Below are 139,557 nucleotides of genomic sequence, written 5' to 3' on the forward strand. Positions count from 1 at the left end.
AGACTGGGATCACATTCTTGTGTTCTATGGAGAGCACTTACCTCAGGGTTTCAAATCCAACAAAAATATGATTCAGACGAAACCTCCAATGGAACCACCCACTATAATGAGGCAGATGGTGACACTTTGGACTTCATTTGTCATCTGTTCCGGTGGTATCCATCTTTTTATGTGTACATAGATCTGCGGTCGTCCACACTTGTGTGCTAAAAAGAGGCCAAAAATGGTAGGACATTGCCGGAACAGAGATCAGACTGAGTCCAAAGTGACTCCATCTGCCTGAGTGGTTCACTCATGGGTTTTGTCTGAATTGTGTTTTTTCGGATTTACATGGAAAACCCGACGTAAGGGCTCAGCGGAGAGCACAGGATAAAGGTGAATCAAATTCCCTCTCTCGCGCTCATCGGCTGTGCAAAACAGAATTTCATTACAGCAACCAAACTGTACCCTCAAAAAGTAAGAAAAAACTCCAGTGTTACAATGTTGGACAAAAAAAAACATTAAAGAGTAAATCTGAAGAATAGAGAAAGAATATAGTGCAGATCCAAGGAGTTGAATGTTGAAGCAACAACAATTTATTAGATGTACTCATGGACGAGATAAAAAAAATTATAATAAAATTCAAAAGGTCGGCCACCTCAAATGCTGATCCATGGCCCGAGCCAGGGTTTCACCTCAGCAAAAATGGCTTATTCTGGAGTGTGATCAGCTTTCAAGTAACTAATGAGTTAATACTCATTGCATCACACAAAATAAATGACCACAATAAATAACAGAAGTTACAATATGAACAGTTTTTCCACTTAACACATGAATCCAAACCTTCTGACAGATTCCTTTTAATGATCTATTATACCACATGGGATGTTACTTTAAAAGTAATGGTTGTATTTTTTTATATTTCTAAATGAAACAAAAAAAAAACCTGGCTAAATCCCTGTGTGAATAATATGTTTATAAAAATGTTTTTTTGTGAGCTGAACATGAAAATGTTTTTCCTGTGTGAGTTCTTTGATGTGTAATTAGAAATGACTTTTGGTTAAAACATTTCCCACATTCTGAACATGAGAATGGCTTCTCGCCTGTGTGAGTTCTGTGATGTTTAAAGATATTTGATTTGCGGATAAAGTATTTTCCACATTCTCAGATGTTTTTCCTGTGTGAGATCTTTGATGTGCAATTAGAAGGGAATTTCATTTAAAACACTCTCCACATAGAGTACATAAATATAGCTTCTCCCCCGTGTGAATTCGTTGATGTCTTACTAGATCTGATTTCCAAATAAAGCATTTCCCACATTCTGAACATGAGAATGGCTTCTCCCCTGTGTGAGTTCTCTGATGTTCAACAACCCTTATGCGACTTTTATTTTGCTATGAATCAGGAGATAGAACTTGTTCAAATCGGTCAGATGACAAATCTTGGATGTGAAGGGCTGAGGGTATATCTGGGATAATGGTGTGCTCTTCATATGTATGATCCAGGATATCACAATCCTCATCAGCTATAAAATCTGAAAATAGCAGACATCCCTCTCCACTCTTCCTCCAGACTCTGGGACCTTGATTTCCAAATGAAATGCAAAATTTACTTTCATCTGAAAACAACTCCTTGGACCACTGAGAGCAGTCCAGGTCTTTTCCTCCTTGGCCCAGGTAAGACGCTTCTGACGTTGTCTATTGGTCACGAGGGGCTTGACACAAGGAATGCGACACTTGTAGCCCATGTCCTGGATACGTCTCTATGTATTTATTTATTTTACTCATTTAGATAGCACCATTAATTCCACAGCGCGTTACAGACATTATCATCGCTGTCCCCATTAAGGCTCACAATCTAAATTCCCTATCAGTATGTCTTTGGAGTGTGGGAGGAAACTGGAGAACTCGGAGGAAACCTCACACAAACACAGGGAGAGCATAAACACTCCTCCCAAATTTTTGAATGGCCTTCTCTTAACAATCCTTTCCAGGCTGCGGTTATCCCGGTTGCTTGTGCACCTTTTTCTACCACACTTTTTCCTTCCACTCAACTTTCCATTAATATGCTTGGATACAGCACTCTGTGAACAGCCAGCTTTTTTAGCAATGACCTTTTGTGGCTTACCCTACTTTTGGAGTGTGTCAATGACTGCCTTCTGGACATCTGTCAAGTCAGCAGTCTTCCCCCTGATCGTGGAGCCTACTGAAACAGACTAAGGGACCTTTTTAAACGCATCGGTAACCTTTGCAGGTGTTTTTTGTTAATTATTCTAATTTACTGAGATAATGACTTTTGTGTTTTCATTGGCTGTAAGCCATAATCATCAACATACACAGAAATAAACACTTGGAATAGATCCCTCTGTGTGTAATGACTCTATATAATAGATCCCTCTGTGAGTAATGACTCTATATAATAGATCCCTCTGTGAGTAATGACTCTATATAATAGATCCCTCTGTGTGTAATGACTCTATATAATAGATCCCTCTGTGTGTAATGACTATATAATAGATCCCTCTGTGTGTAATGACTCTATATAATAGATCCCTCTGTGTGTAATGACTCTATATAATAGATCACTCTGTCTGTAATGACTCTATATAATAGATCCCTCTGTGTGTAATTACTCTATATAATAGATCCCTCTGTGTGTAATGACTATATAATAGATCCCTCTGTGTGTAATGACTCTATATAATAGATCCCTCTGTGTGTAATGACTCTATATAATAGATCACTCTGTGTGTAATGACTCTATATAATAGATCCCTCTGTGTGTAATGACTATATAATAGATCCCTCTGTGTGTAATTACTCTATATAATAGATCACTCTGTGTGTAATGACTCTATATAATAGATCCCTCTGCGTGTAATGACTCTATATAATAGATCCCTCTGTGTGTAATGACTCTATATAATAGATCCCTCTGTGTGTAATGACTCTATATAATAGATCCCTCTGTGTGTAATGACTCTATATAATAGATGAGTTTCACTTTTTGTATTGAAGAACTGAAATAAATTAACTTTTTGATGATATTCTAATTTAGTGAGAAGCACTTGTATAGTTATATTTTATAAGTCTATGCGCAGATGGATCATTTTGAAAAGTATTTTTTTTCCTGAAGCATTTTTTGCAGCCTTTTGAGGATCCATTTCAAAGAAATTAATTTTTTTTTTCCTAAAGACATTTTTCAAATCCTGAAGTGGAAAAAAAAAAAAAAAAAAAAACGCTCATCAAACTCCTCATATGAACAGCAAAGAGGATGAACATTGAAATGAATAAGAAGAGTTTTTCAAGTCTGTTAGGTGATTTTTGTGGCATTTTGCTCCAGCGTTTTTTTGTGGGTTTTTTTGTAGCGTTTTCATGCAATTAAAAGCTGCTTTCTACGGTACCAGCAAAAGCTGCGAAATTTCAGAAATCTCGTGCACACGCTTGTTTTTTTTTTCTGATTAAACTGCAGCATTTATTAAATGTGCAGCATGTCAATTTTCACCCATAGAAAGCAACGAGAAAGTTTAAAAAAAAAAAAAAAAAAAACGCAGCAAAAAAAAACGTAGCAAAGTGTTTTTCTGGCATTTTTACTGCATTTTTGGTGAATAAAACTAACTTTATTAAACATGTACTGTAAGCAAAGCACACAAGTAATCCGCACCCCCCAAAAAAAAAAGGGAATTCGATTTCCAGGTAGTCCCTCGGGACAGCACCAGTGGAGGTCGTCCTTCCTTGACCTATAGCGGGACAGGATCACAGAGAGGTCAAAAGGTCCCTCTCACTTCCACCCTTTAGTGTTTTTCAAAGTACCACAAAAGGATGGATGCAAATCGTCTATACAAGGCACTATAACTCATATGTAAGAAAACCCTTTAACGGTTTCACCTCGATCTCGACCATGGCGACTTGATGGATGAATGATCTGCAGGAAGATCGATCTTGGCTGAGCCTAAAGATAAACATAAGAGAGGGAAAATAAGGGTGCTGTCCTGAGGGACTACCAGGAAATCGAATTACCGGTAGGTCTAATTCCCTTTTTCCAATACGTCCCTCCAGACAGCACCAGTGGAGCAGTACCAAAGACCAGGGTGGGTACAGAAGCACCAAGGACCAAAGTCTCAGCCAAGAACCAGGTTAGATATAGAAATGATCTGAAAGATCAGAAGAAATATAGACGCTAAAGAAATCTGCAAAGATAAATCACCGTAGTGAGCATCTATGTCTAAAATGCCCAAATTCAGTATGAAAGTGCAGCAGAAACTGAAAGTGAGACGCACCCTACTGTACCCCAACACCGATAATGAACCGCAGTGATTGTTAGATTATATACTGCTCAAAAAAATAAAGGGAACACTTAAACAACAGAATATAATTCCAAGTAAATCAAACTTCTGTGACATCAAACTGTCCACTTAGGAAGCAACACTGATTGACAATCAATTTCACATGCTGTTGTGCAAATGGAATAGACAATAGATGGAAATTATTGGCAATTATCAAGACACCCTCAATAAAAGAGTGGTTCTGCAGGTGGGGACCACAGACCACATCTCAGTACCAATGCTTTCTGGCTGATGTTTTGGTCACTTTTGAATGTTGGTTGTGCTTTCACACTCGCGGTAGCATGAGACGGACTCTACAACCCCCAGAAGTTGCTCAGGTAGTGCAGCTCATCCAGGATAGGACATCAATGCGAGCTGTGGCAAGAAGGTTTGCTGTGTCTGTCAGCGTAGTGTCCAGAGGCTGGAGGCGCTACCAGGAGACAGGCCAGTACACCAGGAGACGTGGAGGGGGCCATAGGAGGGCAACAACCCAGCAGCAGGACCGCTACCTCCGCCTTTGTTCAAGGAGGAACAGGAGGAGCACTGCCAGAGCCCTGCAAAATGACCTCCAGCAGGCCACAAATGGGCATGTGTCTGCACAAACGGTTAGAAACCGACTCCATGAGGGTGGTATGAGGGCCCGACGTCCACAGATGGGGGTTGTGCTCACAGCCCAACACCGTACAGGACGCTTGGCATTTGCCACAGAACACCAGGATTGGCAAAGTCTCCACTGGCGCCCTGTGCTCTTCACAGATGAAAGCAGGTTCACACTGAGCACATGTGACAGACGTGACAGAGTCTGGAGACGCCGTGGAGAGCGATCTGCTGCCTGCAACATCCTTCAGCATGACCGGTTTGGCAGTGGGTCAGTAATGGTGTGGGGTGGCATTTCTTTGGAGGGCCGCACAGCCCTCCATGTGCTCGCCAGGGGTATCCTGACTGTCATTAGGTACCAAGATGAGATCCTCAGACCGCTTGTGAGATCATATGCTGGTGCGGTTGGCCCTGGGTTCCTCCTAATGCAGGACAATGCCAGACCTCGTGTGGCTTGAGTGTGTCAGCAGTTCCTGCAAGATGAAGGCATTGAAGCTATGGACTGGCCGTCCGTTCCCCAGACCTGAATCCAATTGAGCACATCTGGGACATCATGTCTCACTCCATCCACCAACGTCACGTTGCACCACAGACTGTCCAGGAGTTGGTGGATGCTTTAGTCCAGGTCTGGGAGAAGATCCCACAGGAGACCATCTGCAACCTCATCAGGAGCATGCCCAGGCGTTGTAGGGAGGTCATACAGGCACGTGGAGGCCACACACAATACTGAGACTCATTTTGACTTGTTTTAAGGACATTACATCAAAGTTGGATCAGCCTGTAGTGTGTTTTTCCACTTTAATTTTGGAGTGACTCAAAAACCAGACTTCCATTGGTTAATACATTTGATTTCCATTGATGATTTTTGTGTGATTTTGTTGTCAGCACACTCAACTTTGTACAGAACAAAGTATTCAATGAGAATATTTCATTCATTCAGATCTAGGATGTGTTATTTGAGTGTTCCCTTTATTTTTTGGAGCAGTGTATATATCGGCCAAGTTTTGGCCACTCACGATTAAGCTCCCACTGTTCAGCACAGCACATGTGTGTCAAGGCTGGCTATTTAAAGCCCAGACCACTAACTGGATTGGAGATAGGGTGGATGACGTCCCGCCCTGCACTTCGTCATCCACTAAAAAAATTCCCTTGTAAACCTGGACCGTTAACCCTCTCTGCACTTAATGTGCAGGAGAAGCTTCCATGTTTTTACATCACTGAGTCTAACAGCCTCAGTGACACATATCTCCCTTCCGGCACCCTGCCAGTGACTTTGTCATAACCCTTAAATTAGACGGGCTCTCAACTCTACAGAAATGCCAAACATGTGGACGCTCAAATGTGGATTAGGCACAGCCTTTGTGCTACCAGTAATGTGGAAGCCCCTATATTTCTGATAACAGATGATGGACCTGAATGGGGACTTATTTTGTGGATTGGGTTGAAGCTTTTGTTGGGAATATTTTACATAACATTTGGGATCACATTTATCCCCCCCCCCCATAGGTAGAGTCTGCAGTATAATCCCCTCATAGGCAGAGTCTGTAGTATTATCCCCCCATAGGCAGAGTCTGTAGTATAATCCCCCCTTAGGCAGAGTCTGTAGTATAATCCCCCCCCCATAGGCAGAGTCTGTAGCATAATCCCCCCATAAGCAGAGTCTGTAGTATAATCCCCCCATAGGCAGAGTCTGTAGTATAATCCCCCCCCCCCCATAGCCAGAGTCTATAATATAACCCCCCCCATAGGCAGAGTCTGTAGTATAATCCCCCTATAGGCAGAGTCTATAATATAATGTTCCGCCCATAGACAGAGTCTGTAGTACAAGCCCTGGCAAAAATTATGGAATCACCGGGCTCGGAGGATGTTCATTCAGTTGTTTAATGTTGTTGAAAAAAAAGTAGATCACAGACATGGCACAAAACTAAAGTCATTTCAAATGGCAACTTTAGGGCTTTAAGAAACACTAAAAGAAATCAAGATTAAAAATGTGGTACTCTGTAAGGGTAATTTTTTTCAGACCAAGCAGAGGGAAAAAATAATCGAATCGCTCAATTCTGAGGAAAAAATTATGGAATCATGAAAAACAAACACACAAAAGAACACTCCAATACATCACTAGTATTTTGTTGCACCACATCTGGCTTTAATAACAGCTTGCAGTCTCAGAGGCATGGACTTAATGAGTGACAAACAGTAATCTTCATCAATCTGGCTCCAACTTTCTCTTATTGCTGTTGCCAGATCAGCTTTACAGGTTGGAGCCTTGTCATGGACCATTTTCTTCAACTTCCACCTCTCTCCAAATGTAGCGTTTATGGTTGTGGCCAAAAAGTTCAATTTTGGTCTCATCACTCCAAATTACATTGTTCCAGAAATTTTGAGGTTTGTCTCTGTGCTGTTTGGCGTATTGTAAACAAGATACTTTGTGGCATTTGCGCAGTAATGGCTTTCTTATGGTGACTCGACCATGCAGCCCATTTTTCTTCTCCTTATTGTGCATCTTGAAACAGCCACACCGCTAGTTTTCAGAGAGTCCTGAATTTCAGCTGATGTTATTTTTCTTTGCATCCCGAACAATTTTCCTGGCAGTTGTGGCCGACATTTTTGTTGGTCAACCTGACCATGGTTTGGTTTTTACAGAGCCCCTGATTTTCCATTTGTTAATCACAGTTTGAACGCTGCTGACTGGCATTATCAATTCCTTGGATATCTTTTTGTATCCCTTTCCTGTGTTACACAGTTCAGCTACATCCGTTGACAATTCTTTTGCTTTCCCCATGACTCACAATCCAGAAACATCAGTGGCTGGATGAAAGATGCAAGAGTCTGTCTGGATCCCAGAAACTCACTCAGCTTTTATGCACACACACTGATTACAAGCAAACAAGTCACAGGTGAGGATGTTACCTTTAGTAGCCATTCAAACCCATTTGTGTCAAATTCTGAGCATGTTATCAGGCCAAAATCACCAGGGTATGTGAACTTTTGATCAGGGTCATTTGGATTTTTTTGGTTGTCATTAAGATTTAAAAAGAGAAAACACAGTAGTTTGACAATAAATGGCTTCACTCAACCAATAACCATGAGTGGAGAAAAAGTTTTATTATCATTCATATTCTCTGAAACAAGGTCAAGAAAGTAAAAATTCTGCCGGGGTATGTAAACTTTTGAGCACAACTGTAGATTGACTGCAGACTAGTGATGAGCAAGCGGGCTCGTTTAATAATTTAACCGAGCACGCTCGGGTGCTTACAGAGTATCTTTGGCGTGCTCATATATTATGTTCGAGTCTCTGCGTCTGCATGATTTATGGCGGTTACACAGCCTGAACACATGTGAGGGTTCCCTAACAAACAGGCAATCCCTGCATGGGTTGAGGCTGTGTAACAGCCATAAATCATGCAGACACAGGGACTCAAAGATAACATACGAGCACACCGAAAATACTAAGCACCCAGGCATTCTTGGTGAAAGGGTTAAACGAGCATCGTCGCTCATCACTACTGCAGACTCATAATACACACTTGGACAACCCCTTTAATGCTCCTAACAAAAATAAAACATGAGATTTAGTCAGTATCACAAAAAAAATTTACACCGAGGTACCTGATAGATAACGTCGCTGATTGGAGTCGTTCTCTTTCTTTTCTTCTCCATCTTGTCCAGTCTCCATGATGACTTTTCTCATCCACAGCTCGTCTCTGCAGACTTCCATCTTCTCCAGTCACATCCTGACACGATGCCCTTATAGCAGTGTCATTATTATGCTCCTCAATAAAAATATCTGCTCTACGCTGATCCCCTGAATAATTGCCCCTCACTATATTCCCTGCACAAAATATGACCCACACACTGTCCCTCTTAAGGTACATGCTCTCCACACTGCCTCCTCCTTTCCATATTGGCCCCCTCTTCACACTGTCCTCTCACACTGTGTCTTCCTTATAGGGCCCAGTCTCTATACTGTGCCCACTCATCACACTCCCCCTTCTTGGCATACTGTCCCCTCCTGGCTGTGCCCTTACACTGTTCTCCCATATTACTCAGTATCTATTCTGTGCCCACTCACACTTTTATCCCCACATACTTTCTCCTCACACTATTACCTGCAGTAATCTCACATTTCCCCCTCCCTCCTCATACTATCTCCTCTCACATAACCCTTGCTAATCATACTTTCTCCTCATATATTTACGCCCCCTCACTCTCCATACTGCCTCCTCACACATCCCCCCGATTCTCATACTGTGTCTGCACCCATCCCATCACCCTTGCTCTCCATACTATGTCTGCACGCAACCCATCACCTTTGCTCCTCATACCGTCTGAACACATCCCATCATCCTCACTCCCCATACTGTCTCCACAAACATTTTTGCTCTCGCTACCCATACTGTATCCGCACCCATCCCCCACTCACCATACTGTGTCTGCACCAACCTGTGTCTGTATCCTCATACAGTATAGACCAAAAGTTTGGACACACCTTCTCATTTAAAGATTTTTCTGTATTTTCATGACTATGAAAATTGTACATTCACACTGAAGGCATCAAAACTATGAATTAACACATGTGGAATTATATACTTAACAAAAAAAGTGTGAAACAACTGAAAATATGTCTTATATTCTAGTTTCTTCAAAGTAGCCACCTTTTGCTTTGATGACTGCTTTGCACACTCTTGGCATTCTCTTGATGAACTTCAAGAGGTAGTCACCGGAAATGGTTTTCACTTCACAGGTGTGCCCTGTCAGGTTTAATAAGTGGGATTTCTTGCCTTATAAATGGGGTTGGGACCATCAGTTGTGTTGTGCAGAAGTCAGGTGGATACACAGCTGATAGTCCTACTGAATAGAATATTAGAATTTGTATTATGGCAAGAAAAAAGCAGCTAAGTAAAGAAAAATGAGTGGCCATCATTACTTTAAGAAATGAAGGTCAGTCAGTCCGAAAAATTGGGAATACTTTGAAAGTGTCCCCAAGTGCAGTTGCAAAAACCATCAAGCGCTTTAAAGAAACTGGCTCACATGAGGACCGCCCCAGGAAAGGAAGATCAAGAGTCACCTCTGCTACTGAGGATAAGTTTATCCGAGTCACCAGCCTCAGAAATCGCAGGTTAACAGCAGCTCAGATTAGAGACCAGGTCAATGCCACACAGAGTTCTAGCAGCAGACACATCTCTTCAACAACTGTTAAGAGGAGACTTTGTGCAGCAGGCCTTCATGGTAAAATAGCTGCTAGGAAACCACTGCTAAGGACAGGCAACAAGCAGAAGAGACAAGTTTGGGCTAAAGAACACAAGGAATGGACATTAAACCAGTGGAAATCTGTGCTTTGGTCTGATGAGTCCAAATTTGAGATCTTTAGTTCCATCCACGGTGTCTTTGTGTGACGCAGAAAAGGCGAACGGATGGACTCTACATGCTTGGTTCCCACCGTGAAGCATGGAGGAGGAGGTGTGATGGTGCTTTGCTGGTGACACTGTTGGGGATTTATTCAAAATTGAAGGCATACTGAACCAGCATGGCTACCACAGCATCTTGCAGCAGCATACTATTCCATCCGGTTTGCATTTAGTTGGACCATCATTTATTTTTCAACAGGACAATGACCCCAAACACACCTCCAGGCTGTGTAAGGGCTATTTGACCAAGAAGGAGAGTGATGGGGTGCTACGCCAGATGACCTGGCCTCCACAGTCACCAGACCTGAACCCAATCGAGATGGTTTGGGGTGAGCTGGACCGCAGAGTGAAGGCAAAAGGGCCAACAAGTGCTAAGCATCTCTGGGAACTCCTTCAAGATTGTTGGAAGACCATTTCCGGAGACTACCTCTTGAAGCTCATCAAGAGAATACCAAGAGTGTGCAAAGCAGTCATCAAAGCAAAAGGTGGCTACTTTGAAGAACCTAGAATATAAGACATATTTTCAGTTGTTTCTCACTTTTTTGTTAAGTATATAATTCCACATGTGGTAATTCATAGTTTTGATGCCTTCAGTGTGAATGTACAATTTTCATAGTCATGAAAATACAGAAAAATCTTTAAATGAGAAGGTGTGTCCAAACTTTTGGTCTGTACTGTACATTCCCCCATCATTCCTCATACTGAGTTCGCACCCATCCTCCCCATTCTGTGTCCTCACTCACCATACTGTGTCTGCACCCATCCCCTTTCATACAATCCCCCTTCGCTCCTCATACTGTGTCCGCACCATCCCCACTCACCATACTGTGTCAGCACCATCCCCCACTCACCATACTGTGTCAGCACCATCCCCCACTCACCATACTGTGTCCGCACCATTCCTCCACTCACCATACTGTGTCCTCACCATCCCCCCACTCACCATATTATATCTGCACCCATCCCCTCATACTGTTTCCTCATGCCCTCCATCTCCCACCTTGCTTCTCATACATCGCCTTCAAATTTCTCCCGCTCCCCATATTGTGTCTACACCTGTCCCTTACTTGCTTCCCAAACTGTGTCCTCAAATCTTCCCCCATTACACTAAATTTCCCCCACACTAAACTAAACCTCACCACAGACACTAAATCTCCTCCCACACAAAATACACCCATCCTAAATACTCCCACGTTACACTGAATCCAATGCATGCCTCTGCAGGGACGGCAAGTGATGTCAGCAGCGTGATCACATCAACTGATCACGCTGCTGACATCGCACTAACCCGACAGCCAGAGCTTCAATTGTACTCTCGTCTTTTGACACGAGTACAATTGTTCATTGAGAGCTGGCGCGCAGTGAACAGCTGGCTCAGAGCACTTCCGACTCCCAGTCCAGGGGGGGGCAGAAAAACGCAGCCGCTGGGGAAGACACATTGGACCGCCACATTAGGCGGCCCGATGGCACCCCCTTGCTGGCTTCGTCTGGGGTAGATGCCCTGCCTGCCCCTCCTCCTTAGATACGCTCTGGCTCCTGGCATGGTCTAACAGACTTGCCATAGCTGTCATGAAGACCTCGGGTTGCCATGGAAATGATCGGGGCTCTTGCGATGACATCACGCAGGGTGCCGATCGCATGGTAGAGGGAGCCCCCTCTCTATCCCAGTCTTCTAAATGATGTGATTGCTATTGATCGTGGTATTTAGGGGGTGATATGGCCAGGGGCGGTGAAGGCACTGTTCCTGGCAGTGACAGCCAGGTCTCAGCTATAACTTATAAAGAAGAATATGACACTCAAGAGCCTCAATGATTTCTTGCAAATTGAATGAAGAGAGGGTAGTACATAAGCACAAATGTTTCAGTCAAATGTGACCTTCTTCAGTGTAAAAAGTAAGGAGTAGCAGACAATTTTAGGAAGAATAGTGTCTGCCAAATTAATGCATGGCTGAGCGGTCCTAAGTTGCAGCTAGGAGACCAGCCCAGGGGGGCATATGTCCCTCTGCCTCCCCTGGGCCAGCCTGCCCCTGATTATGCAGTGGCTAAAATACATCATTTTCAAAAACAGAAAAGTGTACTAAAAAATTTCACAAAGTCGTATATTTATTCACAAGATTCCAACCAGCTCTCTCTCTCTCTGCTCCCTGTGTTCTAAGGCAATATCGTACCATCAATAGGACATGACAAAGACAAAACATATATAAGCATATACATTTTTAAAGCAAAAGCTTTTTATTGATTGGTGACAAGTTTTAGGATAATTATAGTAATGTATAATATTCTGTGCATTGGGTTGATATATCGATGTTATCTGGATTCCGTTTGCTTTTTGAATAACAGATGTTTATTGGCAACTTCATAAATTTCTTAACCATAATTTCTCTTTTATGACATCAAACTTTACCGTGAAAGTGACTATTGTATTATTTCTCGTACCTTTTCTCAATGAAAGCATTAAAAAACTTGCATCTACCTTATGTGAATTCTCTGATGTCTAACAAGAATTGATTTTTGTGTAAAACACTTCCCACAATCTGAACATGTAAATGGCTTCTCCCCTGTGTGAATTATTTGATGTCTGATAAGAACTGATTTTTTGGCAAAGCATTTCCCACATTCTGAACATGAGAATGGCTTCTCACCGGTGTGATTTTTTTGATGTTTAAAAAGATTTGATTTGTGACTAAAACATTTCCCACATTGCGGACATGGAAATGTTTTTTCTTTATGAGTTCTTTGATGCACAATCAGAACTGACTTTTGTTTAAAGCATTTTCCACACAGAGTACATGAGAAAGGCCTCTCTATTGTGTGAATTATTTCATGTCTAGCGAGAACTGATTTTTTGGCAAAGCATTTCCCACATTCTGAACATGAGAATGGCTTCTCCATGATGTGAGTTTTTTGATGTTTAAAAAGATTTGATTTCAGCATGAAGCATTTTCCACATTCTAGACATGAAAATGTTTTCCCTGTGTGAGTTCTTTGATGTGCATTTAAAAGTGACCCTTCGTTAAAACACTTCCCACATACAGTACATGAAAACGGCTTCTCCCCTGTGTGAATTATTTGATGTCTAGCAAGACCTGATTTCTGAGTAAAACATTTCCCACATTCTGAACATGAAAATGGCTTCTCCCCTGTGTGAGATTTTAGGTGTACAAGAAGATGTGATTTCCAATTAAAACATTTCTCACATTCTGAACATGGATATGGCTTCTCCCCTCTGTGATTTTTTAGATGAGCATGAAACTGCGATTTCCAAGTAAAACATCTTCCACATTCTGAACATAAAAATGGCTCTCCTGTGTGAATTCTATGATGTCTTGCAAGATCTGATTTCTGAGTAAAGCATTTTCCACATTCTGAACAAGAATACGGCTTCTCCCCTTTGTGAGTTTTTAGATGTACAACAAGCTTTGATTTCCAAGTAAAACATTTCCCACATTCTGAACAGGAGTACGGCTTCTCCCCTGTGTGAGTTTTTAGATGTGCAACAACTTGTGAATTCCAAGTAAAACATTTCCCACATTCTGAACATGAGTACGGCTTCACCCCTGTGTGTGTTTTTAGATGTGCAACAAGCTTTGATTTCTGCGTAAAACATTTCCCACATTCTGAACATGAATACGGCTTCTCCCCTGAGTGGGATTTTAGATGTGTAACAAGCCGTGATTGCCAAGTAAAACATTTCCCACATTCTGAACATGAGTACGGCTTCTCGCCTGTGTGAGTTCTTTGATGTTGAACACCTTTTCTGTGACTTTTTTTTTGTTTAACATTCTCTGATGAATCAGGAGATAGAACTTGTTGAAAAGGATCAGATGACAGATCTTGCATGTGAAGGTCTGAGGATATATCTGAGATAAGGGCATGCTCTTCATAGGTATGAAATGTAATGCTACGATTATCTGCTTTAAATTCTGAAGATACACGTCCGTCTGAGCTCTTAGTACAGTCGTCTGCCCAAAAAAAAAAAAAAAAGATTGTTTATTATTGCGAAATAATAGAACATTAAAATCAATATTTATATTCTTTAGAAGAATTATTAATTCTGCCTCACATAAAAAAAATGATCAGAAAGATACATAGACCCTAAAATGTTAGTAAAAATACAAATCATTATGGAAAAAAAACAAGCCCTGGAAAAATGAAATGGTTATGGCTCTCTAAATATTTTTTTTTTTAAGTGATTTTCTTATGTAAAAGTAGTAAAACATTAAAAAAAAACACAATAAATAAGGTATCACTTTAATCATATTAAACGGTACTATAATCATATCGCTTTATCATGCACAGAGAATGAAAATAATACAAAAAACAATGCCAGAACTGCAGTTTTCTGTTGTTCCCTACAAAGAAAAAAAAGTTATCAAATAGTCAGGTTTCAGTGAAAATTACAGTTTGTAGATCAAAAAAAAATAATCCGTTTTCCCTGGCTACAGAAAAATTAAAAAGTTAAAAAAAAAAAGTGATTTTTTTTAATTTCTTTAAAGCAAAAATAGTAACTTATAAAAAAAACTAAATACATTTGCAATTCTCGTTATCTTACCGTCTTGCAGCAACAAAAATAGAAACTTGTTAATTATACAGTTGTTTAAAGTGAATCTGTCATCAGGATTTTACTATTTAATCTAAGAGTAGCGTAATGTAGTGGCAGAGACCCTGATTGTAGTGATGTGTCACTTTCTCAGCAACTTGCTGTAGTTTCAATACAATCAGTGTTTTATCAGCAGGAGATTATCATTAGGTGACTAGGTGTTGTTGTGACAGGCAGTTAAGCTAATCTGTGTAACTTTTGACCCCACCACTGATTGGCAGCTTACTGACAGTGTACACAGGAACCTGCCAATCAGGGGTGTGGGCGGAGTCTCTGAAACCGTATGGCGGATTTAGAAAGCTAAATTAATATTAATACTTAGGGGAGCATCAGGAATAAAAAGAGGAGCAAAAACTGGTCACAGGTCCCCTTTAAGAGGTGATACTTATCTTTCACGCTAATGATGTGGTTACGTGCTAATGACGGTCTACCTCTAGGTCTCCTCCTCCGAGTCCCTGGTGAGCAGCATTACTGACACTCAGAGCTGTAATCTCCCATCCTCTCCTGTTAATAGGCTTTATGTCTCCATGTTTTGTATTCTCTAAGCTTATTGGTTTCTTAGCCCCAAAATTTTAAAAATACTTTTCCTTCATCAGAACTGACATCAGATGATGAAGAAATCGGCCGCTCACATAAGTATAATTCATCTCCCGCTGTATATTATCATCTGTCAGGATGACACCGGCAGGATCCTACAATATCCCACCGCTGCCACCAATTTGTCAGGAATTTCCAACACACACAGAGGGACGACACCGGGGAGATCACGCAATATCTCACAGTGCCGTCACGCTGTCCGTATTTCGTCCGGAGTCGCGAGCACGCGATCCAGACTACTCTCTGCGTAGGTATCGGTAAGCGACCAGTGAGCGTATGGCGCAACACCCTGGGTTCCACAGACTGGAATCCGTGTTTAACGCCCTCCATACGGTCACTGTCAGCTTCACGATAGCCCAATTATTAATACTCTCTGCCACCACCGGCCGAGTTTGAAATATAATACAGGCCTGCGTTTTGGTAGCGTACAGTTATATGAAAAAGTTTGGGCACCCCTATTAATCTTAAGCTTAATGTTTTATAAAAATTGGTGTTTTTGCAACAGCTATTTCAGTTTGATATATGTAATAACTGTTGGACACAGTAATGTTTCTGCCTTGAAATGAGGTTTATTGTACTAACAGAAAATGTGCAATCTGCATTCAAACAAAATTTGACAGGTGCATAAGTATGGGTACCCTTATCATTTTCTTGTTTTAAATACTCCTACCTACTTTTTACTGACGTACTAAAGCACTTTTTTTGGTTTTGTAACCTCATTGAGCTTTGAACTTCATAGCTAGGTATATGCAATCATGAGAAAAGCTACTTAAAGTGGCCACTTGCAAGTTGTTCTCCTGTTTGAATCTCCTCTGAAGAGTGGCATCATGGGCTCCTCAAAACAACTGTCAAATGATCTGAAAACAAAGATTATTCAACATAGTTGTTCAGGGGAAGGATACAAAAAGCTGTCTCAGAGATTTAACCTGTCAGTTTCCACTGTGAGGAACATAGTAAGGAAATGGAAGAACACAGGGACAGTTCTTGTTAAGGCCAGAAGTGGCAGGCCAAGAAAAACATCAGAAAGGCAGAGAAGAAGAATGGTGAGATCAGTCAAGGACAATCCTCAGACCACCTCCAGAGAGCTGCAGCATCAACTTGCTGCAGATGGTGTCACTGTGCATCGGTAAACTATACAATGCACTTTGCACAAGGAGAAGCTGTATGGGAGAGTGATGCAAAAGAAGCCGTTTCTGCAAGCACGCCACAAACAGAGTCGGCTGAGGTATGCAAAAGCACATTTGGAGAAGCCAATTTCATTTTGGAAGAAGGTCCTGTGGACTGATGAAACCAAGATTGAGTTGTTTGGTCATACAAAAAGGCGTTATGCATGGCGGGAAAAAAAACACAGCATTCCAAGAAAAACACTTGCTACCCACAGTAAAATTTGGTGGAGCTTCCATCGTGCTTTGGGGCTGTGTGGCCAATGCCGGCACCGGGAATCTTGTTAAAGTTGAGGGATGCATGGATTCCACTCAGTATTAGCAGATTCTTGACAATAATGTTCAAGAATCAGTGATAAAGTTGAAGTTACGCAGGGGATGGATCTTTCAGCAAGACAATGATCCAAAACACCGCTCCAAATCTACTCAGGCATTCATGCAGAGGAACAATTACAATGTTCTGGAATGGCCATCCCAGTCCCCAGACCTGAATATCATTGAACATCTGTGGGATCATTTGAAGAGGGCTGTCCATGCTCGGCGACCATCAAACTTAACTGAACTGGAATTGTTTTGTAAAGAGGAATGGTCAAAAATACCTTCATCCAGGATCCAGGAACTCATTAAAAGCTACAGGAAGCGACTAGAGGCTGTTATTTTTGCAAAAGGAGGATCTACTAAATATTAATGTCACTTTTCTGGTGAGGTGCCCATACTTATGCACCTGTCAAATTTTGTTTGAATGCAGATTGCACATTTTCTGTTAGTACAATAAACCTCATTTCAAGGCAGAAACATTACTGTGTCCAACAGTTATTACATATATCAAACTGAAATAGCTGTTGCAAAAACACCAATTTTTATAAAACATTAAGCTTAAGATTAATAGGGGTGCCCAAACTTTTTCATATAACTGTATATGGCTTCGGGGAAGGGAACGATTACAGAACAAAAGAAACAGAACTATTATATTTTATATTTAATCCAAAAGGGAGGCAGTGTTTAGGAAAAATATATACAAGGATGTTACAAAGGGGACATTAAAATACATACGCAGTTACATAAAATAAACAGGGTAAAAAAAAAAGAAGATAGCTTACTTACACTATACGATCGTGGAGACGATTCAATATAGTTGGAGGAGGGGCTCTCCAGATTATGCTGTTATTGAACAGGACCTGTTGCTTATAATTCTTATTTCCCCCTGGCAATGAGTGCTCCTGTCTTCTCCATAGATTCTTTTATACCTAAGGGGAGATCTGGCCACACGCCCCTTGTGGTGACATCATGTGGGCCGGTCTCCAGCCTGTACATTTTTATTACAAACGCTAACTTCTGCGATAACTCATCGCCCGTTGATCGCAGAAGTTTGCAGACTACGCCATTTTTTCCCTTATGATTTTATCTTTATTTTGATATCACACTTCACATAGCTGCAGTCTGCTATTCTGGTGTTTTTCCGCTACAGCTCCCTGATTTTGGTTACAGCCCTGGAAAACTACCTACACATTCCTGGGCTGATTTGGTCACTACCCATTTGGGTCTCGTTATTGCCGGGTGTATGGAACTCATACTATTTCATATCTAATATCGGAGCCGATCTGGCTATGGCTGGTGGCCAGAAATTGTTTATGAGTGTCTTTGAACTTAACGAACCATTTCCTCTTTCCTCCAAACTCATTGCTTGGGAGAAGGTGTCAATCTATCTCAAGTCTTTTGGCTGTGGGGGATAATTTGCAGGAAGACACAGTATGATTGTCATCGCTGGACAAACATTACAGGAGAGGGCATGGGAGAAGGGCTAATATTCTTTTAATCTGTCCCTGACATTAATATTTTCCTGACATCATCCATATTATAAATGTAAGTCCTGTGACATCACATATAACAGTATTTTGGATGAAGGGGTTCACACTAAAACTACTAAAAATCTGACTTGCCTAGAATAGCGGGGAAGGGTCATTTTGACCCCTCATAGCAAATACACTAAAAACTTCCAAACTGGAATTCAATTTTAATAACCTTCTTATTTCACATTATCTTTCTATCTAAAGACATTTTATACACAAAATTTGAACTTTTCTTGTACATTTTCCACAGACAGCTTTGTGGCACTTCTCGCAGAAATCACTTGTCTTATTTCCTTTACAGAGACCAATTTGGCACTTCTTCCGTTTCTTAGATGCCCCTGCTACTGCAGCTTCTTCTACTTGACATGGTCCTTCCTCTTGAAAAAATCTGACAGCTGAAAAAAATTGTTTTATTTGGAGAATGAAAAGAATCTGTGACTTCTCTTCTTTTCCTACGGTCACCACTCACCTGGGCGGTTATCTGTAGGGGTCCCCTCTTTACACCGCTGATCGCCCCTCACATTTCTCTCTGGAGCATTAATATTGTTCAGATCTTTATCCGGATCCAAAAGCTGCAAAACAAATATTGTAAAAGTCCCCGATGATTGGAGAAGTCCCTGGGAATAATGGTGAGAAGATCCGGCCATGTCTGTGATCAGCTGTGATCCTGCCGTCTCCACCGCTCTCATTACACAAGTATAAAACATCTAATACTGGAGGAGAAGACAAGACTGAACACAAGGAGGTCACAGCCGTCTACAAGGAACTTCTCTACGATTGGAGAAGTCACTGGGAATAATTTACAATGAGCAGAAAAGATCAGTAATCAGCATCACGACTAAACACGATGTGACAGTAGTAATTGCCTTGAGACACAGCGGCAGGTCTAGATGCTGGACATAAGTATTAGATGATGGCTCAGTGAGAACCTCAGAAACCTCATACACGTGTATTCGGCAAAGGTTTTGTCAGTTGAGAGAGATCTCAAGAGGCGCTTCTTGTTTATGTGGCGCCCCTGAGGGTTCAGTCGCCACAGAGGTACTGCACCTCACCCAGAGGTGTGGTGTCTCCTTCTCTCAGGTAAGGAGGGAGTGCTGCCCGGAACCCCAACACCTGCATCCAACACTACACTGCTCCAGGCCGGCTGGAAGGGCAAGATGCAGAGCGCAGCTGCTGAGCCCAGACCCTGGCTGGAGTGGGGGGAACCCAAAGGTAGGGGGAACCAGTAGTGGGTGTGAATGGAGGAAGTAGTTAGAGGGAGCACTTAGGTAGGAGTATAAAATAGGGGAGCCATCTTAGGTGGCAGAACAGTGTAGCTAGTTCTAGGGAGCAGTTCAGAAGAACAGCTCAGGACAGTTCAGAAGAACAGTCTGGGAGCGGAGTCTCATTAGGGGATCTGCTCCACAATTAGGGCCAAGTCAGGAGGCCCAGGAGGGGAGCAGGGAGTAGGCTCCGTACTAAGAAAAGATCCCAGGGGGTATGGCGCGTGCAGGACGGCACCCGTACGCCCCGCATCTGCCAGAAGACAGAGGGATCGTGGCCGCATTCTAGTCCCCAGGAGGGTCAAGCAAGTCTGTGTAACTCCGACGGACAGGAGGGACTTCAGAGCACCCGAACAGGATTGAGAGTGGGAAGCGCAGAGCAGGAGGGAGAAAGACCCAGCGTGAAGACGGTCAGAATAGGAACACGAGAAAGTGGGGTTCTGCCAGGTACTCCCAAGTTGCCTGAGGAAGGATTGAACCCCTACCCGATGAACGCAGCGCGACGTGGGAGGTCTTCACCTGTACAGTGCACCAGTGGAACTGTCTGAAAAATTGTGAGTAAAATCTCGGATGACTGCACTGTACCGCCTCCGTCCATTATTTCATCGGCGCCATTGTTCCCCCTGCACTACAACACCCAGCGCAACCCACGCTCTCACTTCACTGCCCTGAGGCCTGCTCCACCTGTCGGGAGCCGTCCCATCACAAGCTGCCCTAACATCTGCCTCAGAGGACTGTTGCAGTGCTGGTGATCCTCACCAGACACCACAGGTGGCTTCACGAACTTTCTAAAAATATCCCCCTTTTGCACTGACCGCCCTGGGTCACGGACCGGGGCCAGCCACCGTGATATCCCCCAGCAGACAGAGGCCCGGCTGCAGAGTACCCCACAGCCCTGGGGGCGCGTCATTTGTCTTGCAGAAAATAAGGATCAGATAGATATACAGCGGGGAAAATAAGTATTTGATTCTCTGCCGATTTTGCAAGTTTTCCCACCTACAAAGATTGGAGAGGTCCGTAATTATTATCGTAGGTCACTTCACCTGTGAGAGACAGAATCTAAAAAGGAAAAACCAGAAAATCACATTGTATGATTTTTACATAACTAAATTGTATTTTATTGCATGAAATAAGTATTTGATCACCGACCAACCACAAGAATTCTGGCTCTCACAGACTTGTTAGTTTTTCTTTAAGAAGCCATCCTACTTCGCACTCATTACATGTATTACCTGCAACTGTTTGAACTCGTTATATAAAAGACACCTGTCCACACAATCAATCACACTCCAACATCTCCACCTTGGCCAAGACCAAAGAGCTGTCTAAGGACACCAGGGACAAAATTGTATACCTGCACAAGGCTGGGATGGGCTACAGGACAATAGGCAAGCAGTTTAGTGAGAAGGCAACAACTGTTGGCACAATTATTTGAAAATGGAAGAAACACAAGAGGACTGTCAGTCTTCCCAGGTCTAGAGATCTAGAGAGGTCTGCAAGATCACACCTCATGGGATAAGGAGGATTTTGAGAAAAGTCAGGAATCAGCCCAGAACTACATGGGAAGACCTGGTCAATGATCTGAAGAGAGCTGGGACCACAGTCTCAAATATTACCGTTAGTAACACATTACGCCGTCATGGATTAAAATCCTGCAGGGCACGCAAATTCCCCCTGCTCAAGCCAGCACATGTCCAGGCCCATTTGAAGTTTTCCAGTGACCTTTTGTATGATCCAGAGGAGGCATGGGAGAAGGTCATGTAATCAGATGAAACCAAAAAAGAACTTTTTGGTATCAACTCCACTCGCCGTGTTTGAAGGAACAATAAGGACGAGTACAACCCCAAGAACACCATCCTAACTGTGAAGCATGGTGGAGGAAAAATACTTTTGGGGTGATTTTCTGCAAAGGGGACAGGAAGACTGCAATGTATTGAAAGGAGGATGGATGGGGTCGTGTATTGCGAGATTTTGGCCAACAACCTCCTTCTCTCAGTAAAAGCATTGAAGATTGGTCATGGCTGGGTCTTCCAGCATGACAATGACCAGAAACACAACCAGGACAACTAAGGAGTGGCCCCATAAGAAGCATTGGAAGGTCCTAGCGTGGCCTACCCAGTCTTCAGACCTGAACCCAATAGAAAATTTTGGGAGGGAGCTGAAACTCAATGTTGCCCAGCAACAGCCCCGAAACCTGATAAATCTGGAGAAGATCTGTATGGAGGAGTGGGCCAAAATCCCTGCTGCAGTGTGTGCAAACAAGAACTACAGGAAACGTCTGACGTCTGTAATTGCAAACAAAGGTTTCTGGACCAAATATTAAGTTCTGTTTTTCTATTGTATCAAATACTTATTTCATGCCATAAAATGCAAATTAAATATTTTTTATTTTTAGATTATGTCTTTCACAGTTGAAGTGTACATACGATAAAAATGGCAGACCCGTCACCTCTCCATTCTTTGTAGGTGGGAAAACTTGCACAATTGGCATTGTATCAAATACTTATTTTCCCCACTGTAAATCCAACCTGCCATCCCCTTATTACATTCAGCCATCTCCATAGTCAGAAAATGGTGGTAAGATCCAGACATCCAGACATCTGATGTCCATGGTTAGCAGGGCCGATTCTAGCTTTCCTGCTGCTTGAAGTGAAAAATGAAATGGCACCCCTTTCCACAGTGCAATATAGACCTGCAGTGAATATACGCAATGCCATCATTGTTTATGGGCTTTGCTTTTATGGTGTTTATTCATTATTATTTAGTCACCTTAGGGGACTTGAACTGTGATTGATCACTTATGTGGCTCAGTGGTTAGCACTATTACTTTGCAGCTGGGGTCCTGGGTTCAAATTCCACCAAGGATAACATCTACATGGGATTTGTATGTTCTCCCTGTATTTGCGTGGGTTTTCTCCGGGTACCCAGGTTTCCTCCCACCCTCTAAAGACATACAGGGGGACAGTGATGATGATGATAATGTCTGTAAAGCACTGTGGAATATGAGGGTGCTATATTAGCAAAGCATAATAAATAATTTATACTGAAATACTCCAAAATATTGCAGTATATATGACAATTCATGGTCTTCTATGAAGAAATACTGCACCAGAACCATCATCAGTACATAAATACATCACAAGAATCACCATCAGTACATGAATACATAACCATAACCTCCATAAATCCATGAATACATTACCAGAACCACTATCAGTACATGAATACATCACCAGAACTACCATCAATACATTAACACATCACCAATACCATCATCAGCTTATGACTATATCACCAAAACCACTATAAATCTATCAATACATCACCACAACCAACATTAGCACATGAACACAGCACCATAATCACCATCAGTACAGGAATACATCACCACAACCATCATCAGTATGTGAATACATCGCCAATACCATCAGCAATACATCACTAGAATCATAATCAGTACACGAATACAGCATCAAAGCCACCCTGACTACATGAACTACTATCAGTACATGAATAAAGCACCAGAACCATCAGTACCCGAGTACAGCACCAGAACATCATTAATACATAAATACAGCAGTACCCGAGTACAGCACCAGAACACCGTCAATACATAACTACAGCTCTAGAACCACCATCAGTACAGGAATACAGCAATAAAACAATCATCAGTACATGAATACATCAAAAGAACCACAATCAGTACATGAATGCATGAATGGAGAACCAAGCTTACTACAGTGAAATTGCAATGTCAGGTCAGCCCTCGCCATATACTATATATTTGTATAGCATGAAGCTACATCTCCTAGTATGTCCGTAACAATGGTAAATAGATGCTGGGAGTTGTTGTTGCCAGCCATCATCAGACTGCGGACCATTTAGGAACTACACCACTGATTAGAGTCAGTCAGTATCACAAAAACATTGTTACCCAGGTACTGTATATGTAACGTCTTATCTGAATAAAAATATCTGCCCGTGCTGTGCCCTTGAATAAATGCCTCACTGTGCGCCCTGAACAAATTATGCCCCAACACGGTTTCTCTAATGAAACATGCCCTCCACACTGTCCTTTGTTATAAAATATTACCTCCACAATGTCCCCGTTTACGAATTACAACTGCAATAGCGTTTGCTCTCATAAACAATAACCACCACAGTATGTCACCTTATGATGCAACACAATCCCCCTAATGATCTATAAGTCACACTGTCGGCCCTTATGCCACACCGTCCGACCTTATAAACCATAACCTCCACACTGTCCCTTTATGAACAACGATATCACACCATCCCTCCAGTATGATCTATAACCGCCACCACACTGACCCCTTATGAACTTTAACTGCCTCAGAAAACTCTTAAGAACTATGACCTACCTCTTCCGACAAGCCTACGACATGCATTAACCACCACTCCACCATACCGCTGCACGACCAGCTCTACCCTCACCTACTGTATCCTCACCCATCCCTTGTAGACTGTGAGCCCTTGCAGGCAGGGTCCTCGCTCCACCATACCGCTGCACGACCAGCTCTACCCTCACCTACTGTATCCTCACACATCTCTTGTAGACTGTGAGCCCTCGCGGGCAGGGTCCTCGCTCCACCATACCGCTGCACGACCAGCTCTACCCTTACCTACTGTATCCTCACCCGTCCCTTGTAGACTGTGAGCCCTCGCAGGCAGGGTCCTCGCTCCACCATACCGCTGCACGACCAGCTCTACCCTCACCTACTGTATCCTCACCCATCCCTTGTAGACTGTGAGCCCTCGCGGGCAGGGTCCTCTCTCCTCCTGTACCAGTCGCTGACTCGTTTTGTTCAAGATTATTGTACTTGTTTTTTATGTATACCCCTTTTCAAATGTAAAATGCCATGAAATAAATGGCGTTATAATAATAACTTCTAATAATAACTATTACTTTCACACTGGTTGCCCATATTAACTATAACCTTCACACTGTCCCCATTTCATGCTTTTCCCTCTCCACTTTCTCTATTTGTACAGTGTCTCTCCACACAACCTTAATCTTCAGTGCCCCCCTTCCCACTGTCTTCTCTCTATACTGTGTCCTCACACTGCCACCTCGCTATACTTTGCTCATTCTCTATACTAGGCCCTCCTTACGCAGCAACCTCTCTATATTGGGGCCCCTCTCTATACTGTGACCTTGCGCTCTCTACTCCACGCTGTCCTCTTTCTACACAGTGCCATCGCATAGTGCAGCCTGGAGGGAGGGGCAGTCTCGCACTTTTCCCTACTCTACATACTGTCCCCCAAATACTGTGCTATTACCCCACCCCCATCTATAATAAAAGTTCCATGAATCGTCGACACGACCATGTAGCGATTACCTTCTCTGCCATCTTCATCGCCTCTGCAGCAGTGCTACAGCGAGGTCAGCAGCAAAATAAGGTGAAATCATCATGCCACTGCACGGGGAGTAGGGAGCCGATTACTGCTCCTCTGCCCATGCAGCTCCGGTACTCACATCTTCAGTTGTATTTTCGTCTGAAAGAATTTAGAAAGCAGGGAACTAGCCAAATCTACTGCTAACAGGTGGTAAAATCCCGTCCCCTGACAGATACTTAAGACTGCTGTTTGAGGCAAGATGCTCAAGACAGGAGAGGACCTGATGGTCAGCTGTGATCCTGCCGTCTCCACCGCTCTCATTACACAAGTATAAAACATCTAATACTGGAGGAGAAGACAAGACTGAACACAAGGAGGTCACAGCCGTCTACACATCATAGGGGAGATCTCCATCTACCTGATGGTCCTGTGCAGGAGGAGGAGCAGGACATCTCTCTGGGGTTGTCCTCTTACTGGAGAGACCTGCAGGAGACACAGACAGGACTGACATCATTATTACATACAGAGAATTATAGGCCGTGTGGATTTAGTCCTGTCTATTACCTGGTGATGTGTGGGGCCGGTGCTCCTCCATCATCACCTCCTTGTACCGATCCTTGTGTCCTTCTAGATACTCCCACTCCTCCAAGGAGAAATAGACGGTGACATCCTGACACCTTATAGGAACCTGACACACACAATGATACCGCCATCACCCAGAATCCCAAAGTGCCGTCCTGTATAATGTCCCAGCATTCCCAGCAGTGTCACCTCTCCAGTCAGCAGCTCAATCATCTTGTTGGTGAGTTCTAGGATCTTCTGGTCATTGATGTCCTCATGTATCCAGGGGTGAGGTGGAGGCCCCGGGATTGGGCTCAGGGTTCCTCCCCGTCCTTCAGACACAGGGGCCTGACAGCGATCACTAGAGGTCTTCTTCACTACTGTGTAATCCTGAGTGTGGAGACATTAATAATATCACTACAGACATTTCCAGAGTCCATCACCTCTCCGGTCATATCACCTGTTATTCCCATAGATAATGATGTCATGTGATGACATCAGAACCTCTCACCTCTCCGGTCATATCACCTGTTATTCCCATAGATAATGATGTCATGTGATGACATCACAACATCTCACCTCTCCGGTCATATCACCTGTTATTCCCATAGATAATGATGTCATGTGATGACATCAGAACCTCTCACCTCTCCGGTCATATCACCTGTTATTCCCATAGATAATGTTGTCATGTGATGACATCAGAACCTCTCACCTCTCCGGTCATATCACCTGTTATTCCCATAGATAATGATGTCATGTGATGACACCAGAACCTCTCACCTCTCCGGTCATATCACCTGTTATTCCCATAGATAATGATGTCATGTGATGACATCACAACCTCTCACCTCTCCGGTCTTATCACCTGTTATTCCCATAGATAATGATGTCATGTGATGACATCAGAACCTCTCACCTCTCCGGTCATATCACCTGTTATTCCCATAGATAATGATGTCATGTGATGACATCACAACCTCTCACCTCTCCGGTCTTATCACCTGTTATTCCCATAGATAATGATGTCATGTGATGACATCAGAACCTCTCACCTCTCCGGTCATATCACCTGTTATTCCCATAGATAATGATGTCATGTGATGACATCACAACCTCTCACCTCTCCGGTCATATCACCTGTTATTCCCATAGATAATGATGTCATGTGATGACATCACAACCTCTCACCTCTCCGGCCATATCACCTGTTATTCCCATAGATAATGATGTCATGCGATGACATCACAACCTCTCACCTCTCTGGTCATATCACCTGTTATTCTCAAAGATAATGATGTCATGTGATGACATCACAACCTCTCACCTCTCCGGTCATATCACCTGTTATTCCCATAGATAATGAGGTCATGTGATGACATCACAACCTCTCACCTCTCCGGTAAGATGGAAGATTATCTCCAGGGTGAGGTTTATTATCCTTTCCACCATCTTGTCTCTGTCCTTATTCATCCTTGATGGGTCAATCAGGAAAAATCTATTTGAGGAAATGAATAAGTTGTCAGGGCAGCTCCTCCATGTGTAGTGCAGGGTCTGTCGCTCTCTCTCCTCCATGTGTAGTGCAGGGTCTGTCGCTCTCTCTCCTCCATGTGTAGTGCAGGGTCTGTCGCGCTCTCTCTCCCCCATGTGTAGTGCAGGGTCTGTCGCTCTCTCCCCCAAGTGTAGTGCGGGGTCTGTCGCTCTCTCTCCCCCATGTGTAGTGCGGGGTCTGTCGCTCTCTCTCCCCCATGTGTAGTACGGGGTCTGTCGCTCTCTCTCCCCCATGTGTAGTGCGGGGTCTGTCGCTCTCTCTCCCCCATGTGTAGTGCGGGGTCTGTCGCTCTCTCCTCTATATACAGTGCAGGGTCTGTCGCTCTCTCTCCTCCATGTGTAGTGCGGGGTCTGTCGCTCTCTCTCCTCCATGTGTAGTGCGGGGTCTGTCGCTCTCTCTCCCCCATGTGTAGTGCGGGGTCTGTCGCTCTCTCTCCTCCATGTGTAGTGCAGGGTCTGTCGCTCTCTCTCCTCCATGTATAGTGCGGGGTCTGTCGCTCTCTCTCCCCCATGTGTAGTGCGGGGTCTGTCGCTCTCTCTCCCCCATGTGTAGTGCAGGGTCTGTCGCTCTCTCTCCCCCATCTGTAGTGCAGGGTCTGTCGCTCTCTCTCCTCCATGTGTAGTGCAGGGTCTGTCGCTCTCTCTCCCCCATGTGTAGTGGCGGGTCTGTCGCTCTATCTCCCATGTGTAGTGCAGGGTCTGTCGCTCTCTCTCCTCCATGTGTAGTGCGGGATCTGTCGCTCTCTCTCCTCCATGTGTACTGCAGGGTCTGTCGCTCTCTCTCCTCCATGTGTAGTGCAGGGTCTGTCGTTCTCTCTCCCCCATGTGTAGTGCGGGGTCTGTCGCTCTCTCTCCCCCATGTGTAGTGCAGGGTCTGTCGCTCTCTCTCCTCCATGTGTAGTGCAGGGTCTGTCGCTCTCTCTCCTCCATGTGTAGTGCAGGGTCTGTCGCTCTCTCTCCCCCATGTGTAGTGCGGGGTTTGTCGCTCTATCTCCCCCATGTGTAGTGCGGGGTCTGTCGCTCTCTCTCCCCCATGTGTAGTGCAGGGTCTGTCTGTCGGGGTAAAAGAGAATATATATATTTGTAACTTTTATACTTTTGTAACTTTTTATACGCTTTTTTGCTAATGTACTAACCACCATTTTGTGTCTTATAACAATAAGCTTTCCTTGCTACGTATTACTCAAATCGAAACTTAAACTAAGACAGTTCCAGTATTGCCAAGACTTATTTCAGAGAAACGAAACAAGATTATAAGCTGACGGCTGCAATATCTGCCCAGAGACTGAGATAAGGAGATGTGGACCAATCAGGAGTGGTCAGACACTGGACTTTCATGGCTTACCCCGCTCCGGACAACCCCTTTCCCCTCCCATTATGTAGTGTATTTAGGTTTGTGCATGTAAAAAATAAACACAGAACATTGCTGAGAACGTTGTCTGTAGTAGTCTTTTGAGCGTGCTCTGAGTTTGAACCAGCTTGTTGTCTGACTCATTCTTTGAATGGTTGACCCATGCTCATAGCCTTAATTTGGAGTGACTGGAGGACGAGTGGAATGTCGCTACGACCCCGACAACGTGCGGCGTGGCTAGCGGTACGCCGCCCTCCCAGACCCATATCGCTGATTTCCCTGGTGGTGACCGCGGTGGCTGAATTTGAGGCCTGATCAACCTCCATCGAACACGGTAAGTTGAGATGTATTTTATATGTCTCACTTGCCTGTGTGTCAGCCGCAGCGGTTCCTGTTGGGTTGTCAGGTTGGATCTGGGTGGGTGATCGGTCGAGTGGTGAGACCTCAGGCGTCCCGCACCACGTCCTGAACCAGCAAGTGTTAAAACGAGTGACGTCGCATGCCTGCGCGTGCTCGTGTGAACACCATCTCCTCCTCCTCCGGTCACTGAACTCTCTTTAGATAGCTGCCTCCCGTAACTGATAATCGAGGTTTCAAAGCATTCCTGAATTGTAGTGTAAGGGAGAAAGAATCTGTGACGAATTGAGGTGTACTCTTCGTCTTATACAGAGAAACCTCATAAGGAGGTGTTCTGCTGTCAGAATCTGTGACGAATTGAGGTGTACTCTTCGTCTTATACAGAGAAACCTCATAAGGAGGTGTTCTGCTGTCAGAATCTGTGACGAATTGAGGTGTACTCTTCGTCTTATACAGAGAAACCTCATAAGGAGGTGTTCTGCTGTCAGGATCTGTGACGAATTGAGGTGTACTCTTCGTCTTATGCAGAGAAACCTCATAAGGAGGTGGTCTGCTGTCAGGGTCCATGACGAATTGAGGTGTACTCTTCGTCTTATAGAATCCATGACGAATTGAGGTGTACTCTTCGTCTTATACAGAGAAACCTCATAAGGAGGGGTTCTGCTGTCAGTCAGGGTGCCGTGGTGAGTCGTACTGTAAAGTCGCCATTCAAGGTTAGGGAAGGGATAGATTGAGGTGTACTCTCTATCTTATCAGTGTATTGAGGAGTACTCTACACTGACGGGTGGCGACCTGTCGGCTGCACCAGTGATCTGAGTCGCGACAGATCATTGCATTCTATAAGAAAATGTTGCGTATATTCAAATTTGAAAGATCTCGTAAGTTGCGGAATGCTGCTGTAGGAGTTAAGCCAATTAGTGGAGTCACGGGAAGGCAAGGAGGCTGTTAAGAATGTTAGGAATCTGTATTAAATAATAAGACTACCCAGTACGGGCAAGCTTCAGCCTTCAGTGTGAAAGAATGCGTTATACAAAATAAGGGAAGTTGAGTGATGAAGGACACCTGCACCAGGCTCAGACACATCTTAGAGTAGATGGTGCAGGGGGGAACAGAGAATGCCGAGCCTTTGTTCGGATACATGAAAGCTGCAGAATGTGATTTGTTATGTGACCCTAAATTGGCCGTAACCCCGTTGATGCCTGTCACTACACCGAGCCCTCAGCCACCACCCTATAATGGCGCCGACGCTAAATCATCGGAAGGATGGACGTGTCGTATGTGCTGACAGCAGAACCCGCCCTGGGCGAAGTTCTGCTGTGTCTGTGGGGGGGGGGGGGGCGCCCATGGCACGATGCCCAGCCTGCCCCCAAGAACAATCCCACCCCCACTCCAACTCCTCCCTCCAATGGCCCTCTTACTACACCTTTCCCTGCCCCCAAGAACAATCCCACTCCCACTCCTACTCCTCCCTCCAACGGCCATCTTACTACACCTTGTACTTGTTGTGGGAGGCCCGGGAAACCCCAATCCGGCCTATATCCACTACTAGATCCGTCCGGTGCTTATTACCAGCCGCCAGCACGGGTGGAAAAGCCCGCAGTCCCAGAGCACCCATCTGAAACTAATGCGATACCCTCTGCTCCAGTCCACGATGCTGAGGCGCTCCCTCTGTTCCCCATGGGGGTCGCCCATAACCCTGGGGATATCCTCCTCAACTCCCCAGAATTTCAGGCCAGGCTGCTCTCCCTCCGCCAACATACTGTTACTCAAGACGATACGGAGCCAGATGAGGGATGGGCTCAAGATACTCCAGCGCCCCCCCCCTTTACCCCATACGTCTCCTATGGCATCCTCCACCCCACATTCATGACCCATACTCCGGCCCTTGCTCCAAGCAACTGCTGAAAGAGCACCACCCCCCAGCCCCTCAGAAGTCTGGGACCCCTGCCGCTCCCGGAACCTAGTAGACCCATCAGGACGCCCTGTCACTCTGTCAATAGGCTATGGTGACATCCTTACACATCGGGTGGGGGCCATAGTCAACCCTGCCAACACTTGTATGAGCCATGCTGGAGGATTGGCTCGTAAAATTGCCCTTGCTGCTGGTTCTACTCTGGCTGCAGATTGCCAGGCTCACTTAGCCGAAAACGGAGAGCTTTCAAAAGGCCATGGATTCCACAAAAGCAGGACCCCTTAGTACGTATGAATCCGGCCTAGAATACATGAAACAGTTAAAAGCCTGGGCTCAGAATCGCTTGTCAGATCAAGCTGGGTCTGTACAAGATGTTCAGCAAGACCCTGATGAATCTGTGGAAAGATATGCTGCAAGACTCAGCATGCATTTTGAGGATCTCGGATACAGTCCTCACGTCAAGACGCAGGCCGCCCTGTTGGTTCAGGCCCTAGTAGATGGCCTACAAGACGCTCTCAGAGATGAAGTCCTGAGAGTACGGCCCGAGATTCGTTCTTGTTCTTTCAACGACGCGGTGGACTTCGTTAAAGCTTTGCAAAAATCAATGCTAAAAATGGAAAAAGATACTAAGCCAAAGAAGAAAGCCGCACCTGCCATGCTATATCAAGCTCAAGAAAGCTACCCACCCTTGGCAACCAACATGGAATCAAGTGGGTAATGGTTAAAGGCACAGGTGATGATACTCCTCCCACATATAGAAAATAAGACAGAAGAAATGACAAGGGACCATCTAGAAACAGAAGACAATCTCGTAATTCTGAAGGACGAATGTTGTGTTGGGAGTGTGGTAGCCTTGACCACATCCTCAGAGACTGTCCAACCCGCAGACAGTACCATGACCGGTCGTTCCGTGACGGTCCACACAACCATGGACCTCCCCGTGAACCATCTCATCCACGCCAATGACGGCTCGGTCAACCAGTGTCCACTTTCCCGGCTACGCATCTCACGGCCACCTGTGGGACTGTCACTTTACAGGTGGACCATCAACCACTGGAGTTCCTGGTGGACACTGGAGCGGCCACATCTGTCATTTCCTCTGCACAGCTCCCTCCTTCTGTATCCCTATCACCGGATACCCTCACCTGTGTTGGGGTGGAAGGCCAACATATTTCCTCTCCACTCACAGTCCCTGTGTCTGCAGGACCGTTCACCGGAGTACTCACAAGATTCTTGGTCTCTGAAACTTGCCCTGTCAACCTGTTGGGAGCCGATCTCTTAGAGCGGATGAAGGCAACAATTACCTTCGGAAACCATGGTATGGAGCTTCTTTTGCGGGACCCTCATTCCGAACAAGGGACTGAAGACCGCTGTGTTCTTAAAGCCTTCCCTCTCATGATGATGACCATACAACCTCACACTCTTCTTGATACCTCACAGTTCCCTCACTCTCTGTGGTCCAGTGGGCCAGAGGACGTCGGCCTCCTGCAGGTTCCCCCGGTCCGAGTACACCTCAAGCCTGGACACAGGTACCCACGGTTGCCACAATACCCCCTCAAGGCTGCACAAGAACAAAGCTTGGGTACCCAAATCGCTTCCCTCCTGGAATCAGGAGTCCTTGTCAGATGTGTATCTCCATGCAATACACCCCTCTTTCCTGTAAAAAAGAAAACCGTTCCGGGAGAGTCTCCAAGATACCAGTTGGTTCAGGATCTCAGAGCCGTCAATGCAGCTACCATTTTAGAAAACTCCAGTGGTACCTAACCCAAACACCCTCTTGTCTCAGCTGCCTCCAACGGCCACCTTGTTTACGGTGTTAGATCTGGCCAACGCCTTCTTCAGTATACCCTTACATGAAGATTCGTGGTTTCTTTCTGCCTTCACCTTTCAAGGAGCACAGCTTACATGGACCAGGACTCCGCAAAGAGCCCAGAACTCTCCTAACCAATTCACTCATTCTATGAAGTCTATTCTGGAGCCATGGGTTCAAGAGAACCCTCAGGTCACCCTTCTACAGTATGTGGATGATCTTTTACTCTGTGGCACTGAAGCAAATTTGCCAGAGATGTCAGACTGTCTCAAGGATGGAGGCTCAGTTTGGCTTCATGCTGAAGATTCACGTGTTTCTCTTCAACACAGACTATGTTTTGACCGCCTTAAACAGGCTGTTGTCTCTGCCCCGGCCTTGGGCTTACCAGACTATACTCAGCCATTTCACCTTTTTGTCTAGGAATCGGAAGGTCATGCCTCTGGAGTTCTAGCACAACGCTATGATCATAAGTATCAGCCTTTGGGCTACTACTCAGCCGGCTGGACCCTGTCGCCCGAACTGCCCCCACGTGCCTTAAGGCGGTCCACGCTGCTCACATCCTCCTTGACAAATCAGCTGATATCGTCCTTGGACATGATCTAGTTATACAGGCCGGCCATGATCTCTCAGCTGTTCTGCAACAAACATCTCCGAAACATCTAACCAACCAAAGACACCTGCGGCTGCAGTGTTCCCTATTGTTGCCCTCCAATATAACATTTACCAGATGTCTGACTATCAACCCTGCCACTTTGCTTCCACCTTCTAGGGGGGAAGGTGAAGAGGGTGAAGGTCCATTGGTGGAACCTCATGATTGTATAAAAATTTTGCAGGAAGAGACTTCTGCTCCAGAGAATATGGTGGCACATCCGCTCGCACACCCTGCCTTGCACCTATGGACTGATGGATCCCGTTTCGCAGACCCTCAAGGGAAGTTCCACACGGGATATGCTGTCACAACAGACCTAACAGTCCTCAAGGCTGAAGCTCTACCACCATACATGTCTGCACAAGAAGCTGAACTTGTGGCTCTCACAGAGGCCTGCCACCTGGCAGCAGGAACAACGGCGAATATATATACCGATTCCAGGTATGGACATGGAATTTGCAATGATTTTGGACTCTTGTGGAAGTCTAGAGCAGGGTTCCCCAACTCCAGTCCTCAAGGCCCACCAACAGGTCATGTTTTCAGGATTTCCTTAGTATTGCACAGGTGATGGAATTATTGCCTGTGCAGGTGATGCAATTATCACCTGTGTAATACTAAGGAAATCCTGAAAACATGACCTGTTGGTGTGCCTTGAGGACTGGAGTTGGGGAACCCTGGTCTAGAGGATTCATCACAGCTGCAGGTACACCAGTGAAACATGCCTCATGGATTAAGGCCCTAATGGAGGCCCTGGAACTACCCATTCAGGTTGCTGTTATCAAGGTCAAGGCTCATGGAAGACTAGATTCCAGGGAAGCCAGGGGCAACCACCTAGCTGACCAAGCAGCCAAGACTGCAGCAGTGGAGAATGTGTCATCAAAGTGGCAGGAAAAGGAAGAAGGGATGGGGGAAACCCTGCAAACCGTAGCTGTGGCGCTCACTAGAGCAAGAGCCAAAGAACAGCCGGCGGAAGATCATACAAGTCCAGCGGAGACACGAGTGGAATCCAGGGGGGTCAGGATGCCTGAAGAAAAATTGTGTGAGGAACAAAAGAAGACCCCCCACTGAAGAAGTCAAGCAATGGAAAGCGGCAGGAGCCGTGCTGGCAGGTCGCAAAAATTCAAAGGTCAACTCGACTCTTTACCAAGTGGATGGGAAGCCTTGCTTGCCTAGACGCATGTACTCAGCTGTGGCAGCATGGGCTCACGGGCCTACACACAGAGGAAAGAATCAAGCCTTGGCATGTATCAAGAAACTGTACTTTGCACCCGGAATCTCTTCCACTGTGACTGCATACTCAAAATCCTGCTCTGTCTGCGCTACCTGGAACCCAACGTGTACGGCACGGGTCCCTCTCCAACACCTGGCTAAACCAGACTACCCTTGGCAGAGAATACAAGTCGACCATATCCAAATGCCTAAAGCAGGAAAATATGAGTACGTTTTGGTAGCCGTGGATATGTTCTCAGCCTGGCCCGAGGCCTACCCGGTTGTCAACATGACTGCTAAAGTCACAGCCAAGAAACTGATCACCGAAATTGCCTACAGATTTGGAGTTCCCCAAGTCATAGAATCGGATCAAGGACCAGCTTTCACAACAAATATCTACGAAGAACTCTGGAACATGTTGGGAACAGATTTGGGCCTCCACACTCCATACCATCCTGCCAGTTCAGGCAAAGTGGAGAGAATGAATTCCACACTCAAGACCCAGCTCTTGAAAATGACCTAAGATCATCCCCTCCCCTGGCCCGACCTACTCCCCATAGTATTGTATCATATCACACACACTCCTCAGGCCAAACATGGGCTGACACCCTATAAAATTTTGTTTGGGACCCCACCCAAGATAGGAGAGATTAGGCCCCAAGAGTTGTCTGAAACACATGATAGAGTGGTAAAATTTGTGATTGCCTTGTCTAGAGAATTGACTAACACCCGCTCTCCAGTATCTGCTTCTCTCCCAGAATCTACAGGTGATGCAGTACATGATTTCATCCCAGGCGATCTAGTGTATGTGAAGAAGTTTGTCCGGAAAGACTGCCTCCAGCCGCGGTTCGAGGGACCGTACACTGTGCTTTTCACCACCCCGACGGCTCTGAAGCTTGAGGGCAAGAGCACCTGGATTCACGCCTCCCACTGCAAGAGAGACAGAACGAGTCTATAAAAGATGACTACCTTCTTCTATATCCTTTCCATATGCTTACTGTCTGTCCCAGGGTGGACAGCTACCACACAGGGGTAGATACCTCCTTCTTCTCAGGTTGGTTGGGAGGGCTCAAGGGATTCCTCCAACAAGTTTGTCTAGTAATGGGAGGTCTACTAGTATTGGGCCTGGTGGTCCTGTGCTGCATAGTCCCCTTATACAGGAAAGCTATAACCAATGCTGTCCCAACCTCCGGGATCTTTCTGAATCAAGAGAAGATATAGAGAAATACACTCCTTTGAACAAGCCTGACCAGCCCCCCCCATGACAAAGTCCAATTGAGAGATTTAGTTTAGGGACAGTTGGGAGAACTCCATGTGTCACCCAGGATAGGGCTCGATTGTCTGGGGGCGTCCCATAAGGGGGCAGCTTCTAAGATGATTGGGTGAAGAAATCCACCTCCCCTCTCCCCACACATGGACAGTCTCAAAGGCCACGAAGCAAAGGAAAGCTTAGTGTTTAGGGGGGAATGTCGGGGTAAAAGAGAATATATATATTTGTAACTTTTATACTTTTGTAACTTTTGTACGCTTTTTTGCTAATGTACTAACCACCATTTTGTGTCTTATAACAATAAGCTTTCCTTGCTACGTATTACTCAAATCGAAACTTAAACTAAGACAGTTCCAGTATTGCCAAGACTTATTTCAGAGAAACGAAACAAGATTATAAGCTGACGGCTGCAATATCTGCCCAGAGACTGAGATAAGGAGATGTGGACCAATCAGGAGTGGCCAGACACTGGACTTTCATGGCTTACCCCGCTCCGGACAACCCCTTTCCCCTCCCATTATGTAGTGTATTTAGGTTTGTGCATGTAAAAAATAAACACAGAACATTGCTGAGAACGTTGTCTGTAGTAGCCTTCTGAGCATGCTCTGAGTTTGAACCAGCTTGTTGCCTGACTCATTCTTTGAATGGTTGACCCATGCTCATAGTTTCAATTTGGAGTGACTGGAGGACGAGTGATTTGTCGTCACGACCCCCACATGTCGCTCTCTCTCCCCCATGTGTAGTGCGGGGTCTGTCGCTCTCTCTCACCCATGTGTAGTACGGGGTCTGTCGCTCTCTCTCCCCCATGTGTAGTGTGGGGTCTGTCGCTCTCTCTCCCCCATGTGTAGTGCGGGGTCTGTCGCTCCCTCTCCCCCATGTGTAGTGCGGGGTCTGTCGCTCTCTCTCTCCTCCATGTGTAGTGCGGGGTCTGTCGCTCTCTCTCCTCCATGTGTAGTGCGGAGTCTCTCGCTCTCTCCCCCATGTGTAGAGCAGGGTCTGTTGCTCTCTCTCCCATGTGTAGTGCAGGGTCTGTTGCTCTCTCTCCCCCATGTGTAGTGCGGGGTCTGTCGCTCTCTCTCCTCCATGTGTAGTGCGGGGTCTGTCGCTCTCTCCTCCATGTGTAGCGCAGGGTCTGTCGCTCTCCCTCCTCCATGTGTAGTGCAGGGTCTGTCGCTCTCTCTCCTCCATGTGTAGTGCAGGGTCTGTCGCTCTCTCTCCTCCATGTGTAGTGCAGGGTCTGTCGCTCTCTCTCCCCCATGTGTAGTGCAGGGTCTGTCGCTCTCTCTCCCTCCATGTGTAGTGCGGGGTCTGTCGCTCTCTCTCCCCCATGTGTAGTGCAGGGTCTGTCGCTCTCTCCCTCCATGTGTAGTGCGGAGTCTGTCGCTCTCTCTCCCTCCATGTGTAGTGCGGGGTCGGTCGCTCTCTCTCCCCCATGTGTAGTGCAGGGTCTGTCGCTCTCTCCCTCCATGTGTAGTGCGGAGTCTGTCGCTCTCTCTCCCCCATGTGTAGTGCGGGGTCTGTCGCTCTCTCTCCCCCATGTGTAGTGCAGGGTCTGTCGCTCTCTCCCCCATGTGTAGTGTAGGGTCTGTCGCTCTCTCTCTCCTCCATGTGTAGTGCGGGGTCTGTCGCTCTCTCTCCTCCATGTGTAGTGCGGGGTCTGTCGCTCTCTCTCCTCCATGTGTAGTGCGGGGTCTGTCGCTCTCTCTCCCCCATGTGTAGTACGGGGTCTGTCGCTCTCTCCCTCCATGTGTAGTGCAGGGTCTGTCGCTCTCTCTCCCCCATGTGTAGTGCGGGGTCTGTCGCTCTCTCTCTCCCATGTGTAGTGCGGGGTCTGTCGCTCTCTCTCCTTCATGTGTAGTGCGGGGTCTGTCGCTCTCTCTCCTCCATGTGTAGTCCGGGGTCTGTCGCTCTCTCTCATCCATGTGTAGTCCGGGGTCTGTCGCTCTCTCTCCTCCATGTGTAGTGCGGGGTCTGTCGCTCTCTCTCCTCCATGTGTAGTCCGGGGTCTGTCGCTCTCTCTCCTCCATGTGTAGTGCGGGGTCTGTCGCTCTCTCTCCTCCATGTGTAGTGCGGGGTCTGTCGCTCTCTCTCCTTCATGTGTAGTGCGGGGTCTGTCGCTCTCTCTCCTCCATGTGTAGTGCGGGGTCTGTCGCTCTCTCTCCTCCATGTGTAGTGCGGGGTCTGTCGCTCTCTCTCCTCCATGAGTAGTGCGGCGTCTGTCGCTCTCTCTCCTCCATGTGTAGTGCGGGGTCTGTCGCTCTCTCTCCTCCATGTGTAGTGCGGGGTCTGTCGCTCTCTCTCCTCCATGTGTAGTGCGGGGTCTGTCGCTCTCTCTCCTCCATTTGTAGTTCGGGGTCTGTCGCTCTCTCTCCTCCATGTGTAGTGCAGGGTCTGTCGCTCTCTCTCCTCCATGTGTAGTGCAGGGTCTGTCGCTCTCTCTCCCCCATGTGTAGTGCAGGGTCTGTCGCTCTCTTTCCCCCATGTGTAGTGCGGGGTCTGTCGCTCTCTCTCTCCCATGTGTATTGCGGGGTCTGTCGCTCTCTCTCCTTCATGTGTAGTGCGGAGTCTGTCGCTCTCTCTCCTCCATGTGTAGTCCGGGGTCTGTCGCTCTCTCTCCTCCATGTGTAGTGCAGGGTCTGTCGCTCTCTCTCTCCTCCATGTGTAGTGCGGGGTCTGTCGCTCTCTCTCTCCTCCATGTGTAGTGCGGGGTCTGTTGCTCTCTCTCCCCCATGTGTAGTGCGGGGTCTGTCGCTCTCTCTCCTCCATGTGTAGTGCAGGGTCTGTCGCTCTCTCTCCTCCATGTGTAGTGCGGGGTCTGTCGCTCTCTCTCCTCCATGAGTAGTGCGGCGTCTGTCGCTCTCTCTCCTCCATGTGTAGTGCGGCGTCTGTCGCTCTCTCTCCTCCATGTGTAGTGCGGGGTCTGTCGCTCTCTCTCCTCCATGTGTAGTGCGGGGTCTGTCGCTCTCTCTCCTCCATGTGTAGTGCGGGGTCTGTCGCTCTCTCTCCCCCATGTGTAGTACGGGGTCTGTCGCTCTCTCCCTCCATGTGTAGTGCAGGGTCTGTCGCTCTCTCTCCCCCATGTGTAGTGCGGGGTCTGTCGCTCTCTCTCTCCCATGTGTAGTGCGGGGTCTGTCGCTCTCTCTCCTTCATGTGTAGTGCGGTGTCTGTCGCTCTCTCTCCTCCATGTGTAGTCCGGGGTCTGTCGCTCTCTCTCCTCCATGTGTAGTCCGGGGTCTGTCGCTCTCTCTCCTCCATGTGTAGTCCGGGGTCTGTCGCTCTCTCTCCTCCATGTGTAGTGCGGGGTCTGTCGCTCTCTCTCCTCCATGTGTAGTGCGGGGTCTGTCGCTCTCTCTCCTCCATGTGTAGTGCGGGGTCTGTCGCTCTCTCTCCTCCATGTGTAGTGCGGGGTCTGTCGCTCTCTCTCCTCCATGTGTAGTGCGGGGTCTGTCGCTCTCTCTCCTTCATGTGTAGTGCGGGGTCTGTCGCTCTCTCTCCTCCATGTGTAGTGCGGGGTCTGTCGCTCTCTCTCCTCCATGTGTAGTGCGGGGTCTGTCGCTCTCTCTCCTCCATGTGTAGTGCAGGGTCTGTCGCTCTCTCTCCTCCATGTGTAGTGCGGGGTCTGTCGCTCTCTCTCCCCCATGTGTAGCGCGGGGTCTGTCGCTCTGTTTCCCCCATGTGTAGTGCGGGGTCTGTCGCTCTCTCTCCTCCATGTGTAGTGCGGGGTCTGTCGCTCTCTCTCCTCCATGTGTAGTGCGGGGTCTGTCACTCTCTCTCCTTCATGTGTAGTGCGGGGTCTGTCGCTCTCTCTCCTCCATGTGTAGTGCGGGGTCTGTCGCTCTCTCTCCTCCATGTGTAGTGCGGGGTCTGTCGCTCTCTCTCCTCCATGAGTAGTGCGGCGTCTGTCGCTCTCTCTCCTCCATGTGTAGTGCGGGGTCTGTCGCTCTCTCTCCTCCATGTGTAGTGCGGGGTCTGTCGCTCTCTCTCCTCCATGTGTAGTGCGGGGTCTGTCGCTCTCTCTCCTCCATGTGTAGTGCAGGGTCTGTCGCTCTCTCTCCTCCATGTGTAGTGCAGGGTCTGTCGCTCTCTCTCCCCCATGTGTAGCGCGGGGTCTGTCGCTCTCTTTCCCCCATGTGTAGTGCGGGGTCTGTCGCTCTCTCTCTCCCATGTGTAGTGCGGGGTCTGTCGCTCTCTCTCCTTCATGTGTAGTGCGGGGTCTGTCGCTCTCTCTCCTCCATGTGTAGTCCGGGGTCTGTCGCTCTCTCTCCTCCATGTGTAGTGCAGGGTCTGTCGCTCTCTCTCTCCTCCATGTGTAGTGCGGGGTCTGTCGCTCTCTCTCTCCTCCATGTGTAGTGCGGGGTCTGTCGCTCTCTCTCCCCCATGTGTAGTGCGGGGTCTGTCGCTCTCTCTCCTCCATGTGTAGTGCAGGGTCTGTCGCTCTCTCTCCTCCATGTGTAGTGCGGGGTCTGTCGCTCTCTCTCCTCCATGAGTAGTGCGGCGTCTGTCGCTCTCTCTCCTCCATGTGTAGTGCGGGGTCTGTCGCTCTCTCTCCTCCATGTGTAGTGCGGGGTCTGTCGCTCTCTCTCCTCCATGTGTAGTGCGGGGTCTGTCGCTCTCTCTCCTCCATGTGTAGTGCGGGGTCTGTCGCTCTCTCTCCTCCATGTGTAGTGCAGGGTCTGTCGCTCTCTCTCCTCCATGTGTAGTGCAGGGTCTGTCGCTCTCTCTCCCCCATGTGTAGTGCGGGGTCTGTCGCTCTCTTTCCCCCATGTGTAGTGCGGGGTCTGTCGCGCTCTCTCTCCCATGTGTAGTGCGGGGTCTGTCGCTCTCTCTCCTTCATGTGTAGTGCGGGGTCTGTCGCTCTCTCTCCTCCATGTGTAGTCCGGGGTCTGTCGCTCTCTCTCCTCCATGTGTAGTGCAGGGTCTGTCGCTCTCTCTCTCCTCCATGTGTAGTGCGGGGTCTGTCGCTCTCTCTCTCCTCCATGTGTAGTGCGGGGTCTGTCGCTCTCTCTCCCCCATGTGTAGTGCGGGGTCTGTCGCTCTCTCTCCTCCATGTGTAGTGCGGGGTCTGTCGCTCTCTCTCCTCCATGTGTAGTGCAGGGTCTGTCGCTCTCTCTCCTCCATGTGTAGTGCGGGGTTTGTCGCTCTCTCTCCCCCATGTGTAGTGCGGGGTCTGTCGCTCTCTCTCCTCCATGTGTAGTGCGGGGTCTGTCGCTCTCTCTCCTCCATGTGTAGTGCGGGGTCTGTCGCTCTCTCTCCTCCATGTGTAGTGCGGGGTCTGTCGCTCTCTCTCCTCCATGTGTAGTGCGGGGTCTGTCGCTCTCTCTCCTCCATGTGTAGTGCAGGGTCTGTCGCTCTCTCTCCTCCATGTGTAGTGCGGGGTCTGTCGCTCTCTCTCCCCCATGTGTAGTGCGGGGTCTGTCGCTCTCTCTCTCCCATGTGTAGTGCGGGGTCTGTCACTCTCTCTCCTTCATGTGTAGTGCGGGGTCTGTCGCTCTCTCTCCTCCATGTGTAGTCCGGGGTCTGTCGCTCTCTCTCCCACATGTGTAGTGCGGGGTCTGTCGCTCTCTCTCACCCATGTGTAGTACGGGGTCTGTCGCTCTCTCTCCCCCATGTGTAGTGCGGGGTCTGTCGCTCTCTCTCCCCCATGTGTAGTGCAGGGTCTGTTGCTCTCTCTCCCATGTGTAGTGCAGGGTCTGTTGCTCTCTCTCCCCCATGTGTAGTGCGGGGTCTGTCGCTCTCTCTCCCCCATGTGTAGTGCGGGGTCTATCGCTTTCTCTCCCCCATGTGTAGTGCGGGGTCTGTCGCTCTCTCTCCCCCATGTGTAGTGCACGGTCTGTCGCTCTCTCTCCTCCATGTGTAGTGCAGGGTCTGTCGCTCTCTCCCCCATGTGCAGTGCGGGGTCTGCCGCACTCTCTCTCCCATGTGTAGTGCGGGGTCTGTCGCTCTCTCTCCTCCATGTGTAGTGCAGGGTCTGTCGCTCTCTCTCCTCCATGTGTAGTGCGGGGTCTGTCGCTCTCTCTCCTCCATGTGTAGTGCGGGGTCTGTCGCTCTCTCTCCTCCATGTGTAGTGCGGGGTCTGTCGCTCTCTCTCCTCCATGTGTAGTGCGGGGTCTGTCGCTCTCTCTCCTCCATGTGTAGTGCGGGGTCTGTCGCTCTCTCTCCCCCATGTGTAGTGCGGGGTCTGTCGCTCTCTCTCCTCCATGTGTAGTGCAGGGTCTGTCGCTCTCTCTCCTCCATGTGTAGTGCGGGGTCTGTCGCTCTCTCTCCCCCATGTGTAGTGCGGGGTTTGTCGCTCTCTCTCCCCCATGTGTAGTGCGGTGTCTGTCGCTCTCTCTCCTCCATGTGTAGTGCGGGGTCTGTCGCTCTCTCTCCTCCATGTGTAGTGCGGGGTCTGTCACTCTCTCTCCTCCATGTGTAGTGCGGGGTCTGTCGCTCTCTCTCCCCCATGTGTAGTACAGGGTCTGTCGCTCTCTCTCCTCCATGTGTAGTGCGGGGTCTGTCGCTCTCTCTCCCCCATGTGTAGTGCGGGGTCTGTCGCTCTCTCTCCTCCATGTGTAGTGTGGGGTCTGTCGCTCTCTCTCCCCCATGTGTAGTGCACGGTCTGTCGCTCTCTTTCCTCCATGTGTAGTGCAGGGTCTGTCGCTCTCTCTCCCCCATGTGTAGTGCAGGGTCTGTCGCTCTCTCCTCCATGTGCAGGGTCTGTCGCTCTCTCCTCCATGTGCAGGGTCTGTCGCTCTCTTTCCTCCATGTGTAGTGCAGGGTCTGTCGCTCTCTCCTCCATGTGCAGGGTCTGTCGCTCTCTCTCCACCATGTGTAGTGCAGGGTCTGTCACTCTCTCTCCTCCATGTGTAGTGCAGGGTCTGTCGCTCTCTCTCCCTCATGTGTAGTGCAGGGTCTGTCGCTCTCTCTCCCCCATGTGTAGTGCGGGGTCTGTCGCTCTCTCTCTCCCATGTGTAGTACGGGGTCTGTCGCTCTCTCTCCTTCATGTGTAGTGCGGGGTCTGTCGCTCTCTCTCCTCCATGTGTAATCCGGGGTCTGTCGCTCTCTCTCCTCCATGTGTAGTGCGGGGTCTGTCGCTCTCTCTCCTCCATGTGTAGTGCAGGGTCTGTCGCTCTCTCTCCTCCATGTGTAGTGCGGGGTTTGTCGCTCTCTCTCCCCCATGTGTAGTGCGGGGTCTGTCGCTCTCTCTCCTCCATGTGTAGTGCGGGGTCTGTCGCTCTCTCTCCTCCATGTGTAGTGCGGGGTCTGTCGCTCTCTCTCCTCAATGTGTAGTGCGGGGTCTGTCGCTCTCTCTCCTCCATGTGTAGTGCGGGGTCTGTCGCTCTCTCTCCTCCATGTGTAGTGCGGGGTCTGTCGCTCTCTCTCCTCCATGTGTAGTGCAGGGTCTGTCGCTCTCTCTCCTCCATGTGTAGTGCGGGGTCTGTCGCTCTCTCTCCTCCATGTGTAGTGCGGGGTCTGTCGCTCTCTCTCCTCCATGTGTAGTGCGGGGTCTGTCGCTCTCTCTCCCCCATGTGTAGTGCGGGGTCTGTCGCTCTCTCTCCTCCATGTGTAGTGCGGGGTCTGTCACTCTCTCTCCTCCATGTGTAGTGCAGGGTCTGTCGCTCTCTCTCCTCCATGTGTAGTGCGGGGTCTGTCACTCTCTCTCCTCCATGTGTAGTGCAGGGTCTGTCACTCTCTCTCCTCCATGTGTAGTGCGGGGTTTGTCGCTCTCTCTCCCCCATGTGTAGTGCGGGGTCTGTCGCTCTCTCTCCTCCATGTGTAGTGCGGGGTCTGTCGCTCTCTCTTCTCCATGTGTAGTGCGGGGTCTGTCGCTCTCTCTCCTCCATGTGTAGTGCGGGGTCTGTCGCTCTCTCTCCTCCATGTGTAGTGCAGGGTCTGTCGCTCTCTCTCCTCCATGTGTAGTGCGGGGTCTGTCGCTCTCTCTCCTCCATGTGTAGTGCGGGGTCTGTCGCTCTCTCTCCTCCATGTGTAGTGCGGGGTCTGTCGCTCTCTCTCCCCCATGTGTAGTGCGGGGTCTGTCGCTCTCTCTCCTCCATGTGTAGTGCGGGGTCTGTCGCTCTCTCTCCCCCATGTGTAGTACAGGGTCTGTCGCTCTCTCTCCTCCATGTGTAGTGCGGGGTCTGTTGCTCTCTCTCCCCCATGTGTAGTGCGGGGTCTGTCGCTCTCTCTCCTCCATGTGTAGTGTGGGGTCTGTCGCTCTCTCTCCCCCATGTGTAGTGCACGGTCTGTCGCTCTCTTTCCTCCATGTGTAGTGCAGGGTCTGTCGCTCTCTCTCCCCCATGTGTAGTGCAGGGTCTGTCGCTCTCTCCTCCATGTGCAGGGTCTGTCGCTCTCTCCTCCATGTGCAGGGTCTGTCGCTCTCTTTCCTCCATGTGTAGTGCAGGGTCTGTCGCTCTCTCCTCCATGTGCAGGGTCTGTCGCTCTCTCTCCACCATGTGTAGTGCAGGGTCTGTCACTCTCTCTCCTCCATGTGTAGTGCAGGGTCTGTCGCTCTCTCTCCCTCATGTGTAGTGCAGGGTCTGTCGCTCTCTCTCCCCCATGTGTAGTGCGGGGTCTGTCGCTCTCTCTCTCCCATGTGTAGTACGGGGTCTGTCGCTCTCTCTCCTTCATGTGTAGTGCGGGGTCTGTCGCTCTCTCTCCTCCATGTGTAATCCGGGGTCTGTCGCTCTCTCTCCTCCATGTGTAGTGCGGGGTCTGTCGCTCTCTCTCCTCCATGTGTAGTGCGGGGTCTGTCGCTCTCTCTCCTCCATGTGTAGTGCGGGGTTTGTCGCTCTCTCTCCCCCATGTGTAGTGCGGGGTCTGTCGCTCTCTCTCCTCCATGTGTAGTGCGGGGTCTGTCGCTCTCTCTCCTCCATGTGTAGTGCGGGGTCTGTCGCTCTCTCTCCTCAATGTGTAGTGCGGGGTCTGTCGCTCTCTCTCCTCCATGTGTAGTGCGGGGTCTGTCGCTCTCTCTCCTCCATGTGTAGTGCAGGGTCTGTCGCTCTCTCTCCTCCATGTGTAGTGCAGGGTCTGTCGCTCTCTCTCCCCCATGTGTAGTGCAGGGTCTGTCGCTCTCTCTCCCCCATGTGTAGTGCGGGGTCTGTCGCTCTCTCTCTCCCATGTGTAGTGCGGGGTCTGTCGCTCTCTCTCCTTCATGTGTAGTGCGGGGTCTGTCGCTCTCTCTCACCCATGTGTAGTACGGGGTCTGTCGCTCTCTCTCCCCCATGTGTAGTGCGGGGTCTGTCGCTCCCTCTCCCACATGTGTAGTGCGGGGTCTGTCGCTCTCTCTCCTCCATGTGTAGTGCGGGGTCTGTCGCTCTCTCTCCCCCATGTGTAGTGCAGGGTCTGTTGCTCTCTCTCCCATGTGTAGTGCAGGGTCTGTTGCTCTCTCTCCCCCATGTGTAGTGCGGGGTCTGTCGCTCTCTCTCCCCCATGTGTAGTGCGGGGTCTATCGCTTTCTCTCCCCCATGTGTAGTGCGGGGTCTGTCGCTCTCTCTCCCCCATGTGTAGTGCACGGTCTGTCGCTCTCTCTCCTCCATGTGTAGTGCAGGGTCTGTCGCTCTCTCCCCCATGTGCAGTGCGGGGTCTGTCGCACTCTCTCTCCCATGTGTAGTGCGGGGTCTGTCGCTCTCTCTCCCCCATGTGTAGTGCAGGGTCTGTCGCTCTCTCTCCTCCATGTGTAGTGCGGGGTCTGTCGCTCTCTCTCCTCCATGTGTAGTGCGGGGTCTGTCGCTCTCTCTCCTCCATGTGTAGTGCGGGGTCTGTCGCTCTCTCTCCTCCATGTGTAGTGCGGGGTCTGTCGCTCTCTCTCCTCCATGTGTAGTGCGGGGTCTGTCGCTCTCTCTCCCCCATGTGTAGTGCGGGGTCTGTCGCTCTCTCTCCTCCATGTGTAGTGCAGGGTCTGTCGCTCTCTCTCCTCCATGTGTAGTGCAGGGTCTGTCGCTCTCTCTCCCCCATGTGTAGTGCGGGGTTTGTCGCTCTCTCTCCCCCATGTGTAGTGCGGTGTCTGTCGCTCTCTCTCCTCCATGTGTAGTGCGGGGTCTGTCGCTCTCTCTCCTCCATGTGTAGTGCGGGGTCTGTCACTCTCTCTCCTCCATGTGTAGTGCGGGGTCTGTCGCTCTCTCTCCCCCATGTGTAGTGCAGGGTCTGTCGCTCTCTCTCCTCCATGTGTAGTGCGGGGTCTGTCACTCTCTCTCCCCCATGTGTAGTGCGGGGTCTGTCGCTCTCTCTCCTCCATGTGTAGTGTGGGGTCTGTCGCTCTCTCTCCCCCATGTGTAGTGCACGGTCTGTCGCTCTCTCTCCCCCATGTGTAGTGCACGGTCTGTCGCTCTCTTTCCTCCATGTGTAGTGCAGGGTCTGTCGCTCTCTCTCCCCCATGTGTAGTGCAGGGTCTGTCGCTCTCTCCTCCATGTGCAGGGTCTGTCGCTCTCTCCTCCATGTGCAGGGTCTGTCGCTCTCTTTCCTCCATGTGTAGTGCAGGGTCTGTCGCTCTCTCCTCCATGTGCAGGGTCTGTCGCTCTTTCTCCACCATGTGTAGTGCAGGGTCTGTCACTCTCTCTCCTCCATGTGTAGTGTAGGGTCTGTCGCTCTCTCTCCCTCATGTGTAGTGCAGGGTCTGTCGCTCTCTCTCCCCCATGTGTAGTGCGGGGTCTGTTGCTCTCTCTCTCCCATGTGTAGTACGGGGTCTGTCGCTCTCTCTCCTTCATGTGTAGTGCGGGGTCTGTCGCTCTCTCTCCTCCATGTGTAGTCCGGGGTCTGTCGCTCTCTCTCCTCCATGTGTAGTGCGGGGTCTGTCGCTCTCTCTCCTCCATGTGTAGTGCGGGGTCTGTCGCTCTCTCTCCTCCATGTGTAGTGCGGGGTCTGTCGCTCTCTCTCCTCCATGTGTAGTGCGGGGTCTGTCGCTCTCTCTCCTTCATGTGTAGTGCAGGGTCTGTCGCTCTCTCTCCCCCATGTGTAGTGCAGGGTCTGTCGCTCTCTCTCCCCCATGTGTAGTGCGGGGTCTGTCGCTCTCTCTTCTTCATGTGTAGTGCAGGGTCTGTCGCTCTCTCTCCTCCATGTGTAGTGCGGGGTCTGTCGCTCTCTCTCCCCCATGTGTAGTGCGGGGTCTGTCGCTCTCTCTCCTCCATGTGTAGTGTGGGGTCTGTCGCTCTCTCTCCCCCATGTGTAGTGCACGGTCTGTCGCTCTCTCTCCCCCATGTGTAGTGCACGGTCTGTCGCTCTCTTTCCTCCATGTGTAGTGCAGGGTCTGTCGCTCTCTCTCCCCCATGTGTAGTGCAGGGTCTGTCGCTCTCTCCTCCATGTGCAGGGTCTGTCGCTCTCTCCTCCATGTGCAGGGTCTGTCGCTCTCTTTCCTCCATGTGTAGTGCAGGGTCTGTCGCTCTCTCCTCCATGTGCAGGGTCTGTCGCTCTTTCTCCACCATGTGTAGTGCAGGGTCTGTCACTCTCTCTCCTCCATGTGTAGTGCAGGGTCTGTCGCTCTCTCTCCCTCATGTGTAGTGCAGGGTCTGTCGCTCTCTCTCCCCGATGTGTAGTGCGGGGTCTGTCGCTCTCTCTCCTCCATGTGTAGTGCAGGGTCTGTCGCTCTCTCTCCTCCATGTGTAGTGCGGGGTTTGTCGCTCTCTCTCCCCCATGTGTAGTGCGGGGTCTGTCGCTCTCTCTCCTCCATGTGTAGTGCGGGGTCTGTCGCTCTCTCTCCTCCATGTGTAGTGCGGGGTCTGTCGCTCTCTCTCCTCAATGTGTAGTGCGGGGTCTGTCGCTCTCTCTCCTCCATGTGTAGTGCGGGGTCTGTCGCTCTCTCTCCTCCATGTGTAGTGCAGGGTCTGTCGCTCTCTCTCCTCCATGTGTAGTGCAGGGTCTGTCGCTCTCTCTCCCCCATGTGTAGTGCAGGGTCTGTCGCTCTCTCTCCTTCATGTGTAGTGCGGGGTCTGTCGCTCTCTCTCTCCCATGTGTAGTGCGGGGTCTGTCGCTCTCTCTCCTTCATGTGTAGTGCGGGGTCTGTCGCTCTCTCTCCTCCATGTGTAGTCCGGGGTCTGTCGCTCTCTCTCCCCCATGTGTAGTGCGGGGTCTGTCGCTCTCTCTCACCCATGTGTAGTACGGGGTCTGTCGCTCTCTCTCCCCCATGTGTAGTGCGGGGTCTGTCGCTCCCTCTCCCACATGTGTAGTGCGGGGTCTGTCGCTCTCTCTCCTCCATATGTAGTGCGGGGTCTGTCGCTCTCTCTCCCCCATGTGTAGTGCAGGGTCTGTTGCTCTCTCTCCCATGTGTAGTGCAGGGTCTGTTGCTCTCTCTCCCCCATGTGTAGTGCGGGGTCTGTCGCTCTCTCTCCCCCATGTGTAGTGCGGGGTCTATCGCTTTCTCTCCCCCATGTGTAGTGCGGGGTCTGTCGCTCTCTCTCCCCCATGTGTAGTGCACGGTCTGTCGCTCTCTCTCCTCCATGTGTAGTGCAGGGTCTGTCGCTCTCTCCCCCATGTGCAGTGCGGGGTCTGTCGCACTCTCTCTCCCATGTGTAGTGCGGGGTCTGTCGCTCTCTCTCCCCCATGTGTAGTGCAGGGTCTGTCGCTCTCTCACCTCCATGTGTAGTGCGGGGTCTGTCGCTCTCTCTCCTCCATGTGTAGTGCGGGGTCTGTCGCTCTCTCTCCTCCATGTGTAGTGCGGGGTCTGTCGCTCTCTCTCCTCCATGTGTAGTGCGGGGTCTGTCGCTCTCTCTCCTCCATGTGTAGTGCGGGGTCTGTCGCTCTCTCTCCCCCATGTGTAGTGCGGGGTCTGTCGCTCTCTCTCCTCCATGTGTAGTGCAGGGTCTGTCGCTCTCTCTCCTCCATGTGTAGTGCAGGGTCTGTCGCTCTCTCTCCCCCATGTGTAGTGCGGGGTTTGTCGCTCTCTCTCCCCCATGTGTAGTGCGGTGTCTGTCGCTCTCTCTCCTCCATGTGTAGTGCGGGGTCTGTCGCTCTCTCTCCTCCATGTGTAGTGCGGGGTCTGTCACTCTCTCTCCTCCATGTGTAGTGCGGGGTCTGTCGCTCTCTCTCCCCCATGTGTAGTGCAGGGTCTGTCGCTCTCTCTCCTCCATGTGTAGTGCGGGGTCTGTCGCTCTCTCTCCCCCATGTGTAGTGCGGGGTCTGTCGCTCTCTCTCCTCCATGTGTAGTGTGGGGTCTGTCGCTCTCTCTCCCCCATGTGTAGTGCACGGTCTGTCGCTCTCTCTCCCCCATGTGTAGTGCACGGTCTGTCGCTCTCTTTCCTCCATGTGTAGTGCAGGGTCTGTCGCTCTCTCTCCCCCATGTGTAGTGCAGGGTCTGTCGCTCTCTCCTCCATGTGCAGGGTCTGTCGCTCTCTCCTCCATGTGCAGGGTCTATCGCTCTCTTTCCTCCATGTGTAGTGCAGGGTCTGTCGCTCTCTCCTCCATGTGCAGGGTCTGTCGCTCTTTCTCCACCATGTGTAGTGCAGGGTCTGTCACTCTCTCTCCTCCATGTGTAGTGCAGGGTCTGTCGCTCTCTCTCCCTCATGTGTAGTGCAGGGTCTGTCGCTCTCTCTCCCCCATGTGTAGTGCGGGGTCTGTTGCTCTCTCTCTCCCATGTGTAGTACGGGGTCTGTCGCTCTCTCTCCTTCATGTGTAGTGCGGGGTCTGTCGCTCTCTCTCCTCCATGTGTAGTCCGGGGTCTGTCGCTCTCTCTCCTCCATGTGTAGTGCGGGGTCTGTCGCTCTCTCTCCTCCATGTGTAGTGCGGGGTCTGTCGCTCTCTCTCCTCCATGTGTAGTGCGGGGTCTGTCGCTCTCTCTCCTCCATGTGTAGTGCGGGGTCTGTCGCTCTCTCTCCTTCATGTGTAGTGCAGGGTCTGTCGCTCTCTCTCCCCCATGTGTAGTGCAGGGTCTGTCGCTCTCTCTCCCCCATGTGTAGTGCGGGGTCTGTCGCTCTCTCTCCTTCATGTGTAGTGCAGGGTCTGTCGCTCTCTCTCCTCCATGTGTAGTGCGGGGTCTGTCGCTCTCTCTCCCCCATGTGTAGTGCGGGGTCTGTCGCTCTCTCTCCTCCATGTGTAGTGTGGGGTCTGTCGCTCTCTCTCCCCCATGTGTAGTGCACGGTCTGTCGCTCTCTCTCCCCCATGTGTAGTGCACGGTCTGTCGCTCTCTTTCCTCCATGTGTAGTGCAGGGTCTGTCGCTCTCTCTCCCCCATGTGTAGTGCAGGGTCTGTCGCTCTCTCCTCCATGTGCAGGGTCTGTCGCTCTCTCCTCCATGTGCAGGGTCTGTCGCTCTCTTTCCTCCATGTGTAGTGCAGGGTCTGTCGCTCTCTCCTCCATGTGCAGGGTCTGTCGCTCTTTCTCCACCATGTGTAGTGCAGGGTCTGTCACTCTCTCTCCTCCATGTGTAGTGCAGGGTCTGTCGCTCTCTCTCCCTCATGTGTAGTGCAGGGTCTGTCGCTCTCTCTCCCCCATGTGTAGTGCGGGGTCTGTTGCTCTCTCTCTCCCATGTGTAGTACGGGGTCTGTCGCTCTCTCTCCTTCATGTGTAGTGCGGGGTCTGTCGCTCTCTCTCCTCCATGTGTAGTCCGGGGTCTGTCGCTCTCTCTCCTCCATGTGTAGTGCGGGGTCTGTCGCTCTCTCTCCTCCATGTGTAGTGCGGGGTCTGTCGCTCTCTCTCCTCCATGTGTAGTGCGGGGTCTGTCGCTCTCTCTCCTCCATGTGTAGTGCGGGGTCTGTCGCTCTCTCTCCTTCATGTGTAGTGCAGGGTCTGTCGCTCTCTCTCCCCCATGTGTAGTGCAGGATCTGTCGCTCTCTCTCCCCCATGTGTAGTGCGGGGTCTGTCGCTCTCTCTCCTTCATGTGTAGTGCGGGGTCTGTCGCTCTCTCTCCTCCATGTGTAGTGCGGGGTCTGTCGCTCTCTCTCCTCCATATGTAGTGCGGGGTCTGTCGCTCTCTCTCCTCCATGTGTAGTGCGGGGTCTGTCGCTCTCTCTCCCCCATGTGTAGTGCAGGGTCTGTCGCTCTCTCTCCTCCATGTGTAGTGCAGGGTCTGTCGTTCTCTCTCCCCCATGTGTAGTGCGGGGTCTGTCGCTCTCTCTCCCCCATGTGTAGTGCAGGGTCTGTCGCTCTCTCTCCCCCATGTGTAGTGCAGGGTCTGTCGCTCTCTCTCCCCCATGTGTAGTGCAGGGTCTGTCGCTCTCTCTCCTCCATGTGTAGTGCAGGGTCTGTCGCTCTCCCTCCTCCATGTGTAGTGCAGAGTCTGTCGCTCTCTCTCCTCCATATGTAGTGCAGGGTCTGTCGCTCTCTCTCCTCCATGTGTAGTGCAGGGTCTGTCGCTCTCTCTCCCCCATGTGTAGTGCAGGGTCTGTCGCTCTCTCTCCCTCCATGTGTAGTGCGGGGTCTGTCGCTCTCTCTCCCCCATGTGTAGTGCGGGGTCTGTCGCTCTCTCCCTCCATGTGTAGTGCGGGGTCTGTCGCTCTCTCTCCCCCGTGTGTAGTGCAGGGTCTGTCGCTCTCTACCCCATGTGTAGTGTAGGGTCTGTCGCTCTCTCTCTCCTCCATGTGTAGTGCAGGGTCTGTCGCTCTCTCTCCTCCATGTGTAGTGCGGGGTCTGTCGCTCTCTCTCCTCCATGTGTAGTGCGGGGTCTGTCGCTCTCTCTCCCCCATGTGTAGTACGGGGTCTGTCGCTCTCTCCCTCCATGTGTAGTGCAGGGTCTGTCGCTCTCTCTCCCCCATGTGTAGTGCGGGGTCTGTCGCTCTCTCTCTCCCATGTGTAGTGCGGGGTCTGTCGCTCTCTCTCCTTCATGTGTAGTGCGGGGTCTGTCGCTCTCTCTCCTCCATGTGTAGTCCGGGGTCTGTCGCTCTCTCTCCTCCATGTGTAGTCCGGGGTCTGTCGCTCTCTCTCCTCCATGTGTAGTGCGGGGTCTGTCGCTCTCTCTCCTCCATGTGTAGTCCGGAGTCTGTCGCTCTCTCTCCTCCATGTGTAGTGCGGGGTCTGTCGCTCTCTCTCCTCCATGTGTAGTGCGGGGTCTGTCGCTCTCTCTCCTTCATATGTAGTGCGGGGTCTGTCGCTCTCTCTCCTTCATGTGTAGTGCGGGGTCTGTCGCTCTCTCTCCTCCATCAGTAGTGCGGCGTCTGTCGCTCTCTCTCCTCCATGTGTAGTGCGGGGTCTGTCGCTCTCTCTCCTCCATGTGTAGTGCGGGGTCTGTCGCTCTCTCTCCTCCATGTGTAGTGCGGGGTCTGTCGCTCTCTCTCCTCCATGTGTAGTGCGGGGTCTGTCGCTCTCTCTCCTCCATGTGTAGTGCGGGGTCTGTCGCTCTCTCTCCTCCATGTGTAGTGCGGGGTCTGTCGCTCTCTCTCCCCCATGTGTAGTGCAGGGTCTGTCGCTCTCTCTCCCTCCATGTGTAGTGCGGGGTCTGTCGCTCTCTCTCCCCCATGTGTAGTGCGGGGTCTGTCGCTCTCTCCCTCCATGTGTAGTGCGGGGTCTGTCGCTCTCTCTCCCCCGTGTGTAGTGCAGGGTCTGTCGCTCTCTCCCCCATGTGTAGTGCAGGGTCTGTCGCTCTCTCTCTCCTCCATGTGTAGTGCAGGGTCTGTCGCTCTCTCTCCTCCATGTGTAGTGCGGGGTCTGTCGCTCTCTCTCCTCCATGTGTAGTGCGGGGTCTGTCGCTCTCTCTCCCCCATGTGTAGTACGGGGTCTGTCGCTCTCTCCCTCCATGTGTAGTGCGGGGTCTGTCGCTCTCTCTCCCCCATGTGTAGTGCGGGGTCTGTCGCTCTCTCTCTCCCATGTGTAGTGCGGGGTCTGTCGCTCTCTCTCCTTCATGTGTAGTGCGGGGTCTGTCGCTCTCTCTCCTCCATGTGTAGTCCGGGGTCTGTCGCTCTCTCTCCTCCATGTGTAGTCCGGGGTCTGTCGCTCTCTCTCCTCCATGTGTAGTCCGGGGTCTGTCGCTCTCTCTCCTCCATGTGTAGTGCGGGGTCTGTCGCTCTCTCTCCTCCATGTGTAGTGCGGGGTCTGTCGCTCTCTCTCCTTCATGTGTAGTGCGGGGTCTGTCGCTCTCTCTCCTTCATGTGTAGTGCGGGGTCTGTCGCTCTCTCTCCTCCATCAGTAGTGTGGCGTCTGTCGCTCTCTCTCCTCCATGTGTAGTGCGGGGTCTGTCGCTCTCTCTCCTCCATGTGTAGTGCGGGGTCTGTCGCTCTCTCTCCTCCATGTGTAGTGCGGGGTCTGTCGCTCTCTCTCCTCCATGTGTAGTGCGGGGTCTGTCGCTCTCTCTCCTCCATGTGTAGTGCGGGGTCTGTCGCTCTCTCTCCTCCATGTGTAGTGCAGGGTCTGTCGCTCTCTCTCCCCCATGTGTAGTGCGGGGCCTGTCGCTCTCTCTCCCCCATGTGTAGTGCGGGGTCTGTCGCTCTCTCTCTCCCATGTGTAGTGCGGGGTCTGTCGCTCTCTCTCCTTCATGTGTAGTGCGGGGTCTGTCGCTCTCTCTCCTCCATGTGTAGTCCGGGGTCTGTCGCTCTCTCTCCTCCATGTGTAGTGCAGGGTCTGTCGCTCTCTCTCTCCTCCATGTGTAGTGCGGGGTCTGTCGCTCTCTCTCTCCTCCATGTGTAGTGCGGGGTCTGTCGCTCTCTCTCCCCCATGTGTAGTGCGGGGTCTGTCGCTCTCTCTCCTCCATGTGTAGTGCAGGGTCTGTCGCTCTCTCTCCTCCATGTGTAGTGCAGGGTCTGTCGCTCTCTCTCCCCCATGTGTAGTGCGGGGTTTGTCGCTCTCTCTCCCCCATGTGTAGTGCGGGGTCTGTCGCTCTCTCTCCTCCATGTGTAGTGCGGGGTCTGTCGCTCTCTCTCCTCCATGTGTAGTGCGGGGTCTGTCGCTCTCTCTCCCCCATGTGTAGTGCAGGGTCTGTCGCTCTCTCTCCTCCATGTGTAGTGCGGGGTCTGTCGCTCTCTCTCCCCCATGTGTAGTGCGGGGTCTGTCGCTCTCTCTCCTCCATGTGTAGTGTGGGGTCTGTCGCTCTCTCTCCCCCATGTGTAGTGCACGGTCTGTCGCTCTCTCTCCCCCATGTGTAGTGCACGGTCTGTCGCTCTCTTTCCTCCATGTGTAGTGCAGGGTCTGTCGCTCTCTCTCCCCCATGTGTAGTGCAGGGTCTGTCGTTCTCTCCTCCATGTGCAGGGTCTGTCGCTCTCTCCTCCATGTGCAGGGTCTGTCGCTCTCTTTCCTCCATGTGTAGTGCAGGGACTGTCGCTCTCTCCTCCATGTGCAGGGTCTGTCGCTCTCTCTCCACCATGTGTAGTGCAGGGTCTGTCGCTCTCTCTCCTCCATGTGTAGTGCAGCGTCTGTCGCTCTCTCTCCCCCATGTGTAGTGCAGGGTCTGTCGCTCTCTCTCCCCCATGTGTAGTGCGGGGTCTGTCGCTCTCTCTCTCCCATGTGTAGTGCGGGGTCTGTCGCTCTCTCTCCTTCATGTGTAGTGCGGGGTCTGTCGCTCTCTCTCCTCCATGTGTAGTCCGGGGTCTGTCGCTCTCTCTCCTCCATATGTAGTGCGGGGTCTGTCGCTCTCTCTCCTCCATGTGTAGTGCGGGGTCTGTCGCTCTCTCTCCTCCATGTGTAGTGCGGGGTCTGTCGCTCTCTCTCCTCCATGTGTAGTGCGGGGTCTGTCGCTCTCTCTCCTTCATGTGTAGTGCAGGGTCTGTCGCTCTCTCTCCCCCATGTGTAGTGCGGGGTCTGTCGCTCTCTCTCCCCCATGTGTAGTGCGGGGTCTGTCGCTCTCTCTCCCCCATGTTCAGTGCGGGGTCTGTCGCTCTCTCTCCTTCATGTGTAGTGCGGGGTCTGTCGCTCTCTCTCCTCCATGTGTAGTCCGGGGTCTGTCGCTCTCTCTCCTCCATGTGTAGTGCGGGGTCTGTCGCTCTCTCTCCTCCATGTGTAGTGCGGGGTCTGTCGCTCTCTCTCCTCCATGTGTAGTGCGGGGTCTGTCGCTCTCTCTCCTCCATGTGTAGTGCGGGGTCTGTCGCTCTCTCTCCTTCATGTGTAGTGCGGGGTCTGTCGCTCTCTCTCCTTCATGTGTAGTGCGGGGTCTGTCGCTCTCTCTCCTCCATGAGTAGTGCGGCGTCTGTTGCTCTCTCTCCTCCATGTGTAGTGCGGGGTCTGTCGCTCTCTCTCCTCCATGTGTAGTGCAGGGTCTGTCGCTCTCTCTCCCCCATGTGTAGTGCAGGGTCTGTCGCTCTCTCTCCCCCATGTGTAGTGCAGGGTCTGTCGCTCTCTCTCCCCCATGTGTAGTGCAGGGTCTGTCGCTCTCTCTCCCCCATGTGTAGTGCGGGGTCTGTCGCTCTCTCTCTCCCATGTGTAGTGCGGGGTCTGTCGCTCTCTCTCCTCCATGTGTAGTGAGGGGTCTGTCGCTCTCTCTCCTTCATGTGTAGTGCGGGGTCTGTCGCTCTCTCTCCTTCATGTGTAGTGCGGGGTCTGTCGCTCTCTCTCCTCCATGAGTAGTGCGGCGTCTGTCGCTCTCTCCCCTCCATGTGTAGTGCGGGGTCTGTCGCTCTCTCTCCTCCATGTGTAGTGCGGGGTCTGTCGCTCTCTCTCCTCCATGTGTAGTGCGGGGTCTGCCGCTCTCTCTCCCCCATGTGTAGTGCGGGGTCTGTCGCTCTCTCTCTTTCATGTGTAGTGCAGGGTCTGTCGCTCTCTCTCCTCCAGGTGTAGTGCGGGGTCTGTCGCTCTCGCTCCTCCATGTGTAATGCGGAGTCTGTCGCTCTCTCTCCTCCATGTGTAGTGTGGGGTCTGTCGCTCTCTCTCCTCCATGTGTAGTGCGGGGTCTGTCGCTCTCTCCCCTCTATGTGTAGTGTGGGGTCTGTCGCTCTCTCTCCTCCATGTGTAGTGCGGGGTCTGCCGCTCTCTCTCCCCCATGTGTAGTGCGGGGTCTGTCGCTCTCTCTCCTCCAGGTGTAGTGCGGGGTCTGTCGCTCTCTCTCCTCCATGTGTAATGCGGGGTCTGTCGCTCTCTCTCCTCCATGTGTAGTGCAGGGTCTGTCACTCTCACTCCTCCATGTGTAATGCGGGGTCTGTCACTCTCTCTCTCCTCCATGTGTAGTGCAGGGTCTGTCGCTCTTTCTCCTCCATGTGTAGTGCAGGGTCTGTCGCTCTCTCTCCTCCATGTGTAGTGCGGGGTCTGTCGCTCGCTCTCCCCCCATGTGTAGTGCAGGGTCTGGCGCTCTCTCTCCTCCATGTGTACTGCGGGGTCTGTCACTCTCTCTCTCCTCCATGTGTAGTGCGGGGTCTGTCGCTCTTTCTCCTCCATGTGTAGTGCGGGGTCTGTCGCTCTTTCTCCTCCATGTGTAGTGCGGGGTCTGTCGCTCTCTCTCCTCCATGTGTAGTGCGGGGTCTGCCGCTCTCTCTCCCCCATGTGTAGTGCGGGGTCTGTCGCTCTCTCTCTTCCATGTGTAGTGTGGGGTCTGTCGCTCTCTCTCCTCCAGGTGTAGTGCGGGGTCTGTCGCTCTCTCTCCTCCATGTGTAGTGCAGGGTCTGTCGCTCTCTCTCCTCCATGTGTAGTGCAGGGTCTGTCGCTCTCTCTCCTCCAGGTGTAGTGCGGGGTCTGTCGCTCTCTCTCCTCCATGTGTAGTGCGGGGTCTGTCGCTCTCTCTCCCCCCATGTGTAGTGCCGGGTCTGTCGCTCTCTCTCCTCCATGTGTAGTGCAGGGTCTGTCGCTCTCTCCCCCATGTGTAGTGCAGGGTCTGTCGCTCTTTCTCCTCCATGTGCAGTGCAGGGTCTGTCGCTCTCTCTCCTCCATGTGTAGTGTGTGTGGTCTGTCGCTCTCTCTCCCCCATGTGTAGTGCGGGGTCTGTCGCTCTCTCTCCCCCATGTGTAGTGCAGGGTCTGTCGCTCTCTTTCCTCCATGTGTAGTGCAGGGTCTGTCGCTCTCTCCTCCATGTGCAGGGTCTGTCGCTCTCTCCTCCATGTGCAGGGTCTGTCGCTGTCTCTCCCCCATGTGTAGTGCAGGGTCTGTTGCTCTCTCTCCTCCATGTGTAGTGGGGGGTCTGTCGCTCGCTCTCCTCCATGTGTAGTGCGGGGTCTGTCGCTCTCTCTCCCCCATGTGTAGTGCGGGGTCTGTCGCTCTCTCTCCCCCATGTGTAGTGCAGGGTCTGTCGCTCTCTCTCCCCCATGTGTAGTGGGGGGTCTGTCGCTCTCTCTCCTCCATGTGTAGTGCGGGGTCTGTCGCTCTCTCTCCCCCATGTGTAGTGCGCGGTCTGTCGCTCTCTCTCCCCCATGTGTAGTGCGGGGTCTGTCGCTCTCTCCCCCATGTGTAGTGCAGGGTCTGTCGTTCTCTCTCCCCCATGTGTAGTGCAGGGTCTGTCGCTCTCTTTCCTCCATGTGTAGTGCAGGGTCTGTCGCTCTCTCTCCCCCATGTGTAGTGCAGGGTCTGTCGCTCTCTCCTCCATGTGCAGGGTCTGTCGCTCTCTCTCCCCCATGTGTAGTGCAGGGTCTGTCGCTCTCTCTCCTCCATGTGTAGTGCAGGGTCTGTCGCTCTCTCTCCTCCATGTGTAGTGCAAGGACTGTCGCTCTCTCTCCTCCATGTGTAGTGCAGGGTCTGTCGCTCTCTCTCCTCCTTGTGTAGTGCAGGGTCTGTCGCTCTCTCTCCTCCATGTGTAGTGCAGGGTCTGTCGCTCTCTCTCCTCCTTGTGTAGTGCAGGGTCTGTCGCTCTCCCCCATGTGTAGTGCAGGGTCTGTCGCTCTCTCCTCCATGTGTAGTGCAGGGTCTGTCGCTCTCTCCTCCATGTGCAGGGTCTGTCGCTCTCTTTCCTCCATGTGTAGTGCAGGGTCTGTCGCTCTCTCCTCCATGTGCAGGGTCTGTCGCTCTCTCTTCCCCATGTGTAGTGCAGGGTCTGTCGCTCTCTCTACCCCATGTGTAGTGCGGGGTCTGTCGCTCTCTCTCCTCCATGTGTAGTGCGGGGTCTGTCGCACTCTCTCCCCCATGTGTAGTGCGGGGTCTGTCGCTCTCTCTCCCCCATGTGTAGTGCGGGGTCTGTCGCTCTCTCTCCCCCATGTGTAGTGCAGGGTCTGTCGCTCTCTCTCCTCCATGTGTAGTGCGGGGTCTGTCGCTCTCTCTCCTCCATGTGTAGTGCAGGGTCTGTCGCTCTCTCTCCCCCATGTGTAGTGCAGGGTCTGTCGCTCTCTTTCCTCCATGTGTAGTGCAGGGTCTGTCGCTCTCTCCTCCATGTGCAGGGTCTGTCGCTCTCTCCTCCATGTGCAGGGTCTGTCGCTCTCTCTCCTCCATGTGTAGTGCGGGGTCTGCCGCTCTCTCTCCTCCATGTGTAGTGCGGGGTCTGCCGCACTCTCTCCTCCATGTGTAGTGCGGGGTCTGTCGCTCTCTCTCTTCCATGAGTAGTGCAGGGTCTGTCGCTCTCTCTCCTCCATGTGTAGTGCGGGGTCTGTCGCTTTCTCTCCTCCAGGAGTAGTGCTGGGTCTGTCGCTCTCTCTCCCCCATGTGTAGTGCAGGGTCTGTCGCTCTCTCTCCCCCATGTGTAGTGCGGGGTCTGTCGCTCTCTCTCTCCCATGTGTAGTGCGGGGTCTGTCGCTCTCTCTCCTTCATGTGTAGTGCGGGGTCTGTCGCTCTCTCTCCTCCATGTGTAGTCCGGGGTCTGTCGCTCTCTCTCCTCCATGTGTAGTGCGGGGTCTGTCGCTCTCTCTCCTCCATGTGTAGTGCGGGGTCTGTCGCTCTCTCTCCTCCATGTGTAGTGAGGGGTCTGTCGCTCTCTCTCCTTCATGTGTAGTGCGGGGTCTGTCGCTCTCTCTCCTTCATGTGTAGTGCGGGGTCTGTCGCTCTCTCTCCTCCATGAGTAGTGCGGCGTCTGTCGCTCTCTCCCCTCCATGTGTAGTGCGGGGTCTGTCGCTCTCTCTCCTCCATGTGTAGTGCGGGGTCTGTCGCTCTCTCTCCTCCATGTGTAGTGCGGGGTCTGCCGCTCTCTCTCCCCCATGTGTAGTGCGGGGTCTGTCGCTCTCTCTCTTTCATGTGTAGTGCAGGGTCTGTCGCTCTCTCTCCTCCAGGTGTAGTGCGGGGTCTGTCGCTCTCGCTCCTCCATGTGTAATGCGGAGTCTGTCGCTCTCTCTCCTCCATGTGTAGTGTGGGGTCTGTCGCTCTCTCTCCTCCATGTGTAGTGCGGGGTCTGTCGCTCTCTCCCCTCTATGTGTAGTGTGGGGTCTGTCGCTCTCTCTCCTCCATGTGTAGTGCGGGGTCTGCCGCTCTCTCTCCCCCATGTGTAGTGCGGGGTCTGTCGCTCTCTCTCCTCCAGGTGTAGTGCGGGGTCTGTCGCTCTCTCTCCTCCATGTGTAATGCGGGGTCTGTCGCTCTCTCTCCTCCATGTGTAGTGCAGGGTCTGTCACTCTCACTCCTCCATGTGTAATGCGGGGTCTGTCGCTCTCTCTCCTCCATGTGTAGTGCAGGGTCTGTCGCTCTTTCTCCTCCATGTGTAGTGCAGGGTCTGTCGCTCTCTCTCCTCCATGTGTAGTGCGGGGTCTGTCGCTCTCTCTCCCCCCATGTGTAGTGCAGGGTCTGGCGCTCTCTCTCCTCCATGTGTACTGCGGGGTCTGTCACTCTCTCTCTCCTCCATGTGTAGTGCGGGGTCTGTCGCTCTTTCTCCTCCATGTGTAGTGCGGGGTCTGTCGCTCTTTCTCCTCCATGTGTAGTACGGGGTCTGTCGCTCTCTCTCCTCCATGTGTAGTGCGGGGTCTGCCGCTCTCTCTCCCCCATGTGTAGTGCGGGGTCTGTCGCTCTCTCTCTTCCATGTGTAGTGTGGGGTCTGTCGCTCTCTCTCCTCCAGGTGTAGTGCGGGGTCTGTCGCTCTCTCTCCTCCATGTGTAGTGCAGGGTCTGTCGCTCTCTCTCCTCCATGTGTAGTGCAGGGTCTGTTGCTCTCTCTCCTCCAGGTGTAGTGCGGGGTCTGTCGCTCTCTCTCCTCCATGTGTAGTGCGGGGTCTGTCGCTCTCTCTCCCCCCATGTGTAGTGCCGGGTCTGTCGCTCTCTCTCCTCCATGTGTAGTGCAGGGTCTGTCGCTCTTTCTCCTCCATGTGCAGTGCAGGGTCTGTCGCTCTCTCTCCTCCATGTGTAGTGTGTGTGGTCTGTCGCTCTCTCTCCCCCATGTGTAGTGCGGGGTCTGTCGCTCTCTCTCCCCCATGTGTAGTGCAGGGTCTGTCGCTCTCTTTCCTCCATGTGTAGTGCAGGGTCTGTCGCTCTCTCCTCCATGTGCAGGGTCTGTCGCTCTCTCCTCCATGTGCAGGGTCTGTCGCTGTCTCTCCCCCATGTGTAGTGCAGGGTCTGTTGCTCTCTCTCCTCCATGTGTAGTGGGGGGTCTGTCGCTCGCTCTCCTCCATGTGTAGTGCGGGGTCTGTCGCTCTCTCTCCCCCATGTGTAGTGCGGGGTCTGTCGCTCTCTCTCCCCCATGTGTAGTGCAGGGTCTGTCGCTCTCTCTCCCCCATGTGTAGTGGGGGGTCTGTCGCTCTCTCTCCTCCATGTGTAGTGCGGGGTCTGTCGCTCTCTCTCCCCCATGTGTAGTGCGCGGTCTGTCGCTCTCTCTCCCCCATGTGTAGTGCGGGGTCTGTCGCTCTCTCCCCCATGTGTAGTGCAGGGTCTGTCGTTCTCTCTCCCCCATGTGTAGTGCAGGGTCTGTCGCTCTCTTTCCTCCATGTGTAGTGCAGGGTCTGTCGCTCTCTCTCCCCCATGTGTAGTGCAGGGTCTGTCGCTCTCTCCTCCATGTGCAGGGTCTGTCGCTCTCTCTCCCCCATGTGTAGTGCAGGGTCTGTCGCTCTCTCTCCTCCATGTGTAGTGCAGGGTCTGTCGCTCTCTCTCCTCCATGTGTAGTGCAAGGACTGTCGCTCTCTCTCCTCCATGTGTAGTGCAGGGTCTGTCGCTCTCTCTCCTCCTTGTGTAGTGCAGGGTCTGTCGCTTTCTCTCCTCCATGTGTAGTGCAGGGTCTGTCGCTCTCTCTCCTCCTTGTGTAGTGCAGGGTCTGTCGCTCTCCCCCATGTGTAGTGCAGGGTCTGTCGCTCTCTCCTCCATGTGTAGTGCAGGGTCTGTCGCTCTCTCCTCCATGTGCAGGGTCTGTCGCTCTCTTTCCTCCATGTGTAGTGCAGGGTCTGTCGCTCTCTCCTCCATGTGCAGGGTCTGTCGCTCTCTCTTCCCCATGTGTAGTGCAGGGTCTGTCGCTCTCTCTACCCCATGTGTAGTGCGGGGTCTGTCGCTCTCTCTCCTCCATGTGTAGTGCGGGGTCTGTCGCTCTCTCTCCCCCATGTGTAGTGCGGGGTCTGTCGCTCTCTCTCCCCCATGTGTAGTGCGGGGTCTGTCGCTCTCTCTCCCCCATGTGTAGTGCAGGGTCTGTCGCTCTCTCTCCTCCATGTGTAGTGCGGGGTCTGTCGCTCTCTCTCCTCCATGTGTAGTGCAGGGTCTGTCGCTCTCTCTCCCCCATGTGTAGTGCAGGGTCTGTCGCTCTCTTTCCTCCATGTGTAGTGCAGGGTCTGTCGCTCTCTCCTCCATGTGCAGGGTCTGTCGCTCTCTCCTCCATGTGCAGGGTCTGTCGCTCTCTCTCCTCCATGTGTAGTGCGGGGTCTGCCGCTCTCTCTCCTCCATGTGTAGTGCGGGGTCTGCCGCACTCTCTCCTCCATGTGTAGTGCGGGGTCTGTCGCTCTCTCTCTTCCATGAGTAGTGCAGGGTCTGTCGCTCTCTCTCCTCCATGTGTAGTGCGGGGTCTGTCGCTTTCTCTCCTCCAGGAGTAGTGCTGGGTCTGTCGCTCTCTCTCCTCCATGTGTAATGCGGGGTCTGTCGCTCTCTCTCCTCCATGTGTAGTGCGGGGTCTGTCGCTCTCTCTCCTCCATGTGTAGTGCGGGGTCTGTCGCTCTTTCTCCTCCATGTGTAGTGCAGGGTCTGTCGCTCTCTCTCCTCCATGTGTAGTTCGGGGTCTGTCGCTCTCTCTCCCCCCATGTGTAGTGCAGGGTCTGTCGCTCTCTCTCCTCCATGTGTAGTGCAGGGTCTGTCTCTCTCCCCCGTGTGTAGTGCAGGTTCTGTTGCTCTCTCCCCCATGTGTAGTGCAGGGTCTGTCGCTCTCTCTCCTCCATGTGTAGTGCAGGGTCTGTCGCTCTCTCTCCTCCATGTGTAGTGCAGGGTCTCTCGCTCTCTCTCCTCCATGTGTAGTGCAGGGTGTGTCGCTCTCTCTCCCCCATGTGTAGTGCAGGGTCTGTCGCTCTCTCTCCCCCATGTGTAGTGCGGGGTCTGTCGCTCTCTTTCCTCCATGTGTAGTGCAGGGTCTGTCGCTCTCTCTCCCCCAAGTGTAGTGCAGGGTCTGTCGCTCTCTCCTCCATGTGCAGGGTCTGTCGCTCTCTTTCCTCCATGTGTAGTGCAGGATCTGTCGCTCTCTCCTCCATGTGCAGGGTCTGTCGCTCTCTCTCCCCCATGTGTAGTGCAGGGTCTGTCGCTCTCTCTCCTCCATGTGTAGTGCAGGGTCTGTCGCTCTCTCTCCTCCATGTGTAGTGCAGGGTCTGTCGCTCTCTCTCCTCCATGTGTAGTGCGGGGTCTGTCGTTCTCTCTCCTCCATGTGTAGTGCGGGGTCTGTCGCTCTCTCTCTCCTCCATGTGTAGTGCGGGGTCTGTCGCTCGCTCTCCTCCATGTGTAGTGCAGGGTCTGTCGCTCTCTCTCTCCCATGTGTAGTGCAGGGTCTGTCCCTCTCTCTCCCTCCATGTGTAGTGCAGGGTCTGTCGCTCTCCCTCTCCTCCATGTGTGGTGCAGGGTCTGTCGCACTCCTCCATGTGTAGTGCAGGGTCTGTCGCTCTCTCTCCTCCATGTGTAGTGCGGGGTCTGTCGCTCTTTCTCCTCCATGTGTAGTGCAGGGTCTGTCGCTCTCTCTCCTCCATGTGTAGTTCGGGGTCTGTCGCTCTCTCTCCCCCCATGTGTAGTGCAGGGTCTGTCCCTCTCTCTCCCTCCATGTGTAGTGCAGGGTCTGTCGCTCTCTCTCTCCTCCATGTGTGGTGCAGGGTCTGTCGCTCTCCTCCATGTGTAGTGCGGGGTCTGTCGCTCTCTCTCTTCCATGTGTAGTGCGGGGTCTGTCACTCTCTCTCCTCCATGTGTAGTGCGGGGCCTGTCGCTCTCTCTCCTCCATGTGTAGTGCGGGGTCTGTCGCTCTCTCTCCCCCATGTGTAGTGCGGGGTCTGTCGCTCTCTCTCCCCCATGTGTAGTGCAGGGTCTGTCGCTATCTCTCCCCCATGTGTAGTGCAGGGTCTGTCGCTCTCTTTCCTCCATGTGTAGTGCAGGGTCTGTCGCTCTCTCTCCCCCATGTGTAGTGCAGGGTCTGTCGCTCTCTCCTCCATGTGCAGGGTCTGTCGCTCTCTCCTCCATGTGCAGGGTCTGTCGCTCTCTTTCCTCCATGTGTAGTGCAGGGTCTGTCGCTCTCTCTCCTCCATGTGTAGTGCGGGGTCTGTCGCTCTCTCTCCCCCATGTGTAGTGCGGGTTCTTTCGCTCTCACTCACCCATGTGTAGTGCAGGGTCTGTCGCTCTCTCTCCCCCATGTGTAGTGCAGGGTCTGTCGCTCTCTCTCTCCCATGTGTAGTGCGGGGTCTGTCGCTCTCTCTCCCCCATGTGTAGTGCAGCGTCTGTCGCTCTCTCTCCTCCATGTGTAGTGCAGGGTCTGTCGCTCTCTCTCCTCCATTTGTAGTGCAGGGTCTGTCGCTCTCTCTCCTCAATGTGTAGTGCGGGGTCTGTCGCTCTCTCTCCCCCATATGTAGTGCGGGGTCTGTCGCTCTCTCTCCCCCATGTGTAGTGCAGGGTCTGTCGCTCTCTCTCCCCCATGTGTAGTGCAGAGTCTGTCGCTCTCTCCTCCATGTGCAGGGTCTGTCGCTCTCTTTCCTCCATGTGTAGTGCAGGGTCTGTCGCGCTCTCCTCCATGTGCAGGGTCTGTCGCTCTCTCTCCCCCATGTGTAGTGCGGCGTCTGTCGCTCTCTCTCGTCCATGTGTAGTGCAGGGTCTGTCGCTCTCTCTCCTCCATGTGTAGTGCAGGGTCTGTCGCTCTCTCTCCCCCATGTGTAGTGCGGGGTTTGTCGCTCTCTCTCCCCCATGTGTAGTGCGGTGTCTGTCGCTCTCTCTCCTCCATGTGTAGTGTGGGGTCTGTCGCTCTCTCTCCTCCATGTGTAGTGCGGGGTCTGTCGCTCTCTCTCCTCCATGTGTAGTGCGGGGTCTGTCGCTCTCTCTCCCCCATGTGTAGTGCAGGGTCTGTCGCTCTCTCTCCTCCATGTGTAGTGCAGGGTCTGTCGCTCTCTCTCCCCCATGTGTAGTGCGGGGTCTGTCGCTCTCTCTCCTCCATGTGTAGTGTGGGGTCTGTCGCTCTCTCTCCCCCATGTGTAGTGCACGGTCTGTCGCTCTCTCTCCCCCATGTGTAGTGCACGGTATGTCGCTCTCTTTCCTCCATGTGTAGTGCAGGGTCTGTCGCTCTCTCTCCCCCATGTGTAGTGCAGGGTCTGTCGCTCTCTCCTCCATGTGCAGGGTCTGTCGCTCTCTCCTCCATGTGCAGGGTCTGTCGCTCTCTTTCCTCCATGTGTAGTGCAGGGTCTGTCGCTCTCTCCTCCATGTGCAGGGTCTGTCGCTCTCTCTCCACCATGTGTAGTGCAGGGTCTGTCGCTCTCTCTCCTCCATGTGTAGTGCAGGGTCTGTCGCTCTCTCTCCCCCATGTGTAGTGCAGGGTCTGTCGCTCTCTCTCCCCCATGTGTAGTGCGGGGTCTGTCGCTCTCTCTCTCCCATGTGTAGTGCGGGGTCTGTCGCTCTCTCTCCTTCATGTGTAGTGCGGGGTCTGTCGCTCTCTCTCCTCCATGTGTAGTCCGGGGTCTGTCGCTCTCTCTCCTCCATGTGTAGTGCGGGGTCTGTCGCTCTCTCTCCTCCATGTGTAGTGCGGGGTCTGTCGCTCTCTCTCCTCCATGTGTAGTGCGGGGTCTGTCGCTCTCTCTCCTCCATGTGTAGTGCGGGGTCTGTCGCTCTCTCTCCTTCATGTGTAGTGCAGGGTCTGTCGCTCTCTCTCCCCCATGTGTAGTGCAGGGTCTGTCGCTCTCTCTCCCCCATGATTAGTGCGGGGTCTGTCGCTCTCTCTCTCCCATGTGTAGTGCGGGGTCTGTCCCTCTCTCTCCTTCATGTGTAGTGCGGGGTCTGTCGCTCTCTCTCCTCCATGTGTAGTGTGGGGTCTGTCGCTCTCTCTCCTCCATGTGTAGTGCGGGGTCTGTCGCTCTCTCTCCTCCATGTGTAGTGCGGGGTCTGTCGCTCTCTCTTCCCCATGTGTAGTGCAGGGTCTGTCGCTCTCTGTCCTCCATGTGTAGTGCAGGGTCTGTCGCTCTCTCTCCCCCATGTGTAGTGCAGGGTCTGTCGCTCTCTCTCCCCCATGTGTAGTGCAGGGTCTGTCGCTCTCTCTCCCCCATGTGTAGTGCAGGGTCTGTCGCTCTCTCTTCTCCATGTGTAGTGCAGGGTCTGTCGCTCTCCCTCCTCCATGTGTAGTGCAGGGTCTGTCGCTCTCTCTCCTCCATGTGTAGTGCAGGGTCTGTCGCTCTCTCTCCTCCATGTGTAGTGCAGGGTCTGTCGCTCTCTCTCCCCCATGTGTAGTGCAGGGTCTGTCGCTCTCTCTCCCTCCATGTGTAGTGCGGGGTCTGTCGCTCTCTCTCCCCCATGTGTAGTGCGGGGTCTGTCGCTCTCTCCCTCCATGTGTAGTGCGGAGTCTGTCGCTCTCTCCCCCCCATGTGTAGTGCGGGGTCTGTCGCTCTCTCTCCCCCATGTGTAGTGCAGGGTCTGTCGCTCTCTCCCCCATGTGTAGTGCAGGGTCTGTCGCTCTCTCTCTCCTCCATGTGTAGTGCAGGGTCTGTCGCTCTCTCTCCTCCATGTGTAGTGCGGGGTCTGTCGCTCTCTCTCCTCCATGTGTAGTGCGGGGTCTGTCGCTCTCTCTCCCCCATGTGTAGTACGGGGTCTGTCGCTCTCTCCCTCCATGTGTAGTGCAGGGTCTGTCGCTCTCTCTCCCCCATGTGTAGTGCGGGGTCTGTCGCTCTCTCTCTCCCATGTGTAGTGCGTGGTCTGTCGCTCTCTCTCCTTCATGTGTAGTGCGGGGTCTGTCGCTCTCTCTCCTCCATGTGTAGTCCGGGGTCTGTCGCTCTCTCTCCTCCATGTGTAGTCCGGGGTCTGTCGCTCTCTCTCCTCCATGTGTAGTGCGGGGTCTGTCGCTCTCTCTCCTCCATGTGTAGTCCGGGGTCTGTCGCTCTCTCTCCTCCATGTGTAGTGCGGGGTCTGTCGCTCTCTCTCCTCCATGTGTAGTGCGGGGTCTGTCGCTCTCTCTCCCCCATGTGTAGTGCGGGGTCTGTCGCTCTCTCTCCCCCATGTGTAGTACAGGGTCTGTCGCTCTCTCTCCCCCATGTGTAGTGCAGGGTCTGTCGCTCTCTTTCCTCCATGTGTAGTGCAGGGTCTGTCGCTCTCTCTCCCCCATGTGTAGTGCAGGGTCTGTCGCTCTCTCCTCCATGTGCAGGGTCTGTCGCTCTCTCCTCCATGTGCAGGGTCTGTCGCTCTCTTTCCTCCATGTGTAGTGCAGGGTCTGTCGCTCTCACTCCCCCATGTGTAGTGCAGGGTCTGTCGCTCTCTCTCCCCCATGTGTAGTGCAGGGTCTGTCGCTCTCTCTCTCCCATGTGTAGTGCGGGGTCTGTCGCTCTCTCTCCCCCATGTGTAGTGCAGCGTCTGTCGCTCTCTCTCCTCCATTTGTAGTGCAGGGTCTGTCGCTCTCTCTCCTCAATGTGTAGTGCGGGGTCTGTCGCTCTCTCTCCCCCATATGTAGTGCGGGGTCTGTCGCTCTCTCTCCTCCATGTGTAGTGCGGGGTCTGTCGCTCTCTCTCCCCCATGTGTAGTGCAGGGTCTGTCGCTCTCTCTCCCCCATGTGTAGTGCAGAGTCTGTCGCTCTCTCCTCCATGTGCAGGGTCTGTCGCTCTCTTTCCTCCATGTGTAGTGCAGGGTCTGTCGCGCTCTCCTCCATGTGCAGGGTCTGTCGCTCTCTCTCCCCCATGTGTAGTGCGGCGTCTGTCGCTCTCTCTCGTCCATGTGTAGTGCAGGGTCTGTCGCTCTCTCTCCTCCATGTGTAGTGCAGGGTCTGTCGCTCTCTCTCCCCCATGTGTAGTGCGGGGTTTGTCGCTCTCTCTCCCCCATGTGTAGTGCGGTGTCTGTCGCTCTCTCTCCTCCATGTGTAGTGTGGGGTCTGTCGCTCTCTCTCCTCCATGTGTAGTGCGGGGTCTGTCGCTCTCTCTCCTCCATGTGTAGTGCGGGGTCTGTCGCTCTCTCTCCCCCATGTGTAGTGCAGGGTCTGTCGCTCTCTCTCCTCCATGTGTAGTGCAGGGTCTGTCGCTCTCTCTCCCCCATGTGTAGTGCGGGGTCTGTCGCTCTCTCTCCTCCATGTGTAGTGTGGGGTCTGTCGCTCTCTCTCCCCCATGTGTAGTGCACGGTCTGTCGCTCTCTCTCCCCCATGTGTAGTGCACGGTATGTCGCTCTCTTTCCTCCATGTGTAGTGCAGGGTCTGTCGCTCTCTCTCCCCCATGTGTAGTGCAGGGTCTGTCGCTCTCTCCTCCATGTGCAGGGTCTGTCGCTCTCTCCTCCATGTGCAGGGTCTGTCGCTCTCTTTCCTCCATGTGTAGTGCAGGGTCTGTCGCTCTCTCCTCCATGTGCAGGGTCTGTCGCTCTCTCTCCACCATGTGTAGTGCAGGGTCTGTCGCTCTCTCTCCTCCATGTGTAGTGCAGGGTCTGTCGCTCTCTCTCCCCCATGTGTAGTGCAGGGTCTGTCGCTCTCTCTCCCCCATGTGTAGTGCGGGGTCTGTCGCTCTCTCTCTCCCATGTGTAGTGCGGGGTCTGTCGCTCTCTCTCCTTCATGTGTAGTGCGGGGTCTGTCGCTCTCTCTCCTCCATGTGTAGTCCGGGGTCTGTCGCTCTCTCTCCTCCATGTGTAGTGCGGGGTCTGTCGCTCTCTCTCCTCCATGTGTAGTGCGGGGTCTGTCGCTATCTCTCCTCCATGTGTAGTGCGGGGTCTGTCGCTCTCTCTCCTCCATGTGTAGTGCGGGGTCTGTCGCTCTCTCTCCTTCATGTGTAGTGCAGGGTCTGTCGCTCTCTCTCCCCCATGTGTAGTGCAGGGTCTGTCGCTCTCTCTCCCCCATGATTAGTGCGGGGTCTGTCGCTCTCTCTCTCCCATGTGTAGTGCGGGGTCTGTCCCTCTCTCTCCTTCATGTGTAGTGCGGGGTCTGTCGCTCTCTCTCCTCCATGTGTAGTGTGGGGTCTGTCGCTCTCTCTCCTCCATGTGTAGTGCGGGGTCTGTCGCTCTCTCTCCTCCATGTGTAGTGCGGGGTCTGTCGCTCTCTCTCCCCCATGTGTAGTGCAGGGTCTGTCGCTCTCTGTCCTCCATGTGTAGTGCAGGGTCTGTCGCTCTCTCTCCCCCATGTGTAGTGCAGGGTCTGTCGCTCTCTCTCCCCCATGTGTAGTGCAGGGTCTGTCGCTCTCTCTCCCCCATGTGTAGTGCAGGGTCTGTCGCTCTCTCTTCTCCATGTGTAGTGCAGGGTCTGTCGCTCTCCCTCCTCCATGTGTAGTGCAGGGTCTGTCGCTCTCTCTCCTCCATGTGTAGTGCAGGGTCTGTCGCTCTCTCTCCTCCATGTGTAGTGCAGGGTCTGTCGCTCTCTCTCCCCCATGTGTAGTGCAGGGTCTGTCGCTCTCTCTCCCTCCATGTGTAGTGCGGGGTCTGTCGCTCTCTCTCCCCCATGTGTAGTGCGGGGTCTGTCGCTCTCTCCCTCCATGTGTAGTGCGGAGTCTGTCGCTCTCTCCCCCCCATGTGTAGTGCGGGGTCTGTCGCTCTCTCTCCCCCATGTGTAGTGCAGGGTCTGTCGCTCTCTCCCCCATGTGTAGTGCAGGGTCTGTCGCTCTCTCTCTCCTCCATGTGTAGTGCAGGGTCTGTCGCTCTCTCTCCTCCATGTGTAGTGCGGGGTCTGTCGCTCTCTCTCCTCCATGTGTAGTGCGGGGTCTGTCGCTCTCTCTCCCCCATGTGTAGTACGGGGTCTGTCGCTCTCTCCCTCCATGTGTAGTGCAGGGTCTGTCGCTCTCTCTCCCCCATGTGTAGTGCGGGGTCTGTCGCTCTCTCTCTCCCATGTGTAGTGCGTGGTCTGTCGCTCTCTCTCCTTCATGTGTAGTGCGGGGTCTGTCGCTCTCTCTCCTCCATGTGTAGTCCGGGGTCTGTCGCTCTCTCTCCTCCATGTGTAGTCCGGGGTCTGTCGCTCTCTCTCCTCCATGTGTAGTGCGGGGTCTGTCGCTCTCTCTCCTCCATGTGTAGTCCGGGGTCTGTCGCTCTCTCTCCTCCATGTGTAGTGCGGGGTCTGTCGCTCTCTCTCCTCCATGTGTAGTGCGGGGTCTGTCGCTCTCTCTCCCCCATGTGTAGTGCGGGGTCTGTCGCTCTCTCTCCCCCATGTGTAGTACAGGGTCTGTCGCTCTCTCTCCCCCATGTGTAGTGCAGGGTCTGTCGCTCTCTTTCCTCCATGTGTAGTGCAGGGTCTGTCGCTCTCTCTCCCCCATGTGTAGTGCAGGGTCTGTCGCTCTCTCCTCCATGTGCAGGGTCTGTCGCTCTCTTTCCTCCATGTGTAGTGCAGGGTCTGTCGCTCTCTCTCCTCCATGTGTAGTGCGGGGTCTGTCGCTCTCTCTCCCCCATGTGTAGTGCGGGTTCTTTCGCTCTCACTCCCCCATGTGTAGTGCAGGGTCTGTCGCTCTCTCTCCCCCATGTGTAGTGCAGGGTCTGTCGCTCTCTCTCTCCCATGTGTAGTGCGGGGTCTGTCGCTCTCTCTCCCCCATGTGTAGTGCAGCGTCTGTCGCTCTCCTCCATTTGTAGTGCAGGGTCTGTCGCTCTCTCTCCTCAATGTGTAGTGCAGGGTCTGTCGCTCTCTCTCCCCCATGTGTAGTGCAGCGTCTGTCACTCTCCTCCATTTGTAGTGCAGGGTCTGTCGCTCTCTCTCCTCAATGTGTAGTGCAGGGTCTGTCGCTCTCTCTCCCCCATGTGTAGTGCAGCGTCTGTCGCTCTCCTCCATTTGTAGTGCAGGGTCTGTCGCTCTCTCTCCTCAATGTGTAGTGCAGGGTCTGTCGCTCTCTCTCCTCCATGTGTAGTGTGGGGTCTGTCGCTCTCTCTCCTCCATGTGTAGTGCGGGGTCTGTCGCTCTCTCTCCCCCATGTGTAGTGCAGGGTCTGTCGCTCTCTCTCCCCCATGTGTAGTGCAGAGTCTGTCGCTCTCTCCCCCATGTGTAGTGCGGGGTCTGTCGCTCTCTCTCCTCCATGTGTAGTGCGGGGTCTGTCGCTCTCTCTCCCCCATGTGTAGTGCGGGGTCTGTCGCTCTCTCTCCTCCATGTGTAGTGCGGGGTCTGTCGCTCTCTCTCCCCCATGTGTAGTGCAGGGTCTGTCGCTCTCTCTCCCCCATGTGTAGTGCAGAGTCTGTCGCTCTCTCCTCCATGTGCAGGGTCTGTCGCTCTCTTTCCTCCATGTGTAGTGCGGGGTCTGTCGCTCTCTCTCCCCCATGTGTAGTGCAGGGTCTGTCGCTCTCTCTCCCCCATGTGTAGTGCAGAGTCTGTCGCTCTCTCCTCCATGTGCAGGGTCTGTCGCTCTCTTTCCTCCATGTGTAGTGCAGGGTCTGTCGCTCTCTCTCCTCCATGTGTAGTGCGGGGTCTGTCGCTCTCTCTCCCCCATGTGTAGTGCAGGGTCTGTCGCTCTCTCTCCCCCATGTGTAGTGCAGAGTCTGTCGCTCTCTCCTCCATGTGCAGGGTCTGTCGCTCTCTTTCCTCCATGTGTAGTGCAGGGTCTGTCGCTCTCTCTCCCCCATGTGTAGTGCGGGGTCTGTCGCTCTCTCTCGTCCATGTGTAGTGCAGGGTCTGTCGCTCTCTCTCCTCCATGTGTAGTGCAGGGTCTGTCGCTCTCTCTCCCCCATGTGTAGTGCGGGGTTTGTCGCTCTCTCTCCCCCATGTGTAGTGCGGTGTCTGTCGCTCTCTCTCCTCCATGTGTAGTGTGGGGTCTGTCGCTCTCTCTCCTCCATGTGTAGTGCGGGGTCTGTCGCTCTCTCTCCTCCATGTGTAGTGCGGGGTCTGTCGCTCTCTCTCCCCCATGTGTAGTGCAGGGTCTGTCGCTCTCTCTCCTCCATGTGTAGTGCGGGGTCTGTCGCTCTCTCTACCCCATGTGTAGTGCGGGGTCTGTCGCTCTCTCTCCTCCATGTGTAGTGCGGGGTCTGTCGCTCTCTCTCCCCCATGTGTAGTGCACGGTCTGTCGCTCTCTCTCCCCCATGTGTAGTGCACGGTATGTCGCTCTCTTTCCTCCATGTGTAGTGCAGGGTCTGTCGCTCTCTCTCCCCCATGTGTAGTGCAGGGTCTGTCGCTCTCTCCTCCATGTGCAGGGTCTGTCGCTCTCTCCTCCATGTGCAGGGTCTGTCGCTCTCTTTCCTCCATGTGTAGTGCAGGGTCTGTCGCTCTCTCCTCCATGTGCAGGGTCTGTCGCTCTCTCTCCACCATGTCTAGTGCAGGGTCTGTCGCTCTCTCTCCTCCATGTGTAGTGCAGGGTCTGTCGCTCTCTCTCCCCCATGTGTAGTGCAGGGTCTGTCGCTCTCTCTCCCCCATGTGTAGTGCGGGGTCTGTCGCTCTCTCTCTCCCATGTGTAGTGCGGGGTCTGTCGCTCTCTCTCCTTCATGTGTAGTGCGGGGTCTGTCGCTCTCTCTCCTCCATGTGTAGTGCGGGGTCTGTCGCTCTCTCTCCTCCATGTGTAGTGCGGGGTCTGTCGCTCTCTCTCCTCCATGTGTAGTGCGGGGTCTGTCGCTCTCTCTCCTCCATGTGTAGTGCGGGGTCTGTCGCCCTCTCTCCTCCATGTGTAGTGCGGGGTCTGTCGCTCTCTCTCCTTCATGTGTAGTGCAGGGTCTGTCGCTCTCCCTCCCCCATGTGTAGTGCAGGGTCTGTCGCTCTCTCTCCCCCATGATTAGTGCGGGGTCTGTCGCTCTCTCTCTCCCATGTGTAGTGCGGGGTCTGTCGCTCTCTCTCCTTCATGTGTAGTGCGGGGTCTGTCGCTCTCTCTCCTCCATGTGTAGTGTGGGGTCTGTCGCTCTCTCTCCTCCATGTGTAGTGCGGGGTCTGTCGCTCTCTCTCCTCCATGTGTAGTGCGGGGTCTGTCGCTCTCTCTCCCCCATGTGTAGTGCAGGGTCTGTCGCTCTCTGTCCTCCATGTGTAGTGCAGGGTCTGTCGCTCTCTCTCCCCCATGTGTAGTGCAGGGTCTGTCGCTCTCTCTCCCCCATGTGTAGTGCAGGGTCTGTCGCTCTCTCTCCCCCATGTGTAGTGCAGGGTCTGTCGCTCTCTCTCCCCCATGTGTAGTGCAGGGTCTGTCGCTCTCTCTCCTCCATGTGTAGTGCAGGGTCTGTCGCTCTCCCTCCTCCATGTGTAGTGCAGGGTCTGTCGCTCTCTCTCCTCCATGTGTAGTGCAGGGTCTGTCGCTCTCTCTCCTCCATGTGTAGTGCAGGGTCTGTCGCTCTCTCTCCCCCACGTGTAGTGCAGGGTCTGTCGCTCTCTCTCCCTCCATGTGTAGTGCGGGGTCTGTCGCTCTCTCTCCCCCATGTGTAGTGCGGGGTCTGTCGCTCTCTCCCTCCATGTGTAGTGCGGAGTCTGTCGCTCTCTACCCCGCATGTGTAGTGCGGGGTCTGTCGCTCTCTCTCCCCCATGTGTAGTGCAGGGTCTGTCGCTCTCTCCCCTTTGTGTAGTGCAGGGTCTGTCGCTCTCTCTCTCCTCCATGTGTAGTGCAGGGTCTGTCGCTCTCTCTCCTCCATGTGTAGTGCGGGGTCTGTCGCTCTCTCTCCTCCATGTGTAGTGCGGGGTCTGTCGCTCTCTCTCCCCCATGTGTAGTACGGGGTCTGTCGCTCTCTCCCTCCATGTGTAGTGCAGGGTCTGTCGCTCTCTCTCCCCCATGTGTAGTGCGGGGTCTGTCGCTCTCTCTCTCCCATGTGTAGTGCGGGGTCTGTCGCTCTCTCTCCTTCATGTGTAGTGCGGGGTCTGTCGCTCTCTCTCCTCCATGTGTAGTCCGGGGTCTGTCGCTCTCTCTCCTCCATGTGTAGTCCGGGGTCTGTCGCTCTCTCTCCCCCATGTGTAGTGCACGGTATGTCGCTCTCTTTCCTCCATGTGTAGTGCAGGGTCTGTCGCTCTCTCTCCCCCATGTGTAGTGCAGGGTCTGTCGCTCTCTCCTCCATGTGCAGGGTCTGTCGCTCTCTCCTCCATGTGCAGGGTCTGTCGCTCTCTTTCCTCCATGTGTAGTGCAGGGTCTGTCGCTCTCTCCTCCATGTGCAGGGTCTGTCGCTCTCTCTCCACCATGTCTAGTGCAGGGTCTGTCGCTCTCTCTCCTCCATGTGTAGTGCAGGGTCTGTCGCTCTCTCTCCCCCATGTGTAGTGCAGGGTCTGTCGCTCTCTCTCCCCCATGTGTAGTGCAGGGTCTGTCGCTCTCTCTCCCCCATGTGTAGTGCAGAGTCTGTCGCTCTCTCCCCCATGTGTAGTGCGGGGTCTGTCGCTCTCTCTCCTCCATGTGTAGTGCGGGGTCTGTCGCTCTCTCTCCCCCATGTGTAGTGCGGGGTCTGTCGCTCTCTCTCCTCCATGTGTAGTGCGGGGTCTGTCGCTCTCTCTCCCCCATGTGTAGTGCAGGGTCTGTCGCTCTCTCTCCCCCATGTGTAGTGCAGAGTCTGTCGCTCTCTCCTCCATGTGCAGGGTCTGTCGCTCTCTTTCCTCCATGTGTAGTGCAGGGTCTGTCGCGCTCTCCTCCATGTGCAGGGTCTGTCGCTCTCTCTCCCCCATGTGTAGTGCGGGGTCTGTCGCTCTCTCTCGTCCATGTGTAGTGCAGGGTCTGTCGCTCTCTCTCCTCCATGTGTAGTGCAGGGTCTGTCGCTCTCTCTCCCCCATGTGTAGTGCGGGGTTTGTCGCTCTCTCTCCCCCATGTGTAGTGCGGTGTCTGTCGCTCTCTCTCCTCCATGTGTAGTGTGGGGTCTGTCGCTCTCTCTCCTCCATGTGTAGTGCGGGGTCTGTCGCTCTCTCTCCTCCATGTGTAGTGCGGGGTCTGTCGCTCTCTCTCCCCCATGTGTAGTGCAGGGTCTGTCGCTCTCTCTCCTCCATGTGTAGTGCGGGGTCTGTCGCTCTCTCTCCCCCATGTGTAGTGCGGGGTCTGTCGCTCTCTCTCCTCCATGTGTAGTGCGGGGTCTGTCGCTCTCTCTCCCCCATGTGTAGTGCGGGGTCTGTCGCTCTCTCTCCACCATGTCTAGTGCAGGGTCTGTCGCTCTCTCTCCTCCATGTGTAGTGCAGGGTCTGTCGCTCTCTCTCCCCCATGTGTAGTGCAGGGTCTGTCGCTCTCTCTCCCCCATGTGTAGTGCAGGGTCTGTCGCTCTCTCTCCCCCATGTGTAGTGCAGAGTCTGTCGCTCTCTCCCCCATGTGTAGTGCGGGGTCTGTCGCTCTCTCTCCTCCATGTGTAGTGCGGGGTCTGTCGCTCTCTCTCCCCCATGTGTAGTGCGGGGTCTGTCGCTCTCTCTCCTCCATGTGTAGTGCGGGGTCTGTCGCTCTCTCTCCCCCATGTGTAGTGCAGGGTCTGTCGCTCTCTCTCCCCCATGTGTAGTGCAGAGTCTGTCGCTCTCTCCTCCATGTGCAGGGTCTGTCGCTCTCTTTCCTCCATGTGTAGTGCAGGGTCTGTCGCGCTCTCCTCCATGTGCAGGGTCTGTCGCTCTCTCTCCCCCATGTGTAGTGCGGGGTCTGTCGCTCTCTCTCGTCCATGTGTAGTGCAGGGTCTGTCGCTCTCTCTCCTCCATGTGTAGTGCAGGGTCTGTCGCTCTCTCTCCCCCATGTGTAGTGCGGGGTTTGTCGCTCTCTCTCCCCCATGTGTAGTGCGGTGTCTGTCGCTCTCTCTCCTCCATGTGTAGTGTGGGGTCTGTCGCTCTCTCTCCTCCATGTGTAGTGCGGGGTCTGTCGCTCTCTCTCCTCCATGTGTAGTGCGGGGTCTGTCGCTCTCTCTCCCCCATGTGTAGTGCAGGGTCTGTCGCTCTCTCTCCTCCATGTGTAGTGCGGGGTCTGTCGCTCTCTCTCCCCCATGTGTAGTGCGGGGTCTGTCGCTCTCTCTCCTCCATGTGTAGTGCGGGGTCTGTCGCTCTCTCTCCCCCATGTGTAGTGCGGGGTCTGTCGCTCTCTCTCCTCCATGTGTAGTGCGGGGTCTGTCGCTCTCTCTCCCCCATGTGTAGTGCAGGGTCTGTCGCTCTCTCTCCCCCATGTGTAGTGCAGAGTCTGTCGCTCTCTCCTCCATGTGCAGGGTCTGTCGCTCTCTTTCCTCCATGTGTAGTGCAGGGTCTGTCGCGCTCTCCTCCATGTGCAGGGTCTGTCGCTCTCTCTCCCCCATGTGTAGTGCGGGGTCTGTCGCTCTCTCTCGTCCATGTGTAGTGCAGGGTCTGTCGCTCTCTCTCCTCCATGTGTAGTGCAGGGTCTGTCGCTCTCTCTCCCCCATGTGTAGTGCGGGGTTTGTCGCTCTCTCTCCCCCATGTGTAGTGCGGGGTCTGTCGCTCTCTCTCCTCCATGTGTAGTGTGGGGTCTGTCGCTCTCTCTCCTCCATGTGTAGTGCGGGGTCTGTCGCTCTCTCTCCTCCATGTGTAGTGCGGGGTCTGTCGCTCTCTCTCCCCCATGTGTAGTGCACGGTATGTCGCTCTCTTTCCTCCATGTGTAGTGCAGGGTCTGTCGCTCTCTCTCCCCCATGTGTAGTGCAGGGTCTGTCGCTCTCTCCTCCATGTGCAGGGTCTGTCGCTCTCTCCTCCATGTGCAGGGTCTGTCGCTCTCTTTCCTCCATGTGTAGTGCAGGGTCTGTCGCTCTCTCCTCCATGTGCAGGGTCTGTCGCTCTCTCTCCACCATGTCTAGTGCAGGGTCTGTCGCTCTCTCTCCTCCATGTGTAGTGCAGGGTCTGTCGCTCTCTCTCCCCCATGTGTAGTGCGGGGTCTGTCGCTCTCTCTCTCCCATGTGTAGTGCGGGGTCTGTTGCTCTCTCTCCTTCATGTGTAGTGCGGGGTCTGTCGCTCTCTCTCCTCCATGTGTAGTGCGGGGTCTGTCGCTCTCTCTCCTCCATGTGTAGTGCGGGGTCTGTCGCTCTCTCTCCTCCATGTGTAGAGCGGGGTCTGTCGCTCTCTCTCCTCCATGTGTAGTGCGGGGTCTGTCGCTCTCTCTCCCCCATGTGTAGTGCGGTGTCTGTCGCTCTCTCTCCTCCATGTGTAGTGCAGGGTCTGTCGCTCTCTCTCCTCCATGTGTAGTGCAGGGTCTGTCGCTCTCTCTCCTCCATGTGTAGTGCGGGGTTTGTCGCTCTCTCTCCCCCATGTGTAGTGCGGGGTCTGTCGCTCTCTCTCCTCCATGTGTAGTGCGGGGTCTGTCGCTCTCTCTCCTCCATGTGTAGTGCGGGGTCTGTCGCTCTCTCTCCCCCATGTGTAGTGCAGGGTCTGTCACTCTCTCTCCTCCATGTGTAGTGCGGGGTCTGTCGCTCTCTCTCCCCCATGTGTAGTGCGGGGTCTGTCGCTCTCTCTCCTCCATGTGTAGTGTGGGGTCTGTCGCTCTCTCTCCCCCATGTGTAATGCACGGTCTGTCGCTCTCTCTCCCCCATGTGTAGTGCACGGTCTGTCGCTCTCTTTCCTCCATGTGTAGTGCAGGGTCTGTCGCTCTCTCTCCCCCATGTGTAGTGCAGGGTCTGTCGCTCTCTCCTCCATGTGCAGGGTCTGTCGCTCTCTCCTCCATGTGCAGGGTCTGTCGCTCTCTTTCCTCCATGTGTAGTGCAGGGTCTGTCGCTCTCTCCTCCATGTGCAGGGTCTGTCGCTCTCTCTCCACCATGTGTAGTGCAGGGTCTCTCGCTCTCTCTCCTCCATGTGTAGTGCAGGGTCTGTCGCTCTCTCTCCCCCATGTGTAGTGCGGGGTCTGTCGCTCTCTCTCCCCCATGTGTAGAGCGGGGTCTGTCTCTCTCTCTCTCCCATGTGTAGTGCGGGGTCTGTCGCTCTCTCTCCTTCATGTGTAGTGCGGGGTCTGTCGCTCTCTCTCCTCCATGTGTAGTCCGGGGTCTGTCGCTCTCTCTCCTCCATGTGTAGTGCGGGGTCTGTCGCTCTCTCTCCTCCATGTGTAGTACGGGGTCTGTCGCTCTCTCTCCTCCATGTGTAGTGCGGGGTCTTTCGCTCTCTCTCCTCCATGTGTAGTGCGGGGTCTGTCGCTCTCTCTCCTTCATGTGTAGTACGGGGTCTGTCGCTCTCTCTCCCCCATGTTTAGTGCGGGGTCTGTCGCTCTCTCTCCTTCATGTGTAGTGCGGGGTCTGTCGCTCTCTCTCCTCCATGTGTAGTGCGGGGTCTGTCGCTCTCTCTCCCCCATGTGTAGTGCAGGGTCTGTCGCTCTCTCTCCCCCATGTGTAGTGCAGGGTCTGTCGCTCTCTCTCCCCCATGTGTAGTGCGGGGTCTGTCGCTCTCTCTCCCCCATGTTTAGTGCGGGGTCTGTCGCTCTCTCTCCTCCATGTGTAGTGCGGGGTCTGTCGCTCTCTCTCCTCCATGTGTAGTCCGGGGTCTGTCGCTCTCTCTCCTCCATGTGTAGTGCGGGGTCTGTCGCTCTCTCTCCTCCATGTGTAGTGCGGGGTCTGTCGCTCTCTCTCCTCCATGTGTAGTGCGGGGTCTGTCGCTCTCTCTCCTCCATGTGTAGTGCGGGGTCTGTCGCTCTCTCTCCTCCATGTGTAGTGCGGGGTCTGTCGCTCTCTCTCCTCCATGTGTAGTGCGGGGTCTGTCGCTCTCTCTCCTCCATGAGTAGTGCGGGGTCTGTCGCTCTCTCTCCCCCATGTGTAGTGCAGGGTCTGTCGCTCTCTCTCCCCCATGTGTAGTGCGGGGTCTGTCGCTCTCTCTCCCCCATGTTTAGTGCGGGGTCTGTCGCTCTCTCTCCTTCATGTGTAGTGCGGGGTCTGTCGCTCTCTCTCCTCCATGTGTAGTCCGGGGTCTGTCGCTCTCTCTCCTCCATGTGTAGTGCGGGGTCTGTCGCTCTCTCTCCTCCATGTGTAGTGCGGGGTCTGTCGCTCTCTCTCCTCCATGTGTAGTGCGGGGTCTGTCGCTCTCTCTCCTCCATGTGTAGTGCGGGGTCTGTCGCTCTCTCTCCTCCATGTGTAGTGCGGGGTCTGTCGCTCTCTCTCCTTCATGTGTAGTACGGGGTCTGTCGCTCTCTCTCCCCCATGTTTAGTGCGGGGTCTGTCGCTCTCTCTCCTTCATGTGTAGTGCGGGGTCTGTCGCTCTCTCTCCTCCATGTGTAGTGCGGGGTCTGTCGCTCTCTCTCCTCCATGAGTAGTGCGGGGTCTGTCGCTCTCTCTCCCCCATGTGTAGTGCAGGGTCTGTCGCTCTCTCTCCCCCATGTGTAGTGCGGGGTCTGTCGCTCTCTCTCCCCCATGTTTAGTGCGGGGTCTGTCGCTCTCTCTCCTTCATGTGTAGTGCGGGGTCTGTCGCTCTCTCTCCTCCATGTGTAGTCCGGGGTCTGTCGCTCTCTCTCCTCCATGTGTAGTGCGGGGTCTGTCGCTCTCTCTCCTCCATGTGTAGTGCGGGGTCTGTCGCTCTCTCTCCTCCATGTGTAGTGCGGGGTCTGTCGCTCTCTCTCCTCCATGTGTAGTGCGGGGTCTGTCGCTCTCTCTCCCCCATGTGTAGTGCGGGGTCTGTCGCTCTCTCTCCCCCATGTGTAGTGCGGGGTCTGTCGCTCTCTCTCCCCCATGTGTAGTGCGGGGTCTGTTGCTCTCTCAACCCCATGTGTAGTGCGGGGTCTGTCGCTCTCTCTCTCCCATGTGTAGTGCGGGGTCTGTCGCTCTCTCTCCTTCATGTGTAGTTCGGGGTCTGTCGCTCTCTCTCCTCCATGTGTAGTCCGGGGTCTGTCGCTCTCTCTCCTCCATGTGTAGTGCGGGGTCTGTCGCTCTCTCTCCTCCATGTGTAGTGCGGGGTCTGTCGCTCTCTCTCCTCCATGTGTAGTGCGGGGTCTGTCGCTCTCTCTCCTCCATGTGTAGTGCGGGGTCTGTCGCTCTCTCTCCTCCATGTGTAGTGCGGGGTCTGTCGCTCTCTCTCCTTCATGTGTAGTGCGGGGTCTGTCGCTCTCTCTCCTTCATGTGTAGTGCGGGGTCTGTCGCTCTCTCTCCTCCATGAGTAGTGCGGCGTCTGTCGCTCTCTCTCCTCCATGTGTAGTGCGGGGTCTGTCGCTCTCTCTCCTCCATGTGTAGTGAGGGGTCTGTCGGTCTCTCTCCTCCATGTGTAGTGCGGGGTCTGTCGCTCTCTCCCCTCCATGTGTAGTGCGGGGTCTGTCGCTCTCTCTCCTCCATGTGTAGTGCGCGGTCTGTCGCTCTCTCTCCTCCATGTGTAGTGCGGGGTCTGTCGCTCTCTCTCCTTCATGTGTAGTGCGGGGTCTGTCGCTCTCTCTCCTTCATGTGTAGTGCGGGGTCTGTCGCTCTCTCTCCTCCAGGTGTAGTGCGGGGTCTGTCGCTCTCTCTTTTCCATGTGTAGTGCGGGGTCTGTCACTCTCTCTCCTCCATGTGTAATGCGGGGTCTGTCACTCTCTCTCTCCTCCATGTGTAGTGCGGGGTCTGTCGCTCTTTCTCCTCCATGTGTAGTGCAGGGTCTGTCGCTCTCTCTCCTCCATGTGTAGTGCGGGGTCTGTCGCTCTCTCTCCCCCCATGTGTAGTGCAGGGTCTGGCGCTCTCTCTCCTCCATGTGTAGTGCGGGGTCTGTCACTCTCTCTCTCCTCCATGTGTAGTTCGGGGTCTGTCGCTCTTTCTCCTCCATGTGTAGTGCGGGGTCTGTCGCTCTCTCTCCTCCATGTGTAGTGCGGGGTTTGTCGCTCTCTCTCCCCCATGTGTAGTGCGGGGTCTGTCGCTCTCTCTCCTCCATGTGTAGTGCGGGGTCTGTCGCTCTCTCTCCTCCATGTGTAGTGCGGGGTCTGTCGCTCTCTCTCCCCCATGTGTAGTGCAGGGTCTGTCGCTCTCTCTCCTCCATGTGTAGTGCGGGGTCTGTCGCTCTCTCTCCCCCATGTGTAGTGCAGGGTCTGTCGCTCTCTCTCCTCCATGTGTAGTGCGGGGTCTGTCGCTCTCTCTCCCCCATGTGTAGTGCAGGGTCTGTCGCTCTCTCTCCTCCATGTGTAGTGTGGGGTCTGTCGCTCTCTCTCCCCCATGTGTAATGCACGGTCTGTCGCTCTCTCTCCCCCATGTGTAGTGCACGGTCTGTCGCTCTCTTTCCTCCATGTGTAGTGCAGGGTCTGTCGCTCTCTCTCCCCCATGTGTAGTGCAGGGTCTGTCGCTCTCTCCTCCATGTGCAGGGTCTGTCGCTCTCTTTCCTCCATGTGTAGTGCAGGGTCTGTCGCTCTCTCCTCCATGTGCAGGGTCTGTCGCTCTCTCTCCACCATGTGTAGTGCAGGGTCTCTCGCTCTCTCTCCTCCATGTGTAGTGCAGGGTCTGTCGCTCTCTCTCCCCCATGTGTAGTGCAGGGTCTGTCGCTCTCTCTCCCCCATGTGTAGTGCAGGGTCTGTCGCTCTCTCTCCCCCATGTGTAGAGCGGGGTCTGTCGCTCTCTCTCTCCCATGTGTAGTGCGGGGTCTGTCGCTCTCTCTCCTTCATGTGTAGTGCGGGGTCTGTCGCTCTCTCTCCTCCATGTGTAGTCCGGGGTCTGTCGCTCTCTCTCCTCCATGTGTAGTGCGGGGTCTGTCGCTCTCTCTCCTCCATGTGTAGTGCGGGGTCTGTCGCTCTCTCTCCTCCATGTGTAGTGCGGGGGCTGTCGCTCTCTCTCCTCCATGTGTAGTGCGGGGTCTGTCGCTCTCTCTCCTTCATGTGTAGTACGGGGTCTGTCGCTCTCTCTCCCCCATGTTTAGTGCGGGGTCTGTCGCTCTCTCTCCTTCATGTGTAGTGCGGGGTCTGTCGCTCTCTCTCCTTCATGTGTAGTGCGGGGTCTGTCGCTCTCTCTCCCCCATGTGTAGTGCAGGGTCTGTCGCTCTCTCTCCCCCATGTGTAGTGCAGGGTCTGTCGCTCTCTCTCCCCCATGTGTAGTGCGGGGTCTGTCGCTCTCTCTCCCCCATGTTTAGTGCGGGGTCTGTCGCTCTCTCTCCTTCATGTGTAGTGCGGGGTCTGTCGCTCTCTCTCCCCCATGTTTAGTGCGGGGTCTGTCGCTCTCTCTCCTCCATGTGTAGTGCGGGGTCTGTCGCTCTCTCTCCCCCATGTGTAGTGCAGGATCTGTCGCTCTCTCTCCCCCATGTGTAGTGCGGGGTCTGTCGCTCTCTCTCCTCCATGTGTAGTCCGGGGTCTGTCGCTCTCTCTCCTCCATGTGTAGTGCGGGGTCTGTCGCTCTCTCTCCTCCATGTGTAGTGCGGGGTCTGTCGCTCTCTCTCCTCCATGTGTAGTGCGGGGTCTGTCGCTCTCTCTCCTCCATGTGTAGTGCGGGGTCTATCGCTCTCTCTCCTCCATGTGTAGTGCGGGGTCTGTCGCTCTCTCTCCTCCATGTGTAGTGCGGGGTCTGTCGCTCTCTCTCCTTCATGTGTAGTGCGGGGTCTGTCGCTCTCTCTCCTTCATGTGTAGTGCGGGGTCTGTGGCTCTCTCTCCTCCATGAGTAGTGCGGCGTCTGTCGCTCTCTCTCCTCCATGTGTAGTGCGGGGTCTGTCGCTCTCTCTCCCCCATGTGTAGTGCGGCGTCTGTCGCTCTCTCTCCTCCATGTGTAGTGCGGGGTCTGTCGCTCTCTCTCCCCCATGTGTAGTGCAGGGTCTGTCGCTCTCTCTCCCCCATGTGTAGTGCAGGGTCTGTCGCTCTCTCTCCCCCATGTGTAGTGCGGGGTCTGTTGCTCTCTCAACCCCATGTGTAGTGCGGGGTCTGTCGCTCTCTCTCTCCCATGTGTAGTGCGGGGTCTGTCGCTCTCTCTCCTTCATGTGTAGTGCGGGGTCTGTCGCTCTCTCTCCTCCATGTGTAGTGCGGGGTCTGTCGCTCTCTCTCCTCCATGTGTAGTGCGGGGTCTGTCGCTCTCTCTCCTCCATGTGTAGTGCGGGGTCTGTCGCTCTCTCTCCTCCATGTGTAGTGCGGGGTCTGTCGCTCTCTCTCCTCCATGTGTAGTGCGGGGTCTGTCGCTCTATCTCCTCCATGTGTAGTGCGGGGTCTGTCGCTCTCTCTCCTTCATGTGTAGTGCGGGGTCTGTCGCTCTCTCTCCTTCATGTGTAGTGCGGGGTCTGTCGCTCTCTCTCCTCCATGAGTAGTGCGGCGTCTGTCGCTCTCTCTCCTCCATGTGTAGTGCGGGGTCTGTCGCTCTCTCTCCTCCATGTGTAGTGAGGGGTCTGTCGCTCTCTCTCCTCCATGTGTAGTGCGGGGTCTGTCGCTCTCTCCCCTCCATGTGTAGTGCGGGGTCTGTCGCTCTCTCTCTTCCATGTGTAGTGCGGGGTCTGTCGCTCTCTCTCCTTCATGTGTAGTGCGGGGTCTGTCGCTCTCTCTCCTCCAGGTGTAGCGCGGGGTCTGTCGCTCTCTCTCCTCCATGTGTAGCGCGGGGTCTGTCGCTCTCTCTCCTCCATGTGTAGTGCGGGGTCTGTCGCTCTCTCTCTTCCATGTGTAGTGCGGGGTCTGTCACTCTCTCTCTCCTCCATGTGTAGTGCGGGGTCTGTCGCTCTTTCTCCTCCATGTGTAGTGCAGGGTCTGTCGCTCTCTCTCCTCCATGTGTAATGCGGGGTCTGTCACTCTCTCTCTCCTCCATGTGTAGTGCGGGGTCTGTCGCTCTTTCTCCTCCATGTGTAGTGCAGGGTCTGTCGCTCTCTCTCCTCCATGTGTAGTGCGGGGTCTGTCGCTCTTTCTCCTCCATGTGTAGTGCAGGGTCTGTCGCTCTCTCTCCTCCATGTGTAGTGCGGGGTCTGTCGCTCTCTCTCCCCCCATGTGTAGTGCAGGGTCTGGCGCTCTCTCTCCTCCATGTGTAGTGCGGGGTCTGTCACTCTCTCTCTCCTCCATGTGTAGTTCGGGGTCTGTCGCTCTTTCTCCTCCATGTGTAGTGCGGGGTCTGTCGCTCTTTCTCCTCCATGTGTAGTGCGGGGTCTGCCGCTCTCTCTCCCCCATGTGTAGTGCGGGGTCTGCCGCTCTCTCTCTTCCATGTGTAGTGCGGGGTCTGTCGCTCTCTCTCCTCCAGGTGTAGTGCGGGGTCTGTCGCTCTCGCTCCTCCATGTGTAATGCGGGGTCTGTCGCTCTCTCTCCTCCATGTGTAGTGCAGGGTCTGTCGCTCTCTCTCCTCCAGGTGTAGTGCGGGGTCTGTCGCTCTCTCTCCTCCATGTGTAGTGCGGGGTCTGTCGCTCTCTCTCCCCCCATGTGTAGTGCAGGGTCTGTCGCTCTCTCTCCTCCATGTGTAGTGCAGGGTCTGTCGCTCTCTCCCCCATGTGTAGTGCAGGGTCTGTCGCTCTCTCTCCTCCATGTGTAGTGCAGTGTCTGTCGCTCTTTCTCCTCCATGTGTAGTGCGGGGTCTGTCGCTCTCTCTACTCCATGTGTAGTGTGTGGTCTGTCGCTCTCTCTCCCCCATGTGTAGTGCGGGGTCTGTCGCTCTCTCTCCCCCATGTGTAGTGCAGGGTCTGTCGCTCTCTTTCCTCCATGTGTAGTGCAGGGTCTGTCGCTCTCTCTCTTCCATGTGTAGTGCAGGGTCTGTCGCTCTCTCTCCTCCATGTGTAGTGCAGGGTCTGTCGCTCTCTCCTACATGTGCAGGGTCTGTCGCTCTCTCCTCCATGTGCAGGGTCTGTCGCTGTCTCTCCCCCATGTGTAGTGCAGGGTCTGTCGCTCTCTCTCCTCCATGTGTAGTGGGGGGTCTGTCGCTCGCTCTCCTCCATGTGTAGTGCAGGGTCTGTCGCTCTCTCTCCTCCATGTGTAGTGCAGGGTCTGTCGCTCTCTCTCCTCCTTGTGTAGTGCAGGGTCTGTCGCTCTCTCTCCCCCATGTGTAGTGCAGGGTCTGTCGCTCTCTCTCCCCCATGTGTAGTGCGGGGTCTGTCGCTCTCTCTCCTCCATGTGTAGTGCGGGGTCTGTCGCTCTCTCTCCCCCATGTGTAGTGCGAGGTCTGTCGCTCTCTCTCCCCCATGTGTAGTGCGGGGTCTGTCGCTCTCTCTCCCCCATGTGTAGTGCAGGGTCTGTCGCTCTCTCTCCTCCATGTGTAGTGCGGGGTCGCTCTCTCTCCTCCATGTGTAGTGCGGGGTCTGTCGCTCTCTCTCCTCCATGTGTAGTGCGGGGTCTGTCGCTCACTCTCCTCCATGTGTAGTGCGGGGTCTGTCGCTCACTCTCCTCCATGTGTAGTGCGGGGTCTGCCGCTCTCTCTCCTCCATGTGTAGTGCGGGGTCTGCCGCTCTCTCTCCTCCATGTGTAGTGCGGGGTCTACCGCACTCTCTCCTCCATGTGTAGTGCGGGGTCTGTCGCTCTCTCTCTTCCATGAGTAGTGCAGGGTCTGTCGCTCTCTCTCCTCCATGTGTAGTGCGGGGTCTGTCGCTCTCTCTCCTCCAGGAGTAGTGCGGGGTCTGTCGCTCTCACTCCTCCATGTGTAATGCGGGGTCTGTCGCTCTCTCTCCTCCATGTGTAGTGTGTGGTCTGTCGCTCTCTCTCCCCCATGTGTAGTGCGGGGTCTGTCGCTCTCTCTCCCCCATGTGTAGTGCGGGGTCTGTCGCTCTCTCTCCCCCATGTGTAGTGCAGAGTCTGTCGCTCTCTCCTCCATGTGCAGGGTCTGTCGCTCTCTCCTCCGTGTGCAGGGTCTGTCGCTGTCTCTCCCCCAAGTGTAGTGCAGGGTCTGTTGCTCTCTCTCCTCCATGTGTAGTGGGGGGTCTGTCGCTCGCTCTCCTCCATGTGTAGTGCAGGGTCTGTCGCTCTCTCTCCCCCATGTGTAGTGCGGGGTCTGTCGCTCTCTCTCCCCCATGTGTAGTGCAGGGTCTGTCGCTCTCTCTCACCCATGTGTAGTGGGGGGTCTGTCACTCTCTCTCCTCCATGTGTAGTGCGGGGTCTGTCGCTCTCTCTCCCCCATGTGTAGTGCGGGGTCTGTCGCTCTCTCTCCCCCATGTGTAGTGCGGGGTCTGTCGCTCTCTCCCCCATGTGTAGTGCAGGGTCTGTCGTTCTCTCTCCCCCATGTGTAGTGCAGGGTCTGTCGCTCTCTTTCCTCCATGTGTAGTGCAGGGTCTGTCGCTCTCTCTCCCCCATGTGTAGTGCAGGGTCTGTCGCTCTCTCCTCCATGTGCAGGGTCTGTCGCTCTCTCTCCTCCATGTGTAGTGCAGGGTCTGTCGCTCTCTCTCCTCCATGTGTAGTGCAGGGACTGTCGATCTCTCTCCTCCATGTGTAGTGCAGGGTCTGTCGCTCTCTCTCCTCCTTGTGTAGTGCAGGGTCTGTCGCTCTCTCTCCTCCATGTGTAGTGCAGGGTCTGTCGCTCTCTCTCCTCCTTGTGTAGTGCAGGGTCTGTCGCTCTCTCTCCCCCATGTGTAGTGCAGGGTCTGTCGCTCTCTCTCCCCCATGTGTAGTGCGGGGTCTGTCGCTCTCTCTCCTCCATGTGTAGTTCGGGGTCTGTCGCTCTCTCTCCCCCATGTGTAGTGCGAGGTCTGTCGCTCTCTCTCCCCCATGTGTAGTGCCGGGTCTGTCGCTCTCTCTCCCCCATGTGTAGTGCAGGGTCTGTCGCTCTCTCTCCTCCATGTGTAGTGCGGGGTCTGTCGCTCTCTCTCCTCCATGTGTAGTGCGGGGTCTGTCGCTCTCTCTCCTCCATGTGTAGTGCGGGGTCTGTCGCTCTCTCTCCTCCATGTGTAGTGCGGGGTCTGTCGCTCTCTCTCCTTCATGTGTAGTGCGGGGTCTGTCGCTCTCTCTCCTTCATGTGTAGTGCGGGGTCTGTCGCTCTCTCTCCTCCATGAGTAGTGCGGCGTCTGTCGCTCTCTCTCCTCCATGTGTAGTGCGGGGTCTGTCGCTCTCTCTCCTCCATGTGTAGTGAGGGGTCTGTCGCTCTCTCTCCTCCATGTGTAGTGCGGGGTCTGTCGCTCTCTCCCCTCCATGTGTAGTGCGGGGTCTGTCGCTCTCTCTCTTCCATGTGTAGTGCGGGGTCTGTCGCTCTCTCTCCTTCATGTGTAGAGCGGGGTCTGTCGCTCTCTCTCCTCCAGGTGTAGTGCGGGGTCTGTCGCTCTCTCTCCTCCATGTGTAGTGCGGGGTCTGTCGCTCTCTCTGCTCCATGTGTAGTGCGGGGTCTGTCGCTCTCTCTCTTCCATGTGTAGTGCGGGGTCTGTCGCTCTCTCTCCTTCATGTGTAGTGCGGGGTCTGTCGCTCTCTCTCCTCCATGTGTAGTGCGGGGTCTGTCGCTCTCTCTCCTCCAGGAGTAGTGCGGGGTCTGTCGCTCTCTCTCCTCCATGTGTAATGCGGGGTCTGTCACTCTCTCTCTCCTCCATGTGTAGTGCGGGGTCTGTCGCTCTCTCTCCTCCATGTGTAGTGCGGGGTCTGTCGCTCTCTCTCCTCCATGTGTAGTGCGGGGTCTGTCGCTCTCTCACCCCCCATGTGTAGTGCAGGGTCTGCCGCTCTCTCTCCTCCATGTGTAGTGCAGGGTCTGTCGCTCTCTCTCCTCCATGTGTAGTGCAGGGTCTGTCTCTCTCCCCCGTGTGTAGTGCAGGTTCTGTTGCTCTCTCCCCCATGTGTAGTGCAGGGTCTGTCGCTCTCTCTCCTCCATGTGTAGTGCAGGGTCTGTCGCTCTCTCTCCTCCATGTGTAGTGCAGGGTCTGTCGCTCTCTCTCCTCCATGTGTAGTGCAGGGTCTCTCGCTCTCTCTCCTCCATGTGTAGTGCAGGGTCTGTCGCTCTCTCTCCCCCATGTGTAGTGCAGGGTCTGTCGCTCTCTCTCCCCCATGTGTAGTGCGGGGTCTGTCGCTCTCTTTCCTCCATGTGTAGTGCAGGGTCTGTCGCTGTCTCTCCCCCATGTGTAGTGCAGGGTCTGTCGCTCTCTCCTCCATGTGCAGGGTCTGTCGCTCTCTTTCCTCCATGTGTAGTGCAGGGTCTGTCGCTCTCTCCTCCATGTGCAGGGTCTGTCGCTCTCTCTCCCCCATGTGTAGTGCAGGGTCTGTCGCTCTCTCTCCTCCATGTGTAGTGCAGGGTCTGTCGCTCTCTCTCTTCCATGTGTAGTGCAGGGTCTGTCGCTCTCTCTCCTCCATGTGTAGTGCGGGGTCTGTCGTTCTCTCTCCTCCATGTGTAGTGCGGGGTCTGTCGCTCTCTCTCTCCTCCATGTGTAGTGCGGGGTCTGTCGCTCTCTCTCCTCCATGTGTAGTGCAGGGTCTGTCGCTCTCTCTCTCCCATGTGTAGTGCAGGGTCTGTCCCTCTCTCTCCCTCCATGTGTAGTGCAGGGTCTGTCGCTCTCTCTCTCCTCCATGTGTGGTGCAGGGTCTGTCGCTCTCCTCCATGTGTAGTGCAGGGTCTGTCGCTCTCTCTCCTCCATGTGTAGTGCAGGGTCTCTCGCTCTCTCTCCTCCATGTGTAGTGCAGGGTCTGTCGCTCTCTCTCCCCCATGTGTAGTGCAGGGTCTGTCGCTCTCTCTCCCCCATGTGTAGTGCGGGGTCTGTCGCTCTCTTTCCTCCATGTGTAGTGCAGGGTCTGTCGCTCCCTCTCCCCCATGTGTAGTGCAGGGTCTGTCGCTCTCTCCTCCATGTGCAGGGTCTGTCGCTCTCTTTCCTCCATGTGTAGTGCAGGGTCTGTCGCTCTCTCCTCCATGTGCAGGGTCTGTCGCTCTCTCTCCCCCATGTGTAGTGCAGGGTCTGTCGCTCTCTCTCCTCCATGTGTAGTGCAGGGTCTGTCGCTCTCTCTCCCCCATGTGTAGTGCGGGGTCTGTCGCTCTCTCCCCCATGTGTAGTGCAGGGTCTGTCGTTCTCTCTCCCCCATGTGTAGTGCAGGGTCTGTCGCTCTCTTTCCTCCATGTGTAGTGCAGGGTCTGTCGCTCTCTCTCCCCCATGTGTAGTGCAGGGTCTGTCGCTCTCTCCTCCATGTGCAGGGTCTGTCGCTCTCTCTCCTCCATGTGTAGTGCAGGGTCTGTCGCTCTCTCTCCATGTGTAGTGCAGGGACTGTCGCTCTCTCTCCTCCATGTGTAGTGCAGGGACTGTCGCTCTCTCTCCTCCATGTGTAGTGCAGGGTCTGTCGCTCTCTCTCCTCCTTGTGTAGTGCAGGGTCTGTCGCTCTCTCTCCTCCATGTGTAGTGCAGGGTCTGTCGCTCTCTCTCCTCCTTGTGTAGTGCAGGGTCTGTCGCTCTCTCTCCCCCATGTGTAGTGCAGGGTCTGTCGCTCTCTCTCCCCCATGTGTAGTGCAGGGTCTGTCGCTCTATCTCCCCCATGTGTAGTGCGGGGTCTGTCGCTCTCTCTCCTCCATGTGTAGTGCGGGGTCTGTCGCTCTCTCTCCCCCATGTGTAGTGCGAGGTCTGTCGCTCTCTCTCCCCCATGTGTAGTGCAGGGTCTGTCGCTCTCTCTCCTCCATGTGTAGTGCGGGGTCGCTCTCTCTCCTCCATGTGTAGTGCGGGGTCTGTCGCTCTCTCTCCTCCATGTGTAGTGCGGGGTCTGTCGCTCACTCTCCTCCATGTGTAGTGCGGGGTCTGTCGCTCACTCTCCTCCATGTGTAGTGCGGGGTCTGTCGCTCTCTCTCCTCCATGTGTAGTGCGGGGTCTGCCGCTCTCTCTCCTCCATGTGTAGTGCGGGGTCTGCCGCACTCTCTCCTCCATGTGTAGTGCGGGGTCTGTCGCTCTCTCTCTTCCATGAGTAGTGCGGGGTCTGTTGCTCTCTCTCCTCCATGTGTAGTGCGGGGTCTGTCGCTCTCTCTCCTCCAGGAGTAGTGCGGGGTCTGTCGCTCTCTCTCCTCCATGTGTAATGCGGGGTTTGTCGTTCTCTCTCCTCCATGTGTAGTGCGGGGTCTGTCGCTCTCTCTCCTCCATGTGTAGTGCGGGGTCTGTCGCTCTCTCTCCTCCATGTGTAGTGCGGGGTCTGTCGCTCTTTCTCCTCCATGTGTAGTGCAGGGTCTGTCGCTCTCTCTCCTCCATGTGTAGTGCGGGGTCTGTCGCTCTCTCTCCCCCCATGTGTAGTGCAGGGTCTGTCGCTCTCTCTCCTCCATGTGTAGTGCAGGGTCTGTCTCTCTCCCCCGTGTGTAGTGCAGGTTCTGTTGCTCTCTCCCCCATGTGTAGTGCAGGGTCTGTCGCTCTCTCTCCTCCATGTGTAGTGCAGGGTCTGTCGCTCTCTCTCCTCCATGTGTAGTGCAGGGTCTGTCGCTCTCTCTCCTACATGTGTAGTGCAGGGTCTCTCGCTCTCTCTCCTCCATGTGTAGTGCAGGGTCTCTCGCTCTCTCTCCCCCATGTGTAGTGCAGGATCTGTCGCTCTCTCTCCCCCATGTGTAGTGCAGGGTCTGTCGCTCTCTCTCCCCCATGTGTAGTGCGGGGTCTGTCGCTCTCTTTCCTCCATGTGTAGTGCAGGGTCTGTCGCTGTCTCTCCCCCATGTGTAGTGCAGGGTCTGTCGCTCTCTTCTCCATGTGCAGGGTCTGTCGCTCTCTTTCCTCCATGTGTAGTGCAGGGTCTGTCGCTCTCTCCTCCATGTGCAGGGTCTGTCGCTCTCTCTCCCCCATGTGTAGTGCAGGGTCTGTCGCTCTCTCTCCCCCATGTGTAGTGCGGGGTCTGTCGCTCTCTTTCCTCCATGTGTAGTGCAGGGTCTGTCGCTCCCTCTCCCCCATGTGTAGTGCAGGGTCTGTCGCTCTCTCCTCCATGTGCAGGGTCTGTCGCTCTCTTTCCTCCATGTGTAGTGCAGGGTCTGTCGCTCTCTCCTCCATGTGCAGGGTCTGTCGCTCTCTCTCCCCCATGTGTAGTGCAGGGTCTGTCGCTCTCTCTCCTCCATGTGTAGTGCAGGGTCTGTCGCTCTCTCTCCCCCATGTGTAGTGCGGGGTCTGTCGCTCTCTCCCCCATGTGTAGTGCAGGGTCTGTCGTTCTCTCTCCCCCATGTGTAGTGCAGGGTCTGTCGCTCTCTTTCCTCCATGTGTAGTGCAGGGTCTGTCGCTCTCTCTCCCCCATGTGTAGTGCAGGGTCTGTCGCTCTCTCCTCCATGTGCAGGGTCTGTCGCTCTCTCTCCTCCATGTGTAGTGCAGGGTCTGTCGCTCTCTCTCCTCCATGTGTAGTGCAGGGACTGTCGCTCTCTCTCCTCCATGTGTAGTGCAGGGTCTGTCGCTCTCTCTCCTCCTTGTGTAGTGCAGGGTCTGTCGCTCTCTCTCCTCCATGTGTAGTGCAGGGTCTGTCGCTCTCTCTCCTCCTTGTGTAGTGCAGGGTCTGTCGCTCTCTCTCCCCCATGTGTAGTGCAGGGTCTGTCGCTCTCTCTCCCCCATGTGTAGTGCGGGGTCTGTCGCTCTCTCTCCTCCATGTGTAGTGCGGGGTCTGTCGCTCTCTCTCCCCCATGTGTAGTGCGAGGTCTGTCGCTCTCTCTCCCCCATGTGTAGTGCGGGGTCTGTCGCTCTCTCTCCCCCATGTGTAGTGCAGGGTCTGTCGCTCTCTCTCCTCCATGTGTAGTGCGGGGTCGCTCTCTCTCCTCCATGTGTAGTGCGGGGTCTGTCGCTCTCTCTCCTCCATGTGTAGTGCGGGGTCTGTCGCTCACTCTCCTCCATGTGTAGTGCGGGGTCTGTCGCTCACTCTCCTCCATGTGTAGTGCGGGGTCTGTCGCTCACTCTCCTCCATGTGTAGTGCGGGGTCTGTCGCTCTCTCTCCTCCATGTGTAGTGCGGGGTCTGCCGCTCTCTCTCCTCCATGTGTAGTGCGGGGTCTGCCGCACTCTCTCCTCCATGTGTAGTGCGGGGTCTGTCGCTCTCTCTCTTCCATGAGTAGTGCAGGGTCTGTCGCTCTCTCTCCTCCATGTGTAGTGCGGGGTCTGTCGCTCTCTCTCCTCCAGGAGTAGTGCGGGGTCTGTCGCTCTCTCTCCTCCATGTGTAGTGCGGGGTCTGTCGCTCTCTCTCCTCCATGTGTAGTGCGGGGTCTGTCGCTCTTTCTCCTCCATGTGTAGTGCAGGGTCTGTCGCTCTCTCTCCTCCATGTGTAGTGCGGGGTCTGTCGCTCTCTCTCCCCCCATGTGTAGTGCAGGGTCTGTCGCTCTCTCTCCTCCATGTGTAGTGCAGGGTCTGTCTCTCTCCCCCGTGTGTAGTGCAGGTTCTGTTGCTCTCTCCCCCATGTGTAGTGCAGGGTCTGTCGCTCTCTCTCCTCCATGTGTAGTGCAGGGTCTGTCGCTCTCTCTCCTCCATGTGTAGTGCAGGGTCTGTCGCTCTCTCTCCTCCATGTGTAGTGCAGGGTCTGTCGCTCTCTCTCCTCCATGTGTAGTGCAGGGTCTGTCGCTCTCTCTCCCCCATGTGTAGTGCGGGGTCTGTCGCTCTCTCTCCCCCATGTGTAGTGCGGGGTCTGTCGCTCTCTTTCCTCCATGTGTAGTGCAGGGTCTGTCGCTGTCTATCCCCCATGTGTAGTGCAGGGTCTGTCGCTCTCTTCTCCATGTGCAGGGTCTGTCGCTCTCTTTCCTCCATGTGTAGTGCAGGGTCTGTCGCTCTCTCCTCCATGTGCAGGGTCTGTCGCTCTCTCTCCCCCATGTGTAGTGCAGGGTCTGTCGCTCTCTCTCCTCCATGTGTAGTGCAGGGTCTGTCGCTCTCTCTCTTCCATGTGTAGTGCAGGGTCTGTCGCTCTCTCTCTTCCATGTGTAGTGCAGGGTCTGTCGCTCTCTCTCCTCCATGTGTAGTGCGGGGTCTGTCGTTCTCTCTCCTCCATGTGTAGTGCGGGGTCTGTCGCTCTCTCTCTCCTCCATGTGTAGTGCGGGGTCTGTCGCTCTCTCTCCTCCATGTGTAGTGCAGGGTCTGTCGCTCTCTCTCTCCCATGTGTAGTGCAGGGTCTGTCCCTCTCTCTCCCTCCATGTGTAGTGCAGGGTCTGTCGCTCTCTCTCTCCTCCATGTGTAGTGCGGGGTCTGTCGCTCTCTCTCCTCCATGTGTAGTGCAGGGTCTGTCGCTCTCTCTCTCCCATGTGTAGTGCAGGGTCTGTCCCTCTCTCTCCCTCCATGTGTAGTGCAGGGTCTGTCGCTCTCTCTCTCCTCCATGTGTAGTGCGGGGTCTGTCGCTCTCTCTCTCCTCCATGTGTAGTGCAGGGTCTGTTTCTCTCCTCCATGTGTAGTGCAGGGTCTGTCGCTCTCTCTCCTCCATGTGTAGTGCAGGGTCTGTCGCTCTCTCTCCTCCATGTGTAGTGCAGGGTCTGTCGCTCTCTCTCCTCCATGTGTAGTGCAGGGTCTGTCGCTCTCTCTCCCCCATGTGTAGTGCAGGGTCTGTCGCTCTCTCTCCCCCATGTGTAGTGCGGGGTCTGTCGCTCTCTTTCCTCCATGTGTAGTGCAGGGTCTGTCGCTCCCTCTCCCCCATGTGTAGTGCAGGGTCTGTCGCTCTCTCCTCCATGTGCAGGGTCTGTCGCTCTCTTTCCTCCATGTGTAGTGCAGGGTCTGTCGCTCTCTCCTCCATGTGCAGGGTCTGTCGCTCTCTCTCCCCCATGTGTAGTGCAGGGTCTGTCGCTCTCTCTCCTCCATGTGTAGTGCAGGGTCTGTCGCTCTCTCTCCTCCATGTGTAGTGCGGGGTCTGTCGTTCTCTCTCCTCCATGTGTAGTGCGGGGTCTGTCGCTCTCTCTCTCCTCCATGTGTAGTGCGGGGTCTGTCGCTCTCTCTCCTCCATGTGTAGTGCAGGGTCTGTCGCTCTCTCTCTCCCATGTGTAGTGCAGGGTCTGTCCCTCTCTCTCCCTCCATGTGTAGTGCAGGGTCTGTCGCTCTCTCTCTCCTCCATGTGTGGTGCAGGGTCTGTCGCTCTCCTCCATGTGTAGTGCGGGGTCTGTCGCTCTCTCTCTTCCATGTGTAGTGCGGGGTCTGTCACTCTCTCTCCTCCATGTGTAGTGCGGGGCCTGTCGCTCTCTCTCCTCCATGTGTAGTGCGGGGTCTGTCGCTCTCTCTCCCCCATGTGTAGTGCGGGGTCTGTCGCTCTCTCTCCCCCATGTGTAGTGCGGGGTCTGTCGCTCTTTCTCCCCCATGTGTAGTGCGGGGTCTGTCGCTCTCTCTCCCCCATGTGTAGTGCAGGGTCTGTCGCTCTCTCTCCCCCATGTGTAGTGCAGGGTCTGTCGCTCTCTTTCCTCCATGTGTAGTGCAGGGTCTGTCGCTCTCTCTCCCCCATGTGTAGTGCAGGGTCTGTCGCTCTCTCCTCCATGTGCAGGGTCTGTCGCTCTCTCCTCCATGTGCAGGTCTGTCGCTCTCTTTCCTCCATGTGTAGTGCAGGGTCTGTCGCTCTCTCTCCTCCATGTGTAGTGCGGGGTCTGTCGCTCTCTCTCCCCCATGTGTAGTGCGGGTTCTTTCGCTCTCACTCCCCCATGTGTAGTGCAGGGTCTGTCGCTCTCTCTCCCCCATGTGTAGTGCAGGGTCTGTCGCTCTCTCTCTCCCATGTGTAGTGCGGGGTCTGTCGCTCTCTCTCCCCCATGTGTAGTGCAGCGTCTGTCGCTCTCTGTCCTCCATTTGTAGTGCAGGGTCTGTCGCTCTCTCTCCTCAATGTGTAGTGCGGGGTCTGTCGCTCTCTCTCCCCCATGTGTAGTGCGGGGTCTGTCGCTCTCTCTCCTCCATGTGTAGTGCGGGGTCTGTCGCTCTCTCTCCCCCATGTGTAGTGCGGGGTTTGTCGCTCTCTCTCCCCCATGTGTAGTGCAGGGTCTGTCGCTCTCTCTCCCCCATGTGTAGTGCAGGGTCTGTCGCTCTCTCCTCCATGTGTAGTGCAGGGTCTGTCGCTCTCTTTCCTCCATGTGTAGTGCAGGGTCTGTCGCTCTCTCTCCCCCATGTGTAGTGCAGGGTCTGTCGCTCTCTCCTCCATGTGCAGGGTCTGTCGCTCTCTCCTCCATGTGCAGGGTCTGTCGCTCTCTCCTCCATGTGCAGGGTCTGTCGCTCTCTTTCCTCCATGTGTAGTGCAGGGTCTGTCGCTCTTTCTCCCCCATGTGTAGTGCGGGATCTGTCGCTCTCACTCCCCCATGTGTAGTGCAGGGTCTGTCGCTCTCTCTCCCCCATGTGTAGTGCAGGGTCTGTCGCTATCTCTCCTCCATGTGTAGTGCAGGGTCTGTCGCTCTCTCTCTCCCATGTGTAGTGCAGGGTCTGTCGCTCTCTCTCTCCCATGTGTAGTGCGGGGTCTGTCGCTCTCTCTCCTCCATGTGTAGTGCAGGGTCTGTTGCTCTCTCTCTCCCATGTGTAGTGCGGGGTCTGTCGCTCTCTCTCCCCCATGTGTAGTGCGGGGTCTGTCGCTCTCTCTCCTCCATTTGTAGTGCAGGGTCTGTCGCTCTCTCTACTCAATGTGTAGTGCGGGGTCTGTCGCTCTCTCTCCCCCATGTGTAGTGCGGGGTCTGTCGCTCTCTCTCCTCCATGTGTAGTGCGGGGTCTGTCGCTCTCTCTCCCCCATGTGTAGTGCAGGGTCTGTCGCTCTCTCTCCCCCATGTATAGTGCAGGGTCTGTCGCTCTCTCCTCCATGTGCAGGGTCTGTCGCTCTCTTTCCTCCATGTGTAGTGCAGGGTCTGTCGCTCTCTCCTCCATGTGCAGGGTCTGTCGCTCTCTCTCCCCCATGTGTAGTGCGGGGTCTGTCGCTCTCTCTCCTCCATGTTTAGTGCGGGGACTGTCGTTCTCTCTCCTCCATGTGTAGTGCAGGGTCTGTCGCTCTCTCCTCCATGTGCAGGGTCTGTCGCTCTCTCTCCTCCATGTGTAGTGCAGGGTCTGTCGCTCTCTCTCCTCCATGTGTAGTGCGGGGTCTGTCGCTCTCTCTCCTCCATGTGTAGTGCAGGGTCTGTCGCTCTCTCTCCCCCATGTGTAGTGCGGGGTCTGTCGCTCTCTCTCCTCCATGTTTAGTGCGGGGACTGTCGTTCTCTCTCCTCCATGTGTAGTGCAGGGTCTGTCGCTCTCTCCTCCATGTGAAGGGTCTGTCGCTCTCTCTCCTCCATGTGTAGTGCGGGGACTGTCGTTCTCTCTCCTCCATGTGTAGTGCGGGGTCTGTCGCTCTCTCTCCTCCATGTGTAGTGCAGGGTCTGTTGCTCTCTCTCCTCCATGTGTAGTGCGGGATCTGTCGTTCTCTCTCCCCCATGTGTAGTGCAGGGTCTGTCGCTCTCTCTCCCCCATGTGTAGTGCAGGGTCTGTCGCTCTCTCCTCCATGTGCAGGGTCTGTCGCTCTCTCTCCCCCATGTGTAGTGCGGGGTCTGTCGCTCTCTCTCCTCCATGTGTAGTGCGGGGACTGTCGTTCTCTTTCCTCCATGTGTAGTGCAGGGTCTGTCGCTCTCTCTCTCCTCCATGTGTAGTGGGGGTCTGTCGCTCTCTCTCTCCTCCATGTGTAGTGGGGGTCTGTCGCTCTCTCTCCCTCATGTGTAGTGCGGGGTCTGTCGCTCTCTATCCCCCATGTGTAGTGCAGGGTCTGTCGCTCTCTTTCCTCCATGTGTAGTGCAGGGTCTGTCACTCTCTCTCCTCCATGTGTAGTGCAGGGTCTGTCGATCTCTCCTCCATGTGCAGGGTCTGTCGCTCTCCTTCCTCCATGTGTAGTGCGGGGTGTGTCGCTCTCTCCTCCATGTGCAGGGTCTGTCGCTCTCTCTCCCCCATGTGTAGTGCGGGGTCTGTCGCTCTCTCTCCCCCATGTGTAGTGCAGGGTCTGTCGCTCTCTCTCCTCCATGTGTAGCGCAGGGTCTGTCGCTCTCTCTCCTCCTTGTGTAGTGCGGGGTCTGTCGCTCTCTCTCCTCCATGTGTAGTGCAGGGTCTGTCGCTCTCTCTCTTCCATGTGTAGTGCGGGGTCTGTCGCTCTCTCTCCCCCATGTGTAGTGCAGGGTCTGTCGCTCTCTCTCCCCCATGTGTAGTGCGGGGTCTGTCGCTCTCTCTCCTACATGTGTAGTGCGGGGTCTGTCGCTCTCTCTCCTCCATGTGTAGTGCGGGGTCTGTAGCTCTCTCTCCTCCATGTGTAGTGCGGGGTCTGTCGCTCTCTCTCCTCCATGTGTAGTGCGGGGTCTGTCGCTCTCTCCTCCATGTGCAGGGTCTGTCGCTCTCTCCTCCATGTGCAGGGTCTGTCGCTCTCTTTCCTCCATGTGTAGTGCAGGGTCTGTCGCTCTCTCTCCTCCATGTGTAGTGCGGGGTCTGTCGCTCTCTCTCCCCCATGTGTAGTGGGGGTTCTTTCGCTCTCACTCCCCCATGTGTAGTGCAGGGTCTGTCGCTCTCTCTCCCCCAAGTGTAGTGCAGGGTCTGTCGCTCTCTCTCTCCCATGTGTAGTGCAGCGTCTGTCGCTCTCTGTCCTCCATTTGTAGTGCAGGGTCTGTCGCTCTCTCTCCTCAATGTGTAGTGCGGGGTCTGTCGCTCTCTCTCCCCCATGTGTAGTGCGGGGTCTGTCGCTCTCTCTCCCCCAAGTGTAGTGCAGGGTCTGTCGCTCTCTCTCTCCCATGTGTAGTGCAGCGTCTGTCGCTCTCTGTCCTCCATTTGTAGTGCAGGGTCTGTCGCTCTCTCTCCTCAATGTGTAGTGCGGGGTCTGTCGCTCTCTCTCCCCCATGTGTAGTGCGGGGTCTGTCGCTCTCTCTCCTCCATGTGTAGTGCGGGGTCTGTCGCTCTCTCTCCCCCATGTGTAGTGCAGGGTCTGTCGCTCTCTCTCCCCCATGTGTAGTGCAGAGTCTGTCGCTCTCTCCTCCATGTGCAGGGTCTGTCGCTCTCTTTCCTCCATGTGTAGTGCAGGGTCTGTCGCGCTCTCCTCCATGTGCAGGGTCTGTCGCTCTCTCTCCCCCAAGTGTAGTGCGGGGTCTGTCGCTCTCTCTCCTCCATGTGTAGTGCGGGGTCTGTCGCTCTCTCTCCTTCATGTGTAGTGCAGGGTCTGTTGCTCTCTCTCCTCCATGTGTAGTGCGGGGTCTGTCGCTCTCTCTCCCCCATGTGTAGTGCAGGGTCTGTCGCTCTCTCCTCCATGTGCAGGGTCTGTCGCTCTCTTTCCTCCATGTGTAGTGCAGGGTCTGTCGCTCTCTCCTCCATGTGCAGGGTCTGTCGCTCTCTCTCCCCCATGTGTAGTGCGGGGTCTGTTGCTCTCTCTCCTCCATGTGTAGTGCGGGGACTGTCGTTCTCTCTCCTCCATGTGTAGTGCAGGGTCTGTCGCTCTCTCTCCTCCATGTGTAGTGGGGGGTCTGTCGCTCTCTCTCTTCTCCATGTGTAGTGGGGGGTCTGTCGCTCTCTCTCTTCTCCATGTGTAGTGGGGGTCTGTCGCTCTCTCTCTCCTCCATGTGTAGTGGGGGTCTGTCGCTCTCTCTCTCCTCCATGTGTAGTGCGGGGTCTGTCGCTCTCTATCCCCCATGTGTAGTGCAGGGTCTGTCGCTCTCTCTCCTCCATGTGTAGTGCAGGGTCTGTCGCTCTCTCCTCCATGTGCAGGGTCTGTCGCTCTCTTTCCTCCATGTGTAGTGCGGGGTCTGTCGCTCTCCTTCCTCCATGTGTAGTGCGGGGTGTGTCGCTCTCTCCTCCATGTGCAGGGTCTGTCGCTCTCTCTCCCCCATGTGTAGTGCAGGGTCTGTCGCTCTCTCTCCTCCATGTGCAGCGCAGGGTCTGTCGCTCTCTCTACTCCTTGTGTAGCGCGGGGTCTGTCGCTCTCTCTCCTCCATGTGTAGTGCAGGGTCTGTCACTCTCTCTCCCTCCATGTGTAGTGCAGGGTCTGTCCCTCTCTCTCCCTCCATGTGTAGTGCAGGGTCTGTCGCTCTCTCTCTTCCATGTGTAGTGCGGGTCCTGTCGCTCTCTCTCCTCCATGTGTAGTGCGGGGTCTGTCGCTCTCTCTCCCCCATGTGTAGTGCAGGGTCTGTCGCTCTCTCCTCCATGTGTAGTGCAGGGTCTGTCGCTCTCTTTCCTCCATGTGTAGTGCAGGGTCTGTCGCTCTCTCTCCCCCATGTGTAGTGCAGGGTCTGTCGCTCTCTCCTCCATGTGCAGGGTCTGTCGCTCTCTACTCCATGTGCAGGGTCTGTCGCTCTCTCCTCCATGTGCAGGGTCTGTCGCTCTCTTTCCTCCATGTGTAGTGCAGGGTCTGTCGCTCTCTTTCCTCCATGTGTAGTGCAGGGTCTGTCGCTCTTTCTCCCCCATGTGTAGTGCGGGTTCAGTCGCTCTCACTCCCCCATGTGTAGTGCAGGGTCTGTCGCTCTCTCTCCCCCATGTGTAGTGCAGGGTCTGTCGCTATCTCTCCTCCATGTGTAGTGCAGGGTCTGTCGCTCTCTCTCTCCCATGTGTAGTGCGGGGTCTGTCGCTCTCTCTCTCTCCCATGTGTAGTGCGGGGTCTGTCGCTCTCTCTCCCCCATGTGTAGTGCAGGGTCTGTCGCTCTCTCTCCTCCATTTGTAGTGCAGGGTCTGTCGCTCTCTCTCCTCAATGTGTAGTGCGGGGTCTGTCGCTCTCTCTCCCCCATGTGTAGTGCGGGGTCTGTCGCTCTCTCTCCTCCATGTGTAGTGCGGGGTCTGTCGCTCTCTCTCCCCCATGTGTAGTGCAGGGTCTGTCGCTCTCTCTCCCCCATGTGTAGTGCAGGGTCTGTCGCTCTCTCCTCCATGTGCAGGGTCTGTCGCTCTCTTTCCTCCATGTGTAGTGCAGGGTCTGTCGCTCTCTCCTCCATGTGCAGGGTCTGTCGCTCTCTCTCCTCCATGTGTAGTGCGGGGTCTGTCGCTCTCTCTCCTCCATGTGTAGTGCGGGGACTGTCGCTCTCTCTCCTCCATGTGTAGCGCGGGGTCTGTCGCTCTCTCTCCCCCATGTGTAGTGCAGGGTCTGTCGCTCTCTCTCCCCCATGTGTAGTGCAGGGTCTGTTGCTCTCTCTCCTCCATGTGTAGTGCGGGATCTGTCGCTCTCTCTCCCCCATGTGTAGTGCAGGGTCTGTCGCTCTCTCTCCCCCATGTGTAGTGCAGGGTCTGTCGCTCTCTCCTCCATGTGCAGGGTCTGTCGCTCTCTCTCCCCCATGTGTAGTGCGGGGTCTGTCGCTCTCTCTCCTCCATGTTTAGTGCGGGGACTGTCGTTCTCTCTCCTCCATGTGTAGTGCAGGGTCTGTCGCTCTCTCCTCCATGTGCAGGGTCTGTCGCTCTCTCTCCTCCATGTGTAGTGCGGGGACTGTCGTTCTCTCTCCCCCATGTGTAGTGCAGGGTCTGTTGCTCTCTCTCCTCCATGTGTAGTGCAGGGTCTGTCGCTCTCTCCTCCATGTGTAGTGCGGGATCTGTAGTTCTCTCTCCCCCATGTGTAGTGCAGGGTCTGTCGCTCTCTCTCCCCCATGTGTAGTGCAGGGTCTGTCGCTCTCTCCTCCATGTGCAGGGTCTGTCGCTCTCTTTTCTCCATGTGTAGTGCAGGGTCTGTCGCTCTCTCCTCCATGTGCAGGGTCTGTCGCTCTCTCTCCCCCATGTGTAGTGCGGGGTCTGTCGCTCTCTCTCCTCCATGTGTAGTGCGGGGACTGTCGTTCTCTCTCCTCCATGTGTAGTGCAGGGTCTGTCGCTCTCTCTCCTCCATGTGTAGTGGGGGGTCTGTCGCTCTCTCTCTCCTCCATGTCTAGTGGGGGTCTGTCGCTCTCTCTCCCCCATGTGTAGTGCGGGGTCTGTCGCTCTCTATCCCCCATGTGTAGTGCGGGGTCTGTCGCTCTCTTTCCTCTATGTGTAGTGCAGGGTCTGTCACTCTCTCTCCTCCATGTGTAGTGCGGGGTGTGTCGCTCTCTCCTCCATGTGCAGGGTCTGTCGCTCTCTCTCCCCCATGTGTAGTGCAGGGTCTGTCGCTCTCTCTCCTCCATGTGTAGCGCAGGGTCTGTCGCTCTCTCTCCTCCTTGTGTAGTGCGGGGTCTGTCGCTCTCTCTCCTACATGTGTAGTGCAGGGTCTGTCGCTCTCTATCTTCCATGTGTAGTGCGGGGTCTGTCGCTCTCTCTCCCCCATGTGTAGTGCAGGGTCTGTCACTCTCTCTCCTCCATGTGTAGTGCAGGGTCTGTCGATCTCTCCTCCATGTGCAGGGTCTGTCGCTCTCCTTCCTCCATGTGTAGTGCGGGGTGTGTCGCTCTCTCCTCCATGTGCAGGGTCTGTCGCTCTCTCTCCCCCATGTGTAGTGCAGGGTCTATCGCTCTCTCTCCTCCATGTGTAGCGCAGGGTCTGTCGCTCTCTCTCCTCCTTGTGTAGTGCGGGGTCTGTCGCTCTCTCTCCTACATGTGTAGTGCAGGGTCTGTCGCTCTCTCTCTTCCATGTGTAGTGCGGGGTCTGTCGCTCTCTCTCCCCCATGTGTAGTGCGGGGTCTGTCGCTCTCTCTCCTACATGTGTAGTGCGGGGTCTGTCGCTCTCTCTCCTCCATGTGTAGTGCGGGGTCTGTAGCTCTCTCTCCTCCATGTGTAGTGCGGGGTCTGTCGCTCTCTCTCCTCCATGTGTAGTGCGGGGTCTGTCACTCTCTCTCCTCCATGTGTACTGCGGGGTCTGTCGCTCTCTCTCCTCCATGTGTAGTGCGGGGTCTGTCGCTCTCTCTCCTACATGTGTAGTGCGGGGTCTGTCGCTCTCTCTCCTCCATGTGTAGTGCGGGGTCTGTCGCTCTCTCTCCTCCATGTGTAGTGCGGTGTCTGTCGCTCTCTCTCCTCCATGTGCAGGGTCTGTCGCTCTCTCCTCCATGTGCAGAGTCTGTCGCTCTCTCTCCCCCATGTGTAGTGCAGGATCTGTCGCTCTCTTTCCTCCATGTGTAGTGCAGGGTCTGTCGCTCTCTCTCCCCCATGTGTAGTGCAGGGTCTGTCGCTCTCTCTCCTCCATGTGTAGTGCGGGGTCTGTCGCTCTCTCTCCCCCATGTGTAGTGCGGAGTCTGTCGCTCTCTCTCCCCCATGTGTAGTGCAGGGTCTGTCGCTCTCTCTCCCCCATGTGTAGTGCAGGGTCTGTCGCTCTCTCTCTCCTCCATGTGTAGTGCAGGGTCTGTCGCGCTCTCTCTCCTCCATGTGTAGTGGGGGGTCTGTCGCGCTCTCTCTCCTCCATGTGTAGTGGGGGTCTGTCGCTCTCTCTCCTCCATGTGTAGTGCGGGGTCTGTCGCTCCCTCTCCCCCATGTGTAGCGCGGGGTCTGTCGCTCTCTATCCCCCATGTGTAGCGCGGGGTCTGTCGCTCTCTTTCCTTCTTGTGTAGCGCGGGGTCTGTCGCTCTCTCTCTTCCATGAGTAGTGCAGGGTCTGTCGCTCTCTCTCCTCCATGTGTAGTGCGGGGTCTGTCGCTCTCTCTCCTCCAGGAGTAGTGCGGGGTCTGTCGCTCTCTCTCCTCCATGCGTAATGCGGGGTCTGTCGCTCTTTCTCCTCCATGTGTAGTGCGGGGTCTGTCGCTCTCTCTCCTCCATGTGTAGTGCGGGGTCTGTCGCTCTCTCTCCCCCCATGTGTAGTGCGGGGTCTGTCGCTCTCTCTCCCCCATGTGTAGTGCGGGGTCTGTCGCTCTCTCTCCCCCATGTGTAGTGCGGGGTCTGTCGCTCTCTCTCCTCCATGTGTAGTGCGGGGTCTGTCGCTCTCTCTCCTCCATGTGTAGTGCGGGGTCTGTCGCTCACTCTCCTCCATGTGTAGTGCGGGGTCTGTCGCTCACTCTCCTCCATGTGTAGTGCGGGGTCTGTCGCTCTCTCTCTTCCATGTGTAGTGCGGGGTCTGCCGCTTTCTCTCCTCCATGTGTAGTGCGGGGTCTGTCGCTCTCTCTCTTCCATGAGTAGTGCAGGGTCTGTCGCTCTCTCTCCTCCATGTGTAGTGCGGGGTCTGTCGCTCTCTCTCCTCCATGTGTAGTGCGGGGTCTGTCGCTCTCTCTCCTCCAGGAGTAGTGCGGGGTCTGTCGCTCTCTCTCCTCCATGCGTAATGCGGGGTCTGTCGCTCTTTCTCCTCCATGTGTAGTGCGGGGTCTGTCGCTCTCTCTCCTCCATGTGTAGTGCGGGGTCTGTCGCTCTCTCTCCCCCCATGTGTAGTGCAGGGTCTGTCGCTCTCTCCTCCATGTGTAGTGCAGGGTCTGTGTCTCTCCCCCGTGTGTAGTGCAGGGTCTGTCGCTCTCTCCTCCATGTGCAGTGTCTGTCGCTCTCTTTCCTCCATGTGTAGTGCAGGGTCTGTCGCTCTCTCCTCCATGTGCAGGGTCTGTCGCTCTCTCTCCCCCATGTGTAGTGCAGGGTCTGTCGCTCTCTCTCCTCCATGTGTAGTGCAGGGTCTGTCGCTCTCTCTCCTCCATGTGTAGTGCAGGGTCTGTCGCTCTCTCTCCTCCATGTGTAGTGCAGGGTCTGTCGCTCTCTCTCCTCCATGTGTAGTGCAGGGTCTGTCGCTCCCTCTCCCCCATGTGTAGTGCGGGGTCTGTCGCTCTCTCTCCTCCATGTGTAGTGCGGGGTCTGTCGCTCTCTCTCCCCCATGTGTAGTGCAGGGTCTGTCGCTCTCTCTCCTCCATGTGCAGGGTCTGTCGCTCTCTTTCCTCCATGTGTAGTGCATGGTCTGTCGCTCTCTCTCCCCCATGTGTAGTGCGGGGTCTGTCGCTCTCTCTCCCCCATGTGTAGTGCAGGGTCTGTCGCTCTCTCTCCTCCATGTGTAGTGCGGGGTCTGTCGCTCTCTCTCCCCCATGTGTAGTGCGGGGTCTGTCGCTCTCTCTCCCCCATGTGTAGTGCGGGGTCTGTCGCTCTCTCTCCCCCATGTGTAGTGCGGGGTCTGTCGCTCTCTCTCCTCCATGTGTAGTGCGGGGTCTGTCGCTCTCTCTCCCCCATGTGTAGTGCGGGGTCTGTCGCTCTCTCTCCCCCATGTGTAGTGCAGGGTCTGTCGCTCTCTCCTCCATGTGCAGGGTCTGTCGCTCTCTCTCCTCCATGTGTAGTGCGGGGTCTGTCGCTCTCTCTCCTCCATGTGTAGTGCGGGGACTGTCGTTCTCTCTCCTCCATGTGCAGGGTCTGTCGCTCTCTCTCCTCAATGTGTAGTGCGGGGACTGTCGTTCTCTCTCCCCCATGTGTAGTGCGGGGTCTGTCGCTCTCTCTCCCCCATGTGTAGTGCGGGGTCTGTCGCTCTCTCTCCCCCATGTGTAGTGCGGGGTCTGTCGCTCTCTCTCCCCCATGTGTAGTGCGGGGTCTGTCGCTCTCTCTCCTCCATGTGTAGTGCAGGGTCTGTCGCTCTCTCTCCTCCATGTGTAGTGCGGGGTCTGTCGCTCTCTCTCCTCCATGTGTAGTGCGGGGTCTGTCGCTCTCTCTCCTCCATGTGTAGTGCGGGGTCTGTCGCTCTCTCTCCTCCATGTGTAGTGCGGGGTCTGTCGCTCTCTCTCCTCCATGTGTAGTGCAGGGTCTGTCGCTCTCTCTCCTCCATGTGTAGTGCAGGGTCTGTCGCTCTCTCCTCCATGTGCAGGGTCTGTCGCTCTCTCTCCTCCATGTGTAGTGCGGAGACTGTCGTTCTCTCTCCCCCATGTGTAGTGCGGGGTCTGTCGCTCTCTCTCCCCCATGTTTAGTGCGGGGTCTGTCGCTCTCTCTCCTCCATGTGTAGTGCGGGGTCTGTCGCTCTCTCTCCCCCATGTGTAGTGCAGGGTCTGTCGCTCTCTCTCCCCCATGTGTAATGCGGGGTCTGTCGCTCTCTCTCCTCCATGTGTAGTGCAGGGTCTGTCGCTCTCCTCCATGTGTAGTGCGGGGTCTGTCGCTCTCTATCTTCCATGTGTAGTGCGGGGTCTGTCGCTCTCTCTCCCCCATGTGTAGTGCAGGGTCTGTCACTCTCTCTCCTCCATGTGTAGTGCAGGGTCTGTCGATCTCTCCTCCATGTGCAGGGTCTGTCGCTCTCCTTCCTCCATGTGTAGTGCGGGGTGTGTCGCTCTCTCCTCCATGTGCAGGGTCTGTCGCTCTCTCTCCCCCATGTGTAGTGCAGGGTCTATCGCTCTCTCTCCTCCATGTGTAGCGCAGGGTCTGTCGCTCTCTCTCCTCCTTGTGTAGTGCGGGGTCTGTCGCTCTCTCTCCTACATGTGTAGTGCAGGGTCTGTCGCTCTCTCTCTTCCATGTGTAGTGCGGGGTCTGTCGCTCTCTCTCCCCCATGTGTAGTGCGGGGTCTGTCGCTCTCTCTCCTACATGTGTAGTGCGGGGTCTGTCGCTCTCTCTCCTCCATGTGTAGTGCGGGGTCTGTAGCTCTCTCTCCTCCATGTGTAGTGCGGGGTCTGTCGCTCTCTCTCCTCCATGTGTAGTGCGGGGTCTGTCGCTCTCTCTCCCCCATGTGTAGTGCAGGGTCTGTCGCTCTCTCTCCCCCATGTGTAATGCGGGGTCTGTCGCTCTCTCTCCTCCATGTGTAGTGCAGGGTCTGTCGCTCTCCTCCATGTGTAGTGCGGGGTCTGTCGCTCTCTCTCCTCCATGTGTAGTGCGGGGTCTGTCGCTCTCTCTCCTCCATGTGTAGTGCGGGGTCTGTCGCTCTCTCTCCCCCATGTGTAGTGCAGGGTCTGTCGCTCTCTCTCCTCCTTGTGTAGTGCGGGGTCTGTCGCTCTCTCTCCTCCTTGTGTAGTGCGGGGTCTGTCGCTCTCTCTCCTCCATGTGTAGTGCAGGGTCTGTCGCTCTCTCTCCTCCATGTGTAGTGCGGGGGCTGTCGCTCTCTCTCCTCCATGTGTAGTGCAGGGTCTGTCGCTCTCTCTCCTCCATGTGTAGTGCGGGGTCTGTCGTTCTCTCTCCCCCATGTGTAGTGCGGGGTCTGTCGCTCTCTCTCCTCCATGTGTAGTGCGGGGTCTGTCGCTCTCTCTCTCCCCCATGTGTAGTGCGGGGTCTGTCGCTCTCTCTCCTCCATGTGTAGTGCGGGGTCTGTCGCTCTCTCTCCTCCATGTGTAGTGCGGGGTCTGTCGCTCTCTCTCTCCCCCATGTGTAGTGCGGGGTCTGTCGCTCTCTCTCCTCCATGTGTGGTGCGGGGTCTGTCGCTCTCTCTCTCCCCCATGTGTAGTGCGGGGTCTGTCGTTCTCTCTCCCCCATGTGTAGTGCGGGGTCTGTCGCTCTCTCTCCTCCATGTGTAGTGCGGGGTCTGTCGCTCTCTCTCCCCCATGTGTAGTGCGGGGTCTGTCGCTCTCTCTCCTCCATGTGTAGTGCGGGGTCTGTCGCTCTCTCTCCTCCATGTGTGGTGCGGGGTCTGTCGCTCTCTCTCCTCCATGTGTAGTGCGGGGTCTGTCGCTCTCTCTCCTCCATGTGTAGTGCGGGGTCTGTCGCTCTCTCTCCTCCATGTGTAGTGCGGGGTCTGTCGCTCTCTCTCCTCCATGTGTAGTGCGGGGTCTGTCGCTCTCTCTCCCCCATGTGTAGTGCGGGGTCTGTCGCTCTCTCTCCTCCATGTGTAGTGCAGGGTCTGTCGCTCTCTCTCCTCCATGTGTAGTGCGGGGGCTGTCGCTCTCTCTCCTCCATGTGTAGTGCAGGGTCTGTCGCTCTCTCTCCTCCATGTGTAGTGCGGGGTCTGTCGTTCTCTCTCCCCCATGTGTAGTGCGGGGTCTGTCGCTCTCTCTCCTCCATGTGTAGTGCGGGGTCTGTCGCTCTCTCTCTCCCCCATGTGTAGTGCGGGGTCTGTCGCTCTCTCTCCTCCATGTGTAGTGCGGGGTCTGTCGCTCTCTCTCCTCCATGTGTAGTGCGGGGTCTGTCGCTCTCTCTCTCCCCCATGTGTAGTGCGGGGTCTGTCGCTCTCTCTCCTCCATGTGTGGTGCGGGGTCTGTCGCTCTCTCTCTCCCCCATGTGTGGTGCGGGGTCTGTCGTTCTCTCTCCCCCATGTGTAGTGCGGGGTCTGTCGCTCTCTCTCCTCCATGTGTAGTGCGGGGTCTGTCGCTCTCTCTCCCCCATGTGTAGTGCGGGGTCTGTCGCTCTCTCTCCTCCATGTGTAGTGCAGGGTCTGTCGCTCTCTCTCCTCCATGTGTAGTGCGGGGTCTGTCGCTCTCTCTCCTCCATGTGTAGTGCGGGGTCTGTCGCCCTCTCTCCTCCATGTGTGGTGCGGGGTCTGTCGCTCTCTCTCCTCCATGTGTAGTGCGGGGTCTGTCGCTCTCTCTCCTCCATGTGTAGTGCGGGGTCTGTCGCTCTCACTCCTCCATGTGTAGTGCGGGGTCTGTCGCTCTCTCTCCTCCATGTGTAGTGCGGGGTCTGTCGCTCTCTCTCCTCCATGTGTAGTGCAGGGTCTGTCGCTCTCTCTCCCCCATGTATAGTGCGGGGTCTGTCGCTCTCTCTCCCCCATGTGTAGTGCGGGGTCTGTCGCTCTCTCTCCTCCATGTGTGGTGCGGGGTCTGTCGCTCTCTCTCCTCCATGTGTGGTGCGGGGTCTGTCGCTCTCTCTCCTCCATGTGTGGTGCGGGGTCTGTCGCTCTCTCTCCTCCATGTGTAGTGCGGGGTCTGTCGCTCTCTCTCCTCCATGTGTGGTGCGGGGTCTGTCGCTCTCTCTCCTCCATGTGTAGTGCAGGGTCTGTCGCTCTCTCTCCTCCATGTGTAGTGCGGGGTCTGTCGCTCTCTCTCCCCCATGTGTAGTGCGGGGTCTGTCGCTCTCTCTCCTCCATGTGTGGTGCGGGGTCTGTCGCTCTCTCTCCTCCATGTGTAGTGCAGGGTCTGTCGCTCTCTCTCCTCCATGTGTAGTGCAGGGTCTGTCGCTCTCTCTCCTCCATGTGTAGTGTGGGGTCTGTCGCTCTCTCTCCTCCATGTGTAGTGCGGAGTCTGTCGCTCTCTCTCCTCCATGTGTAGTGCAGGGTCTGTCGCTCTCTCTCCTCCATGTGTAGTGCGGGGTCTGTCGCTCTCTCTCCTCCATGTGTAGTGCGGGGTCTGTCGCTCTCTCTCCTCCATGTGTAGTGCGGGGTCTGTCGCTCTCTGCCCCATATACAGTGCAGGATCACACACACATACCTGCACCTGCTGAGCCGCCACCGCCGTGTGCTGACAGGACCTGTGTGACGTCATTGTCATGTGATCAGTCACATGATCAGGGGTCGGAGCTCCAGGGTTCTCTGCAGGGCTCTGCTGGATGATGCATGGTATTATAGAGAAGGATGTAGCAGAGTCGTGTGTGTAATGTCCATGTGACACCCTGAGCGCGGGGCACCCGGAACACTTCATGGGTCAGATCCTTTCTTGTTGTCATGGGGGGTTTGAGGTTGTGCCGGTGCCTTGGTGTACAGTGAAAAACACACAGCTATGAGTGTGCGGGGGGGTTCACGTTGTCTTTTTATAGTGTCCTCTCCGGTGGTGATGATGGTGGCGTTCCCCGTGGTGTTGGTGCGGAGGGAGACAGGAGAGTCAGGCGGCAGATGAACTTTAAAACATGAAAAATTTTACTTGTAACAAGAAGGATCGCAGCCATAGATGGTACAAGATAACATGTGCCGATGACAAAGCTCCGGAGGCAACAGATGCAGGAAACGGCAGATATGAGGTGTGATAAACAGCAAGTGTGAACAGAGCCTATCCTGTTATCTAGTCTGGACAGATAGAAGAAGCCTCTATCCCACTGGAGAGGTGTTCCCCTGCAGACCCCCATATCCCCGCTTCCTCTGACCTTCACTATGTTGTAGGTTTCCGGTTTTCTAATCTCCATTATGAGGGACCACCCTCCAGGCCCCTACACCTCCTGTGTCCACAGCTTAGTATTCTGGTAGGATTAGAGTGCTGTGCAGACCAGGGAATGCCATCTGCCTCGAGGGTCCTAGTTCTCAGGTTATCCCACAGGTTTCTTCTGGTCAGTCCATCTCTATTCGGCCCACTGGAAGGGGGAAAGGTAATCCCCTCATAAGTTCACTGGCTGATCCTCATCCTCTGAGGTGCTCACTGGCCGATCCCCATCCTCTGAGGTGCTCACTGACCGATCCTCATCCTCTCAGGTGCTCATTGGTCAATCCCCGTCCTCTGAGGTGCTCACTGGCCGATCCCCATCCTCTGAGGTGCTCACTGGCCGATCCCCATCCTCTGAGGTGCTCACTGGCCGATCCCCATCCTCTGAGGTGCTCACTGGCCGATCCCCATTCTCTGAGGTGCTCACTGACCGATCCCCATCCTCTGAGGTGCTCACTGGCCGATCCCCATCCTCTGAGGTGCTCACTGGCCGATCCCCATCCTCTGAGGTGCTCACTGGCTGATCCTCATCCTCTGAGGTGCTCACTTGTCGATCCCCATCCTCTGAGGTGCTCACTGGCTGAACCCCATCCTCTGAGGTGCTCACTGGCCGATCCCCATCCTCTGAGGTGCTCACTGGCCGATCCCCATCCTCTGAGGTGCTCACTGGCTGATCCCCATCCTCTGAGGTGCTCACTGGCCGATCCCCATTCTCTGACGTGCTCACTGTCTGATCCCCATCCTCTGAGGTGCTCACTTGTCGATCCCCATCCTATGAGGTGCTCACTGGCTGATCCCCATCCTCTGAGGTGCTCACTGGCCGATCCCCATCCTCTGAGGTGTTCACTGGCTGATCCCCATCCTCTGAGGTGCTCACTTGTCGATCCCCATCCTCTGAGGTGCTCACTGGCTGATCCCCATCCTCTGAGGTGCTCACTGGCCGATCCCCATCCTCTGAGGTGCTCACTGGCCGATCCCCATCCTCTGAGGTGCTCACTGGCCGATCCCCATCCTCTGAGGTGTTCACTGGCTGATCCCCATCCTCTGAGGTGCTCACTTGTCGATCCCCATCCTCTGAGGTGCTCACTGGCTGAACCCCATCCTCTGAGGTGCTCACTGGCCGATCCCCATCCTCTGAGGTGCTCACTGGCCGATCCCCATCCTCTGAGGTGCTCACTGGCCGATTCCCATCCTCTGAGGTGCTCACTGGCCGATCCCCATCCTCTGAGGTGCTCACTGGCCGATCCCCATCCTCTGAGGTGTTCACTGGCTGATCCCCATCCTCTGAGGTGCTCACTTGTCGATCCCCATCCTCTGAGGTGCTCACTGGCTGAACCCCATCCTCTGAGGTGCTCACTGGCCGATCCCCATCCTCTGAGGTGCTCACTGGCCGATCCCCATCCTCTGAGGTGCTCACTGGCCGATCCCCATCCTCTGAGGTGCTCACTGGCCGATCCCCATCCTCTGAGGTGCTCACTGGCCGATCCCCATCCTCTGAGGTGCTCACTGGCTGATCCCCATCCTCTGAGGTGCTCACTTGTCGATCCCCATCCTATGAGGTGCTCACTGGCCGATCCCCATCCTCTGAGGTGCTCACTGGCTGATCCCCATCCTCTGAGGTGTTCACTGGCTGATCCCCATCCTCTGAGGTGCTCACTTGTCGATCCCCATCCTCTGAGGTGCTCACTGGCTGATCCCCATCCTCTGAGGTGCTCACTGGCCGATCCCCATCCTCTGAGGTGCTCACTGGCTGATCCCCATCCTCTGAGGTGCTCATTGGCCGATCCCCATCCTCTGAGGTGCTCACTGGCCGATCCCCATCCTCTGAGGTGCTCACTGGCCGATCCCCATCCTCTGAGGTGCTCACTGGCCGATCCCCATCCTCTGAGGTGCTCACTGGCCGATCCCCATCCTCTGAGGTGCTCACTGGCCGATCCCCATCCTCTGAGGTGCTCACTGGCCGATCCCCATCCTCTGAGGTGCTCACTGGCCGATCCCCATCCTCTGAGGTGCTCACTGGCTGATCCCCATCCTCTGAGGTGCTCACTGGCCGATCCCCATCCTCTGAGGTGCTCACTGGCTGATCCCCATCCTCTGAGGTGCTCACTTGTTGATCCCCATCCTATGAGGTGCTCACTGGCTGATCCCCATCCTCTGAGGTGCTCACTGGCCGATCCCCATCCTCTGAGGTGTTCACTGGCTGATCCCCATCCTCTGAGGTGCTCACTTGTCGATCCCCATCCTCTGAGGTGCTCACTGGCCGATCCCCATCCTCTGAGGTGCTCACTGGCCGATCCCCATCCTCTGAGGTGCTCACTGGCCGATTCCCATCCTCTGAGGTGCTCACTGGCCGATCCCCATCCTCTGAGGTGCTCACTGGCCGATCCCCATCCTCTGAGGTGCTCACTGGCCGATCACCATCCTCTGAGGTGCTCACTGGCCGATCCCCATCCTCTGAGGTGCCATCCGCCTAGCAACTGCCTCAGTGAGGAGCCAAACTGCTTTCTACCTGGGCTGCTGCAATAAATGCTGACATGCAGCGACAATAAGGCCGCGGCCCCACTATCAGTATTTGGTCAGTATTCGGTCAGTATTTTTCTAAGGAGTGGGAGCAGGGTCGGACTGGGTTGCCTAGGGCCCACCCGGGGAACTGACTCTAGGGGCCCACACTACAGCCCACCATAAACGGTTTTATTACTTGTTATGCTTTTCTATAATGTACTATAGTTACATGATTGGCCGCGCTGTGGAGCACCAAGCGGCAGGACTTTGTTCGAACAGTCATTCCGTACTGCCAGAGTCCCTTTAATGGTAACTTGTCACCTTGAAAAACGCTATTTATCTGCAGATATAGGGGTAATCTGCAGGTAAATAGGGTTTAAAGCCTGGTTAGACGGCTTATTGGAAAAGCATTGGCTACACGGAGAAAATTATGTTTTATTCTCCCTGTCGCCACTCGCTTCCTGTCATCGGGTCGGTGCAAGGAGGGAGACATTACAGACACCGCTAACTACAAAGTGAGCGTGCTGCAATAGTGTCCTCCGGCACCTTGATTGTGACATCTTCCATGGAGGCCAACCACAGGCTGAGCTTCATTGAATGACTAACATGGCAGCAGCACCTGGCAACTAGTGCTGAGTGAGCATGGTCGGATAATGTGTTATTCCAGCATGCTCGGATGTTCCGAGTATCTTGTAGTGCTCTGCTACTATGCTCGAGTCCCCGCCGTAGCATGTTTTGCAGCAGAAGACAGACGCAACACATGCAGGAATTGCCTGTTTGTTAGGTAATCCCTGCATGTGTTGCTTCTGTCTACCTCCGCAAAACATGTTACCGCAGATACTCGGATAACACCCGAGCATGCTGAGATAACACCTTATCCGACCACGCTCACTCAGCACTACTGGCAACCCATCAGCAACCTGCAACTGCGTCACAGGGGGCTGAAGGGAGCAGGTGACTGCATGCACCGGCCATCGTGCTATATAATGCCGCTGTCAGTGATTGACAAGGGCACTTAAATACTCAAAACAGCAGCAATCAAGGCGAGCTCTGATCACTGCTGTTACAGGCAGACGCCGGCTATGTAACACAGCCGATATCTGCCTTTATGGAGCAGGCTCAGCTCCTGAACCCGCTCCATACAAGCACATCCCAAAGGTGACAGTTATGACAAGGTTAGCAAATTTCACTTGTCTGTTCCTAAATGTGGAAAGACAAATGGAATTCCCTAACACATGTGAAAGAGACCTAATAGATTTAGTAAAGGTGCCTCAAGCATATGAATGTTATTACACACCACAATGCACAGTTACATACACGCATCTTACAAAAATACATATTATTCCAGCTACGCAGACGCACACAGACGCGCGCAAACACATAGACGCGCAAAAACACGCAGACGCGCACAAACACATCAGTACATGAATACATCATCTGAACCACCATCATTTGTAATGTCAGCCCCATATATCTTTGTATCGCATAAACCTACAACTCCCAGTATGTAATTAACTATAGAGATACTGGGAGTTGTTATCAGTCATCATCAGACTGCGGACCATACAGGAACCACAGTACTGATGAGACACAGGCAGGATCACAAATGAGCATTTACATCCAGGTATCTTACCTGAGACCTCTTCTCTGATTAGAGTCGTTCGCTTTCTTTTCGTCTCCATCTTGTCCAGACTCCATGATGACTTTTCTCATCCACAGCTCGTCTCTGCAGATTTCCATCTTCTCCGGTCTTCTGCAGCACATCCCAACACGATGCCCTTAAAGATAGCAGTGTCATTATAATGCTCCTGAATAAAAATATCTACACTGAGCCCCTGAATAAACCTAACTCTCACAATGCTCCCTGCACAAAACATGACATACACTCTACCCCTCTTATGGTACCTGCTCTCCACACTGTCCTCTCCTTTCCATACTGGACCCCCTCTCCACACTGTCCTCTCCTTTCCATACTGGACCCCCTCTTCACACTGTCCTCTCCTTACCATACTGGGCCCCCTCTTCACACTGTCCTCTCCTTACCATACTGGGCCCCCTCTTCACACTGTCCTCTAATATGGTGTCCCCACTATACTGCCCAGTCATCACACTCCCCCTCCTCAGCATACTGTTCCCTCCTTGCTGTGACCTCACACTGTTCCCCCCATACTGTCGCATCTTTATACCTTCCCCCACACTACCTAGTCTCTGTGCTGTGTCACCTCACACTTTTCTCCCTCCATACAGTCTCCTCACACTATTCCCCCACTCTCCATACCGTCTCATACATCCCTTCCCCATTCTGTTCCCGCACCCATTCCCACCCCTCCCCTAGATCATCATACTGTTTCTTCACACATCTCCACATTCTGTCTCCTAAAATTTCTCTCCCATCTCTCCCCAAATATAATAAATCTTCGGAAGAGCACACAGACATGCAGAAGCGCGCTTACACACACGAAAACAAGCGCACACAGACACATACTAAGGGCTCTTTCACACATCAGTACGTGCGGTGACAGTTTCCACACGTACCAGAGACATTGGTACACGTAGACCCGTTCAAATGTATGCGTATGTGCACATGTCAGTGTGTTTCCACTTTCCACAGACCATGTGGTGTCCGTGGGCAAAACGCATTGACATGTCTGTATTTTACTTCTGCACAGGCCGCAAAATGTCCCGCACACTGATGACAGATAGCGCTCTTCCCAAGCACCGGGTGCCGAACGCTGCCCTCATCATAGATCCCTGCCGGCGCTGCAATCAGCAGCAGCAGGGTCAATGATGAGAGTAGTAGTCTACTCCCCCCGTGTCCAACTGTAAAAATAAGAATCAAATAAAAAAATCCTTATACTCACCTCTCCTAAGTGTCACATGCAGTAATCCGTGTGAGCGCTCACGCTGAGGAGAATGACTCCTGCAGCGAGCGGGCCCCCGGAGATGCACTCAACAAGCGGTGTCCTGTCATTCACTAAGCGCAGCTTCGGGGCCCGCTCGCTGCAGGAGTCATTCTCCTCGGCGTGAGCGCTCGCACAGATTACAGCAGGTGACAGTAGAGGTGAGTATAAGGATTTTTTTATTTTATTCTTATTTTTACAGTTGGACACGGCGGGAGTAGACTACTACTCTCATCATTGACCCTCCTGCTGCTGATCACAGCGCCGGCAGGGATCTATGATGAGGGCAGCGCTCAGCACCCGGCTCTTGGGAACAGTGCTACCTGTACACTGATTTCCAAGCGCCAGTATGTGTCACATGGATGACACACAGGTGGACACATATCTCCAGTCCTGTAAATATCAGGGCATGTGAAAAAGCCCTAATATACACACGCAGGTACACATACAGAAATGTGGACACGTACACACGCAGGCAAGCACACACAGAAATGCACACGCAGTCATGCACAGACACACTCAGACAATCACACACACAAAAATGCAGTCACGCAGGGAAGCACGCACACGGCACCCGACACCCCGCCAGGCCAGTCCGAGCCTGAGTGGGAGCCAAAACCAGGTGAGGAATAGTGATGAGCGAGCCTGTTCGCTACTGCTCGGTGCTCGCCCAAGCATCTCACTGCTCGAGATGCTCGGCACTCGCGAGTATTTCCGGGGTTGCTCGGCGGGAGCTCGGGTCTCCTCCCTGCATGTTTGGCGCTCTTTAGAGCGCCAATGAACATGCAGGGATTGCCTGCCACTCACTGTAATGCCGTAGCCATGTTGGTTGTGGTATTACAGTGATTGGCTGGCCGCACAGCGTCATCAGGTCTATATCAGACCCGGCGCCGCCATGCTCGTCACAGTCACTCCGGAATCAGACAGTGTAGGGAGAGCTCCTGCTGCTGTGTCAGGGAGAGATTTGCTTGTTTCTAGTTAGTGTAGGTGTACCAAACTATATTAGAGACACATATCCATCTCAACTAACAGTCCTTCTGAGGACTAATCCATTTGCAGAGATATCAGGCAGGCAGTGTATATAGGCAAGCAGTGTATATAGCAGACTGCAGTGTATATAGCACAAGAGGCTCCATTCCAGTTTTGTCTGATGCTGCTGTTAGATATTTTTAGAAATAGGCCCAGGTCTCAGGAATAATTTTTTTTTGGATGTTAATCCTCATTATTTGCTTAAAAAGCAATCCAGAGAACACAGTTTTTCTGCACCATTTGCTTGTTGGCACTGTAGAATACAGCCAGGTCCTTTCCATATTACAGCGCTAAAAATACAGCTATTTAAAACTGTGGTTTGTCCGTCACATGGATCACATATAAATGCGCTGAAAATACTGCCATTTCTGGCCTCCATTAAAAAAAATTTCAGTGTGTCAGTGAAGCATTTGACACCAGTTTGCTGTTCAAAATAGTTACCTACAGGCCAGGTATTTAAAACTGTGTTTTCTCCATCACACGGATCACATATATGTTTTCAGAAAATACTGCCATTTCTGGCCTCCATTAAATTTTTTTTCAGTGTGTCAGTGAAGCAATTGACACCAGTTTGCTGTTCAAAATAGTTACCTACAGGCCAGGTATTTAAAACTGTGGTTTGTCCATCACACGGATCACATATAAGTTTGCTCCAAATTCAGTCATTTGTAGTGAGCAAGATATTGTCCTCCATTTAAAATGGGCAAGCCACGTGGCAAGGGACGGAGAACTGGAGATGATGGTGCATGCAGAGGCCGAGGCCGTGGGCAATCTTAAATTGTGCCACAACAAACACCCACATCTTCTCGCTCAACCTTCCTGTCCCAATTAATAGAGACCGCAGAACACCACTATTGAACACAGAGCAGTGTGAAAAGGTTGTTGGTTGGATAGCGGATAATGCTTCCAGTCACTTAACCACCACCACCATCACCATCACCTTGTCTTCCACATGGTCAAGTCTCAGTAGCTGTGAGTCTGGACCGCATATTCCTCACCCTGAACCTCCTTCCTCCCTCCATGCCGAGTGCCCAGAGACAACTGATCCCACACTTGGACACTCTGAAGAGCTGTTCACTTTTCCATTTATAGATTCGGACCTCTCACCCGGTCCACTTGAAGCGGGGCAAGAGGAGATCGCGTGTAGCGATGCCCAAATATTTCAGCAGCCACGGTCACAAGAAGGCGACGGTGGGAAAGTGTCACAAGCGTTGGACGTTGATGAGACACAATTGCCAGAAAGTAAGGAGGAGGACCAGGGTGCGGAAGTGGTGGATGATATAGTAACTGACTCAACCTGGCAGGAGGACATGCAGAGCGAGGACAGCAGCACACAGGGGGAGGGAGGCAGAGCACCCCAACAGGCAGTAAGAAGCAGTGTGGTTACCGCAGAAAGAAGGCAGGCAACCGTTCCCCGTAACACCAACACGAAGGAAGTTGCCAGTACAACTGTTAGGTCTGGTTGTTTTTTAAAGGCACTGCCAATAACTCCAAAAAGGCCATTTGCACCACCTGCCAGGCCAGCATCAGCAAGGGTGGCAAAACGACCAGCCTGACCACCACCAGCATGATCAGGCACATGGCAGCAAAACACCCGACTTTGTGAGCAGAACCCCAGGGTCCAGGAACAGTGTCTGCGGGAGGCACCACTGCTTCTTCCGATGTTGTGCATGCAAGCTAATCCCCTGTCCATGGTGCATGCGAAGATGCCTCCTGCCTTGCACCTGTCATTGCACACTCTCAAGTAGCAGCATCAGGAAGCACATCCACGTCCTTGTCCCAGAGGAGCGTTCAGTTGTCCATACCCCAGTCCTTGGAATGCCAGCGCAAATACGCAGCCAACGCCCCACAGGCCACACTACTAAATTCCCACATTTCGCAACTGCTTGCGCTAGAAATATTGCCTTTTAGGCTCATGGAGATGGAAGCATTCCGCAACCTGATGGCGGCGGCTGTTCCTCGGTACTCGGTCCCCAGCCACCACTATTTCTCCCTGTGTGCAGTCCCCGCATTACACAAGCACGTGTCCCAAAACATTAGTCGTGCCCTCAACAACGCAGTTACCGGGAAAGTCCACCTAACCGTGGACAAGTGCTTGTGGGCAGGGACGGTACATCTTGCTGACAGCACACTGGGTTAACATAGTGGAAGCCGGGACCCAGTCGGACCTTGGGAAGGAACATGTCCTCCCAACGACAAGGATTGCGGGCCCTAGGTTGCCCCCACAGTCTACAGCTCCTGCACCTCCTCCTCCTAAGCCTCCTCCTCCTCTTCAGCCTCCATCTCCGAAATGACCACATCAGTCACAAGCTGGAAGCACTGCAGCACTGCCTCGGCCAAGCGGCAACAGGCTGTGCTGAAGCTAATATGCATAGGTGACAAACCGCACAATGCTGAAGAGTTGTGGACAGCTCTGAAAGAGCAGGCAGATCTGTGGCTGACACCACTGAACCTACAGCCAGGCATGGTCGTGTGTGACAATGGCCGGAATCTGGTGGCGGCTCTGAGGCAAGCTCACACACGTACCATGCCTGGCCCATGTGCTTAACCTCATGGTTCAGCGGTTTCTCAAATCTTCCCCGGAGTTGCTGGATCTGCTTGTTAAAGTACGTCGCCTGTGTGTCCATTTTCGAAAGTCACCTACAGCTTCCACCGCCCTTGCAGTGTTTCAGCAGCGTTTGCAGCTTCCGGCTCACAGACTGGTGTGTGATGTCCCCACGCGTTGGAACTCTACACTGCAGATGTTGGGAAGGATTTGTGAGCAGAAGAGGGTAGTTGTTGAGTACCAGCATCAACAAGGCCGTCGGTATTTAGTCCAGACTCCACACATAAGACCTCAGGAGTGGACATGGATGTCAGACATATATGTACCATCCTCAAAACATAATTAGCATCACCATCCCACTTCTCTGTCTTCTGAAACGCTCTCTGCTCACAATCAAAGAGGATGCATTGCAGGCAAAGCACGATGAGATGGAGCAAGGAACCATACAGAGTGATTACACTGTCACGCTGTCTCTGTATACTGGAGGTAGGGGGCCTAAGCTGACCCTAAGCTGGGGCCCTGACTAATCCCTCAACCTGGAGGTACTGTTAAAGGTACAGAGGTCCAGGCCGCCAGCGTAACCCCTACCTCCTGAGGATCCCTGCACCTAAGTAATCTAGTCCTGAGAAGGACCCCGATCACAACAAAAGGGGACAAGTAATAATATGCCCACACACAGTACTTAGACGAACGAGACAGTACAAGGGAAAAACCAAAACCACCTTGCATACAAAAACTACACAACTACAACAGAGGGAACACCAACAGGAAAGGAGATAAATGATAAAGCGAGGAAGGGAAAAAACACTCCAAATACACTTATCTCAGAAACTCCAAATACCACGATCCGCTCTGTTAGTCTGCATGAAATGCTTTCACCGACACTTCCCAAACAGACCAGCAGGCATTTGAAGGAGTCTCACTACAGCAGCATTGATTGCAGCTGGGCGAGGCTGGACCTCGTCTAGCACAGAGAGAGAGAGAATTAACTCCCTCACTGCCGAAAACACAAAGCACCAAAAATTCAGGCTGTGTAATCGTGACGATCTTCGTGGCGACACACCCGTGACATACACACAGCCCAGCCTCATCTCATCCCAATGTGGATTGGGTTACATAGAGGAGGAGGAGGAGGAAGAACAGGAGCTAGTTTCATGCGCTATAGACGGTACTACCTGCACAACTGTCATACTGTTTGTTCAGCGTGGATGGCCAGAGGACAGAGAGGAGAAGGAGGAGAGCATGGTCAGTCATCCTCTTGGTGAGCACACGGAAGTCTTGCCTGTTAGTAGTCTTGCACGCATGGCTGAGTTTATGTTACGCTGCCTTTCCCATGACCCTCGCGTTCTCAAATTTTTGGGTGACAGTCATTACTGGTTGGTGACACTTCTAGACCCACGCTACAAGGAGAACTTTATATCTCTTATTCCTGAGGCGGACAGGTCTACAAAAATGGGGCAGTACCAGAAGGCCCTTGTTGCGGAACTATTAAAAAAATTCCCATCTGAAAACACTGGCGGCAGAGGTCACATTTCATTGGACAACCAAGGAGTACAAGCGAGAGAGACACAAATGCAATCCAGCAGAGGCAGGGGAACACTGTCAAAGTTCTGGGACAGTTTTCTCAGACCCTCCCATCGCACAGGCCCTGAGGTGAGGGGTACTCTCACAAGGAGTGCAAAGTTTGGGAAGATGCTGAGGGAGTACCTTGCCGACCGTAGCAACATCCTCCGTGATTCCTCTGTGCCTTATAATTATTGGCTATCCAAGCTGGATACGTGGAATGAACTGGCTCTCTATGTCTTGGAGGTCCTGGCCTGCCCTGCCACCAGCGTTTTATCAGAGCGGGTTTTTAGTGCCGCTGGTGGAATTATAACTGATAAGCGCATCCGCCTGTCAACTGAAAATGCTGACAGGCTGACTCATAAAAATGAACAAGGGCTGGATTGGGCCAGACTTCTCAACACCACCGAATGATAGCAGCGCAACATAAAGTCAAATCCAGTGTCTTTTTTTGGGAGGTGTATTCCCATGCACCTCTTCACACCCACACATGGGTACACGCTTCCTGATTTTGGCTATTTGTTCTTGTCCTCCTGCTTCTCCTCATGCTCATCCTGCACCACCATATCACCAGGGTGACCGTGGTCCGTGATGCAACACCCACATAATTTTTTTAAAGGGTGTTTATGATTCCCGTAAAAAAAAAAATTATACAGTATGTTCATGTATACCCCCCAGGGGTAAATGTTTGTCAGCCCATACACTTAGTGCATGGGCATTACAAGTATAGGAGACCGGCTCCTTTCTAATGGGAACTTTTTTTCATGAGGCCCTCCTCCACGTCTCTTCCAAGGGGCATTGGAGTGCCTCCCAATTTTTGGCAGCCCTTGCATTCACTGCATAGGCCAACACTATGGGAGACTCTCTCCTTTCTAATGGGAATTTGTCATTACTGTGGCCCTGCTCTGTGTGTCTTTAAATTGTTAGTGGGGTTTTTCCTAAATTTGGTCAGCCGTTGCACTCACTGCATACCCTATAACTGTATAGCAGACCCTCTCCTTTCTAATGGAAATTTGTCGTTACTGAGTCACAATGGATCATGCGTCTGCACACAGTGACACCTAATGGCCTGAACGAGTCTCTAAGTTTCGCCTCATTTTTATAGCCGCAAACTCATCCTGTACACATCTATTCCCACATGTATGTATTAGCACATGTGGGTGGGGTGATTCCAAGAGGAATTATTTTTATGTGATTTTCATGGTTTTATTGATTTTTTCTGTGTTTCTTTTCCTCTTCCATTAGTCAATATCTATGAAAGTCCTCTCAACCCCACTTATGTCCGGAGAGCAATGAGACTTGGAGATACATATATTGGACCGTATGCCTAGATGAGAGTTATGATGACCAGGATCTACAACTACTATCAGTTACATATATGTGATGAATCTTTATGATGGACATGTATCTCCTGGAAAATAATAATTCTTGTTGTATGCAGTACTCACATGTTGGCCCTCTCCCTATCATTGCTTATCTGGCTCCCTCCTCTGTCTCATTTTTGTTTCCCCTTATTTTATTCAACTTTTCCAATATGTGCCGTAATACTAACTTCTGACGTGGTTGAGCGCGCGCCTGCGGTGGGGATCGCGTCTCGCGATCGACCCGGCCGTCTATATGCCGCTCTGCGCCTGCGTGGGATTTCATTCCCATGCATGTGCAGTTTGGGGCTTGACGTCAAAGGGGGACCAAAAAAATGTATAGACAACACCTAGAAACGGGACCAAAAGCTGCCAAAACACATCAAATTAGGTGTAGACACCAGAGAAGTGCCATCAATTAACCCAGAGTACAAGTACTATAATTATTATTACTGTGACAGCGACATTTATTCAGTTGCGCTTTACATGTCGAAAGGGATCTGTTAGAACCTTGCTCTTAGGTTTTTTCCTTTGCTGGTCACATGACCTTGTTGGCCTATTTAATCCTGCTCCGCCCTTCTGGCTTTGCTGGACTTCATTGTATAACTACTTTCTAGCTAGCCTGTGCTCTGTATCTAACTCTGTTAGTTTGCTTGGTCTACGGACCTCTATGTTCTATATATTTTGTTTGTTCGTCTGTCTGCTACTATTTCTGTTAGGAGGTGTCCAATTTTCCTCCCAGTCCTTAGTACTTGTAGGGATTACTTCCCCACATCTATAGGTCTCCGTACAGACTAGCTTAGGACTTTAGCAGGTCTGATCGCAGGATCAGGTTCCCTGTTACATCGTAGGGATTCAGCTGAGTTCTATCGTAGGGACAGATCTCCTCTCTTTCCTTAGCTCTGGTAGCAGAACATAACAGTAAGTCCAGCCTGCAAATTCTCTAAGGAAAGATTTTTCTGTTCCATCATGGTGTCGGTTCAGGATTTGGCTCATCGCCTGCGGGGACTCTCTCTGGAGGTGGCCGAGCTCCGTCAGCACGTGAGTAACTGTCCTGGAGCACATTTCTTGGAGCCTAAGGTATGTTTGCCGGATTTATTTTTTGGTGAACACCGAGAATTTTTTTCATTTAAAAATGCTTGCTTATTGTATTTTAGTTTGAGACCCAAGTCCTCTGGGGATGAATCCCAGCGCATAGGGTTCATAATGTCACTTTTGCGCAAAGAGCCTCAGGAGTGGGCCTTTTCTTTGCAACCTAGTGATACATGCTTTAGATCAGTGGATAGTTTTTTTTCTGCTTTGGGACTATTATATGATGATCCTGACCGTGTCGCATCAGCTGAGACTGAGTTGAGACGTTTGAAACAGGGATCAGGTAATGTGGAAAAATATTGTACTAATTTCCGTCGTTGGTCTACTCAAACAGGGTGGAACGATTCTGCTCTGAAAAGTCTATTTCTTGCTGGGCTCAGTGAAAGGGTTAAAGACCTGCTAATTGCTTATCCTACACCTGAAGATTTGCAACAGGCTATGCAATTAGCTATACGGGTGGATAGGAGACTGCGTGCAAGGGTTAATGAGAGCAAATCCTCTGCTATGTCAGTTTCTGGTTATGAGAATGTGTGTACTAACAGTGGTGAACCGATGGAGATTGGATCGGTGGCACCTCGCTCTCAAGAAAAAAGACCGTAGATTTTCTGAAGGCTTGTGTTTCTATTGCGGAAAATCTGGTCATTTGATTAAAGGCTGTGAGCTTCGTATGAAGAAAGAAAAAAAAATGGTCAGTCATGCCCGTATTGCCTGTTTAAATTCCAAGGGTGTATTTTTAGCTGCTTCCACGATTGCTCAGGAAAAATTAATGGAATTTCGGGTGTTTGTTGATTGTGGGTCTACTCTGAATGTAATTGATGGGGGATTCTTGGAAAGACTCAATTTAAAACCCGAACCTTTATCATCCCCCATTGCTGTGGTTTCTGTGGATGGTTCCCCTTTGAAGAATATTACTCTCAAGGTCTGTGAATTTCCTCTCACTATTAATGGTGTTCACCATGAGAAATTGGATTTGGTAGTTTTGAATAACTTGCCTTCTCCAGTAATATTGGGATTGCCCTGGTTAAAATTTCACAATCCTGTACTGGATTGGTCTACCAGTGAAATTAAATCCTGGAGCCATAAATGTTATGACAAGTATTGTAACGGGCGTATTGCAGCTTTGGATAGGGGAGAATTGCCTGTTCCTATTCAGGATTTTTGGAGAGTTTTTTTCTGAGAAGGAATCGCAGGTTTTGCCTACCCATAGAGACTATGATTGTTCTATTGAATTTGTCCCTGGAGCGACTCTTCCTAAAAGTCGTTTATTTAACCTTACTATTCCTGAGAGGAAGGCTTTGGAGGAATACATACAGACAAGTTTGGCCGCCGGTCACATTAGGCCCTCTAAGTCTCCTGTGGCGGTTGGATTTTTTTTTGTAAAAAAAAAGGACGGCGGTTTACGTCCTTGTCTGGATTTTCGTGAGATTAACAAAATTACTGTACGCAATCCTTACCCACTGCCATTGATTCCTGATCTGTTTAACCAGTTAATGGGGGCCAAGTGGTTCTCTAAAATTGACCTTAAGGGGGCATACAATCTGTTGCGCATGAAGGAGGGTGACGAATGGAAGACTGCTTTTAACACTCCTGTGGGTCATTTTGAGAATCTGGTTATGCCTTTTGGTCTTACTAATGCTCCTGCATTTTTTCAGAATCTTATTAATGACATCCTTAGACCTTTGATCGGCAAAAATGTGGTTGTGTATTTGGATGACATTTTGATTTATTCGCCGGATCTGGAGTCTCATTGGTGGAGCGTACGTGAGGTATTACAGTTATTAATGGACAATTCGCTTTTTGCTAAGCTGGAGAAATGTGAGTTCGCTGTACAGAGAATTATTTTTTTGGGTTACATTATCTCCAGCGAAGGTTTTGAGATGGACCCGGTTAAAATTCAAGCTGTACAGGAATGGCCTAGGCCTATTGGTTTGAAATCGATACAGAGGTTTTTAGGTTTCGCCAATTATTACAGAAAATTCATAAAAAATTTTTCTAGTATTGTCAAACCTCTGACCGATCTCACCAGGAAAGGTGCTGATGCGGTTCAGTGGTCTTCTGAGGCCATTGAAGCTTTTGTGTATCTCAAGGAGAGGTTCACCTCTGCTCCCATCCTTATGCAGCCTGATGTGACTAAGCCGTTTTTGGTTGAGGTTGATGCTTCCTCTGTGGGGGTTGGCGCAGTATTGTCTCAGGATAACGGGGATGGATTACATCCCTGTGCCTTTTTTTCAAAAAAATTTTCGGAGACTGAACTGAATTACGATATTGGTAATCGGGAATTATTGGCTATTAAACTCGCATTTGAACACTGGCGCCACTTCTTGGAAGGTGCGGAATTTCCCGTTCAGGTTCTTACGGATCATAAAAATCTGATATATCTTGATGCTGCCAAGCGCCTAAATGCCCGTCAGGCTAGGTGGGCACTGTTTTTCTCGCGGTTTAATTTCTCCGTTACTTACATCCCTGGTACTAAGAATGTTAAGGCGGATGCCTTGTCTCGCAGTTTTTCTCCCATAGTCGGTGCTGAGAAAGAGGAGAACATTTTACAAGAAGGTGTTGTGATAGCTGCTTTGGACTCCGTTTTGGAAGATGAGATTCTTAAAGCACAGGAGAATGCCCCATCTAACACTCCTCATGGGAGGTTGTTTGTGCCTGGGACCTTTAGGAGAGATTTGTTTGTTGAGTGTCACGAATCTCGGTTGGCAGGTCATCCCGGAATCTCTGAGACCAAGAGACTGGTGGGTCGCAGTTTTTGGTGGCCTGGATAGCAGAAGGAAGTCATTAAGTGGGTGCGTCAATGTACTATATGTGCTAGATCTAAGTCCTCACATACTCCTGCTGCGGGGTTGCTTTGTCCTTTGGAGGTTCCCAGTGCTCCTTGGACACATTTGGCTATGGACTTTATAACTGACCTTCCCCCCTCTGAGGGTTTTACTGTCATCTGGGTGGTCGTGGACCGTTTTAGCAAGATGTGTCACTTGGTTCCCTTCGTCAAACTGCCCTGCGCTAAAACTCTCGCTAAGGCCTTTGTCAAGGAAATTGTCAGACTTCATGGCGTTCCTACTGACATTGTTTCTGATAGGGGTCCTCAGTTCGTGGCTCGTTTTTGGCGTGCCTTTTGTGACAGGTTGGGAGTTCATTTGTCGTTCTCGTCCGGATATCATCCTGAATCTAATGGCCAGACAGAAAGGAAAAACCAGGATGTTGAGCAGTTCTTGCGTTGTTTTGTGGCAGACAATCAAGAGGGGTGGTCTGAGTTTCTGCCACTTGCTGAATTTGCTCTGAACAATCATACATCTTCTTCTGCTGGTTGTTCGCCTTTTTTTTGTTGTTCTGGGAGACATCCGTCGTTTGGGTCGTTCTCCAAGTTGGGATCTGCCGTGCCTGAGGAGGAGAATTTTTCCGGTGATTTGGAGAGAGTTTGGACGGATGTGCGTGGTAATCTTCAGGAGGCCAACAGAAAATCTAAAGACTACTTTGATAGGAAACGACAGGAGGTTTTGTTCGCTGTTGGTGACATGGTTTGGTTGTCCTCTAGGAATCTGCGGTTGAGGATTCCTTCTAAGAAATTGGGTCCCAAGTTTGTAGGGCCCTTTAAGGTGCTTCAGGTTGTCAACCAATCTGCTGTTAGGTTGGAGGTTCCTACCTCCTGGAGAATTAATCCGGTATTTCATGTCTCTCTGTTAAAAAAAGCTGTTGTGTCGGATGGTGATGCCTCTGCCTCTGTTCCTCCGGTGGTGGAGGATGGGGAATATGAAATTTCTCGCATCCTTAACTCTAGACGGTATAGAGGTAGTTTGCAGTATCTTGTGGCCTGGAAAGGTTTCGGACCCGAGGATAACTCTTGGGTGAGGTCTGATGATGTTTCCGCGTCCAGACTTATCAGAGCGTTTCACAGGAGATTTCCTGATAAGCCTGGTCCTAGGGGATCCGGAGGATCCTCTTAGAAGGGGGGGTACTGTTAGAACCTTGCTCTTAGGTTTTTTCCTTTGCTGGTCACATGACCTTGTTGGCCTATTTAATCCTGCTCCGCCCTTCTGGCTTTGCTGGACTTCATTGTATAACTACTTTCTAGCTAGCCTGTGCTCTGTATCTAACTCTGTTAGTTTGCTTGGTCTACGGACCTCTATGTTCTATATATTTTGTTTGTTCGTCTGTCTGCTACTATTTCTGTTAGGAGGTGTCCAATTTTCCTCCCAGTCCTTAGTACTTGTAGGGATTACTTCCCCACATCTATAGGTCTCCGTACAGACTAGCTTAGGACTTTAGCAGGTCTGATCGCAGGATCAGGTTCCCTGTTACATCGTAGGGATTCAGCTGAGTTCTATCGTAGGGACAGATCTCCTCTCTTTCCTTAGCTCTGGTAGCAGAACATAACAGGATCACCGACTGGTACAACAGGAGAGAGGACCCTGCACACTGTCGCAGGGACAGTGCACGAGGGCGCGCTGTCACGGACGTGGTTTGGGGAACCACTGTGCCACGGACCCCGGAGAGCCTGGAGGGGCGTGACTAAGCGAGCACCGGACTGTTCACTAGAGCCTCTGATGGTGAGGTTAGACTTGGCTGTCGATGAACGCCAGGTGCCACTCCAGGACAGACCAACGGACGCGCAGCAGCTAGACCCATTAGGACCGACTAGATGGTGTCTGTATCAGGAGTGCAGCAGGCAGAGTCTGTATCAGGAGTGCAGCAGGCAGAGTCTCTATCAGAGTGCAGCAGGCAGAGTCTGTATCAGGAGTGCAGCAGGCAGAGTCTGTATCAGGAGTGCAGCAGGCAGAGTCTGTATCAGGAGTGCAGCAGGCAGAGTCTGTATCAGGAGTGCAGCAGGCAGAGTCTGTATCAGGAGTGCAGCAGGCAGAGTCAGTATCAGGAGTGCAGCAGGCAGAGTCAGTATCAGGAGTGCAGCAGGCAGAGTCTATATCAGGAGTGCAGCAGGCAGAGTCTGTATCAGGAGTGCAGCAGGCAGAGTCTGTATCAGGAGTGCAGCAGGCAGAGTCAGTATCAGGAGTGCAGCAGGCAGAGTCAGTATCAGGAGTGCAGCAGGCAGAGTCAGTATCAGGAGTGCAGCAGGCAGAGTCTGTATCAGGAGTGCAGCAGGCAGAGTCTATATCAGGAGTGCAGCAGGCAGAGTCTGTATCAGAGTGCAGCAGGCAGAGTCTGTATCAGGAGTGCAGCAGGCAGAGTCTGTATCAGGAGTGCAGCAGGCAGAGTCTGTATCAGGAGTGCAGCAGGCAGAGTCTGTATCAGGAGTGCAGCAGGCAGAGTCTGTATCAGGAGTGCAGCAGGCAGAGTCTGTATCAGGAGTGCAGCAGGCAGAGTCTGTATCAGGAGTGCAGCAGGCAGAGTCTGTATCAGGAGTGCAGCAGGCAGAGTCTGTATCAGGAGTGCAGCAGGCAGAGTCTGTATCAGGAGTGCAGCAGGCAGAGTCTGTATCAGAGTGCAGCGGGCAGAGTCTGTATCAGAGTGCAGCGGGCAGAGTCTGTATCAGATTGCAGGGGGCAGAGTCGGTATCAGGAGTGCAGCAAGGACTGCTACGCAACCTTACACAACTTAGACTGCAGAACAGGAAGGTTCCACTACAGCCAACCCAATAGATGGAGACCCAATCAGGATTCCCCACATTTAAAAAAAATTGTGGCAGACTCCAACAAAGTGGCATCAATTTCACTACAGTAGAAATAGTGTAAATAAGACCCACACCTCTTCCAGTACAGCCAACCCAGGAGATGGAGACCTAACCAGGAGTGTTCACATTGCCCTAAATGAGGGCCTAACACCACCGAAGTGGCATCAATGTCATCAGACTACAAGTAGTTTAACACAGACCCAAACCTGTCCCACTACAGCCAACCCAGGAGATGCCGACTCAATCGGAAGTGTTTACATTTAAAACAATAGGGCCTAAGACCACCATTTCCTTGGCCAACAGATTGGAGATGGTGGAGCTCAGCCTCTTAGCTTTGTCATGTGTAAGATGAAACAATCTTTTACGTGACCACAACATCGGGATTGAGGACTGGCTGCAGTGCTGAGAGAGGGCAGAGTACGGTGAAACGGACAAACCAATTAACCGTGAGTGAGGTGCAGGCGGAGATGTTACGGTGGATTGAGAAACGTGTGGTGTGATCAGAGAGACAAACACAGCAGACATGTCCGCTTCACTTACAGCTGACGGCCTGTCACTCAGCCTAACTGCAGAGGGTATACAGCTGGTTCTGTAGAACAGTAGTCGGCAAACTTTTTTGCACCAGGGACCGGCTTTAAGCAAGACCAGTTTTCAATGGCCCGGTGGGGGTGGGGGCGGGGCTTTGGTCATATGTGGGTGGGGTTATGGAGGGGTGGAGCTTAGTGCATACTTATCATATAATTATGACATTTATAATGAGAATGTGATTCAACTTACCATAGGTTCAGAATGAGTGGGAGCACCAGGCTTGTTTCCCTGGATCAGTGGGAGCACCAGGCTTGTTTCCCTGGATCAGTGGGAGCACTGGGCTTGTTTTCCTGCAACAAGACGGTCCCATCTAGGGGTGATGGGAGACAGTGAAACCCGAAGTGCTGCCCATTAGCATCCAGAGCCCCTCCCCCTCCAACTCGCAGCTAGCAGGAGGGGAAGGAGCGCTGGACACACATGACCTGCTTGTCCCTGCTCCTGCCTGAGCACATTCTGCGAGTAGGGCCGCATGGCTAATTATCTATTCACTGCCAGTCCCTCCTCCTCTTTTCTTATAGGCTACTGATCACATGCTGGCTTTCTCCCTGCTGATCCTCTACAACTGTCAGCGGCGCCGCGGACCGGCTGAAAAACGCCAACGGCCCGGTCCTGGTCCGCGGACCGGCGGTTGGGGACCTCTGCTGTAGAACACCTGCGTGACACAACTTGGCTCGGTAACAGAGGAGGAGGAAGAAGCAGCAGAGGTGTTTGATGGGGCGGCTGATGATTATTGAAAATCAATTTAGAGTTTATCACTTTTGCATATGACGCGCCCCCTGGGCCATATTCTTTAGGGGGAATATCCGGAGCCGGATCAGATGGGGGTTGTAGTCTTCCGAGTGGCTGTGACCCGGTCCGTGCCCAGGGTGTCAAACTCAGTTGTATGTGGCAGTCCTACAGATGTTATTAAGTTCTTTATTGTCGACTACGCCACCCGTTGTATTGCGGTCACTATGGCCGCCGCTGCAGCAGGGTCCGCTGAGGCTGATGGTGTTGGTGCAGCTTTTGGTGGTATAACCCCCAACGGGTGGGGTATAGCCTCAGGGGGTCAGGTGCAGAGGATGGGGGTTGTGGTGGTGCAGCGTAGATGTAAAATGAAGACAGAGTCGGGTTGTGCAGTTTAGGGTATTTACTCACTGCTGATGTTCCGGTCACTCCAGCTTCAAGTGACCACCCGAGCCGTGCTGCGTCCACCAGGTCCTGGATCCAGCCAACCCCCAAGCAAGTCCGGAGCGTGACCCTGAGCTCTCCTTCTGTCCTTTCCTCTGGCCGTCCCCACTAGTGATCCACCTAGGTCCAGCTCCCTCGGGCCTTCTGTTGGGAGACCCTTGGCCTTGGGTTCCCTGACCCTCCACGTGGTATGCCTTCGGGGTGGATGTGGTGGGTGGCCGTGGCAGACACTGCCCACGGCCTCCGGTCTCTGGCTAGGGTGTGCTTTTGCCCCCACCAGCTTGGGATCCGGTACCCTTTTGCCAACTCTTCACCCGCTGATGGACTTTGGGTTCTCAGAGTTCCTTTTCTGTTTCCCCCTCTGGGTCTTTCTTGCTTTCTCCTCTCTCTCTCTCTGGGGCTGCTCTGCTCCTCTTCCTGACTCTGACAGACTGACTGACCCTGTTCTCTGATGGTGCCCACCTTAAATACTCCCTCTATGTGTGAGCTCAGGTGACCAGCACCCAATGAGCTCCTATCTTTACCCAGGCTGCTCCCCCTATCTGCCCCTACACTACTGGGATGTACCACCCCCCTCCCACTCCAGCCAGGAACAGACTCGGTCGTACCTGCACATTTCTAAGTGGGAGTACCGTTGGTCTGTTCCTCGGAAATGGGATGTGTGTAGTGCATGCAGCCTACCGAGCTCAGTTCCACACTCCATCCTTACCCGGGAGTGGAATATCACACCTCTGGGTTGAGGTGCAATACCCCTGTAGCAGCCGAATCCTCAGGGTGCTACATTCCCCCCTGGTAAATCACAGCACGTCCTCGGGCTGTAAGACATAAACAACACCAAAACATACAAATTTTTTTTCATATCAACAACATATAAAACATCATATATATTTATATTAATAAAACTTTTCATATAAAACTTTCTCGTCGCCTCTGGCTCCTCCTCCGGTCACTGTGCAACTTGTGACCGGGTAAAGTGCGACAGTCTCTCTAGACAAATGGTTTTCCTATAAAACCGGTAGGGGGCGCTTTAGGACGCGCAACTATATACAGGGATTATGGCCGCTCTCAGTCCTCGGCCAGTGGGATTTAGGGAATTACGGGTAACAGTTCACACATGCTGGTCCCAACGGGGACTACATTAGCAACAGTAACAGTTTCAGTTCACGGTGCCCCGACGGGCAACTATATACAGCTTCTACTCTGCTGTACTTAACGACAGCGTCCTCCTGCTCTTTCTTTGTGGTTACCTCTAACTCTAGTTTCAGACCCGTCCGGGTCCTCTTGTTCTTCCTCCTCACACCGCAGCTCTTCCTCCGTCAGGCGATGCACATGGAGGGCGTAGGGTCCTTTGGCACACTTGTGCCGGGTGAAGGTGACCTCGTCCCCGATGTAAAGGTCACGACCTCTGTGTCCCTCCGGTAGGTGGGACTCAACGTCTCTCCTCGTCACGAAGACGTCGCCTAGGGTGCGGTGGTCTCGGATGAAGCCCCACCCATGCTGCATGTTAAACTTTATCACAGTCCCGGTGGTGCGGGGACTATGCGCTGCACGGGGGTCTCTCCTGGCCCGGCTCTTCTGCTCCGCGCTCCTTACTTGAGCTTGCTGTTCCCGGACCCGCCTCTCTCTCCGCTCCCTCTCAAAGTCCTCGAGCTGTTGGCGGCAGCACTCAGCACGCTCCGCTGCAGCTGCCCGAGTCTCTTGAGTGAACCCCATGAGATCTTCTCCGGTGGGGTCCCACTCAAACTGCGCTTCTGCTAGCGGGGGCGAGATCCTCTTTACGGGCTTCGGAGCCGGGATCAGGGGTTCATCCAGGGGTCTCTCTCTCCGGAGTCGGGGATGGTGGAACTCCGGTGGCCATATAAATGGCTGCCCATCCGGGCACGTATGCTGGGCGTACAGGTCCTCTCCCAGATGCGGCACTCTTGGTCTTATGGGCGCGGTGGTGTTAGCGCCCGGGTTGCCCGGGCCTTGCGGCCAGGCCTGGGGTATCTGGAAGGTAAAGGGCACCGTAAGGACGGCGGCGCCCTGGGCTACTTGGCCCTGCGACCAGGCCGGGGGCTCCGCGGAGGTAGGGGGCGCTGTTGGTATTGCGGCGCCCGGGGGTACTAGGCCTTGCGACCAGGCTGGTGGTACTTCCTGCTTGGTCACGCTCGGGGTCGAGGCGTGTGACGTCACAGGGGTCGCGGCTCCCGTTTGAGGCCTAGTCTGCGGCGGTGACGTTGCAGCGACGGGCACGGCAGGATAGACTTCGGGCTCTGCGACGGGGAGCTGGGGCAGGTACGCGGTTTCCCGGTTTGGGGTATAGACGTCCCCTTTACCTGCCTCCACTCGTTCGGCTCCCTTCTCGGCGCCGTCTCCGGCCTTCAGTCCTCCTGCGCCATCCTCAGAGGCGGTCTGTTTCCTCGTCTCGGGTGGCGTGCTCCGCTGACAGGTCTCGGTCTGCTGGGCCATCTCACGGCTCCACTCCGCCAACGTCTCTCGCTGCACCCGGGCCATCCTCCTTGCGAGGCCCTCCAGAGCGGTCTGTGCACACTCCCGGTCTCGGGGGAGCTGTGCTAGGACCTCCACTAGTCCTAGTGGGGTCGTTGTTTCCAGCAGGCTCCTGACCATCGGGTCGGTGCTGCTCTGCTCTCCTACTGTTGTCTCCAGCAGGCTCCTGGCCAGCGGGCCGGTGCTGCTCTGCTCTCCCTCCTTTGTTTCTAGCAGGCTCCTGGCCAACGGGCCGGTGCTGCTCTGCTTTCTCGCCATCTCCGGGTAAGCTCCTCCGATATTCTTCTCCAGGCTTCTTGCCTCCGGGTGCGCTCGCTCTAGACTGCTCCAGGCGACACCCATCTTTGTTCTCTCCTTTCGTCCCCTCCCACTTCGAGGGCGGTCCCGGGGCCACTTGGTGACTGTCAGCTCCAGGGGCTGTTCTTTCACGCTGACAGACACCTCTAGCATCACAGTCTCTGTTGGTGGGGGCGGTTTCCACTTTTGGCGCCATTTTCGGTCCTGGCCCACGATGGGAGGTGGCCTCTCGCCACCCTCTGGCACGCCCATAATGGCGTCCGCTCTGACAAGGCGGGAAACCTTTGGAAATGGCGGGAATCGCTTCCCAGTGGCGGGAAACTCTGCAGATGGCGGGAAAACGCTGTTAATGGCGGACAACCGGCGGGAATCGATCTGTGATGGAGTCCGATGGCGGGGACCCTCCGGAACCGGCAGGAGACTTCTTTTTGAGGTAAACTTGCACTTTTCTTCAGGCACGCAGTACCCGGGTGTTGCGGGCACGTAATCCTGCCGACTACGCCAAAGTTGACGCGCCCCCTGGGCCATATTCTTTAGGGGGAATATCCGGAGCCGGATCAGATGGGGGTTGTAGTCTTCCGAGTGGCTGTGACCCGGTCCGTGCCCAGGGTGTCAAACTCAGTTGTATGTGGCAGTCCTACAGATGTTATTAAGTTCTTTATTGTCGACTACGCCACCCGTTGTATTGCGGTCACTATGGCCGCCGCTGCAGCAGGGTCCGCTGAGGCTGATGGTGTTGGTGCAGCTTTTGGTGGTATAACCCCCAACGGGTGGGGTATAGCCTCAGGGGGTCAGGTGCAGAGGATGGGGGTTGTGGTGGTGCAGCGTAGATGTAAAATGAAGACAGAGTCGGGTTGTGCAGTTTAGGGTATTTACTCACTGCTGATGTTCCGGTCACTCCAGCTTCAAGTGACCACCCGAGCCGTGCTGCGTCCACCAGGTCCTGGATCCAGCCAACCCCCAAGCAAGTCCGGAGCGTGACCCTGAGCTCTCCTTCTGTCCTTTCCTCTGGCCGTCCCCACTAGTGATCCACCTAGGTCCAGCTCCCTCGGGCCTTCTGTTGGGAGACCCTTGGCCTTGGGTTCCCTGACCCTCCACGTGGTATGCCTTCGGGGTGGATGTGGTGGGTGGCCGTGGCAGACACTGCCCACGGCCTCCGGTCTCTGGCTAGGGTGTGCTTTTGCCCCCACCAGCTTGGGATCCGGTACCCTTTTGCCAACTCTTCACCCGCTGATGGACTTTGGGTTCTCAGAGTTCCTTTTCTGTTTCCCCCTCTGGGTCTTTCTTGCTTTCTCCTCTCTCTCTCTCTGGGGCTGCTCTGCTCCTCTTCCTGACTCTGACAGACTGACTGACCCTGTTCTCTGATGGTGCCCACCTTAAATACTCCCTCTATGTGTGAGCTCAGGTGACCAGCACCCAATGAGCTCCTATCTTTACCCAGGCTGCTCCCCCTATCTGCCCCTACACTACTGGGATGTACCACCCCCCTCCCACTCCAGCCAGGAACAGACTCGGTCGTACCTGCACATTTCTAAGTGGGAGTACCGTTGGTCTGTTCCTCGGAAATGGGATGTGTGTAGTGCATGCAGCCTACCGAGCTCAGTTCCACACTCCATCCTTACCCGGGAGTGGAATATCACACCTCTGGGTTGAGGTGCAATACCCCTGTAGCAGCCGAATCCTCAGGGTGCTACACATACCCATTTGGGGAGAACAATATCTGCACCAAATGCTCAATTTCACTACAATATAACTATAGAAATGCATGGAGACCAAAACCTCTTTCACTACAGTCAACCCAATGGATGGAGACCCAATCAGGATTCCCCACATTTCCAAAAATTAGTGGCAGACACTAGTAATGTCTAATCAATTTCACTACAGTAGAAATAGTGTAAAGAAGATCGACACCTTTTCCAGTACAGCCAACCCAGGAGATGGAGACCTAACCAGGAGTGTTCATATTGCCCTAATTGAGGGCCTAACACCACCGAAGTGGCATCACTGCCATCAGACTACAAGTAGTTTAATGCAGACCCAAACCTCTCCCACTACAGCCAACCCAATTAGAATTCTCCACATTTCCCAAAATTAGGGCCCAAAACCTGCAGCAGCAGCAAGAGCAGGCACAGAAGCCATATCACAGACTGCAATTTCAAGAGATCAATGCAGCACACCCAAAACGACAACATCGCCTACTCTGTACAGTTTGCAATTGGGGTGCAAAAGTCCTTGGAGATCCATGACTTGTTCATCTTGATGAAAGTTAGGCGGTCAACTGACGCGCCCCCTGGGCCATGGGGTACTCGGTAGCCGGGCCGGTCGATGCTGGGGGATGTCACAGTGGCAGTGACCCGGTCCGTGACCCAGGGCGGTCAATAAAAGGGGATTTATAGGAAAGGATTATAGTTTTTATAGTTTAATGTTCGTGACGCCACCTGTGGTATGCGGCTAAAGGGAGCCGCCGCGGCGGAGCAGGTCCTCTGGAGTTGATGTTAATGCAGCAGAGTTGGTTTAGCTCTCCACAGGTAGAGCTTAGCTCCAGGGCAGTGTAGATGTTGTATGAGGTAGATGTTGCTGTGCAGTATGGTGCAGGAGAATGATGGCGCAGCAATAATTTAGAGACAGTGGGGTGCAGTCTTCAGGGTTTACTCACAGTTGTGAAGTTCCTCAGGTTACACTTTCCAGATTATAACCACCCACGTCATCCTGTGCTTACTCAGGGAGGGGTTCAGCAAACCCTCAGGTACCTCCGGAGTACGTAACGGGACCCCCTTCTGTGTGTTCCTTCTGGCCGTCTCCCTGCACCTCACGCCCAGTTTCTCAGGCCAGTGGCCACAGACCTTGTCGGGCGACGTCTTCTCTGTCCCCTGGGTCCTCTATGGCCACCTTTTTGGCGATTAGATGTGGCTGTTGGCTGCAGCACCTGAAATGCTGCAGCCTCCGGTTACCTAGTTGAACGTTGCAATTCTCACTAGTTAGGGGCCGGTCCCCTCTGCGGCCTGATCTCTCCACTCCTGGAAGATTCGGGCGCACGGGTGGCATCCGCACTGCCTGTGTTCCTGGGATCCTTTCTGTCTTACTGGAGCCTTTCTTCTCACTCCTCTCCTCTCTTCAGTCTGTCCTGGGCCTCTCTCACTAGGCCCTCCTCCTGAGCAGAGCTCCTGCTGAGCTCCTGCTCCACACACTCTCCTCCTCTGACTGAAGTGAACTCCCAAGATGGCTTCTCCTTTTTATATCCTCCTTCAAAAGTGCTCCCCTGAACTTCTTCCTCCATCCACACCCACTACATGGTTCCCCCTCTCTTGGTTCCCCCCACTCCAGCCAGGGACAGGGCTCAGCAGCGCAGCAGTGCATCTTGCCCCTCCTGCTGGACTGGAGAAGTGTAGTGTTGGATGCAGGTGTTTGGGTCCCGGGCAGTACTCTTTCCTTACCTGAGAGTGAGATACCACACCTCTGGGTGAGACGCAGTACCTCTGTGGCGACTGAACCCGCAGGGGCGCCACACTACACTTTCAGGTGACAACCGGGTGCGCTTATCCATCAAGACACTACCAGCAGCGCTGAACACACGTTCTGAGAGAACTGGCTGCTGGGCATGATAAAACCTCCAAGGCGTGAGAGGCGAGTTCAAGTCATTCATCCAATTTTGAAGACCAAAATGTAAAATGGCCAAAATCCTCCCTGATGGTATTCATATTAAGCTCTAGATAGTCCTCCACCATCCTCTCCAGTCGTGCACCACATGTCAGACTTGTACTATGTTATGCTGGTGCAAAAAATGTGTGAAAGGATCACAGAAATTGCTTCTGCCACTTACTCTTCTGCTGCTAATGTTTTGGCGTTGACCAACTGACGTGCCGGAGGTTGAAAGACTACAGCTGCGATGTACACTGTGTGCCTCACTGTTATCTTGGGGAAAACCTCTATTAAGGTTGCTTAAAAGCTAGTTTCGATACTCCAACATAAGCGGGTCCCTTTCCAGGGCGGGAAGCATCTGGCAAAATTGACTCTTATAACATGGATCTAACAGAGTGGCAACCCAGTAGTCAGCATTATTTCGAATCCTAACTATTTGTCTCCAAAAATAATGGAAGCAGCGGAGAATATCCTCATAAAGCAAATAGATGAAGCAGCGACTCAAGGAGAAGTCATTATTATGGGGGACTTCAACTACCCTGAAATACATTGGTGAACAGAAACTTGTAGTTCAAGCAAAGGTAATAGGTTTTTGACAACTACGAGAGACAATTACCTTTCACAACTGGTTCAGGACCCAACAAGAAGGGGGGCACTGCTAGACCTAATATTAACCAACAGGCCAGACCGCATATCAAATATATGAGTTGGGGGTCACTTAGGTAATAGTGATCACAAAGTAATATGTTTTCATGTATCCTTTAATAAGATGTGTAGTAGAGGGGTTACAAGGACACTAAACTTCAGGAATGCAATTTTCCAACGGTTGAGAGATGATCTTAGTGCAATAAACTGGGATGATATCCTGAGACATAAAACTACACAAAGCAAATGGGAGACATTTATTAGCATCCTGAATAGGACCTGTGCACAATATATACCCTATGGGAATAAACATGCTAGAAATAGGAGGAAACCACTATGGCTAATTAGAGCTGTAAGGGGCGCAATAAGTGACAAAAAAAAAGCATTTAGAGAACTAAAGCAAGTAGGTAGTGATGAGGCATTAAATAAATACAGAAAATTACATAAATTCTGTAAAAACCAAATCAAGGCAGCAAAGATTGAGACAGAGAGAATCATTGCCAGAGAAAGTAAAAATAATCCCAAAATATTCTTTAACTACATAAATAGTAAGAAACTAAAAAATGATAGTGTTGCCCCCTTAAAATAGTCTGGGTGAAATGGTGGAGGAGGATGAGGAAAAAGCCAATATGCTAAATGATTTTTTTTCAACAGTATTTATACAAGAAAATCGCATGACAGAAAACATGATTAGTGATAACAAAAATTCTCCATTAAATGTCACTTGCTTAACCCAGCAGGAAGTACAGCGGCGTCTAAAAATCACTAAAGTTGACAAATCCCCGGGCCCGGATGGGATACACCCGCGAGTACTGCAGGAATTAAGTAACGTCATAGATAGACCATTATTTTTAATCTTTAAAGATTCCATAATAGCAGGGTCTGTACCACAGGACTGGCGTATAGCAAATGTGGTGCCAATATTCAAAAAGGGGACAAAAACCGAACTTGGAAATTATAGGCCAGTAAGCTTAACCTCTACTGTGGGTAAAATCCTGGAGGGTTTCCTAAGAGATGCTATAATAGAATATCTGAAGAAGAATAACCTCATGACCCAATATCAACATGGGTTTACGAGGGACCGTTCTTGTCAAACTAATCTGATCAGTTTTTATGAGGAGGTAAGTTCTGGACTGGACCAAGGAAATGCAGTGGATGTTGTGTATATGGACTTTTCAAAAGCTTTTGATACGGATCCACACAAAGGGTTGATGCATAAAATGAGAACAATGGGAATAGGGGAAAATATATGTATGTGGGTTAAGAATTGGCTCAGTGATAGGAAACAAAGGGTGGTTATTAATGGAACACACTCAGACTGGGTTAAAGTTAACAGTGGGGTACCACAGGGGTCAGTATTGGGCCCGCTTCTTTTTAACATATTTATTAATGACCTTGTAGGGGGCATACAGAGTAATATTTCAATATTTGCAGATGACACTATACTCTGCAGGGTAATCAATACAGAGGAGGACAATTTTATATTACAGGAGGATCTATGTAAACTAGAAGCTTGGGCTGATAAATGGCAAATGAGCTTTAATGGGGATAAATGTAAGGTAATGCACTTGGGCAGAGGAAATTAAATGGATAATTATATGCTTAATTGTAAAACACTGGGCAAAACTGTCACTGAAAAAGACCTGGGTGTATTGGTGGACGACAAGCTCACGTTTAAGGCCAGTGTCAGGCAGCTGCTGCAAAGGCAATTAAAATAATGGGATGCATTAAAAGAGGCATAGATGCTCATGAGGAGAAGATAATTTTACCTCTATACAAGTCACTAGTGCGACCACACTTAGAATACTGTGTACAGTTCTGGTCTCCGGTGTATAAGAAAGACATACAGTAGCTGAACTAGAGTGGGTGTGTGACGCCTCGCAGCCCTCACCCTGGGAAGTGGGGTTACTCGGAGCCGGGCCTGTTGCTGGTGTTAAGGGGATGCAGTCGTGGCCTAGGCCCGTTGCGTGCCCAGGGTGGTCACATTAAAAAGATGTAATAGGCTTTCAGGGTTGAGTGGTATTTCGACTACGCCACCTGTGGTGTCTGGTGATGGCCACCAGCGCTGCTGCAGTCCTCTGAGTCGTGGTGTAATGGCAGCCATGGATGGTACTACTCCCCACAGGCGGAGCAGGGCCTCAGGGCAGAGACGAGGATGGAAGGAGTCGTAGTGTAGAAGTTCTGGTGCTGCGTGGTGCGGTGCAGAAATAAAGAGTCCGGAGGCCATAGGGGTAGACTTCCAGGGTTTTTACTCACAGTGGAGAGTGCAGCTACAAAGCTTCTCCCTGCTCCTCACGGAGTTCTGCGGTCACCAGGGACGGGAGTCCGCCAACCTCCGAATAATACAAGTGCTGAATCAGGACCCCGCACCAGTGTTCCTAAACTTCAGACTGAGTCCTCTCCTGTCTGTTTGTGTGTAGATAGGCCGGGTCTCCCTCTGGACTATGCACAGAACAAGGGTATGGGTGGCAGCTCCGCTCCTTCCGTTACCCGGTGGGATCCTCAGGGCCTACCTGGGCTTCCCTGACCAGGACGTAGAGTAGCAAGATCAGGTGTCGGGGGCCGGTACCCCTCTTGCAGCCGGAATCCCTCTGACTAGATCAGCATAGAGAGGACAGGTGGCGTATACCGCTCCGTCTGCATCCTCCCTGGGATCCATTTGCGATGGAGCTACACTCTTAAGCTCCGGGCCTTCTTGGTCATGGTTCTTGACTGGGCTGAGAATCTGCAACCTGCCCCTCGACCCAAGGCCAGGGTACGAGGGCCGTGTCCCCATCCACAGCAGGTCCACACAGGATCCACGTTCAGTGATGAAGATCACAATCAAGGACTCCCAAAGAACAAGAACCAAGAGCCAAGATGGCTGTTTATTAAATATCAAATATTAAGTGTAATGTAAATGTGAGTCCTCCACCCTCACCCACTACATTGGTTCCCCTAACTTTGGTTCCCCAGTCTCCCAATTCCCAGTAGGGACAGCACACTAGTGCTTATTAGCTCCCTCTGGTGGGAGAAGTGTGGTGTTGGATGTGAAGGAAGGGTCCTGACCATCGCACTGTTCTTACCTCAGAGGTGCAGCATCCCTGTGGCGGTCGAACCCTCAGGGGCGCCACAGGTGCAGAGAAGAGCGACCAAGGTTATTAGAGGACTGGGGGGTCTGCAATACCAAGACAGGTTATTACACTTGGGGTTATTTAGTTTAGAAAAACGAAGGCTTAGGGGTGATCTTATTACTATGTACAAGTATATGAGGGGACAGTTCAAAGACCTTTCTACTGATCTTTTTACTCTGAGGCCTGAAACGGGGACAAGGGGGCATCTTCTAAGTCTGGAGGAAAGAAGGTTTAATCATAATCACAGACGGGGATTCTTTACTGTAAGAGCAGTGAGACTATAGAGCTCTCTGCCGCATGATGTTGTAATGAGTGATTCACTATTAAAATTTAAGAAGGGCCTGGATGCCTTTCTTGAAAAGTATAATATTACAGGTTATATATACTAGATTCCTTGATAGGGCGTTGATCCAGGGAACTAGTCTGATTGTCGTATGGAGTCAGGAAGGAATTTTTTTCCCCAATGTGGAGCTTGGTGTTTGCCACATGGTTTTTTTTGCCTTCCTCTGGATCAACATGTTAGGCTATGGGTTGAACTAGATGGACTTAGTCTTCCTTCAACCTTAAAAACTATGTTACTATGTTATATGGGGATCATGTTGCGGATAGTGCATCAAGAAGGCACTCATATGTTGGGCTCTTCCAGGAGGTCCAAAGCCATGCTGTATTGTGAGCTGCGTAACACGGATGCTTGTTTCCTCTGTCCCCTCCTGCCAACCACGTTCAAACAAGAGGAGGTGATTATCCTTTTCATCTTCTGACTGTTGCTCGCCCATCACCTCTTCCTCCTCCATTAGTTCCTCGGCTCTTGCACCTTCACTAACAGTTTACCTGGTATCACCAAACCCCCTCGATCGCTGTAATCCACTGTCACTTTGCATCCGCCTGTGTGATGACAGTCTGGAAATCTGAGACATTGGTATCCCTTCCGCATCCTCCTCTTCTACTGGGGCCACCACCTCCTGCCGCAGGTTATTCAAAGTTTGCTCCAGCATGTATATGACCGGAATAGTGATGCTGATGATGGCATCGTCAGCTATAACCAGTTTAGTAGCCATTTCAAAAACATGCAGAAGGGTGCAGAGGTCCTTCATCTGTTCCCACTCCACAAACGTGATATGCCCCAAGTCCGTACTGCGTTGCCCCAAGCTATACGTCATGACATACTGCGTCAGAGCATCATTGCTGCTGGCATGGTCGCTGCAATATGTGCAGAGTGGAATTCCACCGCATCAGCACATCGCAGATCAACCTGTTAACTGGCACGGGCAAAGACCTCTGTATCTATGCAAGTTGATGACATGAGGGGTGCGAACGGCAAAAGTGAGAACCCAGCTTCTGTACTTTGTGAAGCAGCTCATCCAGGCCAGGACAGTGGCGGAGAAATCGCTCTACCACCAGTTTGAGGATGTGAGCCATGCAAGGCACGTGTGCGAGCTTGCCTCAGCCTAGGGCTGCTAACAGGTTCGCACCGTTATCATACACGGCCTTCCCTGGCTCTAGATTCAGCGGAGACAGCCATTGCTCAAACTGAGCCTGGAGAGCCGCCCACAACTCTTCAGCTGTATGACTGCGATCTCCAAGGCATATTAATTTGAAGACTACCCAATTACGGTGAGCCCTGACTGCGCAGTATGTAGGTGGTGTGGATTCGCTCCGCACCCTTGGAACGCGTGTCTCGTTAAGGCAGAGGTTGAGTGCGCAAGTGGAGGCCCTAGAGGAGGTGGAGGACGCAGAAGCAGTGGTGGAAGTGGGAAATAT

The 139,557-nt window shown here is 53.3% G+C and overlaps 1 protein-coding gene across 1 annotated transcript; it reads right to left on the reverse strand.

Moving 5' to 3' along the window:
* Positions 1-12,448: 12,448 nt before the first annotated feature.
* Positions 12,449-106,593, reverse strand: LOC141272142 (uncharacterized). Its single transcript, XM_073682507.1, has 9 exons — positions 106,532-106,593; positions 35,265-35,467; positions 27,094-27,196; positions 25,909-26,088; positions 25,702-25,825; positions 25,556-25,620; positions 18,987-19,089; positions 18,757-18,912; positions 12,449-14,269 (listed from the first exon to the last, which is right to left on the reverse strand). Exons 2-9 carry the CDS (start codon positions 35,324-35,326, stop codon positions 12,777-12,779), a joined length of 2,286 nt encoding a protein of 761 aa, XP_073538608.1. The 5' UTR covers positions 35,327-35,467; positions 106,532-106,593; the 3' UTR covers positions 12,449-12,776.
* Positions 106,594-139,557: the final 32,964 nt, after the last annotated feature.

This window comes from Phyllobates terribilis, unplaced genomic scaffold (assembly GCF_046119375.1).
Source record: "Phyllobates terribilis strain yellow unplaced genomic scaffold, ASM4611937v1 Scaffold_1__5_contigs__length_1240528914, whole genome shotgun sequence".
NCBI lineage: Eukaryota > Metazoa > Chordata > Amphibia > Anura > Dendrobatidae > Phyllobates > Phyllobates terribilis.

What these genes read in the sequence shown, in the direction of transcription:
- LOC141272142 (XM_073682507.1), bottom strand. Translation starts at nt 35,326, where the DNA reads ATGAAATCATGTACTGCATCACCTGTAGATTCTGGGAGAGAAGCAGAT. An exon ending in CCCTACAGATAACCGCCCAG is followed by an intron (nt 18,913 to 18,986) that starts GTGAGTGGTGAC and finishes AATTTTTTTCAG; the next exon opens with CTGTCAGATTTTTTCAAGAG. An exon ending in CAAAGCTGTCTGTGGAAAAT is followed by an intron (nt 14,270 to 18,756) that starts GTACAAGAAAAG and finishes TTTTTTGGGCAG; the next exon opens with ACGACTGTACTAAGAGCTCA.